Source organism: Gymnoscopelus braueri, assembly GCF_963280865.1.
Source record: "Gymnoscopelus braueri genome assembly, chromosome: 8".
NCBI classification, from domain to species: Eukaryota; Metazoa; Chordata; class Actinopteri; order Myctophiformes; family Myctophidae; genus Gymnoscopelus; species Gymnoscopelus braueri.
Genome location: NC_137609.1, coordinates 10,724,093 through 10,868,271, shown reverse-complemented (window position 1 = coordinate 10,868,271; position 144,179 = coordinate 10,724,093). Strand labels below are relative to the sequence as shown.

The 144,179-nt window shown below is 40.8% G+C and overlaps 8 protein-coding genes across 10 annotated transcripts in view; 1 reads left to right on the top strand and 7 right to left on the bottom strand.

Annotated features, from left to right (window-relative positions):
- Positions 1-719, bottom strand: part of slc8a4a (solute carrier family 8 member 4a) — a gene marked incomplete at its 3' end in the record, with an annotated part of 30,923 nt that extends 30,204 nt beyond the window's left edge. The window contains exon 1 of the mRNA XM_080435855.1: positions 1-719. This exon is cut by the window's left edge and continues 448 nt beyond it. Coding sequence (XP_080291981.1) covers positions 1-704 — 704 coding nt within the window. The 5' untranslated portion in view covers positions 705-719.
- Positions 720-27,034: 26,315 nt separating this feature from the next.
- cnih2 (cornichon family AMPA receptor auxiliary protein 2) lies at positions 27,035-33,281 on the top strand (the record flags this gene model as incomplete). The annotated part of the gene is made up of 5 exons (XM_080435706.1): positions 27,035-27,124; positions 30,695-30,763; positions 31,334-31,381; positions 32,052-32,164; positions 33,134-33,281. Exons 1-5 carry the CDS (start codon positions 27,044-27,046, stop codon positions 33,279-33,281), a joined length of 459 nt encoding a protein of 152 aa, XP_080291832.1. The 5' UTR covers positions 27,035-27,043.
- Positions 33,282-42,119: 8,838 nt separating this feature from the next.
- tm7sf2 (transmembrane 7 superfamily member 2) lies at positions 42,120-58,554 on the bottom strand. The gene is made up of 11 exons (XM_080435529.1): positions 58,507-58,554; positions 57,407-57,489; positions 56,407-56,597; positions 56,108-56,162; positions 54,960-55,154; positions 51,753-51,856; positions 47,246-47,365; positions 46,800-46,968; positions 46,623-46,703; positions 45,564-45,686; positions 42,120-44,902 (listed from the first exon to the last, which is right to left on the bottom strand). Exons 2-11 carry the CDS (start codon positions 57,477-57,479, stop codon positions 44,742-44,744), a joined length of 1,272 nt encoding a protein of 423 aa, XP_080291655.1. The 5' UTR covers positions 57,480-57,489; positions 58,507-58,554; the 3' UTR covers positions 42,120-44,741.
- A 2,201-nt stretch (positions 58,555-60,755) lies between these two features.
- vps51 (VPS51 subunit of GARP complex) lies at positions 60,756-73,689 on the bottom strand. Its single transcript, XM_080434755.1, has 11 exons — positions 73,236-73,689; positions 71,374-71,503; positions 68,951-69,097; positions 68,489-68,708; positions 66,291-67,206; positions 65,723-65,938; positions 64,999-65,082; positions 64,156-64,290; positions 62,829-62,944; positions 61,476-61,563; positions 60,756-61,087 (listed from the first exon to the last, which is right to left on the bottom strand). Exons 1-11 carry the CDS (start codon positions 73,401-73,403, stop codon positions 60,827-60,829), a joined length of 2,481 nt encoding a protein of 826 aa, XP_080290881.1. The 5' UTR covers positions 73,404-73,689; the 3' UTR covers positions 60,756-60,826.
- Positions 73,690-75,480: 1,791 nt separating this feature from the next.
- Positions 75,481-88,844, bottom strand: frmd8 (FERM domain containing 8). The gene is made up of 11 exons (XM_080436390.1): positions 88,697-88,844; positions 86,390-86,487; positions 85,942-86,109; positions 85,160-85,261; positions 83,640-83,698; positions 83,157-83,323; positions 81,820-82,035; positions 81,334-81,457; positions 80,820-80,969; positions 79,993-80,242; positions 75,481-79,019 (listed from the first exon to the last, which is right to left on the bottom strand). The coding sequence occupies exons 2-11, from the start codon at positions 86,478-86,480 to the stop codon at positions 78,907-78,909; spliced, it is 1,440 nt and encodes a 479-aa protein (XP_080292516.1). The 5' UTR covers positions 86,481-86,487; positions 88,697-88,844; the 3' UTR covers positions 75,481-78,906.
- Positions 88,845-92,798: 3,954 nt separating this feature from the next.
- rom1a (retinal outer segment membrane protein 1a) lies at positions 92,799-97,396 on the bottom strand (the record flags this gene model as incomplete). The annotated part of the gene is made up of 4 exons (XM_080435939.1): positions 92,799-92,987; positions 93,898-94,144; positions 94,558-94,988; positions 97,262-97,396. 4 exons carry the CDS (start codon positions 97,394-97,396, stop codon positions 92,799-92,801), a joined length of 1,002 nt encoding a protein of 333 aa, XP_080292065.1.
- A 17,631-nt stretch (positions 97,397-115,027) lies between these two features.
- Positions 115,028-126,515, bottom strand: zfpl1 (zinc finger protein-like 1). 3 transcript variants are annotated; one of them, XM_080435708.1, is made up of 8 exons: positions 126,352-126,515; positions 121,199-121,311; positions 120,914-121,025; positions 120,203-120,396; positions 119,806-119,884; positions 119,155-119,463; positions 118,583-118,706; positions 115,028-116,009 (listed from the first exon to the last, which is right to left on the bottom strand). In XM_080435708.1, exons 2-8 carry the CDS (start codon positions 121,298-121,300, stop codon positions 115,826-115,828), a joined length of 1,104 nt encoding a protein of 367 aa, XP_080291834.1. In that variant the 5' UTR covers positions 121,301-121,311; positions 126,352-126,515; the 3' UTR covers positions 115,028-115,825. The 3 variants fall into 3 exon arrangements, with proteins under 3 accessions (XP_080291834.1, XP_080291835.1, XP_080291836.1); XM_080435709.1 differs by having other exon boundaries at positions 118,583-118,703; XM_080435710.1 differs by having other exon boundaries at positions 119,155-119,427.
- A 14,152-nt stretch (positions 126,516-140,667) lies between these two features.
- On the bottom strand, positions 140,668-142,679 carry flrt1a (fibronectin leucine rich transmembrane protein 1a; the record flags this gene model as incomplete). The annotated part of the gene is made up of 1 exon (XM_080435286.1): positions 140,668-142,679. The coding sequence occupies exon 1, from the start codon at positions 142,639-142,641 to the stop codon at positions 140,668-140,670; it is 1,974 nt and encodes a 657-aa protein (XP_080291412.1). The 5' UTR covers positions 142,642-142,679.
- Between the last annotated feature and the right edge of the window lie 1,500 nt (positions 142,680-144,179).

The following is a 144,179-nucleotide window of genomic DNA, read 5'->3' as shown; positions in this document are numbered from 1 at the left end:
TTGGAGTTGATGCCCTGACCGTCCATCTCCAAGTCCATTTTGGTGAACATGGCCTCCGTCTCGATGATGATGCCGTGATCCTTTTTGACGCGGTAATGCTTGTGCATGTACTTGTAGACGAACAGGCGTCGGTCGGCAATCCAGGCCTGCACCACGCAGATGGGAAAGAAGAGGAAGGTGAGGACCGCCTCCCACACCTCTACTTCTCCGGGGGAGATCACGGCCAGGATGAGATACAGCCAGATGTAGGCAAACACGCTCCAGGCGGCGGTGACGAAGAACACCCGCAGGTGCTTTATCTTGCGAGTTTCATTCTCCGGCACCACGTACACGCAGATGGCGATGATGATGAACATGTTAAAAGCGGCGCTGCCCACGATGGTGCTGGGCCCGAGGGAGCCCGCTTCGAACTTATGGCCGACCACCTCGATGACGGAGAGCAGGATCTCCGGAGCGGAGGAGCCCAGGGCCATCAGGGTGAGGTTGGACACCGTCTCGTTCCAGACGCGCACGGTGGCCGTGGTCGTCTCGCCGTTGGGTTTCTTGATCGTGATCTCCTTCTCCTGCGAGGTGATGACCTCGATGGAGGACATGAAGCGGTCCGCGATGATGGACATGCCCAGGAACATGTAAATGAGAGCCGCGAAATAAACGATGGCGCGCGCCACCTTGTCGCCCACCGAGGGATTCTGGGGATTCCACATGGGCAGGACGACTCCTTCGGAACAGCTGTCCTCACCGGAGCAGTTGCCCGCCGCGCCACCTTCGTCTGCATGGCCGGGGCTGTCTTGGGATGCGTATGAAATCCCCGGGAGGAGGAGGAGAACCAGCAGGAAGGAGGTTAAATGGCGGGAGCTTAAAGATGGATGCTTGCCTGACAACATGGCGGTGATGGTACTGGCGGGAGTCCTCAAATCCTCTTCTGATGCGCCAATCCACTTCATGTCCCAAACCGTCACAGACACTTCTAGAATAGAAGACAAAAAGGAAGAAATTGCTCATTTCGTATTGGGGAATAAAAATAATAGTTTTTCAGGTAGTGCTGGCAGTCTGTTCTCCTATAGTGTTTTTCTTTCCTGAGATGGGTGGAGAAAATAAAAAATGGATATAGGATGAGAGAAACACAGAAGGAAAGTACTGGTGGTATTTCAACCTGGGCCACCTGGGATCCATATGGATTTAAAGGAAAGCAGTAAATGTTGAAGACGTTAGAATCAAATGAAGATCCATATACTTTGACACATCAGTGAATGAAATATTGATCGAGAGCATCAAGTATGTGGAGTTTGAATCATTTGTTGCCTGTCTGCAGGGGCACATTACTGTGTTTACTTGAATCCCAATACATCTGAATTTAGACATGAACGCCTTAACTGCAAGAACAGACTTCCTACCTGGTATTACACCAATAATTATTCTCATGACATGCAATCCAGCAGCTCTGTCGACTGGTTCGTAATAAACTCCTCAACACAAAAGATGTGATGAAACTACCCTGTTCTATTTAGGGTGAGCACCTATGTAAGAACCTCGTTGAGATATGGAAGAAACGGGAGGGAGAGGGTTGGCAATTATGGATGTGTCATAGCTCTTATCAGTGGGTTGTGTGCTCTTCTTAACATGTTACTAAAGCATTTATTTCCTCTAATATTTCTTCCCTTCAAGGCAAAAAGTCCAGTCCCTCATATTAGTCTGTTATGCCTTTTTCTCTTCGTTATCATTTAATTACTTTGACTCTTGTATTTGGCCTCGAAATGAGACCAGGTACACTTGGGGAAAATACTGGCGCTGACTTAAAGAAAACATTCTATTCATACTAATAGATTGGATTCATATTTTATCAAAGCTGTATAATAAACTTGTATATATTCGCCGCATTTATAAGCACTGCATGCCATTTTGACCATTATGCTGGGTTGAGACTCTCACTTAATAATGAATCTGAATCCTTTTCACTGCATGGCCAATATAAATGTGGTATAAGGATAAGGATAATTCCTTTAACAGGTCCGTTCATGAAAGTCCTTGCGGTCTTGTTTCCAATGAGGGCCTGTGAGCAATTAGGGGTTAAGAGTCTTGCTCAGGGACAAATTTCATTTCATCGACACATTTGCTGACCTGGCCTGGAATCGTACCTGGGGCAAGCAAGGCCTCTGGCTCCCTAGGCGGGCTCACTAACCACTCAGCTATGGCCGCCCCTTAGCCAGTCAGTGTTTACTGACTGGCTTAGAGGCCAGTCAGTAAACACAGCAAAACACAAGGTACCGGTAAAAGGTACGGCTTACCGTACCAGTAAGACCTTTGACAGGTCTCTGTAAAGCACAGATCAATTTCACAACAATAGGATTAGCATCTGCAACAGCATGAGACAGACAGGGCGATCGAACAACACACATTATCTGGAACTCTAGGCCGGGCAGAAACCTTGTGTCTACATATTTCATGAATGTTTCAGAAAAAAAATGTATGCCTTATTTTATACTTCGTCGTATGACAGTGTCACACACAAGTAGCAGAGGTAGCCGATCTACAAGCTCACAACGTGTCGCGGTATGACAGGTCGTGAGCTTGAAGATCAGCTATTTTCACTATAAAACAATGTTGAAAAATGTTGAAAGTTTTTGAAAAATAGAAAATAGAGACGCCAGGTTGAAAGTGGTTACGTTTGAGTGTAGGTTTTATCAATATTTTAACATTAATGAAGAAAAATCCCGGCACACTGCTCTTAATCAGCAGCATCAAATGTATTCTAACCACCGGTGTCCCTCTAGACCAGGGGTCCTCAACAGGCGGACCGCGGTCCATGACCGGACCGCGGGACCCCTCTCTGCGGACCCTGGGAAAATTATAATTTAAAAAAAAAAAAAAAAAAAAAAGAAATTTAACCCTAAAACCGAAATAAAGTAACCAAAAACGGGGGGAAAAGTACCGGAATCCACCGAAATCCGCGAAAAAAATCGCGCGCGCGCAGGGGGGGGGGGCACATGCACACGCGCTGCGCGCGCGTGCATGTGCGGACCCTAGCCTTATTCAAAAACGTATTTGTGGACCTTCAAGATTTGTTGTTGAGGACCCCTGCTCTAGACCTTCATCAAGGGTGTCTTTTTCTTCATTAGTGGTCATTTGATACTGAGCGTACGTGCAAATATTTCCTTTGAAAATAAATATCTAACCAACATTAAGTATTAACAAGATAGCTTGTGACTAAATAATAAGTGCATTACATCCATTGGATTCCATTTCCTGAATAGTGACGGTTTCGGACGTGCAAGGTTTCCATCCAGCAGCGACATATTATTATTTCATACACATTCCCCATGAAGATTTCATGACGAATTGAAAAATAGACCACCTTCTTGGAAGAGAATCGACAATACCCCCCACACACATTCTCATTTGTATGCAGCAGAGAGGAAAGCAGTAATCTCTTTGCTGACCTGTAACATGGCTCCAGAGAAAAGTGTGTGTGTGTGTGTGTGTGTGTGTGTGTGTGCGCGCGCGCTCGTGCGTCCGTGTGTGTGCGTGTGTGTGTGGGTGGGGGGGTTCCATGAAGTCTCCATTTAAGTGTGAGGCATATATGACATTTGGAGAGGACTACATCCTACACCCTTATGCACTCATTGTAAGTGATGTATATGATTTGGTCAGTGTTGATTTCGTCGACTAAAACTATGACGAAAAATGCTTGTCGACTACCTTTTTTCACGGACGAAAACTAAATAAAAACTAAATAAAAACTAAGCTATGATGACTAAAACTAAGACTAAATATATTGACAATTTCGTCAACAAGTAAAAACTAGACTAAAATGTTAGTGAGGGAACTAGTGGAGAAGAGATCCAGTAGAACTAAAAGACAAGTCATTTTATGTTTGGTTTCGCTCTGGTGTTGCGCTCTGAAAATAGCAGATCTACAAGCTCACAACGCGTCGCAGCGCGACGCGTTGTGAGCTTGTAGATCGTCTATTTTCAGCATACAACCAAGTGTAAAATCAGCCATTAAGACGCCATCAAGGCACCGCCAAAATACATTTTAGTCGACTAAATCAACTGTAGATTTAGTCGACTATAACCTTATGATATTTAGTCAACTAAAACTAGACAAAAAGTAAAACTAAAGTATGACTAAAACTAATTGGAATTTTATTCAAAAGACTATGACTAAAACTAAATCAACATTTTGCTGTCAAAATCAACACTGGATGTGGTGATATAAAATGTGACAATACATCTGTGGCGTTTCATTGTAAAGCTGTTCACCGTTATACCCATTTAATTATTTCTCTTCTTTTATTGATTGATTTGTGTCTCAGCATTCTCTGCTGCCCAAATTTCCCATGAGGGACAATAACTATTTCCATTGACATGACCTGAAATAACCTGGGGTTCGTTTTTATTAACTGTTTATTTCCACAACATCCTTAATTGTCTGTAGACTGGCTTCAGCAAAATGTCAACCAGTAACACATATAACCCACACTAGGGTTTGGCGATGTGACTTCAAATCAATACCACGATTATTTCAAACTTTTGCCTCGATTACAATTAACCCATTAAGACCTGAGGCGATTCTTAAGAATGTTTTCTAAATCAGTTTTTTGAAAAAAGTCTAAAAAATATTTTTTAAATATTTTTCAAAAATAGCCAAAGAAATCTAAAGTGACAGAGATGTGTTCCAGGTCTTAATGGGTTAATGAACGATTATTTAAAAAAAATTGAACATAGCAGATCTATACCATGCGGCAAGCATACGTTTTTTGAAATGAAGCCAATAAGGAAGTGCTGTATTCTCTGCAGTTCTCATTGATGGCCAAGCAGGTGTCGCTATTTCCCCGCCTGCTGGTTGCAGAAGCACTAACACTCCATTCAAGTGAATGGGTATTTGGCCAGACTTTACACTCGATTTTATTACCTCAGTAAACGCTGTCAAAAATACTTCGTGTTGCTAGTTTAAAGTCTTCTTTCATTTATCATGATATGCGTTTTTGTAAATTATGGTCCATTCATTTTAAAATTGATGATAAAGTAGGGTATGTTTTTAGAGCTTCTACTGGCTTTTCGGGTTCCAAGATGGTGGATTTGAATTCGCCCAAAAAGTGGTTTCAAAACGAGTCTGTAGAAACCAATGGCTGATGTCACCGTTCCCTTAGTCCATACTTTAGTCTGTGATCTATACGCATCGCGACTCGTTGTTCGAGTTTGTAGATCGGCTACTTTTGCTGTTTGTATGCCACCGGTGTACAACAAAGTATAATGTAGAGTTAAGTGGTTCGATAATACAAAATCTATTAGAATTGTTTTGTGTTGATATAAGAAGAATTACATCAGATCAGCAAGAACATGCAAGATCAGAACCATGTACAGTTACTGCTAAAAGGAGTAGAGATGAGAATGAACAGAATATCGTCGCTGTCGGGTGGAAACCTACATATGTATATATATATTGTATATATATATTCAATTCAGGAAATGTAAAAAATAACCTGTGTTCAAATGGATCCAATGTAGTTATAGTCACAAAGCTCTTGTTAATACAGTACATTTCATTGGTTCATTGAAAATAGCAGATCTATAACATCACAACCCATCGCACCGCGACACGTTGTGAGCTTGTAGATCGGCAATTTTCACTTCCTCTGTATGACACACTTGAACGGGCATTAATTTACAAAAGACCAAAGAAGTTGAAATATGTTAGGAAGTTTCTGCCCGGCCGTGAAGATATCCAGCACAGAAGGAAATTGATGTTGACAAAATATTGATAGAAAATATCAATATAGGCTTTAAAAAGAAAGCCTGTCTCTTCCAATTCTTTTCATGAAGCATAATTGTTTTGTTTTGTTATGAAATGGGCACACAAGCTGTAATGGCTGGGAAAGAGTAATGCTTGAGGCCTGAGGTTCTGAACGGTTTTCTGAAAAACGTATGTTTCTATATCAGTGGTTTTCGAACTTTTTCATGTCAAGGACCCCCAAAATGATATGTATTTGGCCGCGGACCCCCATCTCAAGATATTTTGTTCCAGGGACCCCCCAGAAGCAAAGATTTGAGTTAATGTTTGCTTTAAAAGAATATATATATATTCAAAGATTTGCACACATTTTCACGATTTTTCTAAAATAGCAGATCTACAAGCTCGTAGCGCGGCACTCGGTGCCGCACTATGAGCTTGTAGATCTGCTATTTTTGAATAGCCAAAGTGCAAAATAATGATTTTTAGCTCAAATCAAAATGTGACACAGATGCTTCTTCAGGTTAAGTTGAATGAGTAAAAGTTAATGTTTAAGAGTTATGTTATAGAGATATCTTTTTGTCATTTTTGAAATTTTAAGGCTTTTTTGCACATGCAAAGGTTTTATATGGTTAACTGTATTGAGTTTGATTAATTGATTGAATACTTTATTAGACAGAAATGCAAACAGCACGAGGTACAGTCAGACATTTGGGCAAAAAGGATAACACACAAAAAAGGTCCTGGGGACTTGTTTACATTGTGGTCCTATTATGTAGTATCATGCAGCCATAAAGCTGTAAAGTTACCCCCTTCTGTTTTTGTATTATTGTTATTACAAATTGTATCTCTTGCCAGTCACTGATCTTGTACAGCTTTCTTCTTAAGCCAAACTAACAAGCTAGCCTGCTGGCAGAGATAACAATTTACTTCAAATGAAAACACAAGCCATCTTCAGTTAACTCCTGTGTGCCAAACACAGTGCCAAGTCACCATAACAATCCCTGTAAAGACGGATAAATGAAATATGAAACATTCATATAACTCTGCGTGTGTGTGTGCGTGTGTGTGCGTGCGTGCGCGTGCGTGCGTTTGTGCGCGCGCGTGTGCGTGTGTGTGTGTGTGTGTGTGTGTGTGTGTGTGTGAGTACATGCATTGTTGTGTGGTTTACTGAAGTACACAATAAAATCCTCAGTGTTCATTTATCAATTTCAGAGACTAATGAACATTAAGGAATTTACTGTGTATCAACTCTGACATGTTGCACATTTGTGCAACTGTGAAAAATAAAAATGCAAATAATGAAAACAGACATTATGGATCATTTATGATTTCTTCTGAAACATTTAACCACAGCATGATCACTTTGAAGTGCCATAAAGTGAAGAACAGATTAAAACAAAGTAAACATCACACTGGAAATCAATGCTTTCACTGATGTAGCCCAGCAGGAGAAATGTGCCATATTAAGCCCGATTTATACTTCGTCACACGCTGGTGTTGCGTGTAAAGCTTGTAGAGCTTGTAGATCCACACGGTCGTACGATGGAGCATAATTAGGCACTGGTCTGCAACTGCGTCAGAGATGCAATGCCTGATATGGGCAATTTCAGAATATGTGTGTGTTTGTGTGTGTGTGCTGTTTGTCAGACAGCTTTTAATATCCTCCTTTGAAAAGTGGAGCTGGATTGTATTTTTCTCAAAGGGAGTCTGTGAGGACGGCCAGGACCGAAGCTCGAAGAAGAACACAAGATGCTTTCACCCATTTTTAAACATTTTTAAAAATTCATTAGCTAATTAGCTAATCTACAAGCTCACAAAGCTTCGCATCATTGTGCGCTGTGAGCTTGTAGATGTGTTATTTTCGGATAGCCAAAGTATAAATCAGGCTAAAGTACCCTTTAGCTCCCTATTCTGGGAGCGAGCAGTCGGCGAAACTAGCCAATCTACAAGAAGGATGCCTTTTGTGAGCTTAATTGTAGATCTGCTATTTTTGCTGGAAAGATTTGGTGTACGGGGGGAAAAGGAGGGGTTCTAGTATAGCCCTGGGTTTAACTGGTTAAGTGATCAATCCAGTGTTCCTCAACCAGTGGGAGGGGACCCAAAGTGGGTCATGAATGTTGTGACACATCAAGCAGCAAATAACTGTCATCGAGGGGTATTGTATCATTTAACATGTTGCCTCCTCCTGACATCAAAGCCAAAACAAGCCAAAACATTCCAGTCTGAAACCATTTTAAGAAGCACTGATGTAATCGTCTCATGTCTTCCGTGCCATGTTTTTTCCTCTAACAGGTCTGCAACGGTATGCAGTCTTAGGTGTCTGTATGGAGATGAATAGTGGGCGTATAGCGGAGAGGGAGTCAGTGTGGTGGAGGACCGGGAGTCAAGGCACTGAAGGGTTTTGGTCCTCGGCCAGCTGGGACACATGTGGCTCTATAGGAGGCATGGGGCAGCAGAGGATGGGGTTAAGACCTGAGGCAGATTCTACCAATGCCTTCTGAATCAGTAGTTCTCACACTTTCAAGATTTTTTCGAAAATGTTCAAAAATAGCAGATGTACAAGCTCCCACATATTATGTGGGCTTGTATATCTGCTATTTTTGAATATCCAACAAAAATCTATAATGACACAAATGCTTTCCCGGTTTTAATGGGTAGTATACGCCCTCTGTGGGCATATCAATAATTTGGCTAGTAATCAGTTATTGACAAGAAATACAGGGTGTACTTTCACTAAGATAATTAATGCATTTGTTTTGTTGTTGTTTTTCCCCTCTAAAATCTGTTTGATGTCAATAAGGAAACTTCATAATTCACTATGACTTCAACCTCATTTTGTGCTAAGCAAATTTTACTTGCTGACCCATGAATCATAAGGTGTAGCCTGTTCAAAGCTGTATGCTATACTTTTCAGTCAACTAATTGTTTTCATTCCTCTAATTATTTTTCAAATGGTTGATATCTCCATACAGTAGATCATTGTGTAGGTTTTGGTTATTTCGGGAAATGACCAGAATGGATGAAAACAAAAAATACATAAATACATTTTTGATAAACAGCAACAAATGAGCAAAAACATCTAAACTATGTGTAGCTCATTGGGGGGGGGGGGAAATGGGATATTTCCATCAGTAAATATTCATTCCTCAATGTTATCTGCGTATAAACAACAAAACAGCGTGAAATAACTCAATCAACTCTCAACATGAAACATCCACGGCTGCCACTTTTCAGCATTTTATCATAAGAAACTGCAATACTCACCTGGGTTGTCAGTTGTCAGTGAATCAGTGTGGAACTTGTGGCCTTAAGAGGATAACTTCATTTCTCGGTCTGTCTGTGGGGAAAGACAGATTGTATCACCATACTGGTGGACAGTAGAGTTTTATGTCGATGAACTGATTGTTACTCATTCAGTGTTGAAAATGTGGAATGCCATCTCTATACTGAATGTCTCATTTAGCCCTTGGAACAACATTTAGAAATGCATAATTTGCAGCTGACTAGAACATTGCATAATTATGTAAATAATATGACAGATGCGAGAAAAGAAGAAGAAGAAAAAAAAGAAAGAGCCCAAATAGCCTATTATAAGCAGTAAATAAGGAACAAACCAGACTGGTGCCTCTGTGATTTCGATGCGCACAGCATAGTCTATAATAAATACTCACATAAAGCCGTCTCAGTCGGACACTGTTCTTCAATGATCCTGGCCCCGAACACCCAGTGAAATGGTAGAAGGCAAGGCATCCCCCGTGTGACACTAGTATAATGGTGTTGGCTTGTTGCGCTGCTGTCTTGGAGATGACGCGGAGCTTTCCATGGTGCTGAATTCTTGGAGGAAAAAAAAATCCCGACAGGTAGCAGCAGCAGCCCTCCGCAAACTTAATAACACTATTGAATTAGTTGCTTGAAACGTCTCCCCTCACTCAACTCACTGACATATAGTCCGCGCAGCGACCAGGTGATAAAAAAAAACACGTCTTTATCAGCTCTCCAGGCTGGAATGTGCGATTGTTGTTGATGCGTAAATAATAAATTAAATGATTGACTCGATCCACAATGGTCCCGTGCCATATATGCTGTATGAGACATACATTCTAAATGTATCTAGCTTTATTTGCAATCGTACAACAAAAACAAAAAAAATCCTGTTTCTCAAACCAGGATAACGCATCCAATCCAACAAGCACTGCACATGTCGAGTGTAGGCGTGATCATGGTAAAGGATTGAGGGGACGCGAACCGTATACTCGCATCAATTCAGGGCTGCATGTGTCGAGCCAGGAGGGATGGAGTTATAGATGGAGAAAGAAGAGTGTGTTATGCAAATGGAGCCTCTCTCTTACTGTTGTGTGCGGTGGGCAGCATTGGCAGAAGAATGGATGAAAGGCAGTTATATGAACACTGCAGTAACAGGGGAGGAGACGCTCCGAAACAGCTGTATTATAGTCCTACTGCTGCATGAAGATTCCAAAGCGAACGGTGATGATTCTATACCCACAAATCAGAGACAACAGTTACAATATTGCTGCCATTAATCATCCATTTGCCGACATGCCAGTTGACCATGAATCTGAAATTGAGGGGTGCGTGGTTGTGTTTGTGGATGGTGAGATATAGCCCAGGGGTTCTTGTTAGGAGTTTTCTGTTTTGTTTTTACTAAAGTGGTAAAGAAGGAATAGCCCCAACAATGACAATGACAAAGTGGCTGGTGGTGGGGGATAGCCCACAGCGCAAAGGAAAACACCAGTGGAAACACCCCTTCACAGACACCTGTGCTAGTCCACTGTTTAACTTTTTGAATCATTTGTTTCCTTCTTAAAATAGATACACAACAGACACAGAAACATAACACCGCAGCACATCATTTGCGAGGAGTAGCCTACAATATGTTCTAAAAACGATATTATGTAGCCTATAAGTATGGTAGCCTATATTAAATTCCTTTTGGAATGTACAGAGATTATTAACTTACTTGCATAATGTCAGTAATTATTGTATGTATCTCTCGGCCCATATTGTGGATATTAAACAGGCAGAAAGTGTTGGTGAAATCATTTTTGATTGATCTTGATGCTCACCAAACATCAAGATGAGATTAATAGAGAGATGGTTGGAACAAATTTAAGACTACAGTGTTTAGATGGAATGTTTGAGTGTAGGTCTTGCAATCTACTGTAAGGGAATAAGGCAACACTAATTTCTGGGACATTCTACCAGAAACATACATTATCTGGAACTGTTGAACAGTGAATAAAAACGTTATTCTGTAAAGGAATATACAGACCATTCATGCCCGTTGGGCACCGGCCTAGTTGGGAATGATGCAAGTTGGGAACAATGAAAATAAGCATGCCCATATACAGGTATGGGGGGGATTTACAGTTGTGGAAAGTCCTTGTTCAGTGGTAAAGGTCTGTGGTCATAGTAGTGCATCTGTCTGTCAGACATGAATTGAGTAGGCCTATATGGGGACCCCATTTGAACAACAAGCCATAGGCTTTCATGGGCTTTTCAATCCTATTTTTGACCTTGTATTTAAACTGTACTTTCATGTGCTTTTTTTCTGCAAACTTCTAAATAAAGTATTCAATCAATCAATCAATCAATCAATCAATCAATCAATCAATCAATCAATCGGAGAATGTGTGAATGTGTGAAGAGTGCAAACTGACTGTGGAAAGTAGACTGACTTTTAAGTAATGAAATGGCAGGTGTGGGGAATTCAACAGGTGTGCGGAATTAGCCAAATCAAGCTTAGGCTGGGGTTGCCATGGCAATCAACTGGCACATTTGGAAAACGGGCAGAGCCTATTCTGATAGTTCTTTGACCGACTCGACGCCGGGCACTGCATTCTCTCGATCAGAAGTACAGGTATACAGAGATTCGGTGCATTTCTGTATTTAACACATGTATTAATTAAACACAGAGACAATACACTACTTTTGAGGTTGTAGCCTACAATCCAAATAAATTATTTGCATGATGACTCTGGGAACTGCTGCAAAGAGAAGGACTGTGGGTCACAGTCTCACAGAAGATATAAAAGAACAAACAAAGAACAACTGAAACAACCTTCAAGAAGACAGTTGCAAAGGAGGTTGAGAGCATGCTAGATATGATCTCATCAAGCTCTTCAACGGCATGCTCATGATATTCAAAGGCCATTGACAACATCCAACAACAGTAGGCTACTGGAGAGGCAGTGGCTCAGGTGGTATGTGACTGCTTGGGAATCGTAAGGTTCCTGGATCGATCCCCTGCTCCCTTTGGGTTAGTGTTGAAGTGTCCTTGAGCTAGACACTTAACTCCCAACTGCTGCTCATGAGCAGGTTGGTGCCTTACATTGTTTCCTCCACCGTCGATGTGTGTGAAAGGGGGTTATAATGCACATTGTAAAGCGCCTTGGAAAAGGTTCTATATAAAATGCAACAATTACCATTTAGTAGCCTACAGATACTGCATAGAACTGAAAAGGAACATGGCTGAGAACTAATGCATCATACATTTGGACTTCTCTGACAATAGGCTCTATGCACAGCAGCCATATTGTAAAGAAATTGGGCCTCTTCTTACTTCCTTAACAGGTGTTACGAATAATACTAATTAAGGCTCTGTTCCATTCTGGTCAAACAGAGTTGGGGGGCTGATGTTGTGCATGTTGACTCACTGGAAACACCAGTGGGTCTCAAAGTGTGGTCCAGGAACCCTCATGGTTCCTTGACGGGGTTCCAAATGGCCTCTTGCGGGTGTGTAACTCTGAGAGTGTACAAATGGAACCAAATGGACCCGCAAGGGTCCATTTGGTTCCATTTGTACACTCTCAGAGTTAAAGGGGGTCCTTGCAATTAAAAAGTTTGAGAACCACTGTGCTACATGAAATGGGACAGAGCCTTCATTAGTGTCATTGGTAACACCTGTGAAGGAAGTCGCTCAATTTCCTTCCAATATGGCTGCTGTGCATAGAGCCTATTACTGTACACGTGTGCTTTAATATGCATCTCAGGTCCAGACAGCGCACTTGGGTATTATGCAAGCAACTCTGCACACTGTAACATTCACTCCTTCACACACCGACGGTGAAGGAAACCATGCAAGGCACGCACCAACCTGCTTATCAGGAGCACTTAGGGATTCAGTGTCTTGCTCAAGGACACTGACTGACACTTCAACACACAAAATCATCTGTACATATCAATGCATTGTTAAAGAGCACAAGGACTATTCATGGGTTTTAAGCATTTCTGTTTATTTAAAACAGTGTTAATTGTTTGTCTCTCCTCTGCAGTAGCCCACTGGCAATCCTGTTAGATTGGGAGGGTGCCAAGTAGTGTAGAGGAGTTGTGTTTGTTCATGTTTAAGATAAATCTTTTTAATTGTCTTGAGAGGGAACTGGCTCCTGGAAAATTAGAATTAGAATTAGAAATAAATTCCTTTATTTATGTAATTGTGTAAATGACTCATGGGCCATGGATGAGCTTTGTTGAGTTAATTGATTACCAGTTACAGGTCATTTGCTCTTGGTAGGATCCACCTGGCATAAAGGGCAGGTTGGAAGTGCTGAAGTTTGTCAACTGCCAGGGGAGAGAGCTGCAGGGAAGTTGGTTTGTCTTTTTAATCTTTTTAATATTAAACTATTATTTTTGCCTAGGCCTGCACTGTAAATACAGCACAGAACTATTGGTGTTGGTTTTGGGGGAAAATAAACATATACCCTAAACTGCCTTTTTGGACTTTTGGACTGTCTACTTTTTGTCGACCAACTTCAGTTATTATTCTAAAGAATTAGGTCCTTATTACAGTGTGTCCTTGGCTGAACCACATTAATCTAATATGACATTAACATAACATTTCTAATTTTAAATAGAAATGCTTGAAGCAAACATGAAAACATGTTCTCAAGAACAAAAAGTCCCGCACACTGCCCTTGCTTCAGCAGCCTCTTTTATTCAAATTGACAGATGTTTCGGTCCCACTGGACCTTCATCAAGAGTCTTGAAATCCATAAAGTCAGTCCCGTCACAACACTCATCAGTCCTGTCAAAGGGTATAAAATGGTTCATTTGAAAAACTATGTATGAATTAATCTGTTGAACTGTGTAGACCATAATGTATTTGTAAAATGATCCTATGTGATAGATAATTTGAATGATCCTTTTGGAAAGAAGATAATAAGCTTACTGTGCCAGGGGTGTGAGGGGGCATTTGAGAAAGCTGAGCACTACAAAGACCTGGTGCATCACTGCAGGGATAAAAGCTGGCAGACATGGCTGTACCCGACCGAGGTAGGGTACAGGTCTACCCTTAAGTCGCTTGTCTGGGCTGACTGCTGGAGACTTGCCCTGGTTCGTTGCTCCAATAATAATTGTCCGAAATGAGACCAGAATGCTAATTCAGTAGGGATTTCATCAAAACCAGTTGATTTCCCCTTTTTAAAGTTTTTCAAAGTAATATAGGAGCATCAAGTGATACCCTTGAAACAGAATCCAACTGAGGCAACTGAAGGGTTAAAGCTGTCATCCAATCTAAAGGACAAAATGTTGGAAAACTGTTCATGGGCAAGTAGGCGATTTGGGTGGGTGCCCTGAAAGCAATAATTAGAGCGAGCTCTTTGGATGAGGAATTCAGCACAGCATGTGCTCTTTCAAGCAAACTGAACTCTTTTCTGACCATCTCCCATTCGAGGGAGACTTGAGGAGAGATGTCAGCATGCATTTTTGCTTCTAAAAGTGACAGTTTAGCTTCCAATGCAGATATTCTACTTGATTTATTTATATTGGATTGGGATTTATCTATATTGGATTAGGATTTATTTATATTGGATGAAAAGAAGATAGCTCTGATGTAACCCTTAACTGCTTACCACATCACCCGTGGGTCTTCGACTGAATTTTTATTAATATTAATAAATTCTTGTAATTGCTCTTCCATCAGTGACATAACATTTTTATGTCTGCAAGAGTGTGGTATTAAAACGGCAATGGGCTGCACATGTCAATACTTTCTTTACAAAGGCCTTGCACTGCATTATGATCAGATAAGGTAGTGCACTGTTTCTCAACTCCAGGTTACTGCTTGTTTTCATTGCAGAGGCTGATATGACACAATATAAGAATAGATCATATAAAGCTTCTATTGATCCCCAGAGGGAAATTCAGGTGTCACAGCGGCAACAGCAGTGAAAATGAAACATAGGAGAGGTAAAAGCCAAGAATAAATCATTATAAAAAAGGAATATAAAACTAGAAAAAGTGCTCCTCGGAGCACAGGTCTCCGCCAGGTCAGGTAGGTTATTGTGGGCCAGCAATGTTCAGAATTTGCCAATCAGGATGGAATATAAAAAATCGGACGGAACCACCTTGATCACTTGACTATAGAGATAATGTGTACTGATTTGCATGATGTTTGGAAAAAAATTGTAGGAGTAATATAAAAAAGAAAAATCGGCCTCCTGGTGGCGCTATAATAGGGCAATGTTAAAAGGGTGGCGTTTGTTCTTCAACGTAGTGCAAATGTACGTGCAAAGTTCCACCGCAATCGGACGCTGTGTTCATGATTTGCAGCATTTTGTTCAAAACGGGCCACTCCTGCAAACCTTAGATGTCAATGTTAGCCAATCAGGATGGAATATGAAAAATCAAACAGATCCATCTTGATCACATGACTATAGAGATCATGTGTACCGATTTGCGTGAGATTTGGATAAAATCTAAAGGCTTAATGTCAAAATATGTGTTTTACATAAGTCGGCCTCCTGGTGGCGCTATAAAGGCTAATGTGAAAAATGCAGGGCAGGTGTTTTTCCTTGGCCTCTAGGGAGTATGCGTGCAAAGTTTCACGCAGATCGGTGCAGTTACAGTTAAAAACACAATTTGGCCTTTTATAGCGCCACCATGAGGCTGATTTGAAAATGTCCTCAGCCTAGTGGGAATGTGCGTGTGAAATTTCACGGAAATCGCAAGCTGCGCTCATGATTTGAGGCATTTAGTTCAAAATGGACCAATCCTGCAAACTTTGGAAGCCAACCTTAGCCAATCAGGATGGAATATGGATAATCAGACAGATCCGTGTTGATCACATGACTATAGAGATACTGTGTACTGATTTGCGTGATGTTTGGATAACATCTGTAGGAGTAATATCAAAAAAACATATTTTGCACAAATCGGCCTCTTGGTGGCGCTATAACAGGGCCATGTAAAATATTTGGGGCAGAGGTTCTGAATTGGCATCCAGGGAGTGTGTGTGCACAGTTTCACAGCAACCGGGCCAACGGTTTCGGAGATTAGCCGCTCGCAGACAGATGGACACACGGACGGACGGACACACGGACGGACGGACACACGGACGGACGGACGGACGGACGGACGGACGGACGGACGGGGTAAAACATACTCTCTCGCCATGCCTTTTGGCCTGGCGGAGACAATAAAATACTGCATTGGAGCTCTGAATGAGTGAATGAACATACTGGGTCAATGACGTGACTTGACATTTTTTGTGTCCATATGATTTAGTTAAATTTTTAACATGTTTAAATAAAGTTACTTGTATGCTTAATTGTTTTTGAGGACCTAGTCTAACATTTCTGGTTTGTTCAATATTGATAGAATATTTGGAGGAGTGATGGCAAAAATGTTAATTGGTGTAACTTAAAAAAAGTTGTACCAAATAATTCAACTTGCTTACAAAAGGTGAAATTTGCAACAATACACCCTATCAACTAATTGGGCATGATCTTACGTTAGAACCATTCAATAGTCATTGAAAGAAATGGATCACCAAAGCTCTGAATACTAACGTACTACATGTCAGTATCATAAGAGTGGTCAGTATCATGGTCAGTGTCAGTATCATGTCCGTATCAGGGTTAGTATCATGGTCAGTATCATGGTCAGTATCATGTCAGTATCACGGTCCGTATCATGTCCGTATCAGGGTTAGTATCATGGACAGTATCATGGTCATTATCATGACAGTATCATGGTCAGTATCATGTCAGTAGCATGGTCGTATCATGGTCTGTATCATGGTCAGTATCATGTCAGTATCATGGTCAGTATCATGTCAGATATATCATGGTCAGTATCATGTCCGTATCAGGGTTAGTGTCATGGTCAGTATCCTGGTCAGTATCATGGTCAGTATCATGTCCGTATCAGGGTTAGTATCATGTCAGTATCATGGTCAGTATCATTTCAGTATCATGGCCTGGGGGAAGAAGTTGTTCCTCAGTCTGCTTGTGCCCACCGCCAGCTTTGAGGATCCTGTACCTCTTCCCTTATGGCAACAGGGTGAGCAGGCTGTTGTGGGGGTGCAGAGGGTCTTTGATGACCCTCAGGGATTTCCTGAGGTAGCACAGGGCGTACAACTCCTCCAACCTGCGAAGTGTTGTGTTTGTCTAATGCTTTGTCTAAAGCACTTTGAATCGCCTTGTTGCTGTATGAGTATATATACACAAATAAACTTGCCCTGGCTTAAATCAATAAGAACAAAACAGATAAAGTCTTGTAGTATACACTCTATTTTAAGGGGATGATCATGCCAGTTCCAAGCTCAATTGTTACAACTGCCCCAAAATACTGTATATACTAGTCACGCAGAAAGGTGTCCAAAAAGTTCTGCATATGGGTGAAAAGTATGGATGATTCCCAGGGGCCACAGGCTGACAGCAGCCTTCGAAGATTCTGTGGTTTACAGATCTTATTGAGTCATGACAGTCATACTGTCATGGGGTCCAGAATTCTAAGTAGCTCCCCTGGGTGAACATGCTGCTTACGTGGAAATGTGGGGAATCTGTGAAAATATAGCTTCGCCTCAATTAAACCTGATTTTATTAAGTAAGAAAGACCTTTCAAGCCTCATCTACAGTACTTTGTATATGTCGCCATCTTGTGGTTAATTTGATCAGACATTGTTAGACTCAAATGTTTAATTTGTGACCTGATTATGGTGTAGAGTTCATCGAAGGTCCTTCTCTCTGCCTCTATGGGCTTTGGATTGAATCCTGCAAGAGCTTCTCTTCCTTCACTCCTTTTGTCGTCTCACTGTAAAGGAAGATATTGAGAGGAGCTCCGAGATCTAGAGCTCTAGCTCATGCAGTATATCAATATAGAATCAATACGAATTTGCCTATTGTAATATGGTGATATAGCTTATATAATGTAGCTTGTTGTCTTTTCCTGGTCTTAAAGGCTGTATTACAATAACTTATTAAAATGTCATGTTCTGAAATTATTATCTAGCTGAGTGTAATGAATAACGAATGCATACCTGTTCTGCACATTTCTAAAGATAATTTCTCGAATTATTCTTGTAAATATCTTCTGAAAGCACTAATAGTCATCCCCAAAATATTGTATATAGGCCTACACATCAATATTGAGGTATTAATTAGATTTTGATTTTGTCAACAGCAGTTCAGCTGATGACAACATGTCAAACTAGAGATGTGCTTGGTGGAACACACACCTCTTTCTTTATCAAGAAAGACTAAAATCCCTGTGTGTGTGTGTGTGTGTGTGTGTGTGTGTGTGTGTGTGTGTGTGTGTGTGTGTGTGTGTGTGTGTGTGTGTGTGTGTGTGTGTGTGTGTGTGTGTGTGTGTGTGTGTGTGTGTGTGTGTGTGTGTGTGCGTGCGTGCGTGCGTGCGTGCGTGCGTGCGTGCGTGCGTGCGTGCGTGCGTGCGTGCGCGCGCGCGTGTGCGTGTGTGCGTGCGTGCGCGTGCGTGTGGACGCTCTGTTTGTCTGTCTGTGAGAGAGAGACCAGAACTTAACTTTTCTATCGATTAGTCACCCCATGGAGACTTGAATTCATGGATATTTTTTAGTTTTTGTCTCATTCCTAAGCCAATAATGTGATGACCAGCGGACCGGTAGGCAGCGGTTCCGGTAGGAGACACAAAGGAGACTCTTTGTATCTCCTACCGGAACCGCTGCCGGTCATCAAATTATTGGCTTAGGAATGTGACAAAAACAACACAATATCCATGAATTCAAGTCTCCATGGGGTGACGATAGGAAAAAAAAGTCATTTTGGGGGTGAACTATCCCTTTAAGACTGTGACTTTTATAAATTGGGTGAGTGAGTTTCTTAAATTAATAAAATATCCTAGTATCTTATGGAAGCATTTCAATAAGACTGTCTTATGCTGGGGTTTCATTGCTGGCTTTTTCAACTGTACTCTCTCCCAAATATTTTCTGCAGTGTGATGCAATTGCCTTTTATGTGTGGCTCATTATGCTACTATTAATAACAAATGAGGGGCCAATTTGTGTATAATTTTGGAGCTGCAGAAGCTGTGTGTTTGATCTAGGTGACCAGAATAACAATATTGTTATTAATAACTTTGTTGTGGGGTTTGGAGTGGGATATGGAAGTCTTTTCTGTTGTTGTTTGTGTTCTTGTCTAGCTGTTTGTTTTCCATGCCCTTCATGCTCTGTTGCTATTTTCATATTTTACATATTATAGGCCTACTGTAGTCTTCTGAGTGTCAAAATACAATGGTGCAATAGCGGTGGTGTCTTAGAAGGGATGACAGAGGAAAGTTTGGAGAGTTTGAGCACATCTGATGAGTTTTGGACTCTGTCTGGACCAACCTCAGATCAGGCCTCAGATCAGGCCTCAGATCTAGGGCCTAGATGTGAGGGCTGCGACGGAAAGCTGATGTGACGACGGAAAACTAGATGTGAGGGCTGACAGCTAGTACTCTTAATGGAGCACTTCACTCATTTTCAACCGTATTTTCATATTATTACAATATTGCTGTGCACTCCTCACTGTCTAAACAAAATGTATGCCCAGATCTAAGACTGTATTATCATTGCATAGAATTGCCAGCATCTGTCAATGCTTCTTGATATCCAGGTACTGGAAACAAGACCAGGAGACCTGGTTCTGCCAGACCCAGAATGAAGCTCCCAGAGCTTTACTTAATTACATACTTGTGACATAATAATGATGTCATGAATAGTTCGTGACGAAAGGGGACGAAAGGGGGACAGACTTTTTTGGCTGGGGCAGGAGGACAAATGGCCCATGCCCATGTATGGACGAAACAGGTACAAAGCCTCATGGTACAAAGCCTCCATACATGGAGGAAACAGGTACAAAACATGCACTACGTCACGGCTAAGCCGGACTTCACATGACTGTCAGCCTGTGTATACCCATGTATAGTCCAGGACCTGGCCTGTAGACCTGTTTCCAATTTGGTGTTGGGGGAATTTCTCACCTGAACTGAGTCAGTGGGTCCCTAGACATGAAAAATCACGGAGGTGCTTGTCCGCCAGAGTGGCACGAATGGCGCAATGGCCAAATCAAAAATGGCCGCCATCGACTATGATGAAAATCCAACTTTTTTGTTTTTGAGTGTTTAAACACATGTAATACCTCCATTTAGACTAATTGTGGTGTGTGGAATTCATTTCTGATATTGTTATGACCATTTTGGGTGATTTTGACCTTGAAAGGTCATGGTCAAGGTCATTTTGTTATTCTGAAGACCTTGGCCATAACCTGGCCATTGTTAGGAGTAAAAACAGGTGCAATAAGTCTTATCCAAATAATTCTGACATTTAGAATTCCTTTCTGGTATTGTTTGACCATTAAGGATCATCTTGTAATTGAAATATCAATACCAATATCATTATTCAATAACTCGATTCTTTTTTTAACACTTTTATTGTACTTTTTCCTTTTTTTTCTTTATTTTTTTAAAACAAAAGACATGAACATGAAAACATTTCCAATTCTAAATATCCCCCTTTGACTTTTATTTGAATTGGGTGCTTTAATTAGAAAATAAGACATACAAATAAAAGTGATATACTAATAAAATCATAAGACAAAATCAAATTAATTTTTTTCTCATACAGTGCAGCATATATGTGTGCATGCAGGTTAGTGTGATGGGTTTTTACATGAAGGTTTTTCCTGTTTTCCATGGCAGAATATAATGCACGGAACTCCAGCAGCACGGCAGCCACATCGCCGAGTGTCACACTTGCCTGTACACTTGCATACTGTGAGCAGACTCGGTGGTAAGGGCTTCAGACATTTGGATGGCAGGAGTGTACCAAAGTGCTCCTCCCATCCATGTTCCATTGCCTCTAGTCTTGCCTCAGGTTCCTTGGCCGTCACAAGCAGGAGGCAAGCCCTATGCACCAGAAAATCACCTCGTTTGATGTGACCTCTGATCACACTACTTGTGGGAGGGAGAGCATCAATTCCAGCACTGGCACTGGTATAGCTTTCTACCCTGAGGTCATCAAACGTCTCAGCAGTTGTACTTGACCTAGCCCCTGCCCAGACACGTACCAAGTACTTCTCTGCCAATGCTGTGTCTTGTTCTGTCAAGGTGTCTGCCTCTCCAAAGTTTGTTAAATATTGTACTGGGTCAGAAGTCATAGCTGCATGTTTGGTCCCCACCTTGCTCATGCAGTCTTCTCCAGTCAGGATATGTGCCTTGATCACTGTCTTGGCTAGTGGTGCTCCAAGATGAGAGACTGCTTGATGCAGTGGAAGCATGCGCCGCTTCTCACCAGTGCCATACTGCTGCCAGATCTCCTTCATCCCCAGTGCTTGGAAGTATGGGGTGTAGTACAGCAGTAATGCGAAGGTGTCTGTATCATTGGAGACTATGATAACTCTCTTGCTCTGTTTCACACGAACAGCCCACTCCACATGCACCACCAGTCTGGTATCAGCCTCCTCAATCCAGTTCAAGAGGTCTGGGATCTCTTCACCACCAGCTGCCTTTGCTGGGAGCACCTCATCTTCAGAGACAACAGAGCTGACAATGATGGTAGTATTGCGACAGGCTCGACTGCACACCATATCCCGAACTAGCAGCTGGAGATTCCGCTTGTTCTCCTCAGATGCCCAGAACTTGTCAAGTTGCTGAGGGATAAGTGTGTCTCTGTTCATGCCAATGATGTCGATTCCTGTTCTTGAGTCTGTGCGCCGCATGCGCTCCCCTTCCTTTAGAGACATCTCAATGTAGGAATCAAGTATGAGATGGATGAACTCTGGCTCTTCACAGAGGGATAATGTTGAGCTGATGATGGCGTTGATGACAGCACCTAAAGTAGGGAATCGTGCTAGTGGCATCTGCCGTATTTTCGACATGAAGTCTACCACAACATGAGTGGCAAGAGTAGACTTTAGACTCCATTGGGTGAGGTCAAGTTCAGGCTCAATTTCACTGACAAGTTTTGACTTGTTGACATGAGCTGGAAGGTCACCTTCAAACAGGGGAGATGCATGAGTTAGTACCTGCCGGATGTTAATGCCCCGCTCCTTAGCAATGTCCATACTCCTATGTGCCTCGGCCATGTCTTTGGATGAGACTAACTTCTGCTCCTTCAGAATGGTTGTTGGTGTCTTCTTCGGTTGCTCGTTGAACTGCGGTAGCTTCCGCTTTGGTATGGTTGTGCTCATTTTCTTGGTCTTCTCAACTAACCTTTCCTGTCTGTATGAGCAGTAGACTCAGTAGACCCCATTTGTGAGACAGTTGAGCAAGCGTGGAGCAACCCCTCGGTCAACAGCTTGCTTTGTGAGCAGATTGTGCAGTGGCACAGGCACATTGACCATTATTGAGTATGGATTCTGACGCTCTAGCACAAAGTCCAGCAGCTTCGACACATTCCGGTTGAATGTAAGGCGTCGAGTGGTACTCAGTGCATGCTGGAGATGGCATTCTGTGTGTTTCATGGTGTGGTTGTTGGTGAGAAGGTTGAGGACATTGGTGATTGACCCAATCTCGTGGAACAAGAGCTCAAACTCTGCCACAGAATTTGCATTGTGTGTGGCTCCTACTACATAGTGACCTCCTGGACCCTTCGACACTCGCTGAATGGTCTGCTCGACCTTCATGTCACCTCCTACAGCGCAGAACCAGCCTGGTCGATCCTGAACAACCCACTGGCCTATAGAGAAGCGCCGGTAGAGCTCAGGATGTGTGAACTCTAGCACCTTGATTTGTTCAAGATACCATGAGCCATGACGCAGGTAGTTTATGCAGTCACATTCTGCAAAGATTGGCATGGAGTCCTCGACAGTAGCCGCATGTAGATCCCAGTTTCCTTCTCTTTCAGAGACTACAGCATTCTTGATGACGGCCACCAACTCTAGCCAAACTCCAAAGAATTGGCAGAGCTCTGACTTGGCCTCGCACTCCTTCTCAAACTCCAGAAAGTCCTGATTCAACTTCTCCAATTGTCCAATCAGGGCCTCAAACTGCTCTGGGCAACTTTGATTTGCAGCTAGCGTAGTGTGCAGTGCCTCTACCTGTGCTAGCACTGGATATGCAGCTTTGTCCTTGTGGTGCCAGAACATCTTCCACTGGAGCGACCTGATCACATCCTCCACAATCAGCATCCCAGTGAGAGCCCGGACATAATGGCTGCCGTTTAACACTAACTCTATCACACCAGGTCCAAACACAGCACACTCAACCAGTGCGTCATCCGGGCCAGAACCTTGAAGCAGTTTTCCCTGGCATCTGAGCAGAACACGGGTCCAATGGAAAGGGCCCATGCAGAGAAAAAGATCCTTGAATTGTTCTGTCTCGTGCAGGTAAATATCTGCAGCCGGGGCGAACACGCCTTCATCGCACCATATCGCCATTGATGTCTGATTTAATTGTCTGCAAACACTCTGGAAGTTGGTGAGGCAATGCCTGACGGTAGCACGATCAGTGATGGGTCTTGGTATGACAGGGAGGAAGCCAACACGCATCATCGGCACCACAGCAGATGAGACAAGTGTGTGCACAGCGGCCCATATCAGAGGGTCTCCTGCTGATGCACCACAGCGGATCAAACTGATCAAGAATTCTCGCTTTGCAGATACACTTCGGGCAAATTATTATGAAAAAAAATACAATAAAAGGGACAGTAAAGTACAAAATCGTAATTTAATTATTGAAAAATGACATTGACATTGATATTTCAATGACAAGATGATCCTTAATGGTCAAAACAATATCAGAAATGAATTCTAAATGTCAGAATTAGTTGGATAAGACTTATTGCACCTGTTTTTACTCCTAACAATGGCCAAGTTATGGCCAAGGTCTTCAGAATAACAAAATGACCATGACCATGACCTTTCAAGGTCAAAATCACCCAAAATGGTCATAACAATATCAGAAATGAATTCCACACACCACAATTAGTCTAAATGGAGGTATTACATGTGTTTAAACACTCAAAAACAAAAAAGTTGGATTTTCATCATAGTCGATGGCGGCCATTTTTGATTTGGCCATTGCGCCATTCGTGCCACTCTGGCGGACAAGCACCTCCGTGATTTTTCATGTCTAGGGACCCACTGACTCAGTTCAGGTGAGAAATTCCCCCAACACCAAATTGGAAACAGGTCTACAGGCCAGGTACAGGATCAGTATGGACGAAAGGGGGACAGACTTTTTTGGCTGGGGCCGGAGGACAAATGGCCCCTGCCCATGTATGGACGAAACAGATACCCATGTATGGACGAAAGGGGGACAGACTTTTTTGGCTGGGGCCGGAGGACAAATGGCCCCTGCCCATGTATGGACGAAACAGATACAAAGCCTCATGTAAGCCCGACCCCTTGGGTCTGGCAAAAATATTACCAAGAAGCTTGGCTCAATTCTCCACATACTGTGTAATGTGTAAGGAAGGAACCAGGTTTGTTTTGCTTGGCTTGGATATACCGTACCTACGACATATCTGTCTTTATCTGATGGACAGCTGACTATAGTGTGTGTGTGTGTGTGTGTGTGTGTGTGTGTGTGTGTGTGTGTGTGTGTGTGTGTGTGTGTGTGTGTGTGTGTGTGTGTGTGTGTGTGTGTGTGTGTGTGTGTGTGTGTGTGTGTGTGTGTGTATATATATATATTGGTTGTATGAAAAATAAAAAAGTATTATTGGAAAAAGTGGGTCGTGCAACACTAGGGGGCACTGTTAGTATGGTTGGGGTCCAACATTATCAACATAACACAAGTCAGTATCATCAGAATAGATGATAAAAGTAGCAAGTGACATGAGAAGAGGAAGTGAGAAATTAATAATTGAAATTCAGGAGATTCATATTTCTTTAAATGATGGATGACCAGCCACTAATGTTATTATGTGGACAGATGGGAGGGAATTTTTTTTTTTTTGTGAGAAATGGAGAGAGAAAAAGAGACGCAGACAGACAGAGCAACAAGGATGCAGACAAAAGGGGGGAACTGATTGATGGGGGACCCCCCCCCACACACACACACTCACGCACACACAATTTGAACTCAGATTATGGAAATGTATATAAATGCAAGGGTAGAAGACAATGAGAGGAGAGAGACAGAGAGAGAGAGCTAGAGAGACAGAGACAGGGAGAGAGAGACAGAGAGAGAGAGGGAGGGGGGAAGGGAGAGAGAGAGAGAGAGAGAGAGAGAGAGAGAGAGAGAGAGAGAGAGAGAGAGAGAGAGAGAGAGAGAGAGTGAGTGAAAATGAGAGATGCTATTGGATGGCTCATTAGAACATCTGGCGTGACAGAACATATTGGTGCTGGAGTCAGAGAAAAAAGGGGAACAGGCAGAGATAGACAGGGTCCCCTTTCGAAATCCCTTTTCCCCCTTTTGAAATCCCTGCTGTATTTTCCTTTTCATTTCTTTTTTTCTTTTCTTTTTAAGAGCGAGAGACCCAAAATAAGACGAAGGAGGTTTGGAAGATAAAGGAGGAGGGAAGGGACGAGAGATACAGTATACAGTAGGTGCATTCTTTAGAACTTCCAAACGTTGTGGAGACTTCATTTGAGAGAGCAAATCCCTTGTCAGCATGTAGATGATTTCCTAGCTCCTGTACCTTATGTTTTGTTTTATTAAAATCTTGGTTATAGAGGTAAAAACAATAACCAAAACAAACATCAAGCGATACAGTTGAGGGAGACAGGGAGAGATGTAAATCAGAGGAATCAGACATGGTGTCGACCCAGATTGACAGAGCCAGAGTTTGGCAACAAGAGCGTGGAATATCTGATTTAAATGACACATCTACAACCACATGCAGGTATTCTCTCCTTGTTATTAAGGTCAACTGAAATATTGGTCCATTACTATTGGATACGTTTGAAGATATGACAACTATATATTATTTAATATAACATGTAAATTGAATATTTTACTCCATGGCAATCTATACTTTACGTGTTTAGTTACACAATTGGGTGTCAGTGACATATCTATACCAAGTTGTTTAGTTAAAAAATTTGCTGTCAGTGACTATGGAATTCTTTAGTATTGTTTAATAGAGGTGCAATCATAATGTGTACAGTATTGACAGATGCTCGTTTTTTGCATACCGTAACCTAATTCGTAAATAACCACATATAGTAGAAATAATCGTAACGCACGGCTTTTCACCAAAAGATGGAAAGGGAACCAATGCCATTTCCTCTTCTTTTTGAATTATGTCTTGCAATATCTATATATAATAATATATAGTGTGTTTTATAATAATTGCATATGTCTTAACAGACCTCACATACTTGACTGTACAACAAAACAAGTAAATTAAAAGCCATAAACACAACTTGATCTCATCCCAATATAAAAGAAAACATCACTGATCGTGACGCTTCGGAGGAGGAATGCCGTTGAATCCCACTGAGAGAGAGAGCACATCAGAGGAAGCCTGTGTTTGTTGTTTTCAGGGTGTCAGTGAGACACTTTTGGTTTGTTGTGATGTGTTGGCTTTGTGCAGAGAGAAACTCTAGGGAGAGGGAAGGGGAGGGGACAGACATTAAGCCTGTCAGAAATTGAAAAAAGGTGCATACCTCTCCAAAGCAAAGAACAACAGCTGTGAACGCAGAGCCTGCAAGAGCTTTCTGAACTGAACTTTTGTTTAGTTTTTTGAGGGAGAGAGAGAAATTATGCCCCCGCTTCCCCCCACCCCCCTTCCTCCCAACTGGTCAGATACGTGAAAAGGAGGAGGGATGTGACAATGGTCAAAGGTAGATCGAAATCCTTTGACAAAACAGTGAGCATACGATACTACAGAATAAGTTGAGGATTCTCTGGCTTTTCTCAGCGGCTGATTCACCATTGGGCCAGACACTGCAGACTCTCATCCCAACCCATAACCAGTATGTCTGGGTCAGGGTGAGGAGGGAGAGGACAAAGCAAGATACTTAACCTCCTGCTGGGGAGGTGGGAGAACAAGCTCCTATCAGGAGAGAGAGGGAGAGACCCCCTCCAGATACAGAGAGAGAGAGAGAGAGTAGGGCAAAGTTCCCTCTCTCTTTCTTTCGACCATCCCGTCTTCAGGCTGGCGAGCTCAGCCATGGCGTTCACCTTTGCGGCCTTTTGCTACATGCTGACCCTGGTACTGTGCGCCTCGCTCATCTTCTTCGTCATCTGGCAGGTGAGTTCTGCTGCTGTGTGCACTCTGACCCTACACACCACACACACACACACACGCACACGCACACGCACACGCACACACACACACACACACACACACACACACACACACACACACACACACACACACACACACACACACACACACACACACACACACGCACACGCACACACAGACCTAGAAATAAACCAAAACAGGAGTGCTTTAGTAGGCCTGTAAAGTTTATTTATTTCGGAGTGGCTCTGAACCTGAACCAGCAGTATATCGTACCTACAATGCATTGAACAGCCTGGCGAGTGGAGCCAACAAGTTTGGGGTATACGGAATAATGTTCAAATAGCTGTGTCTAGGCATCTTAAATTAGAGATGAAGGTATATGAGGTAGATTATGGTATTATAAAGTATAAGGTTAAAAGTGGTTGTGTTTAGAGGTGGTTAACTTTAGGGTTTGGTGTGATCTGGGACGAGGGATCTGGTAGGGTGGTTTGCCAATGAGATTCAGTGACCTCAATCTCCTAGATTCATAGCTTGGAGAAATTGGGTACCGGTATCGGTTCAGGAATCGGGATCACCAACCTTTTTAACTATTTAAAGTGCCCAGAGCGACTAATGCAACCATGTATTCTTTTTTTTATTGTTTTACTGTGCACTCTGGCACCAACATAGAAAAAAGAAACAGGTGAATTCTAGGCTATAGCCCTACAAGAGCTCTGCATGTTCTCTCTTGCACACAGGGAAATGAACCCACGCAATTTGCATTTGAAAAAGTACAGAAGAGTTGGTTTTCTGACCCTGATCGCTCTTATGCCAAGATACTTGCTTGTGCCCTTTCAAATGTAAAGCCATTACAGCCATGCTGTGCCTGTAGATTTAATGGATTTAGAACAGCAGATTCAGAATCACAGATTGTCACTAAAGAGACATTCAGTATGTATGTATGTACGATATATGCTTTAGTCGCACACACGAATCACGGCAACACAGTGGTACAGTATTACTGGATGTGTTCTGCGGCTACGACTGTAAGTGCTCGTCTAAGAATCCTCGTCTGACAATTTCAGGCAGAAGAGCGAGCTGAGGCAGCATCAAGACCACTTTTGTGGGAAAGAATTCTGATAAACAGTGTACAGTACAGTATATACAGCAGGCATGTCCAAAGTCTGGCCCAAGGAACCAATTGAGGCCCGAGGGCACATTTTATATGGCCCGCAGCTTCCCTCCTAAACTTTATTATTTATGGCCCACCAGTAGAGTCACGTGAAATTCATACATTTAAATGTTGGTGTTTTGAAATGAACCTGGGCCATTTCTATTTTATTTAACTTTTGGAAAGAGACTTTTTCACACCTGGCTCTGCCATTTGAACAAAATAAAATGTATTGTACTGTTGATATAATAGCAATACAGTGCAATTCAAATAAAAAAAAGTGGAATTGTTTAGCGATATACTGTAACGTGATAATGATGACCGATATCATGGGACAGATTGTTATGCACCTGTCAGTCTGTCTGCAGGTCTGGAATTTGCACAGGCGTCACCGGAGATATGCACGTTCAGTATTCAACACGCAACCTTCACCTCAACACATGCAGCTCCTACAAATGCCAAATGCCACCCAACTCCAGCATTCAGCTCTCAATACGATGAGATGCTATTAGTGTGAAACACACATGAGCACGAAAGAAGCAGCCTGGAAATGACTAAATGTATTGACTCGTGATTGAATTCGACCAAGTGGGTTAGACTGAGTATGAGTCAGTCACCGTGAGAGAGATGCTAACAAGACTGCGTGTGTGGGCGTGTCTCGGCAATGAACCATGTGATTGAAAAAGCTTATCAAACTATGATGTTGATCCCCCCCCCCCCACCACCACCTGCTTACGTCCATAGTTAGAGCTCCCCCATTTCAATGTGGATTTTCGACCAATACCGTCACTTGTTCACTGCTATAGTAACCATGGTGCCCGCTGAGGGGGTCTGATTGAGTTGCCATGGAAACTGCATCTGTTTACAACAGGGACGAGTGTGAAATAGACCCCAGAACGCTATATATTCATGCTACTAGGGGCAAGAACCTTGCTTAGAGCAGTGGTTCTCAAAGTTGAGGGGGTACCCAGCAAATTGTGTTAATATAGCATCACAATCAGATTAACCACGTTAAACCTATATAAATACATTGACTATTTGAAAATAGCAGATCTACAAGCTCACAGAGCGTTACGATGCGATGCGTTGAGAGCTTGTAGATCTGCTATTTTTTTTTTAAAGAAAGAAATGTAATATTTTTGAAACATTTTAACTACATGAATCTTGTGTGGGGGTCCGCGGCACAAAATATTTTCAGATGGGGGTCCGTGGCCAAATTCATATTCATTTGAGGGTCCTTGACATGAAACAAGTTTGAGAACCACTGCCTTAGAGATATGGTTTGTTGCTCAAATCAGACACTGCTGATGTAATGCAGATGCAGACACATACTTGTTGTAGTGTAGATACTGCACAATCAGTGTCTGCCTCTGGTTATGGGTAGGCGGGCGGTCCTCTCACTTCTTGTATGTTATTTACACACTGCTGGGAGGGAGATGGCGAGTGGGAGGCAAACGAGAATGGCAGTGGTGGGATCTGATCCTAGACCTGCTGGGGAACACTTGTGTAGGGGTCCAGTGGCGGAGGCGGTTTAATCACTTAATCTGTCGACCGTCACCTTTTCATCAGCTCATGCTGCTCTTCAGCCAAGCGTGAAAATTAAGCTCCATTGTTTGAAAATTGAACTGCGGTGAATAATTAGAATTCAGTTTTAGAGCTTCACTGCCAGATGACAAGCAAAGAAAGGTGAAATCTGGTGATTAGATTGCTGGCAGATCAAAGCACCTTGAATCGATGTTTCTATCGCGCTTCATCACAGAGCTGCTGACAGTCCTGTCTGATTCTCACCTCACCTTACATGGAGCAGCCAGGGGAAATTTCAATTCAATACAACGCGCAATGTGCCACATTGTGAGCTTTTAGATCGCCTGTTTCCAGTGAAGATATTTAGCGTAGAGGGGAAAAAGGAGGGTCCCTAGTATAGAGCACTGGGGGACTCCAGTCAACTAAGAATTTAGAGTTTTACTGTTTCTCTGTCCTCACCTCAACATCCTCTCAGACAATTCTATAAAGGACCACAGAGAATACCATCTTGCATTAATATGTAGGATCTTTTGAGTTGTTAAATATTGTTCAAATTGACAATTCTCTGACACAAAAGCTCAGAAGCATCCATTTGTCCTTATACTGTCCAGATATGGGATACAAATATGTTATTCTGAGCTTGGATATGGATTAACTGTTTATACTGCAGGACAAGAATGCTGACGCAGATTTTACAGTCCTTTTGTATGCGGTCTCTAGACATACAGTATGTCTAGACGGCTTATGTCTTCCATATATATTTGCATACACACTGTATAACACAAAACATAAATACATACTTACAGTACTGTACTGTACCAGTTACTTGTACTTTTAAAGGTCAGTCATTCAAAATGTACCATGAATGAAACAAACTTACCCATGTCCACTTCTTTCAGATCACTGCCTTTGATGAGCTCCGCTCGGACTTCAAGAACCCCATTGATCAGAGTAACCCCACCAGAGCAGTAAGAAATCCTGAGTTCGTTTGTTTGTTTGTTTTTTACTGATTACATAATTTATTCCATGATTGACATGTTTTCAACAGTCTGGCCATGAGGTTGTGAGTCAGTGTCTAGAGCCAAAAACATTGGCTATCGATCATGGAATGAATTAATTATCCCACAAGAAAGTTTCTGTTTGTTGTGTGAGACCCCGCATTATTTCACACTGAATATCACACTGAAAATGTGTGTGCAGTGGCCATTCTGTGACTTTTTATCCCACACTCTTATGGGTCCATTTGGATCACTTTTTATACTAATTGGATCACTTTTTAAACTAAGAGTTCAAATTAATACTGAGTATTTTGTTGTACAGTGTTAGTCACCAGGGAATTGCTTTAGTTTGAAAGATCTAAGGGAAACCTTTGTCAACAAATGATTCATCTCTTTATTTTGACTGTCATTCGAGTTATTTTCCTGTTTTAATCTAATGACTTCAGCACCATGGATAGCACCACACTTACAGAGGAGTATTGTACCCGATTGAGTGGTAATAAATAATGTCATTCGATGACTCATATTCTCCGTCCTCAGAGGGAGAGAATTCTCAACATTGAAAGAATCTGCAACCTGCTTCGAAAGGTGAGTAATTATACCTGGGGTGACGGGTGGGTGGGGTGGTGGATGAGTGACATAAGAGCACTCTAATCTTAACATTTGCCTCTCTATGATGAATCAGAGCGACACATTTCCTCCCTTATCCATGCTATTTGCAAAACCTGATGATTTACTTTCAAACTATATTGCATTCTTGCTTGTTTTGCGCCGTGACCAAAACCTCCTCTCAGTACACACTACGGTGTTTAGTTTAAAATGTACTATGATAGTCATCATGCATGCTCCAAAAAATCACACCCAGTGTGAAGAGAGTGGTGCCTTTGAATTAGTGTAACCGGTTGCACCCTTGTGTTGCAATCAGCTGCAGCTGTTGAGGCCGTGCTCAAACGGACGGACGGACGGACAGACCCACACACACGGTCAAGTGTAGGAGTGGCACCACTCAAAAATCACAACTAATAATAATATTCATCGGCTCTCAATTCTTTTTTGAAATTATTTTACATTAAACCCACTTGATTTTACAATTATGCATGTGTGTGTAATGTGTAAGAGAGACAGGGAGGGAGGGAGACAGTGTCATAGAATGATAGAAAGACAGACGGACGGACGGACGGACAGACAGAGCCAAAGAGAAAGAAAGATCATTGTCTGTATTTCAGCATGTGTCACCTGACATCCTGTGTGCTCTCAGCTGGTGGTACCAGAGTATTCCATACACGGGCTCTTCTGCCTGATGTTCATGTGCGCTGGAGAGTGGGTGACGCTGGGCCTAAACATCCCCCTGCTGTTCTACCATCTGTGGAGGTACGCACACAAGCTCCACCGAGCTCTTAACGCTTCCTTTATAATGTACTCCTACTGGCACAGCCGTGTTGCTTGACAAAAATGACTCATTTCAAGTGAAATGAAAAGTGTCAAAACACGTTTTTCAGTCGAGCGTGAGAAATAAGGACACCCCATTCTCATGATTTTCACTCAGTCCACAGCAGTTATTATAGTTTTGTGGTTTTCATTAGTTTTTATTTGCTTTTCGTAATTGATTATTTTCTCCACCAGGTCGGAATGGGCCACAAATGCAATAAATGTCACTGATTAAACATAATCACCAGTGAGAGTCAAACAGATAATTCCATACTGTTTGCCTGTAGTTGCTTTCCAATTACAGGCAAACATTTCTAACCAAATACATATACGTTTATTATGAACACAATAAACGCATCTGTGTCATTTTTTGATTTGAGCAAAAAAAAAGCATTATTTTAACCTTTGGCTATTCAAAAATAGCAGATATACAAGCTCATAGCGCGGCACTCTATGAGCTTGTAGATCTGCTATTTTTGAAAAATCATGAAAATGTGTGCAAATCTTTGAATATATATATATTTATTGTGTTGTACAGTAAGTACACAATATAGTTCCAGTTAGTTTTCTTTCTTTTTTTTCTAAAGTCTAGTTTTTATTTTATTTCAATTAACTAAAATGTAAGTTTAGCTTGGTCCACTGTTACCTTCCTTATCCCAGTGCCGGTACTGTATGAAGTTGTATAGAAAATGATGCAAGCAAAATCTCCTGTGATAGTAGTTGTACACATCCACACATTATTGTATGCAGGTGCTTGAACCAAAGAAAGAAACATAAAAGCTCTGCATTGGCTCCCTTACTTTCGGTGCACTTAAGGGATCCTCAGTGTGCGTGGTGGACCTTCTTTTGTCTTTTATCAAATTGAATGGAGCAATAAAGACCTAACTATAGACTATCCTGTGTCTCTTGAAGATATTTCCATCGGCCAGCAGATGGTTCAGAGGTGATGTATGATCCGGTCAGTGTGATGAATGCAGATATTCTCAACTACTGCCAGAAGGAGTCCTGGTGTAAGCTGGGTTTCTACCTGGTGTCTTTCTTCTACTATCTATACAGGTAAGCAGTGGAGTAAAGTAACTAGGTACATTTACTCAAGTAGCCTAGTGTACTTAATTACACGTTTGAGGAATTTTTACTTTATTGGAGTATTTCCCATTTTCAATACTTTTACTTCTACTCCACATACATCTCAGAGGCAAAGATTGTACTTTTACTCCACTACAATTATTTGACAACTTTAGTTACTTTGCAGATTTAGATTTTATCACAAAACATACATCAACCACTTCAGCCCTATATACATTTCGGCCATTTGAAAGTAGTCGATCTACAAGCTCACAATGCGTCGCATCCGTTATTTTCAAACGTTTTTTTATACATTTTGAACTTGTGAAATGGGAAATTCTGCACAATGAGTACTTTTTGGTTACCAGACTTTTACTTGTAACAGAGTATTTCTACACTGCAGAATTTGAGTACTTTTTCCACCACTGCAGGTAAGTAGTATTAAGATTAGACTGGAACTGATGGCAAATAATTTAAAGTTACATTTATATTTCAGACTATTATATAAATTATATAAACGCAAACTGTTGGTCTGATACATGTATGTTATCAGAAAGAATAATGTTAGCATTATTATCTCTTCCTGTTTTCTTTTTTTTCTTTCTTTTTTCTTTTAGTATGGTGTACAGCTTGGTGGGCTTCTAACAGCGGAGACAGAAGACCAAGAGACAAACACAAAATGGCCTAAAAGAGATGACAGAAGAATCACTCTTCCCTCATCCCATGTCTTAGTCGTCGCATCGTTGGACCTGGTTCTGCCCAAAATTAACCCTGAAAGTCAACCAGGGAGGACAAATGATGCTGTGAATGTAGACTCTTTTGTACAACTGTAGCCATTGAATAAGCCCCACTTCTTAACTCCTGACCTGCAGAACCTCATAGGCACTGTGGCATCCCTATGAGGGGAATCGCGTGGATGGATCTTTTTGCCAGAAGTTACAAGGATCGTTCCGGTCAGTAACAGTAAAAGTCATGGTAAAATGATAGACATACAAGTGCTTTGTGTGTAGAAACATACTACGTCTGTGTTATCGTGTACCGTTCAAGAATGGATGAATCCAGCAGGGCTCTATGCACAGCAGCCATATTATCACTTCCTTCACAGGTGTTACCAGTGATACTAATGAAGGCTCTGTTCCATTTATTGTAGCACAGTGGTTCTCAGATTTTTCAATTTCCACGACCCCCATAACTCTGAGAGTGTACAAATGGAACAGGTCCATTTGGTTCCATTTGTACACTGAGTTACACATCCGTAAGGGGCCATTTGGAACCATGAGGGTCCCTGGAGAGTGTTTCCAGTGAGCCAACATGCAACAATATCAGCACCCTGACTCTGTTTGACCAGAATGGAACAGAGCCTTCATTAGTATCATTGGTAACACCTGTGAATGTCTTCACACTATGGCTGCTGTGCAAAGCAGGAACATTGCACAGAGGGGGGACTTTACAATGCATACTGTTGGGTTGCTTTCCACCAGAGACACTGCCACGTGGATGGCTGGATGTGTGATGTTGTGAAGGAGTGAAATGTAAAAAAAGAAAAAAGTGCTTGTGTTGCCTTTGACCCATTATATGATTTGACAATATTTCTGAAGGGCTGAAGTTTATCCCACACTGCTCTCAGATCTTTTGCAGTCACTTATTCACTGTGAGTCTCCAAACATGTACAGTACACATAAGGGGCTATTATGAACGTAATCAAAAGACTAATAGGTTGACATTGAAATTCATTGGTTGAAAAAATGTACAACAGGCGAGATGATTTTGGCATACTGGTACTTCCATAGTAGGAAATGGATATCATATAAAAAATAAATATACATATTATATTATATTATATATATATATATATATATATAATCGTAAGTTAAATGTGATTGAATTTCAAAGTGCTTTTAGACAATAGACATAAATTGTACTAAAGAGTATCAAACATTTAGGAGCTTTTACTAATCAAGTCAGTATCATCTGAAGCAATGTAACAGAGATAACAGCAGTGCAATACAGTTCTGATTTGGTTGGTGCATGCTGGAGTCTCTGTGTGGGCACCTTTGAGAAGAGTCAAAGTCAAGGCACTGATGCCCTGGCACCAACTCATGCCAAATGAAAATATGATTCTCAAATCTGATAATACCAGTGAGAACTGTGGCAGTTGCTTTGATTTTGGACTTGTATTTGTTTACCTGTTTGACGATTCAGGATGAAACATGATGACTTATACTTCATCGTAATATGAAGAATAACTTTGGCTTAAAATCTGTTCTGCAGGAAGAACTTGTTTCACCGTGACCTATTTTTAGAGAAAGAATATCGGTGATGAAGTACAACTGGACTATTGTAGCCAAAAAAATAATTGAGTGCCAAATGACATGGCTAGGTTGAGCCGATTTCTAGCTACATATCACGGTGCTGCGTGGAGAAATTATAATAATAAAAGAAAAAAATTGAGACATTTTGGTTAAATATTTGTCCCATTTGGCAGTGTGTGCAAAGAACGCCTTATTCATTTTTCCAGTAACGTTTACTGTCCAGTAACACACCTGTCTGTCACTATAATCATATGAGTACAGCAGCATTTCTCTAAATCAGGCCTTAGAATGTATAAGTCTTGTCATGTAGGAAAAGCAATGTAATGTCACTATAAGTCATATCAGTGTCTTAGCATTATTATCCAGTATATGTAAAAGTGCGTGTGGTGAAGGTGGCATATACCAGACAAGTATAAGAAGGTTTTAAAGACAGTCTTTCAATAATAGAATTATGTCTATAGGATATGTTTACTAAACTGGGAAGAGTAAAGTTAAACAGCGGAAACACTGTGTGATTGTACAATTGAGAAACTTTGGCAAGTGATCTCAATCTTCCAATGTTGACCTCAAGATATTAGCTAAAAGCTAAATGAATGGTTCTGGCTTTGCTATCATCTGTTCCATTTGTCTTATCTATATTTGTAGCTTAAGTGATGGTTCAAATGTGCTATTCAGTAGAAACAGCGGTTGCACTGGAGCATTACAATGTCTATTATAAGCTGGTTCCATGAAGCTATGTATATATTGTTACATGAGCCTTTCAGAGAGACATGTGAGAGAAAGTGTCACGTGACAATGTATGAATTACCTTTATGGTAACTGATGATGATATGTCATATTGAAAAGAATCATCTGTGAATATTGACAGCCTAATGAATACAGTAAGTGTGTTGTCTTTTAAATTATTTTAGGGGTGGATAGTCTATTCACCATTTGTATTGTTTCTTAATGAGGGACCACGGTGGGAAAGTTGATAATGGAGACACAGTAGAGAACATTTTTAAGGTAGAGTTGAAGAGTTTAGAGAATTAAAGGACTACGTAGAAGTTGGCTTGACTGGGGAGTTTTGAATGAACTAAATTTTCTTTTTTTTACCTTGCCTACGGCAGCTTTTATGGTCTGTCAGTAGTGTTTACATAGAGCTATTTGTACTGTACTTAGACAGCGTGAGTTGTGCTAAAAGATGTTCCCATGAAAGTAGTCACAGTCACTGAAACCTCAAAGTGCTGCCAACAATGTTAAGTGTGTTCTGGACAATCACTTCTTTAAGCACAGAAACCGTGAACAAGGAGGAGAATCTACAGTACGGCTGAGGTTGAATGTCATTCTGTAGTTGATCAAAATAAGAGTTTTAGAAAAGAAATATTATATTTAAATATATCTATTTGTATCGGTCTTTTATACATTGATCATCTCTGTATGCTAAAATGATCAATTTGGTGGATTACTTTATATTAATTTCCACACTGCTGTATAGTTCATAAGCAGCAATTCATTCTGTATTCTAATAAAAAAAATAGCAATGCCAAAATGATTGTTTCCTATGTTCCACTGGATACCATATTTGCCTCTTCAACTCATTCTAAACACAGTGTTAAAGGTAGGGTAAGTGATATTTTTTGGTTAAAACAAAAAGTATTTTGTTAAAAGGTTAAATCACTATATTCTGATAGTAATCATTGCTATAGAGTGTTTTTTCAGTAACAATTGTCTCCCCGTCTCTCCAGCTCTTTAATAAACAGAAAATACATTTTTCGGTAGGTGTCAAAATCTCAGCCAATCAGGAGAAAGTACCCATTTTTAAGCTTAATTTGTATAGTGTTCCAGTTCCAATTTGCATGCTCATTTCTTAGTGTCATCACTTCCAATTTCACTTGTTTAATCTGTATCCTGATTGAGTTCTCTGTCCTGGATGGATAAAATTGGAAATTAAACTGAAACTGAAACGAAAATGCATTTTCTGTTTAATAAAGAGGTGGAGAGACAAGGAGACTCCTAATACTGAACAAACACTCTATAGCAATGAGTACTATCAGAATATAGAGCTATTTAACAATTATTTTAACCAACGCAAATCACTTACCCTACCTTTAACTTACAGCAACTCCAAGAACCCTAAATCGGTCCACTTTGTACAGTACGTTAATTTAACACTCTGGTGTTCATTGTGCCTTGTCTTGAATAATAATAATAATAAAAAAACATTACATGTCACTGGTAAGTCATTTGAAAAGTATTTCCCATAGTGCTTCTCAGTGATGCTTTAGGCCAGTGGTTCCCAAACGTTTGAGCTCAAGACCCAAAAGAGAAATCAGATGTTTGCCCCCGACCCAAACTAGTGAAAATATACAGATCTACAAGCTCACAATGTGGTGCGAGCTTGGAGATCTGTTATTTTCGCTACTTCTCAAACATTTGTTTTCTAATTTAGGGAATTACTTTGATCATTATTTTTATTATTTTACTTTTTGAAAAATGTTTGACTTTGTTTTCAACTCATGAAAATGTGTTAATTTTTGTGGAAATCTTTAGAAAATCGTTTAAAATAATAATAATTAATGACAGAATTTAGGAAACAAAAAAATTAAAGGATATTCACTCGCGACCCACGGAAATGGATCCGCGACCCACACATGGGTCCCGACCCACTGTTTGGGAAACAGTGCTTTAGGGTACATGCACATTTCTTCACATTCATCATTTCACACTACATGAAACACATGCCCTCCTGATTAAAACCCCAGACAGGGCAAATTAAAACTCACCGACTGTGAAAAGAGACGGATCACAGTTTTGGTGAGATTATATTACACATGTATATATATAAATTAGGTTTGTAACTGATGAAAGCAAACTGAAATCATAAATATTTCATCCGTGTTATATAGCAGCACAGCTACGCATCACTGAGCAGTCACTCCAGATGAATTACTGTCTTTCAACGTTTGAAACCAGTTTGAACAATGTGATCATAATCAGCAAGATTGTGTTGCCTTGGTTTGTGTCGAAAAAGTGTAAAACATTATCACAAATCCAGGTCACAGACCAATGAAAAGAGTGGGCATCATGCCTGCTTCGTGACAAGCATGAGCCCACATTGGCAGTGCAAGATGTTTCACACAGAATATAGACCCCAAACAAAAAGGTGGCTCCCAGCTGGCTCGCTTCCTTTTGTGTGAACAGGGCTGATATGGATGACATACAGTACTATTCCCCACTGTCACCATGGCAACAACACAATTCTGTTAGAGGTTTCGCTGTCTCACTCGAACGCTCTCACTCAAAAACGCACCAGTGTTGAAATACTTGGACAGAACAGCACTCCTATGCGCTGTAGCAGTGGCCAATCAGCATGTTGGGTCTGAGCCTTTCTCTTCTTTTGCAAGACAAGGCCAAGATACAGTGTGTATGACAGATCTGAGTGTCAATGCACATGCACTCTCTCTCTCTCACACACACACACACACACACACACACACACACACACACACACACACACACACACACACACACACACACACACACACACACACACACACACACACACACACACACACACACACACACACACACACCTTGCTCTGTGTCATCCCACAATCTTTCACACCGTCCATGCTGTCTTCTTCCTCTCCAGCAATCCTCCATAATTGTCTCCTCTCTTTGCCCCTCCCTCCTACGTCTGCGCTTTCAGAGCGACGTTGCCATGGAAACTGGTACAACTGATGGGTTTGGAACCTTGGAATTGGCATGCTCAATTGGTATGTCACACGCATACACACACACACACACGCATGCACGCACACACATAGCGAATGCACAAGAGATGTTTTGCACATTGGTATGCACTATGCAATGGATCAACAAGTGCTCTTTGTGTAGGTTTAGGTTCACAGAATGCAATGACAAATGCACTTAGCGACAGCATATGGACAAAACCTCCTGTATGTATGATGAGGGACAGAAAAGGGAGAGCGGCAAGAGTGTATAATTATTTTATATATTATATATTATTTCAACATAGGCCTACGCATTTAAAAAAAATATCACAAAGCACTACACAGGTTCTAATATGCACAGGTACTGAGACAAAAAATAAGGCATCCGGTATTAATAGCACAGTAATGTGATACTGTACGTTGCCTGGCTACTTAAACACTTGGGCCCTACATACTTTGTCATATGATGAAGAGCGGACATAGTACATCTATAATCTCGTGACATGTATGTTGCAAGCCTCTAGATCTGCACCGCAATTTTATGGGGAAATTGATTTTACTTATTGTCTCCGCCAGGCCTGCCTGAGACGTTTTCACTCCTGTCCGTCCATCCATATGTGTCAGTGTCTGTGAACAGGTAATCTTGTTACCTGTTCACCGTTGGACCGATCAGCGTGAAAAGTTGCAAGAACAGTCCCAGTAGGCCAAGGAAGAACCTCTCTCCCAAATCTTTCAAATCGGCATCATGGTCTCGCCAACAGGCTGCTTCACGTTTTGGCCAATAACTCATAGAACTCGTTAAATCGTAGGTCGTCAAAATTGTAATTCTTTTTTGTACCTTGGATGATGAAGTAACTTCCCATATAGGCCCTGGCCATTTCTGCCATTTCTGCCATTTTGTGTTTTCTTCAAAACACAAAATGTGGGTAGCTGGTGGAGATCTGTGCTCTGAGGGTGGCACTTTCCTCGTTTTTAGTGTTTGAAATCTTTTGGAATCTTTTGGATGTCCAGACTTTTTGCCTATGAAAGTGGCTAACTGTAATGTAGCTAGTTGTGTTCATCTTTGTGTCCACTTCTGGAAGGCGAGGGGTGTGATCATGTCAGCCCGTGGGGGATCTGTCCACACCACCGTTCTACATGTGGTACGCAGCAGTAGAGCTCATCCAGTTGATTGCTATAAATGAGCACGACAGGGAAATGATTCAACATGCACGCTGAGCGTCACCTGCTGTCCTGTTGGCAAGACATGCTGAGATCTCATCTTCAGCTCTGCCATAAGTTATTTTTTATCTCTTTAGAATAGAAAAAAGCTCTATATTTTTATGACATATCTGTCTTTGCCTTCTGTCCAGGCCAGGTGTATTCCGAAATGACAGTATATGAAGTATGGTGCATTTGTATCATGTCGAGAGTTGGATTGTATAACCTACTGTAGGCTACAGCCTTTAGCCACTTACTGTAAATCCTCTATACTGGAGTTGGCTTGGCTCTGTAGGCTACTTCTAGCCGATCTGATAAACGTATTAACTGGTTGTGCCACCAAAATGCCACCTGATATTTCTTTAACAGTAATAGCATAATCACCACACCATCTTAAGGGTCTTAATGTGACGATCCACAGGTTATTATGTTGAATTTAAAAGGTTTGGCTGGCAAGCAGACTTCTTCCTTCTTATCAACATTGTAAAATTGCTGAGTAACTTTTTCAACACGCCACACGTTGCTGTTGCAGGCAGCTAAAATTAGCTGCACATCTTATGCAAGCTACTGACGTCTGAACGAAGCACCACAGTGACATCACCTGGGTTAAATTATCACAACATTCCAATACAATACACCTGTTGCTACAGCAACAGGTCTACATATCCCAGAGTGTCCATGGATAGATTAAAGCTTATTGTTGTTGCTACCTTTTCACACTTAAAGGAGTAGTTCACTCAAAAAATTACTTATTTTCTATCAATTACACACCCCATGAAGCCTTGAATTCATGGAGATTGTTTTTGTTTTTGTCGCATTCCTGAGCCAATAATTTGATGATCGGGGGAGTCTCCTACTGAGTCTCCTATTATCAAATTATTGGCTCAGGAATGTGACAAAAACAAAAAAGATTCCATGAATTCAAGGCTTCATGGGGTGTGTAATTGATTGCAAATACGTATTTTTTTTGGGTGAACTACTCCTTTAACTTATACATTTTCAGGATTTCCCAACGTTTTTCAGCTCAAGACCTAAAAGAGAAATTTGATATCTCCCAATATAACAAAAATAACCTACATTATGGAATCAATAACTTAAGACGCATTTAAAAAATACCTGAAAATACCCTGATCTACAAGCTCACAACACAACAAGTGTTGCGAGCGTATTGTCAGTATTTATATAAAAAGAAAATCTCTTTCGAAATAATATTTACGTGACCCATAAAAATGATTGAGTGACCCAAAATTAGGACCCGCCCCACTGTTTGTGAAACACTGTTCTAAATGTGGTCAGGTTTATTTTCTGTTGCAGTGTTTGTGAATATCAGTAGCTGACAGGAGATGAACTTGGACCCAAGCTGTTCCCTAGCAACGCAATTCTACTGTCAAGGTCTATTGCAGTGCTTATTACTGCACATGCCAGTCACCAATTTTCTTTGAGCTTTAAACTTACTTTTACTGTATTGAACTGTTGCCACTATCTTAACTTTGCTATTTTTTTTTGCTCTGTACTGAGATCATAAGTAATATGTTTTAATCACTGCACAGGGAATTAATGAATTGATGGAACTGAGACTTTGAGAATGTATCAAACCATGTTTATTCTAAGTGCATTCAACAGGATTACAGTACACTTGACAACATGTAAAAGAACAATATAGTTCTAAAGTATTGCAAAAAATGATTTAACACAATGATATTTACTTGACCCTTAAGTGTAACTTCCCAGTATAGGCACTAATGTTGATTTACTTGAAGCTGATAAACTGTTTAAAATTTTGCATAGTTTGAATGAGCTTTCTTCTGCATTTTTCTGAATTAGCTCATAGTAATTCTGGCTGAAGTAAGGTTGAGAATGCTGTGTCCCAATTTCCTGGAATGAGTCACTGTGGACTTGGCTAAATACAGTACATTCAACCAGGGTCTGTCAGAGCATAGTATCAAGTTCACACATCAGGATTTATCAGAAATCAGTGCAAAAATGGCCAAGATGCAATAAACATAGTGTGGCATGTACCGGTATGTTACAATAGATGTATTTATCCAGTATAGTATACCATTGTCATATTAGTCTCCTGTAGCCAGAGGATCAGAGATCTCCACCCACTGAAACCTCTGGTGACATATACATTCAGTGAATGGGTTAAAACTGGGTGGAAACTGAAAAGAATATAATAGAATAACAGCTTCACAGAACCAATGCAAAGACTTTAGGGCAGTCCTGGTATCAGGATTGTTTTTTTTAAAGCCCATTGATAGATCAATTATTTGTGTGCAAACATTGAGACTGCATGAGCTTGCACACTAGTTTTGTGTAAGCGATTCCCTACAGATTCCCAGATTGTTTTGAGAAGCTGCTCGTTTCGGCTCAACATCCTGTGTATGAGGCTTGTTAGATGCTCCCTAGTCTCTGGAGCCAGTCTGTTGACTCACACTCAGCTTTCAAATGCTTCCGTCAAACAGTCTGTGCAACGGAAGCGCTGAAAATGATTCGGGACTAAAGTGGATGATGAATATTGTACAATAACGCAAAGTCATACTGTGTAACTTTTTCAATTAAACCAAAGTTATATTTGATGTAACTGGTATATTTCTCACAATAGCCATTTCACACAATGTGTTTTTTGCCAACATCACTGAACACTATTTGTAGTCACGCCATAATGATGCAGGCACCGTAAATGTATTTTTAAGTTTTGCATTTTACATTTTTTAATACAGTTTCTGACAACATTGTTGTTGCTTTCCAAAATAATGTTGGCGCTGGCATTCGTTTTTGGAGAAGTACTTCCTTTGTTTTGTTTTAAACTGAATTCTGGGAATCGCAGTTCTAGCTACCAGAAGTGTCATCAAAAAGACTGCTAATGGATGTCACACAGTATGACTTTAACTTACTGTATCTTTATGGTGTTTTACTGTCACCTTAATGTTTATCCATTAACCACTTAAACCCATACATACTTCGTTGACCAGGGCCCTGGTGGTCTTGGCCCCCTCATGCTTGCCCTGTATACCAAAATCTTTTAGCTAAAACTAGCGGATCTACAAGCTCACAATGTTGTGAGGTTGTAGATCGGCTATTTTTGCTGAATGTTAGCATATTAAGGGTTCGTGTGGTTAACAGCTGGACTTGGACAGGGTAATTATAAAACAAAAAAACAACAAATGGAGATAGGTGTGAAAGCGTGTGCATTGTTTACTGTATATCCTGTTACCCAACAATGGTTTATTGTACTAGCAGCACTGTAAGCCGAGAAATGCCTTAGCGTGGGCTTTTATTTGATTTCTTGAAAGAACAAAAACAAATATCTAAAAGTAAGTAAAACAGGATTAAGTTGAAATAGTGACGCATCATGAATAATCCCATAAATGAACCTTAACTTTAAGGCCCTGACACTGAATGCGTCAGACAACCAACCACACTCACTGTTTACAACGGCTGTAGCCACACCGGAGGAGCCAAGTGGATGATTCAAAGCATGATTCTATTTTGGAGCGTCGACGCAGGGCACAGGCCACCAAAGCAACTGTGTATATTGCATCAAGGCATCGACGAGTGTATTGCAAGTTTGTAATAGTGATAATAGTTTGTCTGTTAACCCATTAAGACGAGGAAAAGCATCTGTCATTTTAGATTTTAACAACTTTAACCATTATTTCATACTTTGAAACATTTTTGCAAATCTTTGAATATATAAATTTTTAAAGCAAACATTTGTAACTCAAATCTTTGCTTCTGTGGATTCTACAAATGTCTTCTAAATCCTAACAGTTTTTTTGAAAAAACGTATGCTTCTATATCAGTGATTCAATTTGAGTAAAAAATGTTCGCTTTAAAAATATATATATATTATATTCAAAGATTTGCAAAAAAAAATCATGATTTTTCCAAAAATTGTAGATCTACAAGCTCATAGTGCGGCATTTGGTGCTGCCCTATGAGAGCTTGTATATCTGCTATTTTTCAATAGCCAAATAAATCTGAAAATGACCGTTCCCGGTCTTGAAGGGTTAAACTACAGTCGATGAAATCGTGAGTGAATCATGACTCACACAAAATGCTTTTACTTACATTCCTTATGATTGACAATGGAGTCACTTTCAGGTTATTGCTATTGTTTAAATTGCTTCAGGAAGTCACAGGGTTTCACAGTTCAGCCTCCTCCTGAATTTGGTCTTACAGATTCAGTTCAACTCAGAACTGATTGCGCACTTACTTTCCTCCTCAGTATATGTAAGGGAAGATCCTGTAAGGTACACGTCGACAGTATGTGTCCCACGCCAGACCATATTTGGTCCGACATTGCCTTTCATCCCGTGCTTCTCGGTGGATCAGCAAGACGGCAAAATACACAACGTAAAAGTAAGGCAGAAGATGGGAGAATCCTACAAACCAGAATCAGAGAACAGGGATATATTAGCAAACAATGAACAGTGAAAACATTTGATAAAAATGTTTTATCTTTGAGCATCTCCGTCAGCCCATGGACCATGGTATTCTATGATAATATTCTAGTTTTAAGAGCTAAAATTAAGCCTAAACATGTATAAGTATTTCTGTATTCAATTCAATCAACCAATGTATTGTTTTTGTATTGTTCTGTATAATTATTGTTGTATCTAGGCCTGTCACAATTATTACATAATCGCAATGTTTTTTTGCATAATCGTCAAATGTTAGAAATTTAACAAAACAGTGGAAATAGCAGATCTGCAAGATCGGCTATTTCCAGTATTCATGTTGTTGTTCTCAATATGTATGTTAATTCAATATGTATGTTATTTGTCATATCTGCCCAGTGCAACTTTTGTTTACGAAGCCTAAGAACCAAACAGAAATGTAATTTCTATTCATACTATTCCAATGTTCAATGACAGAAACACAATTAAATCAGACATTTTTAATAAAATCGCAATTATTTGAGTGACTATAAATCGTCAAAGTAAAATTTCATGTCAGCTCTATCCTCGGAAATTCGGTTTTGTTTTGTTTTGTTTCACATGCACTAAGTTGTGTAACCTGCAGCATGGTTTCATGATGACTCACCACATGGCAGAGACCATGCCAGGGCCATCAGAAGGTCACCCAGGTAGTTAGGATGACGAACCAGGCCCCACCAGCCAGACACCAACAGTCGCTTCCCTGTTGCCGTGGCGATTGTTTCCAACTCTGCAAGGAAACCATTGAGAGGCTGACCATCAGCGGTGGAAAAAGTACTACATTTCTTTACTTCAGTAAAAGTATCGATACTGCAATGCAGAAATACTTTGTTACAAGTACAAGTCTGCTACTTTTGCCACTTTTTAATTTGAATCCTGAAAAGCAACAGTTTTGGACATAGAGTATGAGGTCGCGACAGAGACGATGTATAGATGCAGGGGCGCAACATTTAATTGATTAAACAAATTATCAATAATTTAATAAAATAATAGATTAGTAAGCAATCCTTTTCTGGGGCATGTAATTATAAGTGAAAGGTTTCAAAACATTAAAAAAATGTGAAAATGTTCAATCTACACGTTCGGAATGGTGAGCTTGTAGATAAGACTATTTTCACTACTGAAGTGTTGTGTGACAAAGTATGATTATGTGGTAAAAAACCCGTAATTTAAACCCTTGTCTTACAGTTTACATTAAACATTTTGTCTTTCAGACCTGACTGTCCATTGGGAGATGAGTTCCCCAATTGTAAATTGGTAAATGCATTTACCATCCTACCAGGTTTGATTCCCGGCCCCGGCAATGTGTCGAGGTATCCCTAACACTAAACCCCTAATCTGAGTTCCCAGACGTTTCTAAACTGCCCCGCACTCCTCCGTGGGCAGCACTCAGCTGGGTGAAGCTGAAAACAGAACTTCCCCCGTGGGATGAAATAGGTCTAATTATTATTATTATTATAATGGTTTCAGTAGAGCGGGTCGCATACTGTACTGTATATAGCCAATATATACAGTACACATAAAGTGAAAGAACTTTTTAGTGATTTTCCCGAGGTCTGAATATCTTCAGTGTAAATGTAAGAATGTGGATACAAAACCTGCATAGAGCAGCCTTCATTTAGAGATGAAAGAAAAGAGGCAAAGAGACAATAAATGATTCACTCACTAGACACACTCGGGTGCGTGGGGTCCCGTCGAAATTGGTTCTTCTGTGAGTTTGATTTTCTGAAAATATAATACCCGACACCTAACAACAGGACGGAAATATACAGAACGTTAACATGATTCTTTCTGATGTAAAAGAAAACTTGCCGTCATGATCAAATGGAAGACCGCTGATTACCGTTCAATCCAATTATTACTGCGGCTCCAAGTGCGCTTAGGGACTGCGGGTGCACGACTAGAAAAGCAGCCTGGAGGCTGTAGGTAAAGGGAACCCAAGCCAGGTCCCCAAAGGCCAGCATGAAGCCAAAGCCATCGTGAACAATGTCCATGGTAGTGAGAACAGCTTCCTGTTAAACACAGAGGCGCATGAGAGTGGAACATGTCATAATTGATAATGGTTGGTGATATGATAGGTTGTAATGTGTTTGCTATGAATGCCTAGCTGTCACAATGCATAGGAACTGCACATAACTCCTCTTTCTGATTAAAACGTTTACTGTAACCTCTTTCAGCCTGGCGCCCCAATTGGCCATGTCGTTATAGGCGAAAAAAAGTGTTGTGAGTTTGTAGAGTTTGTAGAATTTGTAAAGGACAACAGAAATTGGACTTGGATGGGCCTCTCACCTCATTCCATAAAGCATCGGCCACATACAGCAGCTGGAACAAATTGATCAGTATCATGGCCAGGGAGGGGGAATCCCGTAGCTCCACCTCCTTCATCAGCATGCCGAAGTTTACGACCACCTGATTGGAATAAAGTACAAGAGAATACCGTTCAATAGAGTTGCAATAGTTAATCGAACTTATCGATTTAATTGATTATTAAAAATAATAAATAAATACATAATAGAATCGATTTTCAAAAATACTGAAAATAGCAGACCTAAAAGCTCACAATGCGCCCATCACAATGAGAAACGTACAAAATAAAATAGGGCTTAAGTGTTCAATCAGACTAATACATTCAATCGATTATAAAAAACTCTATTAGAATGTTTTCACGTTGATTCGTTGATATCTAAAAAATAAGTCATAAAAAAACACACATGTGTAATTAATTTGGGGCTGATGGTAGTCACTGTACTAACACACATCCTAACCAAACATTTAATGATGAAGTTATGTCGATGCACTTCAAGGTGATATATATATATATGGTGGGCGGGGGGCGAGGGGCATAGGAACGGACTGCTGCGTCGCCATGGGGCCACAGACAAAAAAGATTTTGCCCACCCTAAAAGTTAATCCTGCCTACGCCAGTGATCATAGATGTTTTTTATCGAGTCTGATTTTTACTTTCGTATCTATCACAGATATACAAAATGTCAGAATCGATAAAATACATCTATGATAGTCTTGATCCAAGGCTAGCGTCTCCCCAAACCTGCCCACAGTCTGCTCAATGCATTTCAATGACAGTGCTGCATGAAGAAAAATAATAAACCCGCACACTCATCTGTTCCAATGTAATTTATTGAGAAAGTTTCGAGCCATCTGGAAAAGAGTTTTGACCAGATGAAGAGCCTTGGCTCGAAACCTTGTCAATAAATTACATTGGAGCAGATGAGTGTGCGGGTTTATTCTTTTTCTTCATGTTGCTTTCCAACCCAGCACCTCAACCAAGTGATGTGCGTATTCTATTAGTTTTTATATTCTTTTTTTAAATGACAATGCTGCAAAAAGAAAATATGCCCACAGCGCAATAAAAACGTAATGTGCACCGGGCGTCTACTCTTGAGGCTTCTTATCATTCTTTTTTTAAATTGTTGCTGCCTTTCTTATATTTGTATATATGTTTCTACAAACATTTATCTTTTCACCACCGCGTCTATGCTGCTACGTGCTACAGATTACTGCCAAATGCACTTTTACTGTTCTACCACAATAACACAACACTGTGTTAACCACACAGAAAATATGCAGAGGGCGCTTTCTTCTAGTCTTAATAATATTCTAAGATGAATAGGGTGGTGGCAAACACGTCAGATTGTCCGGTCAAAGCGATAGTTTAGAGGTCCGGGTGTTGTTAACAATGCAGTAAACAACAAACATGTACCTTAGGCAGCGTCTGATCTGATAACCTGGGATTCTTAATAGCAGTTAAACGGAGAAGTCACTACTTGATGCTATCCAGTGGTGGACAAAGTACAAAGATAAAGGTAGATATTCCTGGTCAAATATTACTCCACTATCTACAAGTGAAGGTTGCTCAATCAAATTAAAGTACTGGAATATTCGCATTTAAAAATACTCAAGTACATTTCAAATGTTTTTTTTAATATTGTATTATTTTCACAGTGCAGTGATAGAACCTTGTAACTCTCTGAACCCAACAATGAATGTATGAACTTCCTATCAAATCAACAAAAAATAGAGACTTTTTTTTAAATGTGACGACAGTCTGTCCCAGTCACCATAAGAGTTCAGGCTAGTTGAGGAGCTTGTGAACATTCAGGTATCACACTTCTTCATTGTCTGGGAGGTTGGCCTTTCTTTCTTCCTGTTCTATTATCTCTGTTGATGGCAGGTCATCTAGATCTGAGGTTGATTGTACAAATGCCTTCTAATTCAGTAGTTCTCAAACTTTTTCGTGTCAACCGCCAAATTGATATATACATATATGGCCGCGGTAGCCTGGTAAACCCCTCCCTCCGGATATCTCATTTCCATTTGATATCAGGAGTGAGTCTGGCATGGGGGCCTGGTTGGCTTTTTGTCTGTGGGCTGGAGCTGGGTGGGAGTAATACCGTTGACTGACAACCCCTTCAGCCAATCAGCAGTTTGTTCCCTTCAGCCAATCAGCAGTTCGTTTCCCCGACCACCAGACAGGGGGACTTTTGAAAAGGCTATGCCGAAAATAGGTTGCTTTATTCGGATACATGCGTGTCACTGCCCGCCCCTGCCAGTTCTCTGAATTTTTATTTTTAAATAGGCTCTGTCATGATTAATTTAAACAGTTAAAGTTAAACAACTACATTTTATCCGGACGATATCTTAAAAGTAAATTCCGTGCCTCAAAAAAGAAGCTTGATAGCGTTTTGAAGTTTTAAAACCAAAACCAATACAGCGGACAGAATTTCAATGGCCGCCCGTTCCATTTTTGTCGGCTGCACTCGGCTCCATTCGGGTTCACTCGGGTTCCACCTGATTGGCCAACCTCCGCTGTCAATCACAGAACAATGAGCGAGAACGCTGATAGGCGAGTCCATTTTATGTACAGATGTACAAGCTCGCAGAGCGGCACGAAGTCACCCGCTGTGACAGATGGAACTACTGTAGCCCGGGCAGGGCTGAAGAGCTGACCGATAAGGAGGTAGATAAGGAACTAGATAAGTTTTCAACTTCTTCCTATGCCCTTTTCGAACACCCCAGAGTACATGTATTTGTTTTCATATTTTTAAATTTCTTATTTTTAAGTGTATTAAGTTTATTTTATGTATTTCTTTTTGTCTTTTAACAGTGTTCGAAATAAATAAACAAACAAATAAATAAAAACAATCAATTAGGTAAATTGGGCATCAAACTCTGTGATGATGAGGTCAAGAACAGGCGTAAACTAGCCATTTGTGTCTGAAATACTCTTGAAATACTACGGTTTCTGCAGGAGCACTTGTCCTGTGCATTTATCATCCCAGTGATCCTCATGGGCAGCATGCCATGAATCCACATATTATCTTCAGCAGAAAGCAGAACTTGTTTGTTTGCTGGTAGATTCTGCCATCAGCAGAGATTACTGAGCGGGAGCAGATGTTACAGGAAGAAAAGGCCAAGCTCACAAGCAACCAAGAAGTGTGATCCTTGAATGTTCACAAGCTTCTCAATTAGCCTGAACTCTCAAGGTGCTTATACACACCGGGAGTGTTTATTTTGAGCGATTCATTTGCATAATTTTTTCACTGCAAATAAAAGCATCAACCTGTACGAACGAGGCATCGCCAAATTAATGGTTTGATGTGAAATAGTTCGTACATTAATTGAACAGAGGTGATTTCTCTGAGAATAGAAACCAAGACATGGGATGTGCGGAATTGGTCTTTAAGACATTCCTCATTTCCGGGTTAGTACGGGGGAGACGACCATGAAACAGGGAATGACATGCGTCGTGAATCTTGCTCCCGTTAGTGCCACATTTAAGAGGTCAACACACTAATAAAGGCTCGCTTCAGGCTGCAGGCAAATCTGATTTGTTTCTCAAATGTTATCTTTAGGACTGAGTATCCACTTATTTGCCATTGATTAGGACTGAATATCCAGTTATTCGCAATTGATTGGATTTCTGCATTCAGACATTGTTGACCTCTCCGCATCGGTTGCTGTGGCAACGAAGTAACGACATGAGTAAGGCTTAACTTATACTCTGTAGTACGACTGTGCTGCACGCCGGGCCCGGCGCCACGGGGGTGCCTGAGGGGGCCTGGCACCCTCAGTTTCAAATTGTGCCCCCTCAGTTTATGTTTTAAAATTTAAAAAAAATTGGAAATCTAAATTTTTTTATAATACATTTTTTGATTAAAATAATCTGTAAAATCGGGCAAAAATAAGAATTAAAGGAGGAGTTCACCCAAAAAAATACTTATTTTCTATCAATTACACACCCCATGAAGCCTTGATTTCATGGATTTATTTTTGTTTTTGTGGCATTCCTAAGACAATAATTTGATGACCGTGTGTATTTCAGGTAGGAGACACAAATAATCTATTTTGTGTCTCCTACCGGATACATTAGCCGGTAGGAGACGGGAATCAAATTATTAGCTTAGGAATGCGACAAAAACAAAAAATAATCCATGGATTCAAGGCTTCATAGGGTGTGCAATTGATAGAAAATAAGTCATTTTTTGGGTGAACTCCCTTTAAATAACATAAGCCTAACCTAACCCTAACGCTAACCCTAAAACCGAAATAAAGTAACACAATTTTGCGGTCATGTGTCCCCAACCTGTGCGCGCGCATGCATGTGTCGCCACTGGTGTGCACCCTCACAATTTTCAACTGCACCCTTAGTCATTTCATCCTGGCGCCGGGCCTGCTGCACGCTGAATATAGCCAATCTAACGTACAAGCGTCATCTGCTATTTTCAGAAAGCGACAGATTTTAAGCATTTTCATAATTTCCTGCATTTTTACTCACCCAGCCAATCAGACCAGGTCTCAGCTCACAGAAGTATTTAAGGTCAAAGTTTCCAATGCGGGGGTTCAGCTCTCGTCCCATAAAGAAATCATACAAGGGGTTTCCTAGACAGGACACAGGGAATAGGAACATATACAGAGAAGCCACATGCTGTAAATAACTAGTAGTTTCCATTCAAGCCACATACAGTAAATCAGGAGTCTTCAACAGGGGGTCCGGGACCCCTAGGGGGTCCGCCAAATCTTTGTGTGATAGGATTTAGTTTTTTTACATAAACCACTTGAACCCTAGAATTCCTTTTCTGAGGGGAACATTAGCCGAAAATAGAAGATCTACAAGCTCTCAACGCCTAGCGCTGCGAGGCGTTGAGAGCTTGTAGATCGGCTATTTTTGGCAAAGAGGCTATAGGTGTAGGGGGGAAAAAAGAGCAGACTAAGTAAAAAAAAAAACTTTAATCTGAAACACAATTTTATACAATATAGAGTAGGGGGTCCCTGCTTCATCTCTCTCTCAGCTAGGGGGTCCCTGCTTCATCTCTCTCTCAGCTAGGGGTTCCCTGGCCTGAAAACGTTGAAGACCCCTGCTGTAAATAACTAGTAGTTTCCATTCTATATTTGCAAACCATTACTTTCAAGACATGGAAAGTATTATCAGCTCCTCAAAAATGATCAGTCTGCTATCAACTTGCAAACCCAATTAGACCTGAAGCCCATTCTAAAAACGATATCATTGCTGTCGGGCAGAAACCTCTTATCTCCTTGTTTTAACTTTTTTTTTCTTTTTTTTTAACCCATTAAGACCTGAAGCCGATTCTACAAAATGTCTTCTAAATCCCAACAGTTTTCTGAAAAAACGTATGTTTTTATGGACCCCCAAAATTATATGTACTTGGCCGAGGACCACCATCTAAAAATATTTTGTTCCAGGGACCCCCAGAAGCAAAGATACGAGTTAAAAATGTTCGCTTTAAAATAATATATATTCAAAGATTTGCACACATTTTCACGATTTTTCAAAAATAGCAGGTCAAGTTCATAGCGCGGCACTCTGTGCTTGTTTTTGACTCTATTAAAACCCTCTGAAATGTTCACCCGTTTCAACTAGTTATATTTGTTTTACTGGAACAAGGCTTCAAGATATCCTCAAAACACAACAAAACAATAGTCACAATTTTCAGTCATTCAGAAGGTGGCAGAGAAAGAGAATATTGTCAGTTGATATAGTATTGCTTGCAATATTGAAACATTTTGGATAGCTCTGCGGATCAAATGTGAATCAAACTGTCATCTTGTAGACACAAGATTTTGAAAAACTTGTAACACATTAGGAAGGCAATCAGTGTGAGTGTGTAAAGAGGGGTGGCTGCGGAGGTTAGTGCAGAGCTGTCAGAACCCATTTCTCTACTAGGTGCCTAGGCAGAGGGGAGTATGGGGGTGGGGTTGTGTGAGGAGGTAAAATGGGGTCTGGTGTAGAGTTTAGTGGGCCTAGGGTACCCCTCAGGTGGGTACAGGGGAGTACAGGGGAGTGGGGGTCACTGGATTGCTCCCTGGGCACTTGGAGCACAGAAGAGCAAAGTTATAGGAGCCAAGGAGACCCTGAGCTTCTCCTCTCCCCCATGTCCGAGGTGCAAAACCTTCAACAGTTGGCTCAGACATGTCCCATTAAAGCTATAGTGGGGCATTTGGGAGCTCAGGACGAGTGCTCATAGGCAGTTAAAGAGAATGGGGCTTGTCAGCCCCTGATGCACGTTGTGCATCGCGATAGCCAAATTCCAATTTTCAAGTGTCCATCCTCAAGTCCTCCACTCCCGCCTAAGCCCTGCCTCCGAGCGAGGAGGCAAGGAGCGTCATTTTGAAGTGACAGCAATTATGACGTGTCACACAGTTGGATTGCTGGACTATTCCAGAGCTCGGAGGGTTGTCATGTGGAGGAGGAGAAATTATACGCCACGCATTTCAACGAAGACAGTTCCCCAAACGATACATGAAAGATACACTTGTATCTTGCCAGATTTCACTCCAAGTGGCTTAGGGAGCCTGCGCTCACCTCACGCTGGAGGACAGAGTGAGGAGGAGGCAGAAATGAAGCTTATGCGTTAGGCTGAGAGGAGTATCCCTATGTCGCCTGGCTCACTGGATAGTCCCACTGGTCCCAAGTGGACCCGAGATGGGCACTCGTGAGTGGGCATAGTTAGTGAGGAGGGACCCCCCCCCCCATAGTTGTGGTTGTAAGACCTCCACGTGGTGCATGACTGTGTGTCAGGCAGTCAGGGGTGTCCCTATGTCTGACTGGCTCACAGGAGAGTTGGTGTCTGGTTGGTGGCTGACCATTAATATTCCCAGGGGCCCCCAGTGACTTATCATTATGGCTTAGAGCGTCCTCTCCCCTCAAATCAATTTTTAAAGTTAAAATTATCCAGATTTTTTTTTTTAAAGATCAATGTTCAAGGTTATTGCCAGCAGTACCAATCACAAAATAAAAGGCATGTGAAATTAATTTTGCACTAAAACCCCACACAACTACTACAATCTCAGGAATAAGATGTCTGTGACAAGCAAATCTGAACCCTATCCGTCCACACTCCTCTACCACCCCTACCCAAGACAGTAGACACTAAATGTTGTGATAGCTCTGTGCTGACTTACAATGTTTACAAATGTCACAGTACCACCCAGTAATAATGAATGTATTCCTTTTTGGTATGTGCTTATAACCATGCTTATAACCAATTCCTTTATAATTGAACTTGCAATCACTTGACTATAATTTATATATGCTAATTAGATTTCAAGATTACCAAAACATGGGGTTAGGCACCAACATTACTTGTCTAGGATGAATAATGAAGGAGTAATGGTCTTTTTAAGGAACTGGCGGCGGCCAACTTGAAAATGTTACCTTTCTAGTGGTCCGATTTTGGTAAACTTTTGATATGTTATTAAGTACACCTAATACTACAATAATCCATTGAAAAACCTTTTGTTGCAATTTGTTTTGGGTCAAACCATAACTGCACCCGCCTAATAGCCAAAGTGTATAATATGCTTTTTAGCTCAAATCATAATGGGTTAACTAAAATGACACAGAGGCGTTCCCGGGCTTGAAAGGTACAACAACGTAAAGGTGTAACGACAGGCCTAAAATGGATTAAAAGTGCTTGTGAAGAGAGCGGTCAGTGGTTTTTCAAAGTGAAACTCTCATTCTCACCTGTGTTTCCACCAGGAGCGAGTGCATGGTTGGGCGCCCAAAAGGAGCGTATGTAGAGGTAGAAGGAGAGAAGGTACGACGTTCCAATTGAACACACTGCCAGGGGCACCAGAAGCTCGAACAGATAACCCAGAGGTGCTCCCAGCGACAGCAACAGCATCAGCAACACAACGGTGATGCACAGGGCATGGAAGCCTGAGGGAGAGAGACAGCATGTAACGCTGAAGTCTATTATTAACACTAACATTTTGACAAACAACCTTCTTCAAGGTACATGGTATATTACATACCCTGAAAAAGACCCTGAAGAAGACTGTCAAAATGTTGGTGTTTAATAAATGCTCATTACATTGTGGCTACGAGTTGTGCGATTGCTTTTTCATCTTAAACTGTTAAAGTCAAATTTATACCTTGTTGTGCGACAGACTATATAAATAAGGCTTGAGAATAGTACTTAATACTTGGGGGTTAATAATGGGGTTCACAAAGCATGAACGAAAAAAAAAGAAAACCTCCAGTGAATAGCATAGAAAATCTGTTTAAAGAAACCATAAGTCTTCGACATTTTCTGCATTAACTGTAGTGCCACTCAGCAATTAACTCTGAGAGGCTTAAAGGGAAACATTTATGCGGTTGTCGGTTGATTGTTGATGATTATCACAGTTTAGATATCAGCAATATTTATAATACAACCCAAGAACCCATATCGACAGAGAACATTCCTGTCTGTCTATTTTGATTGTTCAAGCACCAGTCTAGCTTGGGCATATATGCGACTTAACATAAACCTGATTAATATTTTCTGAAATAAAGAATGCATTTTTTGCCATAAACAGCGAACAAGGACAATGTGCAGGCCACCAAGGGTAGTGGCTAAAACCAGGAAAGGGTTGCAGTTGTCAAATTCGCAGTTCTGCACAAGTTCTGTGGTGTTTACACAGAAGACTGCTCAGTGTTATGGCTGCTACTGGAATATTAACCCTACAACCAATAATATGAAAATTGGTGATGGTTTGACTTTTAGACAGTGTTCAAACACTGCTGAGGGAAAAATGTGTGATGTTTTGCAGCCGCTTTTGTATGTTCCATCTTGCCATTAACGCAGATTACAATAAACGTCGTAAAATCACCCCAAAACCCCACCATACCATTTATGGGATACTTGAGGCGTGTTCCATCACTCAGTACTAAGCCCTCAGATACCTGCAAGTAAACATATTCATAGTCAAATCAAATCATTGCACATATTACAGTAATAATTTACAGTAACACATTACACCACCTGCGAAATATGCCCGAACAAATATCTTACACAAAGAACAACTTATTGGTAAATTTATACAAACTGCGACTTTAAAAACTGCTAGCATTCATTTGTGGGTCGTGTTTTTAAGCAGAAACAGCTTTTTCTTATTCAAAGAAATGTAATCTCCTCAACTTTTCATACCTTTCCCACTGGTAGCATATATAGGAAGGCATGCAGTGCAAACCAGCCCAGTATCAGTGTGACTGCCGTAGGGTCCCAGAGGAAACTGGGAAGGACAGGGGGCCACTTGAGCACACTAGCCTCAGGCGATCGACATACGCTGATCAGGTAAAGAACAGTCAGAGGGAGGAAGATAGGAATGCACGTGGCACCTGAGAAAGAACACAAGAGATGAATATGGTGGGGGGGAGTTAGATACAAGAAATCTGTCCTCCATCTCTTTCTCTCTCTCTCTCTCTCTCTCTCTCTGTGTATCACACACACTCACAAAGATTAAGTATTTCTTTAGGCTATTCAAAAATAGCAGACCTACAAGCTCATAGTGCGGCACCGAGTGCCGCACTATGAGCTTGTAGGTCTGCTATTTTTTTTTTATCGTGAAAATGTGCGCAAATCTTTGAATATCTGTTTTTCTGTAGCTCACATTTTTAACTCTGTTACAACTTCTGGGGGGGTCCCTGGAACAAAATATTTTGAGATGGGGGTCCGCGGCCAAAATTCATACAATTTTGGGGGTCCTTGACATGAAAAAGTTTGAGAACCACTGATTATAGCAACATTTTTTTTTTTTTTTTTTAAACTAGGATTTAGAAGACATTTGTAGAACCCCCAGAAGCACAGATTTGAGTTAAAAATGTTTGCTTTAAAAATGTATATATATAATCAAAGATTTGCTCAAATCTTTACGATTTTTCAAAAATAGCAGATCTACAAGCTCCTAGCGCGGCACTCGGTGCCGCGCTAGGAGCTTGTAGATCTGCTATTTTTGAATAGCCCAAAGAAATCAGTGGTTCTCACATAACAGTAACAGACCTGTAAGGGCCAGACCCTCAAGGAACCCTGAGGGTCCCCTGGACCCCCAATTTGAGAACCACTGTCCTAGGGCAAAGATTGAGGTACTATAAAGCTCCTTATGACCAACATGTGTAGAAGAATCTCTGGAAGCATCTTGTAGACTCACCTAGAGTGCCTCCAAATTCCTTCTCCGTGCCATGAGAGGATCTGGGTTTGACCGATTGACTGCTGTGCCTCATGATTGGTTCTCTGGGAAAGATTTCAAACAACAAAATAAACTATGAAAAGAACTACATACGGTGTGTAAAGTAACTAGTACATTTACTCAAGTACTGTACTTAAGTACAATTTCGAAGTATTTTTGACTTTACTGGAGTACTTTTACTTTTACTACTCCACTACATCTCAGATCCAAAATATTGTACTTTTACTCCACGACATTTATTTGAAAACTTTAGTTACTAGTTACGTTGCAGATTTTTACTATTATTACAAAACATACATTAACCACTTCAGCACTTTCAGTCGCCATGAGATACGTTGTGAACTTGTAGATCTGCTATTTTCAAAAGATTTCTATACATTTTGAAAACTTTATTCTAAGTAATGAGTACTTTTGGTACTTTAAGTATATTTTGATGCTGATACTTTTGCACTTTTACTCAAGTATATTTTGAATACTTGTAACAGAGTATATATATCTACATTGCAGTATTGATACTTTTACAAGTGTACTTCTTCCAACACTGCATTTTGAACGCAAGGAGGCAGTGTGAACATTTCACTACCTTTACCTGTGGAGGCAAAGCAGCTCTTTTTACAACGGTGTCAATGGACACGCGCACTTTAATGAAAACATAGACATGATAATTCTATCTATGGTATAAAACCACAACACCATTGTAATGATTATGCCCAAAAGCACAATGCAAATGTATGTGTCCCATCTGGGATTGTGCCTTTACTTTACATCTACATGCATTTAATCCAATTATTGCTATCACAAGGACGTTATTTAACACTGCAATGGTGTTGTTGGCAATATTGATATAATAATGGACTTATGGACACTTTCTGGACGTCTATAATAGCTATATTATGCAACGTATAAAATGAATAACCCATCAGATGCAGCTCCATCACTCAATGACGATACAGAAATTATCTCAGCGTGTAGCGAGCTTCAAAACAGTCCAATAGTTTTCACTCACTGGAATAATAATCAGTAATGTGTGATTTTTAATAAAGCAATAAGTGATGTCTTACCGGTGTCATGCATGGACCTGTGATCGGAGAGGAACTTGTGCAACAACAACCAGTCTACTGATGGAAACGCCCCCAAACAGACGTTGTCAGCATGAATGGCCTGTAAGCCAATGAGTAGCCAGTCTGTCGTCTGTCACGACTGTCATGCATGAACTTCAACCTGGTGTTTGCACTTTCTCCATGTTTGCCCCGTACGTCTACATAAACGTTCAGATTTCAAATATGAAGTGCTTGCCCCATGGCCATGGATGTTGCAATTATGTACGGGTCCTCGGAAGTACCCGTATCTTCCGTATTGTTCAATAAAAAGCTTTTTAATCCGATTGGAGGCCATTTTCTCGGTTTTCTTGCCATGTGCTTTCAACTACGCGAACCTATCGGTTGGGATGTGTATTGCACTCTGATACTTCATAACTCTATGAGAAAATGGCCACCAATCGGATTAAAATGATTTTTATTGAACAATACGGAAGATACGGGTACTTATGTGGGCCAGAACAACATTTTAACATCCGTGGGCATAGGGTAAGAACTTTGTATTTGAAATCTGAACATTTATGTAGATGTACGGGTCGTAAATGGAGAAAGTGCAAACACCAGGTTGAAGTTCATCCATGACTGTCATGATATGAGTCATGTTTCAGGGCTAGCCAATGAGATGCTTCCATGGTCATCAGAAGAGCGTGGAGAGGAGAACCCTTGGCCAATCACGTATGCAGGTAGAATGACTGGCGAGGCTGTTTCACAACCATCTGACATGCTTCATAAATGTATTTATTATATACATAACTTCATTATTAATTTTGACAAAATGAAATCCTTGAACGCCGCGATCTGGGACTTATTTTTTAATTAATACCATGTTATTTCAACCAATAGGCCTATTGGTAATAAAGTATGTTAAATACAATATCAAACTAGCACATCTGCAGTAGGCTAGTTGGATGTGGTCTCCCTTCTCTTCCATTGAAAATGTATAATTGTCCTTGTGTCGACACCTACTGGTTGACAAGTAGTATTGCCTGAAGCTCATGAATGTGATATCCTGGGATTCTCTCACTGGGTTCTTTCAATACTAGCCTGAAAAACCATCTATCAGGAGACCAAGACAAGGGGAGGTAAATGCAATTTATCATGGCTCTGCAATTTACCATAGGTGTTATTCACTGTGCCGACGTTTATCCCCTTTTCTCGTTTGTACATATATTGTGTTATTTTATGCAGTTGATACATTGAATACATACTGTAGGACCACAATGGAAACAAGTCCCAAGGACTTTTTTTTGTGTTATCCTTTTAGCCTGTGCTGTTCACATTTCTGACTAATAGAGTATCAATCAATCATGAGTGGTAGTTTGGTTTCCCGCAAGCAGAGTTCAAATCCCGGGTAGGGTATTAAAATTACGGATTGCAGCTTCACCTCTGTAAAGAAAATAAAGACCCCAGGAAATAATTCAGAATGTTGCATCACTGTATTATTATAGATTGATTGCACACGTAACATAACTCCTTAAGGTATATATATATGTGCAAGAGATGTAAGGAATAGAGAGTGCAATTATGTTCATGATGAGAGTACAGAATAGTCTGCAGAAAAAATCTTTAAGTGCTAAACTTAGATTATTACTTGATCACATCCATACTACTAATGAATTAAGTCATGCGGTCCGGGCACTTAGGCTCACTTAAGTCATTCACCCTAAACATTATTTACATATAATAGTCTGGGAATAGTATACCAACATTGTTCAACAGCAGGACTCAACAATAATTCATATTATCATTCATTAACAATTGCACTTCCTTGAAGGTGGAGCGTAGAACTACATTTCAGCTTTTAAATATGTTTAGCTGATCTAAAAGTTCAGTCTGTATTCATACACAACTTTTAAGTCAATGGAATTGATGGACATGGTGACTAAAATGATGACAGAGGATAAAGCTACATCTCCTTGGTTGTAAAACAACAGAACTTCAACGTCACTGAGATGCAAGTCCAAGCAAAAACTGGAATTTTCCCCAATGTTTGGCTTTAATTTGTTGCCACTGAAGTTGCACTGGTTGAACAAATCCAACATTAAAAATTATTTTCATAATGTGCCTGCTGGTAGTTAAAGCACGCATTGAATAAAATGCTGTCAAACTTCCATCTTCTTCATCTCGTATCCAAGAGTCCCCCCAAGCCTCCCAAACATTAGAACAAGAATAATTCCCCCTTCTGCCTTACATAAGGTGAGATACAGTATATGCTTGATAAACTATTTATTTTCACATATCTGAGACAATTTTCTAATAGTCTTCACTTCTTCAGTCGAAGCGTTCAACCTCTCTCACAGATAACTTCGATCACACTCTGCTCCATGGGGGCGGGGTCTAAACAGCGATGGGCGGCGCTTCCCACGATCTCGTCTAGCAGGAAGTGGACAAGGTTCTCGTCAGAGACGAAGCGCCACAGGTACATTTGTAGGTAGTGGCAGTCCACCTGGATCTGCTGCAGGCCGTAGCGGCCAAAGGTGCGCAGGCGAACGCACTCAAGGAATGTCTTCAGACTGATTTTTATGATTCCTGTGACCACAGAGACCTGAAGGGTTGCGGGGAGGGGATCGGAGGAGAGTGCGTGTGTGTGTGTGTGTGTGTGTGTGTGTGTGTGTGTGTGTGTGTGTGTGTGTGTGTGTGTGTGTGTGTGTGTGTGTATATGTGTGTGATAGAGACAAGAATAAATACAGGTGGGGGCAAGGAAAAATAAGTGGAGAGAGACAGAAAAGTATTATTAAAGCACTTTAATCTGTCTCTATTTGCAGAGGTTGGTGCATTATAAAGTTCTGAGAGTGCTTGAGATGGTGTGTGTCTAAGTACACAGACAGATTCAGGCGGTGTTACAGTGTCTGTCTACAGTGTATGTAAACTAAGCTTACTTGATTGAAGGACTCTACAGTAAAGCATCAAACAGATCCCACATCAGCACTCACCTTGTTGAACTCCACCGAGCTGAAGATGTCAATCCTCTCAGAGAACAGCTTATGTATGTTACTCAAGAGGTTGGTATCCATGGGAGCACTGCCAAAAAACAAAACAAATACTGCTCGTTCAAATGATAAATCACTGAAATAAACAAACAAGACTAAGAAGACTAAAAGCCCTGCTAGCAGACCCTAGATTCCATGCTCACTTTGGCCGAAGAGTGGTGCTAGAGGAAAGGCTATGGGGCCACATAGATGGGTTCACCCTGCAAACTGTCCCTTAGACATCCTAATCTGGTGACATTTTGGCACTAGAGAAAATGTCATGGGGTTACTCCAGGGAGCATTAATGCACTCAGCAAGTTTCCTTGCAAACTGCCCATTAGATTTTGATATCTTGTGTGCAAGTGGAAATTTTGGCCTAAGGGCGGCACTAGAGGAAAGGCCAAAATCAGTAGGGTTCATTCATCCTTGCTGAGTGCAGTAAGTTTCATGTCAATCGGCCCATTACATTTTGAGATAGAGTGTGCAACTGGAAAGCTTGGCCTAAGGGTGGCACTAGAACTAGGGAATTTGGTCACCAAATGAATGCACTCAGCAAGTTTCATGCCAACCTTGAGATATTGCGTTTGCAAGTAGAAGTTTTGACCTAATAGTGGCAATAGGCAAAGGGCCACTGGGTCAACAAAATCTGTGGGGGTCATCCTAGGGATCATGAAAGTGCACAGCCAAATCCATGACTATCCAGCCAGTAGCTTTCAGGATGTTATCTTGGACCAATCTGGGAACCCTTTCGGTATAATCTGGTTTGAGAGATTAAAGATGGAAAGACGAATGGACCGAACGACCCCGCCACTAGCGGGGCTGAAGAAGAAAAAAAGCACAATCTGTATTATTCTGAAATTCTTTTGATCTTAGACATGTGCATAACTGAATATTCAAAGCACACTCTCAAAGAGAAGGGCTAGATAATACTGAGCATATTGTGCCCTTAACGAGATGAGCACTTGCCAGAAAATATGCTAACACAAGTGTTTTTCATGTCCCTGCAGACATTTCTGCTACTGGTTGCCATAACATCCAAATTTCCCCATTTTCATTTCATATGATCAAAACTTTAATACATGGATGTTGCATTGCTTTAAAGACTACCACTTTTGGAATTTTTGATGCAGTGTATAAAGGCAAGAAAAACAAAGCCAACTAAAATTGAGCAGTCAAAGTTGCAATTGCAACATGCGACAATGCAACATTTTTGTCTCTGTTGGAAAATACACCTCTAGTCTCTAGATGACAGCGCACGATCAAGGTATACCACATAAGCCATTGTCTTTATTGTTGCGTACTGTATACTGTAGGTACCTTGGAGTGTAGCTGGCTGCATAACGCGGTTGCTGTCTTGAGCAGACAGAAAAAGTCCTCTTGCTAGAGTCACTACTGTGTGCCTTCCTCACACCTTCCTCGTACAAAAGACCAACCTGTAAGGGAAGCACAATCAAGTTAATAAAGGATTTATTCACTTCAGAGCAGAGCTGGAAGATGCGAAAAGTAGGATTTGCAACTTGCCTTGGACTTGTCTACTGTGTGACTTGACTTACTTGCAATTTGACTTGGTTGATTGATTTATTGAATACTTTTTAGACGATTTGTATACTTTTTCGACGATTTGTGAAGGTACAGGCAGAACAACGATTTAAAATCACGCCAAATGGATGACAAAAAGCCTCGTTTCCCTTGTGGTCCATTGTGGACTGGATTAAGACTTAACATGACTCCAGAGTTGCACGCAAAAACTCAATCAGATTTGACCCGGTAGAGACACAAAGCAATACTTAATGCAAAGAACAATGCTAGTTTAAATGTTCCACTCTCCCGGGCCTAGTTTAGCTTTCTGCTTTGCATTCAGTTATAATGTTTGTACTATAGAGGAAGCTTGGTAACTGGCTGGGCACTGCCAAACTGTGTATGTCGGGGACGGGGGTTGAGCCCCGTCCTTACACTATAGTAAATGACTGCAGCGCAGTACAGTACAGGCATGCAAACAGCCCCGAGGTGAAAAGGGTGACAACATGTTTTTTTTCGGGTCAGGTGTCACACAATTGCCCTATTTGGATTCAAAACGGCTATTGTAGCTGAAAAGCTACCAGTTTGCATGTCTGACAGTAGTTACATATTTTAATAAACATATTTTGTTTTAACATTATGAAAATCAATGTATCACGAAAAGTGTAAAAATAAAATAAAAATGTCTTTAAAAAAAATGTTTTAATTATTATTATATTTTTTTAACTCAGGATTTTTCGTTCTGGCACTGAGGGCATTCAGAAAAAACTCGGGATAACTCGGGGCTTGGCACTGAGAGAGTTAATGGGAAACACTGCTCTACATATAAAGTGTCTTGAGACAACTTGTTGTGATTTGGCACTATATAAATAAAGTGAATTGAATTCATTGAAAGTGATTTTTTTTTTACAGAGGAAACACCACCCCGTAGGAGGAGTCTCTAGATTGTATGAGGGAGGACGGTGGTATACAATTACAGTCTTTCCTTCAAAGCGATTAGAATAGAAACACACATTCAGTGACAGGCCTCTCCTGAAATGTTGACAGTCACATAAAAACAGTAAAGAAAGAATTCACACAAACAGCTGACAACAGAGAAGATCAAATATACACATAAAAAGGTCACCTGCACATCGATTGAAGTAGTATCTTCTACCACTCTCTTCATCACAGCACGGACATTTCGAGGTTCAATGGTGTTGACCCAGTCTCGTGTTTCCACGCTCTTTCTCAGCATCTGGGAGATGATAAGGCCCTGGACCTGCAGTCAAGCCAGGAAAACCATTACCTCTACTAGATATCATGGCAAATCTTTTTTAGGCTTTATTGGACAGAACATTGAGTGAAGAGATAAAGAAACAGGGGGATAAACAGTATGTGTAGAAGGGTGATAACATTTAGACCTGTACACAGAATGTTGTGTTGTGTTTTAAAGCGGTAACCCGTAAGATGTATGTCCTACCCCGGATTCAAACCCGGGTCTCCCATGCGAGCACCAAAATGTCTACTGCTAAGACAGAAGGTTTAAGGCTCGGGAGATATTTCACTTTGAGCTTCAGGCAATACCTCTTTTCAACCAGTACAAGAGTTATTGTCTTTGTGACACTTTGTGAGCTATTCGTTGCAGGATGTTGGTGATTATGTAGCAGGGCACTAATTAATTCAGCCACCTTGCTGTGTTCTTTTAGCGTTCCAATTCCTGATATCGAATTCAGTTGTATCTTTAACCATATGAACCCTAGCGGCCCTATTCTGGGCATATCTTAGTATTGGAATATTTGGTGAAAATGGGTGAAAAACTTCGGCAAAAATAGCAGATCCACAAGCCCACAACACGGTAGAGTGGAAAAAAGAGGTGACCAAGTATAGACCCCTGGGAAACACTGGTCAACCAAGTGTATGGTTTAATGGTTACAACCATATCTATATTTCATATGGTTTGCTTTCCTTTGAACAAGACCTACAGTACCTTGACATAATGGTTCAGTAGTTTCTGTGCTGCTTCCCTGGCCTCAGTGCATAAGGTTGTGACTGCAGTCACAGGGCTGTGGTGCTGGTAAACAAAAACAAAATATAAAACGTCTGCATTGGTATTGTCAGCACCATGGCAAGGTTGTAGAACGAGGTTATAACAATATAAAATATAATAGAATGTTAGAATAGATGTTATGAAAATACATCTGACAGATTCAGGTTCCTGTACCTTCTCTATGGCATTTAGTCAAGTGCAAAGACAGAATAAGCATAAATTCCTCTAAGCAACGCTCCTGTAATCCTAGAAGATCAAGTAGGCCTAACTGGAAAGCGATGATGTAAGAATTGAGGTACAGAGGCTAAGAACACAAGAGTAGATTCTTTTTTTTATTAATAATGAACTAAGCCAAAGATATTAGATTGAGGACTAGAGGGAAATGTGAGTAACTGACCTCTTAACTCAATATGTTTGACAGGGCTTTACCAGTATAAATACAACCGCTTATGCATGCTTCTGCATTTAAACACTCTTTTTTTACATATCAAAGTCTCTAGGAGGAGAGTGAAAGGTACACTCATGTTTGCATTTCCTCTTTACAGATAGGAACGCTGAAAGGAAGACCAAAGTGCAGGTGACAAAGAGGCACTCAGAAAAATAAAAGAAAGAAACCGGCGGCATTATCTCAGGGCATTAAAGACGGCAACAGAAAGAAACTTACCTGAACGAGGAACTGCTCGTCTGTGAGTGTGAGTATGTAGGAGATGGTAGAGGTCTCATAGTCCAGGCAAAGCCGAGACAGCAGCAATAGAAGAGCCGGTGGTGTGGAACCTCCCTTGTCTCCGGCGCTCTCACAAAACTGCCGTGAGGACTGGCACACAAACTTTATGAAGCTCACCACCAGATTCTCACGGACACCCTGGCTACAGAATTCTCCCTATTAGGGCAATGGGAGACACAAATCAAAGGGCCTATATTTAGGACTGGTTTTAACATACTCAAGGCAAAAGAACAGTGCATTGAACTTCCTAGAATATAAAACCCCTGTTGAGCAACCAAATATATCCAGTGATTAAATAATACACAACCAGTCAGACAATGCTTGTTAGCAATTGTATGTGTTAAGTATTATAGAAATTAACAAAAAAAGAAACAAACTAGACCTATAAAATCAACAAATCAACTAAAAAAATTAATCAGTCCTCCTGCTTCTGGGGGGGAAATAAATCAACATAATAATTATACTGTATATTGTTTATCATTATATAAAATCATAAATATTCACTGACCTTAAAGTAAGGCTTGTTGGAGAACGTAATGTCCTTAGCCGTGAAGAGATGCACCGAGGCCAACACCGACTTAATCTGATTGAGGATGGAGGCTGACAGAGAGGAGAGGAGCTCCGGTAGGCTATTCGGGAGGACGTCTCTTCCAGAAGCCGCGCCCCCTAGGAGAGAACCGCCGGTACCCGAGGTGCCGACCGCAGAGAGGCGCGGCGCGGCCAGGGCCTGCCTCACGTCCGTCAGGCTGTCCAGGTAGAACCTCTGGAGAGCAGCGAGGTACTGCTTGAGCCTCTCCGTGGCCGCGCGCACCACGATCTCGGTCCCCTTGTGTGGCACAGTAGAACCTGGCAACAGTTTGGTCACGGCCTGGAGCCTGCGGTGGAAGCGGTCTAAGGCGCGGACCAGGAGGGAGTTATCTCCGACCCCTTTCTCCTCCTGTATCCTCCGCTCCACTAGGGAGAAGTAACGAGCGGCCAGGTCATCTACGAAGACATTGAGCTTGCCGTTAGCCATCTGAGGGATGTTCTTGGACGCCAGCTCTCCTGTCTGAGCGTGACTGATGAACAGCTCCTGATAAGACGTAATCACCAAGCACAAGCTGCTGACAAATTCATTGCAACCCCTGTCAATGAATTCTAGAATATCAGTCTTTGAGCTGGGAGAGGTCAGAGCGCCGGCTTTGGGGGATGAATCAGAGGGAGTTTCGGGAGTTGCAGAAGAAGATAGGGTGCCAGCGGAGCTGGTTGATGTGTCTGTAGATGATGGATAAGGTCTTATCTCTGCTTCCAGACCCTGGAGGTCCAGATCCAGGCGGCTCCGAGCGTGGCTCAGGAACTTATCGCACAGTTCCTCGGCTGGTTCATCCAACTGTAATAGCAGCTCCACACACTCTGACAGGTCCCTGGCACTTGTCCCGCCATCCCTATGATCAGGAGGGGCGATATGAATGAGTGATCTGTAGGATAACAGCACGCTGTATGGTTGTGGAGATAACTAATATGCACGTTAGCTCCATGCCCACGAGGAACTGAGCGAGAAATTGACTTTCTCGCTCGTTAGCTATCTGATCGGGACCAGGTTGGTGAAAATTAGCTATCTGATCGGGACCAGATTGGTGAAAATAAGCTCTGAAAGCTCGACAGTAAACAGAAATTGTGATTTGCTTGTGTATTTTCCTTCATTTAGACAATTTTTGTGTCAGCACCCCTAATGTTGAAAAACTGCTAAGCACGGCTCCATCTGGTGCACAATTGAAACCATGCCTCGAGAGAAGAGATAAAATCATGCATTTATTAAAACTGATTTCATACGTTTGCAATTAGTTTGCAAATCGTCTCTGTCGGGTGGAAACCTCATAGCTCCAAAACTGTTTTCAGGATTCAAATTCTAAAGCAGCAGATCTACAAGCTCGAAACGCGTTTCGAGCTTGTAGATCTGCTACTTTTGAGGCTTTTGTGTGACACTGTAGTATGATCAAGTAGAGCGCTAATTTTACAAAAAACACAAAAAGTTAGAATATGGAGATAAGAGGAGGTTTCTGCCCGACAACAACAAAATGTAGGTTTTGAGTGCTGGGTACTTCTAAAGAGTCAGGAAACCTTAAAAGGAGAGAGGGCTCTGCCTGGATTTGATCCTAAGCCAGCAAGGTCACGTGTGACCACTACGCCATCACTGGATGTTTTAGTCAAATTATTAATATGCAAATTCAATCTTAAGATTTACCCTCAAATTTGAATAAGGCTTCCATGTGCTTACATTCCTTCACTGAAGATGGCGTTATTTAGGGCCATAGTTCGATAGGCTCTATGCACAGCAGCCATATTGTGAAGAAATTCACAGGTGTTGCCAATGATACTAATGAAGGCTCTGTTCCATTCTGGTCAAACAGAGTCACGGTGCTGATATTGTTCATGTTGGCTCACTGGAAACACTCTGCTACACCAGTGGGTCTAAAATTGTGGTCCAGGGACCCTCATGGTTCCTTGAGGGGGTTCCAAATGGACCCTTACGGGTGTGTAACTCTGAGAGTGTACATTTGGTTCCATTTGTACACTCTCAGAGTTATGGGGGTCGTGGAAATTAAAACGTCTGAGAACTGTGCCACACTAAATGGAACAGAGCCTTCATTAGTATCATCGGTAACACCTGTGAAGGAAGTGATAACATGGCTGCTGTGCATAGAGCCTATTACCACAAATACACACCTGAACTTCTGCCGAAGCTCCTGTGCCAGCTTGTCCATGATGGCATGGCAGTCATCTTGGATGCCCTTGAAGGAGGGTAGGTGGCTGTACTGCTGCAGCACACAGCGGGCGCGGCGATGGGAGGTCACGGCCTGGGCATAGGCCTGCAGCTCCAGACACTTATTCAGTCTGGCGGGCAGCTCAAACAGAAACTGCAGCTTACGAAGGAGAGCGTGTACGCCTGGAGCAGAGCAGAGATAATAATTATTACAATTATTACAACAAGGGCATTTGGAAATTTTGTTATAACATGAATGATGGAGTGGAGTCTCTCTGCTGTGTATTGCACATGGATACAACAATAAATCATTTTTGACAGCAGGGAAGACAAAGAAATAATAATATTGGAGCAGGACGAAGAGGTCAAATTTCTCTAAAAAGAATACCAAACTAGAGAAGCACATTGCCAGATTTCTCCCTCACCTGACAGTTTTGTTATCTGTGTGTGCTGGTCCTGAAGAGTGCCACTGATGCAAGCACTGAACTCGGTGATAGCAGCCATGTTGGCGGAGAGGCAGTCCATTTCATCTTCCATCTTCTTGAAGTCGTTCTTCATCTTCCTTATCGTGTCTAGCAGGATGGATGGAGGCGTCAGGGTTTAATAATCATCCCTTAATAAAAATAAGTTCTGTAACAGAGTGCTTTGACCGAAGGCAAAGTCCCAAAATATAGAGGACAAACCAGAGGAAGTAAAACAAAGGAAAGCTTAGAACAAGAGATAGGACAGCTACATACTGTAGAGACACGTTACTGTGTGGGGGGGATATGATGAGAGCACCGGCAACATCTGAGTCGCGTTCAACAAGGTATTCAAAAACAAATTACGTTTTTATTTTGTATTAACATTGCTGGATTTTCGGACAAGGCACTACAATAGTAATACTATTCTCACAATGTTTATAGTGGAAAGGGTTTTCTCCCTTAACATAAATCATTATCAGCCAATAAGGAGGCCAGAGTCGGACAGCTCAAATTTGATATCAACTAAAATCTAACCTTTGGTGTGAGAAAATATTCCAAGAAGGAACATTTAAAGAAAACACTGTTTGTGGCAAACAATGAGGTGCAATAAAGAACATTGTTTTCCACAACAAACATCATAATAAAACATGTTATTGGGACTTAAAGGATGACTTCACCCATTTTCAACTTATCTTCATAATTGGTCCTCACCAATGCTCATAATAATAATATGGTAACATTTTTGTCTACCCTGTCAGTCTCTCAGAGGAAGGCTGTGTGGACAGCTCAGAAACCCACCTACCAGTGACATCATCAATAGAGAATCCAAGCTAATAGAAACTGCATGCTTTCTATTCTTGGAAAGTTTGCATGCAATAATGGAAGTCATTGTTCTCACGTTAAGAAAAAAAAAACCTGCCTAATGATGATGTCACTGGCAGGCAGGCTTCTGAAGTCCTCCTGACCGAGTAGAACAAAATGGAGCGCTCAGGTGGTGCAGTGGTAAAGTCACTGCCCACCACCACGGAGGTTGTGGGTTCGAATCGTGGTGCAACCGGCTTTGTCGGGCGTCTAGAAGAACACAATTGGCCCATTGGCTACTCTAAATTTAAAAAATAAAAAAAGTAGAAAGAAATTGTACCATTTTATCATGAGCATCAGTGAGGACCAATTATATGGAGATAGGTTGAAAAGGGTGAAGCAGTCCTTTAAGAATCTGTTTTGTTTTTTCGTAGGAATGGATGAATGGCAGTCTACTCCAGAGGTTCTTAAACTATGGGTCGGGAGTCGGGACCCCAAGTGGGGTCGCAGGAATGTGAAGGTGAATGTGATGAAGGTTCTGGCAACAGTTGTAAATGTATTTTCAATTAAATATTCCTATTCAAGGAAACCAATGTATGCATTATTTTTAAAATATTGTATTTCAACTTTGAAATTGCATTATAAATCAAGTGTTATAGTCCATGAGCCAGACAAGATTTCATTATCGAAAGAGTGGGCAAAACCATACCTATATTAAATTGTTCATAGGGTCAATACGAGTAAATAAATATATGATAACCTCTCCACAGGAACAGCTTTTTCATGGTTATCACACATTTTGTTATTTTCCCCATACGTACATGACAGGTGAAATAATTACAAAATTTAAAAAAAGAGTTATCATAATGAAACTTCCTGAGTTGATTACTTACATGAATACAATGATTTATCATATTACAAGTTTTCTGAAATTGTATATTTAAATATGCAAATTAGGCATATGCCTGAATTTGCGTAACTTTCCAGAATCAACTTTGGAACATTGGACAAAGCCAGACTCAACATTCTTATTTCATTTTGTTAAGATGTTGGAGTCAAAGGTTTTTAACAAGGGAATATTCAATATCTGGCACATTTTGGGGCTCTGGCTCATGGACTAAATGCCTAATTTGCATATCTAAATATACAATTTCAGAAAACTTGTAATACGATAAATCATTGTCTTCTTGTAAGTAATCAACTGGGAAAGTTTCATTATGATAACTCTTTTTTAAATTTTGTCATTTTTTCCCCTGTCATGTACGTATGGGGAAAATAACAAAATGTGTGATAACTATGAAAAAGCTGCTCCTGTGGAAAGGTTATCATATATTTATTTACTCGTATTGACCCTATGAACAATTTAATAGAGGTTTGGTTTTGCCCACTCTTTCGATAATCATTGCTCAATTTTGGGGCTCTGGCTCATGGACTATTAGGTCGGCTAAAAATGTCCACCATAAAATGGGATCCAGTTATAAAAAGGTTTGTGATCCCCTGGTCTATTCAAAGGAGAAGAAACGGCAGGTGAGGTGGGGTTAAGGCTCGACTGATAAACAGTAAACCACTAGAAGTCATGTCACCTGTAGCAGATATGAACTTGTTGTAGTTTTCGTACACCAGTGTCTGCATGTCACTGTCCAAGGATCGGATCTGCTTGACCATGCAGCTCTCCTGGTCCATGAGCTCCCCAAGGGAACACTCCCTTCTAAGCTGTAAGGCAAGCGCGCGCACACACACACACACACACACACACACACACACACACACACACACACACACACACACGTCAAAACATGTTTTGTGCTGTCTAATATGGAAACTGACTATAACCGCTAATATCAATAGTTAGTTATTTTTTTAAAATAAATGTCACTTTTTTAACATTTGCAACAAACAGTGCAAAATGTGTACGATTATGGACCATGCATTTAAAGCTCAGAATATACCTGCATAGATAATGTAGCATACAGTATAATAGCAGAAAAAAATGACGTAAACACCAATACACATAATGTATAATAGTCTATGCAAGCATGCACACCCACACTTTTATTCGAAGTGTCATTTCATTATCACTGCACATTTGTAGTTACATAATATCAGGTATTGAGAGGGTTTCTGCATTGAGGAAACAATCAAAGAAATGCCTATCAGCTGACAACAGTAATTGACATGATGCCACCATAAAATTGTTATTACATTGTTTTCATATCAAGTATAACACACATGGGGTGCCACTGTGGCCTAAAATGGCTGGTATTCCTATGAAATATGAGCCATTCTAAGGCTAGGTGCCACTATGGTGCCACCATCTCCCAGGTGACATTGACACTGGTAGAAACGCCATAATACATGCAACCACGCCTAGCCCTGAAACATGACTGTCATACCATGACAGTCATGGTGCCGAGTCCCCCTGGTCTAAAGTTGTGTTCGATTTTTTCACATTGCCATCTCTCACATAAACATAAACGTTCAGATTTCAAATATAAAGTGCTTACCACCGAGCCACGGATGTTACAAGGCGATGCGGACCGCGATGAGTACCCGTATCTCCCGTATTGTTCAATAAAAAGCATTTTAATCCCATCGCCGGCCATTTTCTTTTTTTGTTTTTTTTTGTTTTGTAATGTATCAGAGTGCAATACACCTCCCAACCATTAGTGTCGCATGGTTGAAAGTATAGGAGACAATTTGGAGAAAATGGACGGCGATGGGATTAAAATGCTTTTTATTGAACAATACGGGAGATACGGGTACTCATCGTGGTCCACATCGCCTTGTAACATCCGTGGCTCGGTGGTAAGCACTTTATATTTGAAATCTGAACGTTTATGTTTATGTGAGCGATGGCAATCTGAAAAAATCGAACAAAACTTTAGACCAGGGGGACAGGGCACCATGACGCTTGTATACAAGCGTCATGTGAACCATGGCTACAACCACGCCATACTTTGTCGAAAAACCAAAAAGAAAACCAAAAACGTTTAAACATTTTCCCAATAATAACATGCCCATATATAGGGATGCCACTTGATGTGGTTAACCCTTAATTGAGTTGACAATGACTAGAGACCATGATACTATACTTTTAAACATCTTATATGTTCTATGACATTCATTTTCACTTTTTTATGTTTTTTGGGGGGTTTTATGACCTCAATTACACCCAAAAAATCTGCGGAGCAGAGGCAATGATTGACAGGCAAAATCCCTCAACAACAGTGACACCCGCAGGCAAAGATTTCTTTTTTCATTGCAGTTGAAAAGGCTTTAGAAATGTGAGAGAAAAACACCTGCCATATGGATCACTGGAGTGGATTTTTTTGTTAAAACTTTTTATACACGTTTGAAGGACCATGACAAAGACTTTTAATGTGTGGTAAAAACTGAATGTCATGAAACCTTTAATGTTGCTGACATGGTGGAGATCAGCTGTTACCTTGTTGAGATAAACATCAGGGTCGAAGTGCGGCCCGTTGATGTCACAGGGATCCAGGGACTCTGGCTGATCCGGGGCCTTTCCTTCCTCGTTCAGTCCGTAGTAAAGCTTCAACATTCCGTGAACTCGGTGCTTTCGTGCGTCGGAGTCGTCGACTTCTGTCGCCATCGTGATCTAACTGAATGAACTGATGCTGTGTAGCTGGCTGGGTTACAGGTTAGCTACTCTGATCTGTTACTGTACACCACACAGCAGATGACACACAATGTCAACGAAAACAGTGAATTTAAGGTAAAAGGGCTAGTTGGCTACAGATAACTTTATACAGACAATCTACACAAACTGCTTGACATTCAAACCCTACGCCTACTAACCGCTATCAGGCCTTTTCAATACACATAAATTAGAAAGATGTAAAGCAACATATTTTGGTTCCATTTGCCTGCACTCCTGCAGGATGATGTTACTTCCGGGTTTGTCATTGCAGCGTCACCACCAGTGTTGCCAGATTTTGTGAGAGAAATAAGCAACCAGGTCTAGGAAAACAAGCCCAAAAGAAGCAACTTAATAGCCGCCCGCACTAGGCCAATATAAACACTTTAAACATATTACTACTGTATTTATTGAACATACCCGTCCTACAAGCTCACGTGAGCTTGTAGATCTGCTATATTCCAAAAACCTTTAAATAAAATGTGGAACGGTACAGGGCTCGACCGGGCCTGGCACAAAACATTTTCAGATGGGGGGTATGGGGACAAATACATATTAATTTGGGGGTCCGACTCCATGATATAAAAATATTGAGAACCATTGGTTAAACTAATTTAAAAATTGTGAAGCAAAGCCCAAAAAAGCAACTACACTTTAGAAACAAGCCCAACAAAAAACGCAACCCGCAACTATCAATACTTCGCTTATAATAAGCGGACATGGCAACGCCGGTCACCATCAGTCATCACAAAGAGGGTGTATGATTCAGATTCAGACACTTGGAAGAACACTTAGGTCTTGCCAAGAAAATGTCTTCATAGGTGTTATCCTAATATAATATCCTGTCAATTCCAATATTATAAAATATAAGATTGATATTGACACACTTTATTATTTTTGTGGAAATAATATCTCATTTATTTTGGGATTGTACTTACTGTCTTTTGGATTGATTTTAATAATTTCATAAATTCCAGAACTCTTCTATTAGATTGAATATTCAGCATGTATTACTTGGACTTTCAAAAAGTTATAAAAAAAAAAGTAGAAAAAATATGTTATCAACCTCTTAATTTTAGCAAAATGTCATATTCATTGTACCAAAAATGTTACCTTAAATATATACCTTAACATTGTACAAACACTAAAGCTATGAAAACTAGAAGAATCTGTGAAGAATATATTCCCTATTTTATTTTGTCTTTCTTTCGTAAAAAAAAATCCAGTGTTGTAACTGCATTGTGTCCTGTTATTTGTAATTGTAATGTTGATATTTCATCAATAAAAAATAAATAAAAAAAGATCCGAGACAGTAGTCTCGACTAGTCTGGTACTGCACAGATTGATGTTAATTTTATCCTATGAATGTACAAATATTCCCGGAGAATGCCACTTCTCAAGCCCCTGGAGGGTTTTTAGGCATTCTCCTTCACATTTTTACAGAATCTTTGTCTATAATTTTTAAATATTCTTGTAAGTGATAATAAACAAACAAACAAGCACTTGTACTTACTTAGGTAAAGAGCTAATCTCTCTGATGTATCAACTCAAACATGTATCATTTATTGCCGTCTTCTTAATGCAACCATGCATCTGTGATAGGCATATCAAACAACTTTGACAAACCAACAAAAATCACTCAGTAATGCCACCCAGTGGTGAATATTCATGAGAATCCTTTGACACAACCCATTATCGTTCAATATTATTTTAACTGCAGGTGAAATAAAGAAAAAAATACAGTCACAAAACATTTACTGATTTGAAATTAATAAAACTTAATTCACTTAGTCAAACAAATGGAAGCCAGTGTAGGTAGGATGGCTAAAATATGGCTTATCTTGGTTCATGATACCACGATATCATTCATATCAATTCATTTCTTAAAAACAAACAACCACAGCACATCATTTTTACCAGTCAGTTTTAATAGACAAGGATATTAAATATCAGCAACAAGAGTTCATTGCAAAGAAATGTAAAAGTTCAGTATTGCCTTCAGCAGTCCAAATGTCAGTCAATGACGGAAGATTAGGCATGGAAATGAATCCCTTTCATGTTTATTTCATTGTACTCTTTAATGATATTTCATACAATGTTCCATTATGGAGAAATAAAACTCAACACAAGTTTGAAATCTGTCTGTCAGCTAAAATAACCAGCCCACCTGTCAGTTTTGTTTCAACAAAAGTTCAGTGGACAACTGTACATTTTATAATGTTGCAGTAGTTTAACCACAGTAGCTGTTCAACCTAAGTATTTGGGTTATTTGAGAGGTTTTGGAATCCCTTTCTCTCCTACCCGAAAGGGTGAAATAAAGTCTGTAGATAATTAATATAATTAGAATGATAAGCCAGCACTTGTGTGATGAATATTGTGGTTTAATGTGTGGACTATTTTATTTTGATATTCTCCACATAATCCACTCCATAGATATGGTTTATGCGTAATTTTACTATTTTTGTCTGTCTGATTACTTGGGAGAAAAGAAAAAAAAAATTGCATTATTTGATTTCCTTATGTGATGTACTGTATACGCAGCTCTTTACAATAGGAATATTTGAAACAAAGTACTGTCCTTGAATCAGCTTGGGAAGATCGATGCATCATTTGATTGAAGATGTGTGACAGCTGCAAAATTTATTTTCAGTGCCTAGCACCTGCAAAGACAATCCCTGGTTCATGGGCATGAAAAGAGTCCCATGGCAGCCAGAATAGGTACAAACAAAAAGGCACTTTTTTATGTTTCTGTAAAGTGACAGCTTTTAGAAAAGGATCCATAAAATGACCATTTTATGAGTAAGAACACTGGCATAATATGAAAGAAAACAGTAAAAACATGGTCTCATGAAAGCTAGCAAACAATACAAAGAATTAGCAGATACAACCCTTATATACAGTGTTAGTATTAATAGTGCAGTATCATATCGCGTGATGTGCGGTGTGTTGGAATGCCTATTCTACAATGTAACATGCGTATTGCGTAATGTTAGGATTAACTTAGGAGCAGTACATCAGACTGTGGCTTTTACCTCAGTAAAGGTTACATGGCTTGTGAAAGTGAACTGACACAAAAACACCCTGCAGCTTGCGTAACACAGGGAACTGTGAAAGCTACATTTAAAGATTCCTTCATCTTGTAAGAGCACAGCTGTTATGAGCACAGTTTCAGTGGAATAGGCAGCACTGTTAAGTTGTAGGCTATGCTTCTGTGCATATCAGTGAAAGAAGCTCCCTTGTTAACAAAGGATTGAATAGGATTAAGGCTCATGTTTTAAGAGACGCACTGTACGAGTGACAATGTGATTTCACGGAGGGGGTCACCCAACTGTTTCCAAAAACAAACGAGAGATTTGGTTTGCAATGTTGACATCCCTTGAATTGTTCTGGTATTAATTATTTTTGATTCTCTGCTTTGAAGAGATTCTTTGTTGTTGAGTTGTTGTTTTTTCATAGCATTTAAATGCTCTAAGTTCTGTCATAGATTTATGTAGCTAATGTTGTCCTCAGCATTTATCAGTGCAGCAGCATCAGGACCCAAAAGTGGGTCAATATGTTCCAATAGGGTCACGAGTGAAAATGAGCGGACCAAGTACAGTAGAGCCCTGGGGGGACCCTGGTCAACCAAGTACTGTATATATGTTTAAGAGAAGGGATAAAACCCTTTCCCTGTACACATCGTGAGGAGTCATTGATGTCGACGAGGAAAGGGAAATCAGTAACACTGATATGTACAAAAGTAGATGAGCTGGAGTTAGTTTCTCAAGTGCTTCAGATGTCATATATTGCAGCATGAGAGTATAGGTTTGTTTTGGTAAACAGACTGAGGTTTGAACGGCATACACTCACAAGTCCTCGGATAGTTAGTGTGGGGGTCATATTACATTTCTGCGCCTCCTCGTTCACATAGTGGTACTAAAGTCATCCCACAGGAAACATTCATTTTTGAATAACTAGTGAGAAGTACACATACGTACACATACTTATTTTGAGCTGGCCACAGCAGATTGCACACTCTCCTAAATAAAATATTTGAACTTTACAAGGACATTATACGCATTTTAGGAAGGCCACTTTTTCATGGCATAGCTGAATAAGCTCGGTTTGTTACATTTTAGTCTGTTATCGCTAGTTATGCAAACTAGCGTGCTAGGGTCTTTGGTATGAAAATGACCTCCACTTCAATGTTGTTTGTGGTTATCAGGCGAACAGTTAAACCCTAACCCTAAATGGTGATTGTTAGCCCGCACATTACAGTTTAGTAACAGGATAAAAAGCATGGAAACAGAAAAAGGGTTTTTAACATAGGACTCAAAGTCGGTGACATGTTCCTTTAAAAACATGTTGAGCAACATTAGTCCCATTTTACTTTTTCACTTCTGATTACATTTCCTCACCGAGTTGCACAATTACAGTACACATTCTTCCCCCCACGGAAAAATGTCCTCATGTGGTTTATTTACTTTTACCATCCTTTGAGTCTAGGTCAGCCTCAGTTATACATAATTTATTAAGGGCTATTTTATTTTGTAAATATGTTTTACTATATTTTATTTTTGAGGGTACTCTGCATATGATTTAACGCTGACCTCCCGTAGGCTGTGTCCACTAAAGACTAAAGCTTTTTTCCCCCAGAGCGTAGCATATGTTTTTAATTGTTTTCAATGGGAGCGCCTCGTATTTATGCAATGCTGGAAACACCAGCATTGTGACGAGTGTCTATTCTGCGCTGCTGCTTTATGTGTGGCGTGTGTATTGCTTGTTGGGTTTAAATATTTATAACTCGGGCGTTTGGAAGCTTTTTTAGGCGAGCGACTTGTGTTTGGGAAGAAGCACTTTGTGGACCCAGCCTTAACATTTTTCCTTAAGGTAAAGATTTGTTTTATTAAGCTTTTTCTAGTGTCTGCTGAGCTGAACGATTGTTTGTTTTTTAGGGGAATTAATTCATTTTCAATTGTCGAGTCCAGTTTAGAGGGCTAAGTCACTGGCTGTGCGCGCACCTCGCTTATCTCTATGACAGAAGTCTGCACAAATAGGATTGCATAATGGGAGGGAATATCTGAGTTCTCTGTTTATCTGTGCCCTTGCCTGATGACTGCGCTCACCTTGAAATGTACGTTTTCCTGAAGGAGAACAGTGGGATAAATGTTCATTTTCAATTAAACCAACAGCCACGACATACTGCTTCAAAAAGGCTATGTATATCATCTGTTTCATTGGGACCATAAAGTAGACATTAGCTCAACCTCTGAAGCATAATTGCTCCTTAGATCATTATGTTTTTTCACATTACTCTATTCTCTTAATATACACACACAACTTTAAACAAATATTTTCCATTCACACCTAGATCCCCCTCTTGGTCCGTTGCATTTTCGTATTGTTATGAGTTTGCTAACCCACCCTTCTGCAATGTCTCTGGTCTTTGAGTAGCTTGGAGCAGAGCTGGATCTCATGGCTAACCCTGTTCCAAACTCTCTGCCACCTGCACGGCAGAGTATGAGGTTGCAGGTGCCTGTCGAGTGAAGAAGGACGCAGCTCTTTTGGGCTTCAAGCGTTTTATTTCCTTACCTGAAAGACAAGAATTGAAGACATTTTGGTTTTAATAAATGTGATAAATATATTACTATCAGCTTCTGACTCCCAGGTCTTAGCTCAGCTGCCAACATGGTGCTTCATGCTTGGTGGAATTATCCACCGGGAATTACGATAAGTCTGCCTGGAATGTCTTGTACGGGATGAGGAGGGTGTGTAAATCTGAGATGGGAGATGACCTCAAGAGATGGCTGTTTGTGGCTACAGTACAATCAGTACTGCGATACGGTGCAGGAGTTTGTAGGACTGGATAAATTAGATGGTAGGACTATAAATGAGATGAATGGACTGGTGAGATGAGATGGTACAACTAGTGAAATGAAATGGTAGGACTAGTGCAGGGGTCTTCAACGTTTTCAGGCCAGGGACCCCCTAGCTGAGAGAGAGATGAAGCAGGGACCCCCTACTCTATATTGTATAAGATTGTGTTTCAGATTAAAAAAAATGTTTTAACTTAGTCTGCTCTTTTTTCCCTCTACACCTATAGCCTCTTTGCCAAAAATAGCCGATCTACAAGCTCTCAACGCCTCGTGCTGCGAGGCGTTGAGAGCTTGTAGATCGGCTATTTTCGGCTAATGTTCCCCTCAGAAAAGGAATTCTAGGGTTCAAGTGGTTAATGTAAAAAAAACTAAATCCTATCACACAAAGATTTGGCGGACCCCCTATAGTAGCTCTGAGGACCCCCTAGGGGTCCCGGACCCCCTGTTGAAGACCCCTGGAGTAGTGAAATGAGATGGTAGGACAAGAGACATTGATGGCAAGACAAGAGGAGAAAATGATGAGCAGCAGAACTACAGAAATCTCAGTAGATAGAACTAATAAATTATCATTATTAGGACTAGGAAAATAGGAGTTTGTTTGGACTACTTCACTAGATACTGTATCTATGAGGCTGAGGAAATGTATGCCTGGTTCTTCATAGCCGGTCACTCAATTCCACGTGACTCACCGTTATCCACATAGCTAATGGTGTTGAGTGAATGGACCCGGCTGCACACCACGCTGTTTTGGCGCTGCAACTTCCCGCGGCGTCCACGTCCGCGTCCTTTCGGGACGCCATCCACGCCATCCTGCGCTGCAGCCTGATGAGAGGGGCTGACGTCGCCGTCGTTTTCCGCTGCTGCGGCTCCGTCTGCGGCACTTTCGGATGCAGACCTCAGCTCCACACAGAACTCGATAAGGCCACTCATGAGCTCAGCCTGGAGACAGAATACAAAGACGACAATTCAATTTAGGCCTTCGCAATTATATTTTTGCAAGTAATTTATTTCACAGTCTGCTGTCAACTCAGTCGACTGAAGTGTTGTCCTGTTGCCGGGCAATTAACATAATAACGTTGTTCATGTTTATTGCCAAGTAACAATGACATTGTAAATAAAGGCTATTTAATTGCGAGAAGAGTGTCTTGACGTCTTTCTCCATTTTGAATTAACAGACACTGATTTAATGTGGGCTCTATTAATCCAAATTTGGTCATTTATGTAGTTTCAATCTGGTGTCCCTATTTTGGGCATGTCATTGTGTGCAATGTTTGAAAAATATTTCAAATAAACAAAAATCTCTAAAACTTAAAAAATGAATACATTGAATAGCAGATGCAGCAAGTTTTGAGCTGGTAGATCAGCTATTCCCGTGATTGGACACACAATGTATTAGTAGTAACACTTAGTGCATTAAAATCTAAATAACTTCCTACTGCACACGGCAATAACTGAAATTGTCACAGAAGTTGACCCGACTGATTAGTTGCTCAATTTCACTGAAGGTCTTCATTACTTGTTTTGAGTAGATCTTCAGCAACTTGTTGACAGGTGTGCCTTCCTCCTCTCCGTCAAACTCTAGCCACAGAATATGAGAATCCCCCTCGTCCTCGGGGTAGCTGTGGTCCCAGGACAGCTCACTAAAACGCAGGCCAAGGAGCACATGCTGCAAGAAAAAACTTTTTTTTTAATTAGAATTCACACTTTCTGGGTGGTACTATGAATATCCCAGCATACGTATGCTGTAATAACAGCTTAAAAAGACAAACATACAGAAGTCTTGCATGTTAATTTAACTAAGTAATGCCACGTAAAAGCGCAAAAGAGCAATAATGTTTGTGTGTTTTAAAGTAATTGACTAAATCGATTTGTGATTAACCACTTCAGCCCTACTTTATACTTAATTGTACAACGGTGTTGTAAATAAAGAAATGGAGAAAGAAAATGCAATTCTGTTCCCCCCAAATTGTTTGAGAAAATCTATTAGTTAAATTAACTGTTGCACCCATACACTACAGTCAAGTGCCCACCTTCTCTTTGATATCCATCACGTAAACTCCATCCAGACTGATCCCAACGTTGACCGCTTTACGCCCTCCTCTTTGCAGGATTCCTTGGACGGGCTTGTCAATCTCCCCGTAGAAGAATGCACACCTGTTTAGGTTAAGTTCAAAACTTTAAGACGACCCAGAGGAAATTTCATCACACATATGTCAATATAAAGTTGAAAATAGCCGACCACAATCGCGACGCATTGTGAGCTTGTAGATCTGCTATTTTCAAAAGATGTTTATGCATTTGAAAACTTGAAATGGGACATTCTGCATGAGTACTTTTACTTTTGGTACTTTAAGTACATTTTGATGCCAATACTTTTGTACTTTTACTCAAGTACATTTTGAATTCCGGACTTTTACTTGTAACAGAGTATTTCTACATTGCAGTATTGATACTTTTACTTAAGTAAAACATTTGAGTAGCTTTGTATTCTATTAGGGTGTAATGGGACCTCATACCCGTAGTAAGGCAGAGAGTGGCATGTGCTGAGGTACTGGCGAAGGTGCTGTAAGGACTCTGGTGAGTTGCTGGCAGACGTGCAGAGCTTTCTGTATTCTTCCAGCAGGCTGTGCTCCATGCCTGCATGGCGGCTCCCTTTCCCTCTCAGAGCAGAGAGAAGACCCCCCGACCCTGGGGTAACATGTGCAGGCAGGAAAGATGACAATTTCTTCTCCCTGTGGCAGGTAGATGGCAGACAATTAGTCCATCAGTTCACGAAAAAAATGAATTGCCTGTAACCACAAGTTGGTCTGTTAACACCGATTAAAACAGTCAGATTCAAGAAGGTCAGTTGGCTCTCATGCATTGAAGGAGGCATGAGCTCGGCCCTGGGCTCCCTAGGCTGGTGGAGGGAGTGTAGTGCCCAGGATCACTTAGAAAACTGTCGCCGGGTGGGGATAAAAGGGTTACAAAATCGTGGGATAAAAATGTATAGAAAAGAATAACAGTCAGATTATGCTGACAACCTCCATTTAAAGTGCAAGTTTGTACCAGGTTTAGACCAGGAAGAGTCATGCTTAATTGGTAGAGAGCATAGAAAGAGCTCCTGTGAGAGAAATCCAGCACCATGCACTTGTGTTTATACCCTCAAATTCAGTGATTTAAAACCAGTGACTACGTTTATTGTCATCTGTGTTTCCAAAAGTCATTCACACCTAAAACAATCCAGAGCTATTGAGAGTTAGACCACGAGATTAGCTTCGGACACAGACAGACACACTGACACACACACACACAGTCATAGATGGCTAGGCTATTGCATAGCCATGCCGTAAAAAGAGTTGGATAGAGCTAGAACATATACAGGAGCATAAATCAGAAGGTGGAGTGGAGAGCTTATGGCTTTAACCCATTAAGACCGGGAACACATCTGTGTCATTTTCAGATTTCTTTGGCTATTCAAAAAAGATCTACATTCTACAAGCTCATAGCGCGGCACTGAGTGCCGCCCTATGAGCTTGTAGATCTGCTATTTATTTTTGAAATTGTGCTTTAAAATTCTATTTTAAAGCAAACATTTGTAACTCATATCTTTGCTTCTAGGGACTCTACAAATGTCTAAATTTATTTTCTGAAAAACGTATGTTGCTATAATATCAGTGGTTCTCAAACCTTTTTTATGTCAAGGGCCCCCAAAATTATATGTATTTGGCCGCGGACCCCCATCTCAAAATATTTTGTTCCAGCAGATCTACAAGCTCATAGCGCCATGAGCTTGTATATCTGCCATTTTTGAATAGCCAAAGAAATCTGAAAATGACACAGATGCGTTCCCGGATTGAATCGATTAACCTACTTCAAAATAGCAGTTAGTTTCTGGTTGTCCAGACCAGATCCCTCATCGAGAGCGAGAGACAGCGCTCCAAGGCCTGTCCAATGCTCTGGGTCACAGGGGTAGCGACCAGCGAGAATGTTGCTCCTGGCTTCGTCATACAAGAGTCTCAACACTCCCTCATCATCCATCTGTTACACAGTGACAGAATAACAAACAGAGACATTTAGGAGGAGAATTATCCCAGTGACTATCACAGCAAGCATGCTACCAGTCATCTTGCTATATAATTATGAATTAATTGTGGAGGGGTTTTATGTAATTTATGTCAATTATAAGACACAGATTCTGAAAGAATAGCCAAACAAACAATTTCCTTTCATTGACTCAGAATATTTGTGATTCATTTATGAACAATAACAAACTGCAAATAACTATTATAAAGAATATTCTTAAGACCAACTCTTTTTAAAGGACCACACTCGAAAGACAAAGTGTTAATCGTACCTGTAACTCTTTAGATTTGGGATAAAACACATTCCGCCTGTATTGTAGACACGGTTCATCTGGAAGGAAATAACAGAGGTGTATTTTATATTTAAATTAAGTCAAAAATAATATGCAAGTCATGTACTGTATGTGTATACATATGCATACGTATGTGCACTCTTAAGGTCCTTACACACCGGGGCGATTTTATTCATGCGAATAATACGTTTTTTTTTAAAACCTTATAAAGTCAATGCAAGCTTCCACACCAGTTTCGTGAAGCGAAAAAAGCGTCTTTTAATTATTCGGAACGAGTCAGAATTTTGCGTATATTCGCATATTCGCCGGTGTGTAACCGCCTTTAAGGTGTGTATTGTACGTTCATACAGTTATTTGGTTTTTATTCCTGCCCTCTGTAAAGTAGTCTACTGTGCCTTGGTACAAACTTGTTTTGCTTTTTAAAGTTCTCTATTAAAATTTTTTTTACTTGACTTTACATTTTTGGCATTCAGATTGATGTGATGTTAGATTAAGCTTTTTCTCATTTTCAAGCTTTTTTAAAGCTTTTTCTTTTTTTTAAGATACTACATATCAATACTGTTCTGGTGTTCTAGATTCACATACCGTCACCTTGCTAAACTAATGGCCTAAGTAAGTTTTTGAGGAAAATTATATTTTTTGCCTAAGTCAGCTCCTCATGACACTGGCCACCTCTGGTAAAATCGCCTATACCCTAATTGAAAAGGATCATGCTGTTCACTCCCCTTTTAGTATAATGGCCTAACTCCCTAGTGTGACTTTTTTTGGCCTAAGTCACATGGTTTTGTGACTTAGGCCAAATTATTTACTGATTTAGGCCATTTTTAAAAAGAAATTTTGGCTTAAGTCAGATTTAATCCTATTTAAACCTATTTAAATCTCTTATGTTACATAACTGACAGACAGTGTTATTTCTATTTAAATAGTCATAATTTGTTATAAACATTTTGGGTGAAATGATTAAGAAATATCATATAGTTTTGTTTTGGATCAGTTTTTTCTTTCCTGAAAAACTTTCAAAAAATCACACCCAGTGTGAAGTGGGCGGTGTGGTCATCACAGTGGTCATCATAGTGATGGAAGCTCACTTCAAAACAAGACCAGGAGACCTGGTTCTGCCAGACCCAGACTTCACATGACGTGTCAGCCTGTGTCTATGCCCATGTATGGACGAAAGGGGGACAGACTTTTATAGCTGGGGCCGGAGGACAAATGGACCGGTCTGGCAAAAATATGAATTTTTTGAAGTCCACAGTCCTATTTATAGGTTATTAATGTCATCATGTGTCTCGCTACTAGCCAATCACAGAGCTGAATAGAGTCAGCCAATCACAGTACAGCTAGGGGTGTACTAATGAGCCAATCACAGTACAGCGAAGGGTGATTAATGAGGTGTCCCAACCGCCCAGAAATGACATAGGCTATTAGTTTAGCAAGGCGACGATACGCAAGCTTCAGCACCGTCGGAAACCGAACCAGGCCCTCTGACACACCCTCACCTTGTGATATGTCTTCTTCTGAGGCCTCAGTGAAGCGATACAACAAGTCTTGCCACTGTCGACACAGTTTGTACGGTTGGTGTCTCGGTTTTAGTTGCAACTCTGAGAATATGGGAAAAACAAAACAATCACAATAATAAAACAGTCAAATCAAGCTACATTTGTGGCTACCTTGCACAAATCATGTCTATGCAAATACAACAAAAAGCATTGTGTCTACAGTAGACAGGTATGTAAAGATGTGAAGCCAAAAAATATACTGGAGTTAGGATAATAGCGCTGTAGATGGATACATAATAATATATCGGCCTCAGAAACCACTCTGACGACTATGGGTCCTGTCCATAAATGAAAGAATATCATTGTCTATCAGCAACCCCAACAAAACACTTACTATGACAAACGCTGTGTTTTAATAGTGTCACATAGCCAGACGATCTTTAATTCAATGCATGGGCTTGAACTGGGTGGAAACAGTTCAGAGTTTTAAAAATAACAGCATTATAGAACCAGACAAATCTGCCAGTGCAAAAAAAATGGTCTGGCCCTTTGGTTTTCAAAACAGTGGGCGCAGATTTGTTAGCGGCTGTTCTCGCCATTGCTTTAGCATACATTGATATTAGTAGGTGGAGATCACTGATCGTCTGGCTATGCCAGACTAGCATTTTAATAATGTTAAATACAAATCAATTTAATAAAGACTAATTGCTGCCACAATGTTTCCTTGATGCTGATGCATAAATTATGCAAACAAACAAACAACAACAAAAAAAGCGTATTACCAAGCAGGGGAGAGCAGAGCCAGAAGGCGAAAGCATCCTGTGCCGTGTCAGGTATGTGGAGAGCCTCGCGGACACTACGGCCCAATTCCAGCACAGTCACACCACCTACCCCTTCTACACACAGGTGCACTGCACTGTCACCCACCAGGTAGATGAACACGTCTTGAGCTGTGTGACAGACATACAGACAGTTTAACTTCAGCCCTATTTTTCAAACATTTTTGACAATTTTAGCCTATAATGACATGCCCAAAACAATCTGGGTGAAAGGCTATCTTCACAATTCTAAGTCGAGGTGAAACATAAAGAAAAATCATACTGAGCTTAAACTTGCTTACAACTGCCCAAAATGACAATTAGTCATTTTGGGCTGACTCAATTTCAAAATATGTCGTGAGGACAGCTTTGTCCCTGTAGTAATAACATTATTATATATGCAGTGCTGTACCACGAGTAAGTGTCGCAGAGGAAGCAATGCTTCCTCTCTGTGACTGATCATCTGATGCTTCTGGAGGAAACCCACATTCGTCCCCTTCCATCTCTAGCCTGAAACACAAAGAGCCACATTCAAAAATGTGTCACAATATATAGCATTGTCGAGGAGCACTCGCTCTCGAACAGTCCATATAAAGAAACAATACACAACCACAGCATTACTCATGCTTGCAATTAGTTTGTCGCACGGATGAGATAGTTTGCCCAGAAAAGGTGTATTATTATTATTATTATTATCTCTCATGTAGTCTATTAGTTTACATTGATTGAATGGTAATAATAATAAACCTGCTGTGTCAGTTACTGATATTTAGGGATAGATTAGAGTCTAAACTCATTTCAAAAGTAGCATTACATAATGATACCACCCTTTTTGCGATATCGCAGGAAAAACTGCAGCACCACATACTGTAACAAGTGTAGTTGTTGTTTACCACACTTCCTGTACATAAGAACAAAATATGTAAGCACTTTCGCACTGGAATGTTCCCGTTTATAATTGAGTTACTTTTTGGAGTTTTCAGTTGTTCCGTTTCAACACTAGGTCAACATGGAGCCTGCAAATCTTAACCCATTATAGACCTGGAACGCATCTGTGTCACTTTAGATTTCTTTGGCTATTCAAAAATAGCAGATATACAAGCTCATAGCGCGGCACCGAGTGCCACGCTATGAGCTTGTATATCTGCTATTTTTGAAAAATGGAGGTCTTAATGGGTTAAACAGGCTCAGAAGATTGAATTTAAGAGTACAAACTACCGGTACATCCACCAGATCCAGTGTTAATCAAATACATAGACTGAGCAGTGAGTAGGGCATTTAGCATGCCCGAGGGATTCCCCAAGCAAGAGAAATGGGGCAGCAACTCTAATGTGGGTACTGTATTCTAAATCATCGCATGCCAAGAGTTGGCAGTCCAATCTCCTTGATATTAGATAGGGACATTGAAAGACTGTATAAGGGAGGAACAGAAATGTAAACGGCTTTGGAGACAGTAGTCTTAAAATGCTGACTGAGCACGTTATATTGTCAGCGAGAACCTGTCCGTTTATGCTGCCGTTAGAACTCAATTACTGGTAGGACCAGAATGCAAGACAATCTGTGCTATGTACCGTATCTTATTTCCATAAACCAAAGCCTTTTTCACAAATGGGACACAGAGGATATAGGCTTTGAACTCAAATCAGACCCAAATCAATATTTAGCTTTTGCTTAGCTTGTCATTATTACTATATAATTATTATAGAGCCATTGGACATAATTTGTTTTTGCTCTTCTTTCTGCTTTGTTGTTGAATTGTTGTTGCTTCTTCTGTAAAGCACTTCTGCTTTATTTTTATTTTTTTCTCTGTAAAGCACTTTGAGCTGCATTTACGTCATGAAAGGTGCTATATAAATAAAGTTTATTATTATTATTATTTTTACAATCCAGTGACTCGATTATTAAATGTTATACAATATAAGTTACATGATGACTTATGATTAAAACTAAGAAGCTGGAAATTACTACTGACTTACTACATTTGACTTGCCCTTTACTCTTTATGTGACTTTACTTGTTTAAACAGGGTCCTTGTTTAGGACTATTAACAGTCACCCAGTTAAGAGTGGATTTTCCAGACAATCTACTAAACCACAAGGCTCCACAGTTAACTAGTAACTACTACATTAGCCCTACTTCAGCAGCTATTCCAAAATAGGAGATCTACAAGCTCACAACATTGTACGAGCTTGTAGATCTATTTACATTTTTGAAAAATCTGGGGGGGGGGGGGGATTCGCCTGACATGTCCATGTTTAATGGGAATATGTCAGATAATCTCTGAAGACAGGATCTATTTTTGTTTTACCTATGGGTTCCCAGATTGGGTTCCAGACAATTCAAACCAAGTGAAAACAAAACACTGCAAACCATGGACTGTATTGAAAGAACAAAGGCTAGCGTTAGGTTCAATAACAGGAACTAAACAGTGAAATCTGAGCGCCCTACAAGGAGACTGAGCTACTGTAGCTACATTTTAAACATCAACTATTATTTTGACAATTTTATGCCTGTTCTACTCAAGGAAGTTGTTGTCAACAAGCAATAATAACCATAGCTTACACGGCCATTAAAAACAGTACTTTATAACAATAATACAAATTGGGAAAAAATGAATATTTTTTGGCATTCCACATCCTGGGATTGCATTATTGTGGGAAGCTGTTAATTAGCAAGTAACGTTAAGGGTACAAAATGTTTTTTTAGCGCCTATACTCACCCTTTAGTACCCGTGAAATGATCTCCTCTCACCGCTTGTTAAGGCACGATGCAGCCAGTGTGAGAGAAACGTCTAACTTACATAAATAAAGAGGTATTTCCAGTTAGCTGCTGCTGTTAGCCACTTTGACACAACTACTAGCTTTCCAGGCAACTGCAACAGTTCAGATGATGTGTGACTCATGGCCGATTCGTCTATTTTGATCCAAACCTTTTTTGGGTGTGACAATCACCACATTGAATCGATATTAATAATAATGCAGAGGGATATATAATTAAACAAAGGAGTATATGTATATACATTTATTTATTTTTAAAATGTATATATATATTATTTTTATTTACTTTTTACAACAATTCGTTTACATATAGTTACAAAAATTCGGCACAAAAAATATATAAACAACTTTACAAAGTTCATTATTTCATTTCATTTCATGACAAAGGGATATTTTAAAGAACTGCCTGCGAATAACATGTGAGTTTTACACAGTAGTATTAACATAGTCAATCATATATTTAATTATACCACATGATAAAGAAAAGAGCTGGATTCACAGTTGCTAATTAAGAGCAAGCCCATTGTCGGAATTCAGAAACAGAATATGAATGATGTCTGTCCGCGTAACGGACAACTATGATGAATGAATGATGTGTCTTTGCCAAAATTGGTTCGAAAGAGCCTGATCCAGAAAAATGATCCGGTTTTTCAGTGGAAAATGCAAACGGCGTCATCAAGTCACGTGATCAAAGCAGAGAAAACAACACCTCCTCCCAGAGCCTTCTAGATGGCACTGCCTCCTCCTACAGCCAGTGGTCGGCAGTGGTTCTCAGACATCTCCATAGATACCCACAATGATATGTAGGCCTTTAGGATTTGTATTTGAAATACTCTTAAAAACAATTGTGTATTATTTCATTTCTTTTTAATCATGATGTTTTGAAAATAGACCATCTTGTAGATCTATTATTGAATATATAATATAAATATAGGGTTAAGGACTTTAAACTGATTTTGATGTAACTGCAGGGGACCCCATCAAGGTCAAGGACCCACGCGTGTTCCTCCTGGACCCCACTTTAGAGAACCACTGTCCCACAGTATTACACTAGATTTACTTTTATATTTGAACAAATTAAATTATGAATTGTATTTGCATTAGAGGCTGAATATTTTACAAGGCACTTGGGAAAAAAAACGTGTTGTGAAGCAGCCAACTAATGTAGATAGGCCTACCAAGCAGATATGGGACAACAAAACTCACTGAGATACACAACGGTGCTGGCTCAGTGACAGATGAATTGGAGACAAATATAGAAAATATAATATTAGGTTTGACAACATGCAATGTGTTAGTTAGTGTTAGTTTTGAACCAGGAGAGATCTCTACATCCACATCTCGCAAAAAGATCACGAAAGGATCTCGCAGAAATGGTTTCAAATTATTTGACAGATTACTAGTTAGTTAGTTATTAGTGGGCTGATCACAAATGAGCACAAAAAAAGATCTATGTTCTTTTATTCGCTATATGAGACAGTATATTCAATGATTATTTATACATCAAAGTCCATCCATCCATCCATCCATCCATCCATCCATCCATCCATCCATCCATCCATCCATGTATTCTTGACAACAAACTGACAGGTGGAAAAAATGGCATCAAAAGTGATCAAGAAAGTAAATCTAAAGTAAAAAGATTTTTGGTCATTGATTTCCCCGACTACTTCTCGGCCTTAAGACCATGACCCACCTAATTCCAACACACTTTGCTAGTTTGGGATGGCTCATAGCATAGAAGACATGGTTAAGCAAATATCGATGGGACTGGTATTTAAGTCAAAGGGACAGTGCCCTCAATACCGTAATACCTGTCAAACTACTAACTTACCAAAGTGAGTGACACCCACAGCCACAACACTAGAGGGAGCGACCATGATCTGATACCACCCACATTTAGAACAAACATGGGAAAATTTCACAGAGATAATAAAAAAAACTCAAGACAGGCAGCCATTGCATAAAAGTAATTAGATTACATGTATTCCAGAGAGCAGGACAGAGGTTGACAGATACCAGAATGATTTTAGGCTAAGTGGCTCTGCCACTTTGATAGTAGCCTACATCACACTTGACATGTACGCAGTGGTGGAAAAAGTACTCAAATGTTTTACTTAAGTAAAAGTATCAATACTGCAATGTAGAAGTACTCTGTTACAAGTAAAAGTCCAGAATTCAAAATTTAATTGAGTAAAAGTACAAAAGTATTTGCATCAAAATGTACTTAAAGTACCAAAAGTAAAAGCACTAAAATGTTTGAAAATAGCAGATCTACAAGCGACCAACGCGTTGTGAGCTTGTAGATCGGCTATTTTCAAATAGCCTAGGTATAAAATGGGGCTAAAGTGGTTCATGTATGTTTTATAATGTAATCATTTATATTTGCAAAGTAACAAGTAACTAAAGTTTTCAAATAATTACAGTGGAGTACAATATTTGCACAATTTGCACAATATTTGTACAAATATTTGCCTCTGAGATGTAGTGGAGTAGAAGTAAAAGTACTGAACATTGGAAATACTCCAATAAAGTAAAAGTACCTCACAATTGTGCTTAAGTACAGTACTTGAGTAAATGTACTTAGTTACTTTACACCACTGCTAGGCCAGCAGGTTGAGTATTAACCAATAGGATTAGCATCGTTTTGAAAGGTGTCAGGCTAGAGGACACTCACAGCTTTCACTGCATTACTGACACATGACATCAATCCCTTTAATCCTTGTCCAGGTGAATTAGGGGGAAGTGGCAGACAGAATGGCACAAAGCTACCAATAGTTTGTGTATGTTTTATAGAGGGTGTCATGGGAGTCGCATGGAACTCTGGGCCCACTGGCCGTATTCCAGACTGGATCCCCAGTATTTATCAAACAATAAGACATTAGCCATGACATCTTTGAGGGTCCCTGTCAACCTCACGCTCCTGGAATGTTCCTACATTTTCACCCCTTGAATGTGTTCTTACATAAAATGTGTGTTTTGGATCAACCGAAAGAAGAAATGTGACACCACCCCACGAGGCAATTAGAAAGTTAATATTTTAATACATTAATATACAATGTTTCTTTATTACAATGTCATACAGTACTCCTGTGAGTGCTTTGCAGCAGAGCGGTGTGCCTCATGTCTCCCTCTCTCTGCGATCAGCTTCACTTTGCCATCTTTCATATGTAAAGATATACATCAATATCATTTATCTGAAATCATTAATATGTTATTTGCCAATAGATTTGTTTTTAAAGAGACTTTATTAGAACATGTGATAAAGAAGGTACTCAGTTTGTTGATCTTATGGAGTGTATTGACAATGAACTACTGAGTTTCTAAATTATGGAAAATAGTGCTTGCTTTGGTAAATCTGTATTTAAAGGGACCTGGAGGTTCAGCCAAATTCAAAATTCAATGTGAATTCTGAATCTGAATATACCCTAACACTAACACTAATTATTTTCTTTTTCTTTTTTTTGTTCGTCTCACCCCATTTCCCCCCAATTTAGTATTTTATGCCTAAATCCCCAAACACACTATCCCTCCCATTTCTGCTCCCTGCCAAGCAGGCACCCTGGCCAACTTGTAGGAGGCGCTAGTGCAGCTACAGAGAATGCCATCCCCGCCCGGCTTTCCACCCACGAACGAAAATGGCCAATTGTGTTCGTTGGAGCGCCTGGCCAAGCCGGAGGCATCGTGGAGGATTCGAACCCCAGTCTCCACGGTGGTGGACAGGAACCTTACCCCTGCCCAACCCAGACACCCCGTAACACTAACTCTGTGTGTTTCTCACGTCCCAAAACAAATTAATGTGCATAATAATAACAATAATAATGCTGATTAATATTAATATGATGAAGATGATTTTTCCCCCTTTTTTTTCATTACAGTTACAACAATGGGATCTTGCGTCCGGACATCATCATAGGGTACATATCTCTCACCTTTGTGTAAAACCAGTGAGTTAAAAAAGAAAATTGGTGAATGTGTGCCGTTTTTCAATTACATTATCACCTATTTTATTGTCCATGGTGAAAAAAAACAAAAAATAAACATTCACACACCCGGACCTTCTTCCACCTGGTTTATCATGAGGAGTGTGAGGACAGGGTTGAGATATTCCATGATGGTCTCCTTTAAGCCTTTCTCCAGCAAGTACCCTTCTGTCTCAATTTCTGTGTTTTCCTTCCCTGCTACTGCCTCCATGGAGGTCTGCAGGTAACGTACGCTCACCAGCACAGATCCCTGGGAATGACAAAGTGGAGAAAAATGGGAACAAGTTAAACATAGCTTTAGCTTCCATATAACACAGCACTGCCCAAAGAGATGGCAACAGAGAGGCATTTATAAACTGGGTACAGCAACACATCAGCAATCGTGTCTCTGATTGGTAAATCATATAGCCTTCTGTAATGTCTTAAAAGCATACTAATGATACATCTACTGTATATTAAGGTATTCCAGCAAAAATAAGAGTACGAATAGTTAAATTGCATTTGAAGGTGCCAGGATTATGGCAGTCTAATATGTTAACACTTTAACATTCTACCCTCTAAATTCCTCTAAATTATGTCAAGCCTTTAGAACTACTGTATATATTATCTATATAAATCTTCTGGGACCGTTTTATCCTAAAGGACAGTGGGATGTCCATTATCTCCCCCAAGCCTCCCGCCAGTATAAAGGTACTGTAGAGTCCAGATTGGAGAGGCAAAGAAAGGAAGGCACTACCAAAACTTTTTATTTTATTAGATACATTTTCCACCAAGCCCAGAGTGAAAGAATGTATTGATTAATAAAATATAATTGAATATCTAGTGTTGAAGCGTTTCCCCTGCACAAGGAGCTCAGAGACACCCAATTCTGCGGCTTGACATGAATCATTCATGTAGTGCAGTGGTTCTTATTTTTTTCAGGCCGTGACCCCCCAAAATAATCATATTTGAACTGGGGACCTCCCACCCTGATAAGCACTTGGAATGTAGGCGTTCAGTTTAGTTTGTGAAAATAGCAGATCAATAGCAGATCAAGCTCACAACGCATTCAAAAGGGTCTTAAAAGTCCTTAAATTGTCGCTTCATTGTCATGAAGGGACCCCCCCCCCCCGGAGGTCCCGACCCACAGGTTGAGAACCACTGATGTAGTGCAGCAGTACCTGTATCAGGAAGACAGAAAGTACTCCAGCAGCGATGGTGTTCATCAGGCCCATGTAGTAGTTGACCAGGGCTTCTCTGCAGCCTCGGAGGAAGATGTTGAGCTCCTCGGTCTGGTACTCATAGTTGTAGTGAGCAGAGTTGTTGGTGAGGTGGTACTGGATGCACGGCCGTGGGGCGCCTGGGCTGCAGCAGCTGAAGGGGACTGCGTCTATCAGGTAACGGCCATCCACGTTGCTCTTAACGCGGCTGGAAGAGAAATGTCAAAAGTGGATTTCGGATGTTTTGTTCATTTTGAGAAGAGAGTCTCCTTTTCTTAACGCTCTAAGTTTTTTCTTTATATTTTACCCATGTCTTTTATTTGTTCTGAGGTATGCATAAGGACTTTGTTTTTCATCTGCAACTTTTTTGAATTTGATCACTTTGGACTAAACCAGAAACGCACCAGGTGAGAATGGGATGACAACCTGCCTTTTTATCAGGTTTTAAGACTTATTATTTAGATGTCATGTGGTTCTAATGCACTACTGTGTACTATTTGCTGACCAAACTTGAGACCAGATAACAACTCTGATGCAACCTCAAATTATTTTCTGTATATATAGCTTTCAGAACTCGCCACATAGAGAATTAGGGACAACTTGATGGAGTGAATTACTCACTCTTTCACTTCCTTGGAATTGTAGTCAAGATAACGGTTACTGATCCACTGGACTTCGAACCAGTCCTTGTGGTTGGTGTTTCCGCAGCATTGGAAATCCATCTGCAGGCGATCTATGTTCTGTTTCTGGAAACAGCGGCCAGGGGTGTCCGTATCCCTGTAGAAGCGGATGCCGTTCTTTAGACCGATCTTCAGGGAATTCTCCAGGCTGTACTTCATGACAAAGCTCAGGATCACAGACAGCAACATGAGGACGGTGAAGAAGCAAGAGATGCCAAAGTAGGGCTTCAGGAATGTTTTCCAACTGGGGAATCGGCCAGCGTCTAGGGCATCCTGACTGATCCGGCCGGCAAAGTAGTTGATGCCCAGTGACGCCAAACCGACAATCATAAGGGTGTTGGGCACAATATGAATATCATTGTTGGCCATCACCTGTAAGTCAGACAGAAGGCAAAGGCGACTTATTAATTTATCTTTTCACATTTGTCTTTCTTCTCAATCCAAATGTGATATGTAGCCTGGAATTCTTACAAATGGTCTTTCAATAACTGTATCAATAGGCTAAATAATATGAAAACAAGGGAAAGAAGGAATAGTTTAATTAAAAACATGCAATTTATATTTTAAGTAAGCATTTGTGAAGATGTAATGTGTATCCATGTAACATGTGTATCCATTCTATGTCAAGTAAAAACAGGTGGTGAAACCGTAAGTAAGTAAATGTTATTGCACAATTAATTAGATGGTTGTTTAGATGTTCCCATTAATATGTGATTTGTTGCTTAGTCAGATATTTGCAGGTTTTGATTCATCTTCAATGTTTATTGAGGTGCCTTTAAACTGTTTATTTTCTTGCAATGTAAGGCCACGTTAGTGAAGACGGTCAGCATTGGTCAACTGATGTCTTTTTGCTAGTTGGTTTAACCCAAAGTAGTGGCTATGACTATTAGCTCACCGCATTGAGTGTTATTACACTAAACCATTTTCGACCTATCTTCATATAATTTGTCTACTCAGTCTGTGTCTCAGAGGAGGGCTGTAGCCTGCCTACCAGTGACATCATCGATGGGGAATCCAAGCTAATAGAAACGGCAGGCTTTCTATTCCTGGAAAGTTAGCATACTATAAAAGAAGCCATTGTTCTCGCATTAATATACATTTAATATGCATTTTTAAATCTTGTTTGAAATGACCAAACCTGCCTACCGATGATGTCACTGGTAGGCGGGTTCTTTCAGACACAGAGTGAATAGACAAAATGGTACAGTACCATCTTAATTTGGGCACGTAATTAAGGGCAACGTTTTTCAAAAACATTTCAAAATGTCACATCTAACGAGAGCTTGCAAACCTGATATTTTCACTATTCGTGCATGACACGGTTGTTCAACCAAGTATGAAATAGGGCTTGAATGGTAATCGATTCATTTATATAGAAAATAAATAAAACACGCTTCTTCATTATTTGATTAATCAAAAAGTAATCTATGGAATAATCACTATAAAAATAATAGTTGCAGCACTAGTGAAGACTCACACATTTCAGAGCAGAAGAGCACCTGAAGAGAACATTATGACATCTTGTCTCTGTGATGAAATAGAAACAGGGCCTGGATCCTGGTTTCCAGGTCAACTTAGATCTTCATTTGGGATCAATGTAAAAAATAATGGGGACCATGGTTGTGGAGGATAGGTGTGATGACTTTAAATTTGCCATGACCTTGTGTCTCAAACACAGACAAATGTCTGTAGGCAGATTGCCCATAAAGACTGTCACAACAGAAGCTGAATACCAAACAGACACAGATGAGCTTTCTTTTTATATTCCAAGTATACTGTAGCTATTAGGCTTACTGAAAATGTGTACATCATGTTGTATTGTCTTACAACTCTCAGCTGGTCTATACTGTAGGTATTTTATTATACCATTTAGTGGTGTTTGTAACTCAAAATCTTTATTATCACATAACGTTTCCTAGTTTATTTTGAAAGGCATAGCACCTGCATAGTGTCAGATGCTTGGAAAGGGCCTTGCTGGCCAGTTCAAAGTCTTAAGAGTGAAGGACACCAGGGTATTGCTATTAGGACTCCAAGGATTTGGAACAATCTGCCTGAGAAGCTTAAGCCTATACTCCATCGCACAACGATGTCGCTAGACGACAACAACTGATTTACAAGCCTGTAAATCAGTATGATGATCAGTATCATTTTCTCTTCAATAGCTATTTTAAAATGGTAACGTGTTGTCCACATACCTGTTTGGAATTTGTTTCGAGTTTATTTGTGGACCAATTTATGCATTTAACATTTAATTTAAGTTCACACCAAGCATGATAACTATAACTATATCTACATAGTTTAAAGACATTTAAAGCACAAAGATTATAATTACTTATTTATTTATCAGGTGATGACTTGATTAACTTTGTTTTACAGTATGTTTATTTAATTTGCTTGGCAAGGTGCCTGTAAACTGTAAAAAAAAAAGTCTTACAAATAAAGTGGAATAAAACTTATATAGTTGCAAGACATTGAATATAGTTTCTAACCTTATAACCTATAGTACATTCACTATTGCATCAAGGCGTATGCCTATTTTTGTATTTTCTATGATAATTGTTACATTGTGTTTAATATTTACTTGAATCTAGAATTCAATAATAATATACCATAACAGCAACATTAAGCGATGCAAGGTACTGTACCTCTGCTCTTTTGCGGAGCTCCGTCTTGAGGATGCAGCCCAGGGTGAAGGTGAAAGCTCCGGCCCCCGTGGCCACCCAGGACAGCAGCCACAGGCCCTGGGCCAGCTTCACCCTCTTCTCAAAGGGGAACTTCATCGGCATGTACACCGGCATGGTTGCAGCAAGGGGTTTCCCTGTGGGTTTCACCAGAAGGAAAAGGGTGAATGTGAGCAACAAAGGATGAAGGCGCTGGGACACTTTGTTCTATCTGTGGGGAAATGATGAGACTGCAGAGACTAATACACTAATACAAAATGCTACAGGAGAACTAATTCAAATTAAGATCCACAAGCAGAATTTGTAGGGGGAAGAATTAAGTCTGCTAGTCTTGGGAGTGCTTTAAATAAAAATAAAAATGAAAATAAAATCAAGAAGGAATTGAGAATATCCACACAAGAAACAAGTAGCCATAATCCCCAAAGTAATAGATATTAATCCTCAGAGAAGTCTATGAACCCGAAAATCTTGGATCTTGGATACATTAGGTGATAGAGTTGAAGTTCACCTGCTTGGTGGCCCCCAAAAGTGCTGAAAAAAGTCCAGATGTAACCTTAGACCACTGTTCACTATCCGGTGTTGGCACACTGGATTTGGCGAAACTGGATGGCTGGAATGATTTAACACTAATCCCCAATTATCCTATTAAACTGGCCCTGCGAATCCAGGCCATTGTCTGCTCAGCAAACCTATTCACTCTCAGATCGCAGAGGGGGGCGTGAGTGACAAAAACAAATTCTCCATGACAGGCAGGTAGATGATAGGGAGATATTATTAGGTCTGATATGAGGAGCATACTGGAGCTGCCTGCTTGTGACTGGTGGAGAGCTGCTTGGATTTGTGCCCTATCCATAATATTGATTAACCAATCAAATCTATAAAACACAGCATTTTTGGGCTTGGGGCCCATAGTCACTTGATTTATATTCAGTCGTATATGGCAGTGCCGTGTGGCAAAAATAGCCGATCTACAAGCACATGAGGCATTGTGAATGATGCGCCACATTGTGAGCTTGTAGATCGGCTGTTTTCTCCCCAAAGGTTTTGAAGACTTTCAAATATATTGATATGCCCAAAATAGGTTGAAAGTAGGCTAGATACGTTTTCATCCCTAGTTGGCACCGCTGTTTGTGATACTACAACTTTCACTGACATGCACATGCTTCCATCTGCACCGACATCCATCTGTGCAAGTGATGCAAGTGCAAGTAAGAAAACATTTCGGTGCTCATTAGAGTGCTATATACTGTTTATAGACTCACAACCCGGAAGTGAGTTTGCAGTCGTTTCCCACACAGCTTGTAATTGTATAGTGTTCTAGTTTCAATTTTGTCAACATGTTTAGTTTGTATCACTTCCAATTTCACTTGTTTAGGCCTACTGTATCCTGTATGAGTTTTCTCATACAGGATACATTTGGGAGTTCTCCCTGATTTATGTTATTGAACAAGCACTCTAATGATTGCTGTCAGAAAAAGCTATTTAACACTTATTTCAACAAAGAATAAGAGTATAAATTACTTGATTACATTCTTTTTTTTTTTTTTTTTTAATAATTTTTATCCCACGATTTTGTAACCCATATTTTTTCACCCAGTGCCAATTGCCTATGTAATCCTGGGCGCTACTCTCCCTCTGCCAGCCTAGGGAGAGCCCAAGCTGAAGCTCATGCCTCCTTCAATGCATGAGGAGCAAGCAGGCTGCTTCTTATCACCCGACAGGGGGGAGGTTCCCTGGTTAGACGTAGCGCGTGGAAGGAACACGTTATTCCAACCAGTTCCTTTCCCCTCCATCAGACGCCCTGGCTGACCAGGGGGAGGCAGTATAGTGACCAGGATTACTGCATGTTTTTGTGAGGGTATTAACTACCCTAGGAGACACGGGGAGAACATGCAAACTCCACACAGAAAGGCCCTTTCACCAACCCCACCTAGGGTATGGGCACTGATGACGCGGAGGAGAGAACACGCCCCCAGCGCCCACAGCGTCCCCGGCGGGAATTGAACCCAGGACCTTCTAGCTGTGAGGCGACAGCGCTACCGACTGCGCCACCGTGCCCCTCTTGATTACATTCTTAATTATTTTTTAAACTTATTATTTTTCTTTTACTTCAATAGCCTACATGGATTTAATTGTGGATAATATATTTGTACATCAAAATGTACAAATATCATAAGATAACTTTAGGGGCGGCCTACAAAAAAGGTTGTCATACCTGTAGCAATTTATTAAACAAATTATTGTGGATCCACAGAAGTAGTCCTGGCTAATGGAGAAGGTTAGGTAATTCGTAAAGAGAGCCAAGCGTTGATTATCCTTTCTAATACCTACTCTATAAGATATAAGAGGCTCAGCAGCTCATTCTGCGACCCTGTTTACATACAACATCCTATAGGGATTGCAATTGCACACTCAAGTAATATTAGGCTTTTAATTACTATTTTAGTACTATTACACTATGTTCAAAGCCTAACTTACATGAAGCACCTACGGTATGTAGGCCATGGCTGATGTGGTTGATGTAGGCAGGGGCCGAGCACAATACTCTAGGTTTATCCAACACTGGGCAGAGAACAGAATACTAAAGGGACCTCAAATACAAACAGACACAAAGAACAGAACACAGGCAAACAAAGTGCAACTACCTAACCAGACACAGGCGATAATTATGTAAAGTGCCCACCAGTTGCTGTGTGACCAGCAGTTATACAGACACTCACACAGTAGCCAATAAGCTCAATTTAAGTTTATTGTAACATAATCTAGCTGTGGCTTTAGGTTGAGGAATGTCAATTTGAAGCATTTTGCAGAGGGGTACATTCTGTTGAACTGTAGTTGCAACTGGATATGGCTTCCAAGTTTCTTTTATTTTTATGTGAAATGTGTTGTTCTTCTCATACAAGAAGTCAAGAACAGACAGCGTGTGACAGAAGAAATTAGATTTCTATATAATGTTACACTGTTGCATGTTAAGTGACATACCGATGAGTTATTAAGACAGTTGGTCAAGATGAAATATACATAGGATGAAACACTATAGCACTACAGATTTATGGTAAAAGAAAAAGAAAATGTTGATTGTAAAAAAAATATGACTTACTTGACTTAAGCCCTTTGCTCCTTTAGCCGTTGATTGTTCTCCATTTCACTTGTTTCTTTTATGTAAATATAGTCAAATAAATTGTTAATTGAGTGTACATTTTAAAAGTTGTTATTTGTCAATACATTGACGACAATGTTTTATTGTTTTATTTAATGTCACATGGAATTGTATGATACATAAAGAGGGAAGTGATGTTTATACATTATGTGACACAAGTGAAACAGTTGGAATAGGTACTGTATCAGGTTTATTCACATAATTGTCATGCTTGAAAACCAGAAGCCCAATATATCCCGTGGCCAGGAAGCATTCCCCTCTGGATGAACGGTAGATGCTTAATTCACCCTGCGGGAAGCCCGGGTTCAAAACGGCAGTAGGTGGTTACACTGGGGGCTCATCCAAGGTTCATCCAAGGCTTTCCCAGTGGGGTGGAGGTCAAAGAGGGGTGATTTTAGTAGAGATGCCCTGTCCGAGAGCCCATAAGCCTAATATCGGCCCTTGGGCATAGAAGATGGCCGTATGTATAGATGTCTGGTTTTTCATGCGGGAGACAGGGTTCGAATCCATGTAGTTACACATGCATATTATGCTAGGAAGTTCTGAATTGGCTTGGTATTTGGTTTACATGCAGGCACTGATGTGAAATAGAAGACAGATATTAAGAGATGCAGGATATTCACATCAGTTAAATATAGAAAGTAATTTTATTTGAATCGGTTGCATATGGGAGGAATGAAGATCAATACAACTGTGCAGAGGGAAAATAATTAATTGTAGACATACTGTACACATTCACATCTATGCTATGTATTCGTAAGTATGATAACATTATGCATTACACAACAAGCTACGATTTTGAAACTAAAGAGAGAAAGCAGCTTACAGGAGAAAACAAGAACGATATATGCTATATATATATTTTTTTTACAGTGCACTGCAGTTGTACATGAAATATTTAACACTTCATAATTGTAGTAACAACACAAATATATACGATATATAAAATGTCATGCAAGAAGGTGAATAAATACAGAGAAGATATATGTTTTATATGTTTTCTACTCAAATTAATCATATTTAGTACGCTGCTTTAAGGAAGAACTGCCTGCATCTGCAAGAGTGAACTAGACAGATAGTTTAGCTAAGTGTAAGATCTCGAGTGGATACTTCAAACACCACGCACGCGCGCGCGCACGCACACACACACACACACACACACACACACACACACACACACACACACACACACACACACACACACACACACACACACACACACACACACACACACACACACACACACACACACACACACACACACACACACACACACACACACACACACACACACACACACACACGTAATGTACACTTTGCATTACTGTATAAATACATTACAGAATTCAACTGAAACATTTGCATGCTTCTTGCTTTAGAGTATATTTATACAACAAGCCTGACAGAGTCCTCATACTGTCCACAGTGGTTGTCTTTGAACACACCACAATTTAATTACTGTGAGTCTGAAATGTGTCTCACATACAAATTGAAAATTATGGAACAGAGATTTCTATTCATAACAACCCTGTGATTCTGTGTCAAACACATCAGAGGAAATAATCAATCCATGGGGACCTTTGTGGTGCAGAATGCAGAATAATTCTTGCACGTGGGTGGAATGGTACTCATAGCAAGTGATTGGGTCCCCAAGCAAAGTACTGTAGGTGGTGACCTATCTTTACAATTGTATATCTATGGGTTCACCCTTTAATCCAATACAATCACTCAGGGCCGGACTTACCGTTGGGCTAGGGTGGGCTGCAGCCCAGGGGCCTCCAGCCCAGGGGCCTCCAACTGGGGGGGGCCTAAATTATTATTTTTTTAATTGTAAAGTAACCCAACCAAATTAACTGAATTAAAGTAACAAAAAATAAAAGGAAAAAAGACAGCAAAAAAAACACCCACTGGCCTCAACTCCTATAAATCCGGCCCTGCAATCACTATGGTTGTCAACATTGTATTACTTAATACATCTACATTGTACTTTATAGGAGGCAGAACAGGTGAGATTCAGGCCTGCAGTGCGAAAAGAGCTCACTGAAGCAGGGGGAGAAATTGTGGGTCCCATAACAAATATATTACACCACTGGAATTCAACAGGTAAATGGTGATTTCAGCACAGGGTTTTACCGTCATAGCTTTGTTCGCCCTCCTTCTAAACGCATCTCCACCACCTTGTCCCGTCGGTCGTCCTCGCTGGGCAGCATGTCACAGATGAAGTCATTCAGCATCTTCTGGGCCGACTGCAGGCCGGCCAGGCTGCTCCCCGGCTCCGACTGACAGCCAGACCCCGTCATTCTCCAGCGGTGAACGATCTCATCGTCCGAGTCTTCGGGAGCTTCGTTCTCCGCACGACGATGGAGGTCCTCGAGGCTAGCATACGTCCGGTATGCTAGCCTCGAGCCACTGCAGCTGCCGCCTTCGTCTGTCAAAGCCGCCGCCTCGGCGAGAGCACCCGGGGCGTTCTCGGGGTACACGCTGAGCTGGATGCGAGGCACCTGCAGTGCAGGTGGAGCAGCACGTCGCCCCATAATTTCCTCTCCACCAGACTCTGCGTCTGCAGCCCCCTCTCCCTGCCTCACCCAGAACCCATGGGGTTTGGCGGTCTGTTCATGGGGACCTCTGTTTGACCCCGCCAACACAAATATTGGAATTCCCTCACCTACCTCCAGTGGTGGAAAAAGTACAAAAACATTTTACTTAAGTAAAAGTATCAATACTGCAATATAGAAATACTTGTTACAAGTAAAAGTCCAGAATTCAAAGTGTACTTGAGTAAAAGTACAAAAGCATTGGCATCAAAATGTACTTAAAGTACTAAAAGTAAAAGTACTCATTTTGCAGAATGTCCCATTTCAAGTTTTCAAATGTATAAAAATCATTTGAAAATAGCAGATCAAGCTCACAATGCGTCGCATCGGCTTGTAGATCGGCTATTTTCAAATGGCCGATATGCATATAGGGCTGAAGTGGTTAATGTATGTTTTGTAATAATAATCAAAATCTACAAAGTAGCTAGTAACTAAAGTTTTCAAATAATTGTAGTGGAGTAAAAGTACAATATCTGGATCCGAGATGTAGTGGAGTAGTGGAGTAGTGGAGTAGTAGAAGTAGAAGTGCAAATACCTCAAAATTGTACTTAAGTACAGTACTTTAGTAAATGCACTTAGTTACTTTACACCACTGCCTACCTCCGACCAATCAGACTCCTCTTCCTCTGGAACTGACCCCAGTGGTTGGTCCTGCTGCTCACTTATGGCCTTTCCAAGATTACTGCCGTCCATAATCTGCCCTGGAGGCAGAGCGACGGGCTCAACACATTGACTGATGGAAATATCTGACTTGTAGTGGTCGTCAAAGCCTCCGTGTAGCATCGATGTCACCTAAGCAAGAGGCCATTGTGGAGAAATTGATTGATTTATAAAATGGATTTGCCTCAACCGCTTAAGCCCCTTATCTACTTCATTGTATTATAAACAGCAAAGAATATCTACCAGCTCACAATGCGTTGTGAGTTGTGAGCATGTACAACTGCCATTTGTTGCTATTTTTTAAAATAAAAAAGACCTATAATAACATGCCTAAACTAGGAATGTTGGAAGTTAATCAGAATCAACAATAAGAATGAATGTGGTTAAATCAGACATTAATCATAAATATCATAGGCATTCATTTGAGGTAATATATTGGATAAAAACAACCATATTAATGTACACTAAATTAACATGCAAAACAGGCTGTTTCCATTTCTTACTCATGCTCATTCTTGCTCATCTGTCTTGATAAAGCTCTTACTTTAAGTGACTCCATTTTGGTGGAAGTTCTTGCATTGCCAAGCTGTTCTGTTGGCACTGAAATGCATTGATTCCACGCGTCTCCTTCCATAGTCTGGAGGAAAAAAAACCATCAACAAACATTTAACCTTTCTTAAATGACATCCCTGGCATAAACTGTATCTATGCTTCCAGTGATGATGGCATGTTATGGGTTATGTCCTTTTTTGTTTCATATGCAAGACATGAAATAAAATGTAGTGCAGATCTCACCATGGAATGAGGCTTTTGCTCTAGGAGATTATTGGTGTGTGGTGTGGAGGAATGGCTATGAAATCTATAGAAAGAGAAAGAGAGAGCAACATGAATTTTAATCTCAATAATGACAATTTGAAAATGGAGAACAGCTCACATTGCGAAACACAAGAAAGGAGGCAAAGACAGGGGGCCGCAAACTCAAATGTTCTGTCAAAATTAGTTAGGAGGTTTTGTTCATCATTGATAAGAACAGCTGAATGGACCTCCAAGCTCACAATGAGGTTGGAGGTCAAAAGGGGGTGGAGCCTGGAGTCAGCAAAACCAGCTAACTCCGGAGTTAGCTGGTTTAGCAGAACGTTTGAGGATCCAATGGAGTTAGCTGGTTTTGTCAGAAGCGCTTTTTAATGCTTTTCATTGGTTCAATTTTTTTTTTACCAACACACAGACGTAAAGGGTGTTCAATGGCCCTGATTTATGTAAAGAAATGCAAAAGCGTCAAAATGGAGTTAGCTGGTTTCTGCTGAACAGCAACGATATGTAGTTTAAAAGTAAAAATGCCTGACATCCCGCTTAATTGCAAGTAACAGACATAATACATTATTCACATATAATTAGAGCTGTGCCTCTGTTTATCAGCAGTTAATTAACCTCAAGAATTAAGCTAAGAGTTTGGAGAAAAATGCTTTATCTTAACCTTTTAAACTTTTCCGTGAGGCTGCCGAGCTCCTTTCGTGTCCTCTGAAGTTCTACCTCCAAGAGCTGGTGGCTGCTCATAAATTCTTCGCCCAAACTTTCCATTCTCTCTGCCGTCTGGAGCAAGCTGCGGTGCAGATCATCATTCTGCTCCTGCAGAGTCCTTTGAGGACCAGTAAACAAACATACATAGGATTATGAAAACTAAATTCGATGAGGGAGAATGTAAGATGAACTCTGAGTTATAAGTGACACATACTAAAATACAGCAGTGGTTCTCTCAAACCTATTCATTTCAAGAACCCCTATAATCAGTGGTGTAATATAACTAAGTACATTTACTCAAGTACTGCACTTAAGTACAATTTTGAGGTACTTTTACTTTACTGGAGTATTTCCAATTTTCAATACTTTTACTTTTACTCCACTACATCTCAGAGGCAAATATTGTACTTTTACTCCACTATAATGATTTGAGAACTTTAGTTACTGCTACTTTGCAGATATAAATTATTACATTATAAAACATACATTAACCACTTTAGCCCTATTGTATACCTAGGCTATTTGAAAATAGCAGATCTACAAGCTCACAACGCGTCGCGATGCGACGCGTTGTGAGCTTGTAGATCTGCTATTTTCAAAATGTTTTATTACTTTTACTTTTGGTACTTTAGGTACATTTTGATACCAATACTTTTGTACTTTTACTCAAGTAAAGTTTTAATTCCAGACTTTTACTTGTAACAGAGCACTTCTACATTGCAGTATTGATACTTTTACTAAAGTAAAACATTTGAGTACTTTTTCCATTTGCCTATAATTCTCTGAGTTACAGACCTGTAAGGAACGCTGAGGCTGCCTGGACCCTACTTTGAGAACCACTTACAGTTAGTACACACTTTATGTTTTCTCAAAAGTGTCTCACTTTGAGTGAGTATGGCGGCGTTTACGTTTCAATAAATCCATCTCTATGAAAACAATGAAGCAGACAATCTGCATTTCAAAATTCATGCTAAATCACACCCAAAGTAATGTGAGAAATATCTATGAAGTACAGTCATGTCTCATATACTTAAAGGGATATTTCACTTTCAAATAAAATAAACATTAAAAAAATATATAAAAATAAATGAAAACAGTAATGGAAAAATCACGGCCCCCTCACGCATTAGAGTGTCCTACTAATGTGTGAGGGGGCCGTGATTTTGCCATAACTTTTTTCATTTTTTTTAAATATATTTTTTTAATGTTTATTTTATTTGAAAGTGAAATATCCCTTTAAAGGGCAAGACCACTTTGGTAGAGGTTTGGGTTGTGTATTTACCTTGCCATGATGTAACTCCAAAGGGGGACAAGAAATCAAAAATAATTGCTCCATTGATTAGAAATTGATCATTCAAAATATGCTCCTCATTGACTTACATTGTACGGTAAAACAGCTCTCAAAGTCACTCTTTTAGCACATAAACAAACAAAGTTGATTCAGACAATATAGAACATCACCAAACCCAGTTTTAATAAAAATGTTAACTTCCTGTTGATTTTGCTATTTTTATTAAGAAGAAAACCCGGACTGGATCCGTGGATCCGGATCCGGATCTTCAAATAGTAAAATCAGCAGGAAGTGGACATTAAAGAAAAAGAAAAAAAACAGTAGGCCTACTGGGTTTGGTGATGTTCTATATTGTCTGAATTAGCTTTGATTGTGTTCGTTTACGTGCTAAAATAGTGACTTTGAGAGCTGTTTCAGCGTACAATGTAAGTCAATCAGGAGCATATTTTGAATGATCAATTTCTAATCAATGGAGCAATTATTTTTGATTTCTTGTCCACCTTTGGAGTTACATCATGGCAAGGTAAATACACAACACAAACCTCTACCTAAGTGGTCTTGCCCTTTAAGAAATTCACTTTTATCCATCTGAAAGAAGGATAGAAGAATGAAACTTACATTGTTTTGCAGGGATCCTGTGCCGTACCCTGTGTTGAAAATGCACAAATATTTATTTGAGGGTTTAACAGCTTATTTTTTACTTTTAAGTGAGAATGGCAATTGATTTTTCCATGCTCCAACATTACGACTGGGGAAACCAATAGAGAAATGTGAGAGTGTGTGTGTGATCTATTGTCCTTACATAAAGAGGAGCATGCTTGATTACAAAATCAATAGGAAACCAAATGAGTGGAACAATCTTACATAACAACTCAATCAAAAACATAGACAATGACAGCGGCAGTAATTTGACAGTGGATGTACGGTGACATTGGACAAGGGGACATCGATAGGCCTGTCACAATTATTACATAATCGCCTGATCGCAAACATTTGAATAATCGTCAGAATATTATGTATGTTTATATAATAGTATGTTTTGGCCATTATTGGTACCGCTTTGTCATATCTGACCCATGTAATTTTTGTTTACAAAGCCTAAAAGGCAAGCAGAAATGTAATTTTATTTAAATGTTCCAAAGTTCAATACCAAAACACTATTAAATCGTTAATGGCAATTATTGATTATTTAACAAATAATCATCAAGTGAAATGTCCTGATCGTGACAGCTCTAGGTGTCATGTTGTGAATCTCTAACATCCTGAGGCAAAGCAAACTTTATGCAAAAACTATATTGACGACATTCACACAGTGGTCAATTTGTTCTTAAGTCATACTCGGGGCATATGGAAACCCCATCACGGTCTACATATGATGTAAGGGGGCATTCAGACCGCAGATGCTTATTTATGCTCCATAATATGACGGTTTTGCATGCCGAGAATAGCAGATGTACAAGTTCAGAAAGCATATGACAGTATAAATCGGGCTTAAAAGGGTTTTGTCTTGTCGTGAATCTTTGGTCTGAACTAGGCCTAACCACTTAAACCTTCTATACTTAGAAAACTGGACATGAGTTGCCTCTGTATTTGGTTTGCTTTTTGCCCTCTATACCAAATTTCTTCTATTTGCCAATTTTTTGGCAAATGTTCCCCCCTGAATCGGGATGCTACGGTTCAAGTGGTTAAGAGTAAAATGGCTGCCGAGTGAATACTGTAAATCGTACTTATCGGTACTGTACCTCATCCTGACTGCCGGGACTGGAGGTACTTCTTGAGGAATCTGTCTTGCAGGAATGACGCTCAAGCTTCCCATCGAATGCTGGAGAATGACCCTTAGATGGCTGGCTATGGTGGCTGTGGAGATGACCCGTGTGTGCATGCAGGGGATGGTGACGGGGCTCGATGTGATGGCGACCGTCTGATGCTTGGGGAGAGGACTGGCCTCCTTGGTGTTCAGAATGTGAGAGAGTTGAGGGGTGAACCCCTGACTGAGAGATGTGATGCTGATGATGAGGCTCACCACGATGGAGCTGCAGCTGGGAGTCTGAATGAGCAGAGTGGTGATGGCCACCTGACACAGCAGGGCTATGAGACTCACAATGATTGATCTGGGAATGTAAAGGACTGGGATGGGGTTCAAGACCATGACCTTGATGATGAGCTGGGCTGTGGTGGTCTCCATGCTGATGATGATGATGATGATCACCATGGTGATGGTCATCTTCAATGTGATGGTGGTCTCCATGGTGATGACCTGGGCTATGATGGTCTCCATGGTGATTTGTTGGGGTTTGGTGGTCTCCATGGTGATGACCTGGGCTGTGGTGGTCTCCATGGTGATGTGTTAGGCTGTGGTGGTCGTCATGGTGCTGATGCTCTCCATGATCATGGGGGTCTTCATGGTGATGGGTTGGTTTGTGGTTGTCTCCATTGTCATGATGGTCTCCATGACCTGGACTATGGTGGTCTCCATGGTGATGTGTTGGGCTATGGTGGTCTTTATGGTGATGGTGGTCTCCTTGGGCATGGTGGTTTCCACTGTGATGGTGGTCTCCACGGTGATGGTGGTCTCCTTGGGCATGGTGGTCTCCGCGGTGATGGTGGTCTCCTTGGTCATGGTGGTCTCCACGGTGATGGTGGTCTCCTTGGGCATGGTGGTCTCCACTGTGATGGTGGTCTCCTTGGTCATGGTGGTCTCCACTGTGATGGTGGTCTCCTTGGGCATGGTGGTCTCCACTGTGATGGTGGTCTCCTTGGTCATGGTGGTCTCCACTGTGATGGTGGTCTCCTTGGGCATGGTGGTCTCCACTGTGATGGTGGGCTCCTTGGTCATGGTGGTCTCCACGGTGATGGTGGGCTCCTTGGTCATGGTGGTCTCCACTGTGATGGTGGGCTCCTTGGTCATGGTGGTCTCCACTGTGATGGTGGGCTCCTTGGTCATGGTGGTCTCCACTGTGATGGTGGTCTCCTTGGTCATGGTGGTCTCCACTGTGATGGTGGGCTCCTAGGGCATGGTGGTCTCCACGGTGATGGTGGTCTCCTTGGTCATGGTGGTCTCCACTGTGATGGTGGGCTCCTTGGGCATGGTGGTCTCCACGGTGATGGTGGTCTCCTTGGTCATGGTGGTCTCCACGGTGATGGTCTCCGTGGTGATGATGAGAAGTTTGAAAGAGGTGGTCTGTATTGTGATGAGTTTTACCGTCACCATGGTGATGTTGTTGCCATTGGTCTCCAGGGTGATGTGAATGTTGAATAGAGGCGTCTCCATGGTGATGGTGATGAGGTGGGCTACAGTGATCTCCATGATGAGAACTAGTATTGAGGTGGTGTCTTTGGTGATGGTGATGAGGTTCGTTATCAATGTGATGGGGCGAGTCTTTCCCAGAGTGGTGGGGCCTATGGTGGTGGTGCATGAGTTTGTCATCTTTATAATCAGTGTGCTGACTAGAATGGGAATGTATGCTGGTATAAGTGTGACTGCTGGAGTCAATGGAGTCTGTACTGGCGGGCCGGCTCATCTGTGGTCTGGGCCTCTCCATTCCTCTGTCCATCATAGGTGAAGCCTGGCCTGTACCGCTTGGTCTGTGAGCGTCTGTAACACCAAGAGTGGTGAGCCTCTGTGGGCTGAGCACCTGCCGAGTAATCTCATTCAGAAAGTCAGAGAACTGAAGTTTCTCCCTCACCATGCCCTTCCTGGCTTCATTTTTTCTCCTCTGAATTTCAGCTTCATCGTCGGGTTTCTCCTCTTCTTCGCGGCTGATGAGGGCCTCCATTGACTTAGCTTTGCGGAAACTTCCATCTTTTCCTGAACCTCTTGAAATCCTCTGCTTGTTTTCGCCGTTGCTCCCGGCGTTGCCGAGGTGAAGGGCTGACCCTCGCTTGCCTGTCGCTCTGGCAGGGATCTTCGAGTGACCTTCATCGTCTACCAAGGGCATGGTGTCATCTGCTTCGTCAAAGATGTCAAAGCATGACTGTGAATGCTGGGGCTTTTTTCTCTGTGGATGTCTGCGAAAAGACTCAATGTAGCTGTCTGGAGACGACGAACGGGAAGAAGAAGAGGATGAACTGCAGGACGAATATGAAGAAGAGGAGGAGCCAGTTGAGGAGCTTGAGGAGGTGGCTGTAGCTGGAGTGTGGGAGATCCCATCAGCAATGTGTTTTTGTTGACAACCGTGTTGATGACAATTCTCGGTCTTCTCACGGTGATGGTGGAGGTTATGCTGGTGCTGGAAAGTGCAACCCTCTGCTGTTGAATGGGTGCTGTTGCAAGAAACCAGGGTGAGAGTGTTATCTTAAAGGGTAATGAAACCTTATGCTGATTTTGTAGTTCGTTTTCCAATTCAGGCTCAAAACTAGAGAAGATCAAAAACATCCCTCTCATCCCCCTTGAAGTCTATTAATTAAAATGACTTGACACAAACTCCCACAATGTGGCTCCCTGCTATTTTAATGATCAAGAAGAATATTAAATAATTGAATGAGCTGCGTTGTCACAATTAAGCACAGGTTGGATGTATTAATTTGAAGCTTATTAATCATGTTCCTACTTACCCATGACCTTCATCATCGTCTGAATGATGGCGGTAATGAGGATGACGGTGATAATGACCTCTGTCCTGTTGGTGGGGAAGGTGATTCTTGTCCTGAGATTTGGGGCTCATCATCTTCCCACGTCCATGGTCCACCTCATCCTGATCAGGCTTGCTGCGCGCGTGGCCTCTGTTGCCCTTGTGAGGCAGCACAGGTGTAAAACACTTCTCCATGACCCTGGTGTTGTCTCTGACAGAAGGTTCCAGGAACCAGGGCAACAGGGGAGCCTAAACAAACATAATAATATTAGCGCTGTCAGGTGGAATCCCTGTACTGTATGTCCAAAACTGTTGCTTTTCAGGAGATGGAAAGAAGAACCTGTGTTCCAATGGATCCAATGCATTTAGTCACAAGCTCTTGGTTCAATACTTATAAAACCCACACTTAACCACTTTCACTTAATAGTTTTTTTTCCCTACCAAAATAGCAAAATAGCAGATCTGCAAGCTTTCCCCTACCTTCATGTATGACGTGCTTGTGTATTCTTGCACGATGAAGTATAGGACATTAATTTGCAAAAAAAGATTAAATATGGAGACACAAGGTTTCTGCCCGACAGCAACGATATTCTCCTCAGTGATTTGGTTTTTGCAGAATTGCTTCCGGTTCTGGTGTGCCAAATCCTTTGACATTCCTCTCATGACTCAGATGCATTCATATTCAGGTTTTAATTTTAACGTCGTGATTAACTAGTACAGAGGAGAATCTAATTTAATCATAACACAATTAATTAAAATTAGTTTGCTACGATACTATACTACTTCTAAAATAAATCAGATTAATTTGTCTGACATGAGATTAGTTCACTCCTAAATTGCAGTACAGAAAATGTAAGAAATCTACAATTTTATTGACCCCGAGGGAAAATGTGTTTCTTCCAGCAATCAGTAGCAGGATAAAGATAGTATTTAGTAACAGACTGCCACCCCATTAGGGGCCAGTAAATTATCTATGGCAAACGCTAATTACAATCCCGTCTGTCAAAACACAGTCAAGTCAGCAACAACGTGATGAAATGTTTAATTACAAGCAGACATCTGTTTCTAACAGCATCTAACTATTAACTGTTGTTTGTCAAAAGCATTATATATACATACCAGCAGTTGAAGGGTAGCTGTGCACAGACTTCAGGAATTAGCCCATATATTACTGTTAAACAAAAATGACCGGTGATGCCAACACCAGCGCTGACCTCTGTCACAGAAGGCCTGCTCGATGATGTTTTGTACCAGGAGGAGATCAATGACGCCCTTCCTCTGTGGCCCGTTTCAACTGGGATGCACATGCTAAACACATGCACACACACACATCATCAATAAGTGCTCTGTGTTCTGCACATGGCAACACAGCTGTTATGTAAATATAGTGGTGGAAAGTACTGTAACTAAGTACATTTTCTCAAGTACTGTACTTAAGTACAATTTTGAGGCAGGGCTTTGAGTATTATTATTTTCTTTTTTTAAAGATACTTTATACTCCTACTCCACATCCTCTCAGAGGCAAATATTGTATGTTGTACTACACTTCAGATATTTGACAGCTTTAGTGACTAGTTACTTAGTAGATTTAGACTATTAACAAAACAGACATTAACCACTTAAAGGGATAGTTCACCCAAAAAAAATCGTATTTTCTATCAATACACACCCCATGAAGCCTTGAATTCATGGAGATAGTTTTCTTTTTGTCGCATTCCTGAGCCAATAATTTGATTAGAAAAAAAGTCATTATGGGGGTGAACTATCCCTTTAAGCCCTATTTAATAATATATAATATATATAATATTTAACTATAATATTGCTACTTTTACTTACCGTAAGTAAGAAAACAAATATCACCTAGATAGACATTGTATTTATTTACTGTGTCAGAATATCAACTTCTAGTTTGATTCCAAAGCACACACTGTCAGTCATTATTACCCACTATATTGTATATCATCTCGTATTTCTCCAATACCAGCTGGAGCTATTTTCCATTTTGCAATTTTCTTCATCAATTATTCAACTCAACCAATATCTGTTCAGTTAAAATCTGGTTATATCCCAGTGAATAGAGCCATGAAACTGTTAGCTATAACAGCTGACAGTTCAAATATAAATATTACACACCAGATGCAGAATGCAGATGGTTTGGGGTTGGAAGTGGATGAGTGGGTAGAGGAGATGTCTGGGAATTGGAAGGTCACTGGTTCGACCCTCAGCTTGCCCAGTCTACGTGTCCCTCAGTAAGACACTTAACCCCTAACAGCTCCGCCCGTGCGCTCATCTGAGTAGCCATCTGCTGGGTGAAGCTGTAAAAGCCCCTACACCCCCCCCCCCCCGACCAGAAAAGGCTCCCTTTCGTTTTCCGTTATTGACATGGCTGTCCCTATTATGTCAGTGCTGTGATCAAACCAATAACTCACAAAAGTCAAGGTTACATTTCAACTGCACTGCATTCCAGTAGACTGACAAAGACAATTACACCCATGATGAAGCATGCTTTAGAGTCCAATTAATCAACTCTGAGATTATATAATAAATAAGACATTACAGATTTGAGACAAAGACATCGGTCTCTCATTAATGTTGTAATCACCTATTGTCGTTGCCCACGGCAGCTTTCCCTGAATCAATGAGATAGGTCACGGCTCAGGCCAATTCATAATCAATTTCAACTGTGCACTGACATGACCGCCCAGGAGGAAAGATAATCGACAGTCCACTGAAGCAAAACACACCCGAATAGTGCATTCATAAAATAAACCGACAAGGTTTGACAGCAAGGCTGCTGGTTCAATGTTCCATTCCAGTTGGGAATATTTGGGCTTCCCCCCTAGGAAGCAACCACTGATGTGCTCTTGAGCAATGCAATTAACTTTGAGTTCCTTCACTGGTCTGGAGCAGCTTGTAGATTGTGATTATTCTGGAGAGCTGCCAGCCATGAAGGCAACTATGATTGTTTGTGAGGCAAAGCATTGCCAAAGGTCACCCGTTCCGCTCACCATATTCTGTTAAAGGATTCCAAAACAAATACCACATTAGGTCTGTTGTCCTTCTGGATTGCTGCAGCCAAAGACTGGATCAATCTGCAAAAAAACTAACATACACTCAAATTTGACAATTTTATCTTCAAGTCAGTTTGCAAGGACTCTATTATTGATACATGCTGCTGTTTCTTGACCAAGTAGTTCCCCCCTAGCCCTTGTCTGTTGGCTACTTAATGTTGTCCCATGCAAATATTAGCTCTGTTGCTCTCTACGGTTTTGTTTTGCCTGTTGGCCTTACTTGCTTGGGTATGCTACTCTTGTTTTGCTATTGTATTGTCTGATGGTGTTGTCTGCTAGTTACCTGCCCGATACTTGTGTACCTATCATGCTATGTAAATAGTGGGTGTGTTGGAAATGTTTAGATGTGTATTGTTTTCATTTCATTTGTTTTAGCTGCTTGCTAACCTGTTCCTTCAAGAGGCCTTGCCTTTTGCCAGGCTGCCATCGTAAATAAGAATTTGTTCCCAATTACTTGCCTGGTTAAAATAATATATTATGTATATTAAAAATGTAGATATAATAAAGTCCATCTGTGATCAGTTAAGTTTCAATAAAGTTAATACAGTTCATGTGAAGGCCACATCTGCCAAAAGATCATCCACACCATTCAGAGAACCCTGGTGGTGTCTAAACTGGTGAAAGGTACATGGCACTGTTATTTAATAACTTTGTAAGCACATCACGAAATCAATTAGAACAGCTGATCCTAGCGAGCACAATGAAATTTGGTTTCATACATTCATCAGCATGCACTCACCTGTTTGTAAAGCCATTTTCAAATCAATCCCAGGTGCTAAAATGTATTCTACTGCGCCCAGCAGGTGGCTGGATAAATCCTTTTCCAGCATCACTAATGACAGCGAAAACATTTAAATGTGTAGATTCTGTATTTAATTGACAGCTTGGGGGGGGAAACGAGGATATATTACATACAGTATGTATGGCAACCGTTAGCAATGCACTGTATAGAAGTTAGAATTTCAGAAGTAATGCAAACACTCATTAAGAGTGTAAAAGAGTGACCATGTAAAGTAGACGCAAAAGAGTTGATAATCCCTACAAAAAATCCTGCAAAAATGGATAGAATAATACACAACTGACAGTTCTGCAGAAAAAAACTGACATTTCTTCAGTAAATCAGCAGTTTTGTTTTTTTGCTACCATAGACCTCAGATAAATATAATTTTTGTTACTTAGGAAGATAATTATTTGACAGTCAGAAAAAAATGCACCCACGTCACCAACATTTTCAATCCAACGACAGTTAGTCAGCCTTTGCAAAAATGAACACTTGTGAACACTAGTGTTATCAACAGCAATTCAGAACAACTATTGCTTTCTGTGAAATTATCTATAGTCACAGACACGAATGAATTATCCAACTTGCAGGCAGCACTGCTAGGATCAGAATTGCCAATCTGCTAGGAGATGTCCTTTTGCTTGCTGTGCACACGGGTCCAATGCAACCGCCTATTGCCAGATTGGAATGAATGGCCCCAGGGTCTGTCCATTCTAAAAGGTGCACTGTGTTCTCTGCTTTATTCAAGTTGGGGTGATGGCTCCCTCTGCTGGTCCCATCATGTAATAGAAAAAGTCTCATTTCAGCTGATTCTACACAGGCCAACGCTGTGTAACACACACACACACACACACACAAGTGGAAAAGCAACAAAATGGTTATTCAGTTTTTCCCCACACGGATATTGGGGTTAAGGAGAGGATCTAAATTGGGGTCCGAGTCAGACGAGGCACGTCCCAGTTTAGCCATGATGATGATGAGTGTAAAGAATCCAATGACTCCGACCAGAAGGAGCATGAAGATCCGTTGTTTCAGTGTCAGGGAGGACCTCTTCCCTGTTCGGTTTCTGAAAAATGAAGATGAGACACGATGAGATGAAGGTCGAGTAGCCAACACGTCGATACAAGAGACAATTATGCAATTAAGTACAAAGGTCGAAATGCAGAGGCAAAATATAAATAAATACAATAAATTAAAGGCTGCAACATACTCCAAATGATGTCGAACTTCTTAACCCATTAAGACCTGCGGCGATTCTTAAAAATGTTTTCTAAATCCTAACAGTTTTTCGAAAAAAATCTAAAAAAATAAAATTTCACGATTTTTCAAAAATAGCAGATCTACAAGCTCACAGCGCGGCACTCGGTGCCGCGCTGTGAGCTTGTATATCTGCTATTTTTGAATAGCCAAAGAAATCTAAAGTGACACAGATGCGTTCCAGGACAAAACTATTTTATGAAGAAGGAAGGCACTGTAGCAAACTCGGACAATTGAAGCGTTTTTTCAAAGATGTATTGACATCCAAACGTCGTCACGTTATTTGCCTGCACCCTGTAAATAAAAAAAGGCTTCAATTGTTTGAGTTTGCTCCAGTGCCTTCCTTCTTCTACACATACTAGTCCCGCTCCTGAGCAGTGGTGTAAAGTAACTAAGTACATTTACTCAAGTACTGTACTTAAGTACACTTTTGAGGATTTTTTTACTTTACTGGAGTATTTCCCATTTCCAATACTTTTACTTCTACTCCACTACATCTCAGAGGCAAATATTGTAGCCTACTTTTACTCCAATACAATTATTGAATGAAAACTTTAGTTACTAGTCACTTTGTAAAATTAGATTATTATTACAAAACACATTAACCACTTTAGCCCTACAAAATACATTTCGGCCATTTGAAAATAGCCGATCGCGACGCATTGTGAGCTTGTAGATCTGCTATTTTCAAAAGATTTGTATACATTTGAAAACGTGAAACGGGACATTCTGCATAATAAGTACTTTTACTTTTGGTACTTTAAGTACATTTTGACACCAATACTTCAAAATGTACTTTTACTCAAAGTACATTTTGAATTCCGGACTTTTACTTGTAACAGAGTATTTCTACATGGCAGTATTGATACTTTTACTTAAGTAAAACATGCAAGTACTTTTTCCACACACTGCCATGATGCCATGATGATCATTTAAAAGAGCCTTAAAAAATCACCTTTCAGGAGGCCAAAGGTGGAGGTAGTACCATTTTCCCGTTAGACAGCAGACCCTCCCCCCCCCCTGTTCTTGTACATATTTTTTTTCCCCCTCTTTTTTATTTTTTTTGTTGTACATAGTGTTATATATATTTTTTGGCTGTTTATTTTGTAATGATATTTGAACTGTGGTGCCACTATATATGCCTATGAATTAAATACCAAGGCCCTCATTGGAAACAAGTCTGCAAGGACTTTTATGAACGGACCTGTTAGACAAAGTATTTTAAATGTAACTGTGCTGTTTTACATTTTTTGCCTAATAAAATATTCAATCAATCAATGCTCCTGAGATCCCAGCACCGGACCAGCCTGAATTTGGCTTGAGGCGCGGTGGAAACCCCTTTGTTCAAAACTATTTCATACTCAGGTCTGAGTTCTGAACTGCTAGACCTTGCACTCTCAGTAGTCTGCCAAGCAACACTCGCTCGAGGCGAGGCCACAGATGCATTGTGTACTGGTGGTGGCTTTACCACGGATCTTCTTCTGTTTGTTTACATCGACCTCCAACGAGATTTGACATAATTTGCCCGGGGATTTCACCATTTCTGGGCGACAGACACGGTGGAAAAAGTTACTCTCTCTCTCCATTAATTAATCACCATCTGGTTGTGTTTATAGCCACTCAGAGAGGGACTATTCTCAGCCAACCTTTCTTCACTGTCCATATTGCGGAAATGAAACACTATAAATCTAATTTTATTAATTACATTTAAGGCCACCTCTGGTCTGGCCCCATCCTATATCTCAGACCTGCTCGAGCCATATGTACCAAAACGTAGTTTGAGGTCCTCGGACAAAGCTCTCCTAGTCATCCCAAATTCCCGACCAAAAACTAAAGGAGACCGAGCTTTTGCATTCAGAGCTCCGACTCTCTGGAATGCCCTCCCTGTGGAGATCAGGCTTGCAGAGCCTGTGCCCCTGTTCAAATCCCTCCTGAAAACTCACTTTCATAAAGCTGCCTTTATTCCCCAAATGTTTTTACCAATTATGTCCTACTGCATTTGCTGTGTCATGTTTTTTTTTTGCTCTATTCCTTGTTGTGTGATGTGTTTTGATTCTCTGTGAAGCACTTTGTAACTTTGTTTTGAAAAGGTGCTACAGAAATAAAGCTTTATCATTATTATTATGTCTGAACAATCACATATGAACATACTAACTACTAGTAATACTAACTAGCTAGTTAGAACATCTTGGTAGTGCAAGAATTGCCAAACAGAACTTCACCAACAAGGTACTGCCTAAATGTAAGAGTATGCTACAGCTTTAAGATTAAGAGCTTTTTCTTGTATTTGTTTTGTAAATTAATGTAACCCTTATTGTAATATTCATCATTTTGTTACAAGGTACTAGAGTGCTGAGTTAATGATAAAAGATAATCACTCACTTCAGGATTTGAGCAAACCAGCTCAGAGTAGGCCTTCGTCGGTACTTGTCATCATCAAAGTCGACCTGTGTGACAGAACTGTGACCGACGTCCCGAGTGTCATACACCTTTCTTGGAGATGCTGCTGGGAAAACATTATTATAATTATTAAATTAATTAATAGCATCAATAATAATTACTTAAATCAATAGCCCATTGATAATAAATGACCATTATCAATGTTTTTCATGCTCCTTTTTTTGGTACATAGTTGTATTTTTTCTGTATTATCTGTATTTTCATGTTGATTTTTGAACTGTTTGGTTGCTACTATATATGTCTATGAAATTAATTCAAGGACCCCAACGGAAACAAGTCCGCAAGGACTTTTTTGGCCGGACCTTTTAGTCAAAAGCATTATAAATGTAACTGTGTTGTTTTACATTCTTTTGCCTAATAACAATTTCAATCAAAAATCAATCAATCAATGGCATCTTATTTGATCATATCTTTGATCATATCTTTGATCATATTTTGCCATTATGTTTGTTCTATATACATAGAATAAATGTGAGAACTTCACAGTCCTGTACCTGCATGCATTGTGATTGTGTCACAGGGAGGCGGGGCAGGATTGAAGTTTATCACAGCGTGTTCCTGCATAACGGGAGCCTCAACATTGAGATGGTGACCGCCGTGATCTTCCTGCGCTGGGGGTGGAATGGTCGCCGGGGCTGCCATGGCATTGGAGTTGTACGAGTCCATGGCGTAGACCTCACTTGTTTCTCGTGCTGCTGCGTTGGAATCAAAGTAGGCGTTTTCTCGTGCTGCCGCATTGGAATCAAAGTAGGAGTTTTCTCTCGGTGCTGCATTGGAATCAAAGTAGGCGTTTTCTCTTGGCGCTGCAAAGTAGTACGAGAGTAGGTGTGAAAATAATGAACACAGTATTTATTAAGTATGATTAAGTATGCATTATTAATTACATGAACCCTAGCGTCCCTATTCTTGGTATATCATGGCAAAAACATTCAGCAAAAATAGGCAAACGTTCAGCAAAAATAACAGATCTACAAGACCACAACGCATCGCGTTGCGACATGTGACCGTGTAGATCACAACACTATTTGATGCACAACAACGTGTATAGGGTTTAAGTGGTTGTACGTAATTACTATTAAAAGGATACAATATTGTAATTTCAACCAATTAAGCTCTCTTTGGGTTGTACATGCTGCGAAACTCACCGTCGAATGTGGACCAATCCGAAAAGTCAGCGGTATCACTTGGAGTGCTCTCTTCAAGAACATCTATTGGCTCTTCAATCTGTCAAGCAGTCATCAAGAAGCATTTACAAATATATTAGGGTATACGCATAAACAAACGCTCAAGGACTGCTTCTCCAGGTGCCATTCAAAGTCATACCTCTACAATAAGAAAATGCAAGATGCCTTTCATACTGTACAATTGATGTAGCCAAAAGTGCTGTGCGCTTAAGTGCACTTACGTACTAAGGGAATTGACAGAAAAGTTGAATTGATTAGAGAAAGGGGGGGGGGGGGGTTCGGTAGCTGTGATTTACGGTACACACTAACGTTGAGTTGAGCCGACAATAAAAGTTTAATTCAATATAGAAGCCCTTACCAGAGGCAGTCCCAAGCCTGCTCTGGCCCAGTTGACTGAGGACAGCTGTTCCTTCAACATGTCTGCCACCGGGCTCGCCAGGTTGGAGGGGGGGAACACCGGGCCCTGGCAACTGGGACACTGATATCCCGCCGGGGCGGTGTGCAGTGGCAAGCGGGCCGCCAGGTCATTAAGACAGGACCAGTGAAATACATCTGGGGGAAGATATGAAAAATAAACAGTGGAGGGGGGAAAGGCGTATTATACTAAACGGATGATTTATTAGTATCCACAGTAAATGCAACATTTGAATAAACACTTTGTGTACAGTATGTTGTATCACATACTGTACATAATTGTAAAGGTAAAAATATCCTCCACATTGTCTGCCTTTTAAAATCAAGTGTACTGTATACGTGCACGTCTGTAAACCAAAACAGAGTAAAAAGCTCTTGCTATGAGAGTGTAAATGTCGAATAAACCCAAATCTGGTACACTATGACTCTTGACGGCTGCATTATTGATGATGGTTTGAAGGTTATTCTACAGTTGCACTTTGTTGTAGAAACAGTACCGAAAAGGGAAAGAATTGATAAAGCCTCAGGGGTCAGGAGTAAGGGGTGAGACAGTTATGTCAAAATAACAATGCATGGAGTAGTGTTTGAGGATTTGTGTGACTGGCGTAAACAAGGATTCGCTCTAACTTTAACACCGGAATGTTGGCAAACTTACCATAGCAGACCAATCTGACCGTTTCGTCAGCAGAGAGTAGATTATTACACAGGGTGCAGTTGGGGTTGTAATCGCTGTCCTGAAGCCATTGCAAATATGACTGCACAATACACTGTAAGGATGAAAAGGGGGTGGGGGTTTATAAATATATCAATTATTAGAATCTGAATCAACTTCATCACAGATTTACAGGTGTAAAGAAGTGGTTGAAAGAAGTTTGTTTTTGTTGTTTTCAGGAAGAGAAAAAGAAGTGACAGGGATTTGATAGACGGTAGATGCACTAACCTTGTTATGGTTTGAGACGAGACAGTGCTCACACACGTTCACGCGATGTTCAAAACAGAACAAATTGGTGACCTTCCTCTTGGGACACTTGCAGAGACCCATAGCCAGGTGTACTGTATGGAAAACACAAACACATAGGAGGTCTATTTACAGGTTTACAAAAGCAGAATTCAAGGACATTTCAAACAACGTGTGCTTGGTTAGAGCTATTTCAGCATCTTGCCGTTTCAGCAAAGTACCATTCAATTCAAAAGCCTTTTTAGATACGTGGCCGAAAGTATTTGGTACCCATCCACCTAAAAAAAAAGTTGAAGTTGCTTAAGTTGAAACTGACAGAAGTTTATGGTATCCTCATTTCAATGAATAGAACACAAACTTTGCTTTTACAACCCAACATTGAAAATAATAAAGCGAATAAATGGCATTGACTAAAATGTAAAATTGATTCGTATTCTCTTAATATTTTGTTGCACAGACTTTGGAGGCAATAACTGCAAACCAGACACTCTCTGTTTGTTACTATGAATAAGATTTCTCAAATTGTCCACTGGTTGTTTGTCCGACACTTCAGGTTTGATGAGTTCTGTCCACTCTTTGTTCTTCTTTCCACAGATGTTCAATGGGACTCATATCAGGACTCAAACAGACCACTTCAGAACAGTCCAATGTGTTATTCTCATCCATTCTTGGTGATTTTTCATGTAGTCAATGTTTCAAGTTATCATACTGGAAAGAAAGCCAACAAAAAAATACTTTGGGCCTGTCACTGGGCAGTAAGTTTTGCTCAGATTCAAGCCACCCAGGCCTAAGGAACGCTGGGCAAGACCTGGGCTGTTGGTTGTCTAGGAGGTGACAACCGGAAGTGGTTGAATTTGGCGGAAGTACGGCCCAAGGAAATTACGTTGACGCTTTACAAATCTGTTTACATTCTCTGTGAATGAAACGAGTGTTGTGATTGGTCGAAAAAGGTCGTTTCCGGGGGAAACGCGTACGACGGCAGTCCTGCCCTAATATAGACACTCTTTTCTTTAGGTCGTGACCGGGCTCTTCTCTTCGCAGATGAGTGAGGCTGGGAACGAGGCATCAAAGCAACCCCAAAACATCACAGAGCATGTTTCACGATAAGCCGTGTTTGTTTCTTTGAAAGCTTCATTTAGTCTTCTATGAATTACCAAAAAGCTCTAATTGTGATTCGTTTGTCAAAAGTATAGCCTCCCAGAAGGAATGGATTGTCAACATGCATTTCAGCAAAGTCCAATGATTTCCAATCTGCCTTTTTTGTGTCTCCCGTTTAGAAGAACCAATCTTCCTGTCTAAGGAGCCCATTTTCATTCAGACAGCAACTGTCTGAAACCGCTGTACCTTGAGCTTGACGATCAGTTTGGATCTGTTTTGAAGTTTCCCCGTTTCTTTCTCTGCCATTCGAACAATCTTTCTGTGCAATCTTTGGCCAATTTTTATAGTCCCATGCATGCGCCTTAAACTTCTTAATAAAATTGGCAACAGTGGTCACACAGGCACATCATGCTCTTTGGAGATAGTATTGTAACCTTTACGTTGACCATGCTTGGCTATTACCTTTTTTCCTAATCTCCTCATTCCACTCTCTGCTTTTCCTTCCGTTTTTTCATGTTCAGTGTGATGCACACAGTGGCACAAAACAGTCATTTTGGGGTCATTTTCTGGCTGCATGCGTGATATTGAAACACCTGTGATACTAATTAAAACAACAGTCTGCTTAAAATATTACTAGTGCAATGCAATTTATTTCTTCTTACAACTTCTAGGGTAACAATAACTTTGACCATGCTACTTCAGAATGACTTCGTACTGTAGATTAAGCAATAATTCAATTATTTTTCAGAACTTTTTTGTTTTCTTCTGCTGCAAACCACCAAAGACAGATTATGGATATTATAATAATATATATTTTAATATGAACAGTTTTCAGGGCAAATGGTGGATGCATTATTTTAATAAAATGCAAGGGTACCAATATTTCAGGCCACATTAGGCTATGTTGCTGTAACAGCACGTCACAATAGCATTTTCCAGGGCTTCAGTCAGAAAGCATGAATTCCGCGACCGGGCGGGTTTACCAGGCTACAAGAAAGTGTGAATGGTATGTGTGAGGCATACAATATGAAGTGCTTTGAGTTGTTGGAAGATTAGAAAAAATGTATCAGGCTTTGTCTGAACTGTTGTCATTTCACAAAGCCAAAGTATTGCGAGACATCTGTTGTTAGCAAATCCCATTGATCTACTACAAATACAATACATGATAACCTTTGATCATGTTAGTCTTTCTAAGCTCAACAGAGCCACAGAGATCAGATGATTGCATCATCATTTCAATTTTTTGTCTGGCATTTCCCCAGGAATGTGTGATCCACTTTAGCCTCAAGATTGTCTCATACAATTCATGACTGGGGCGACCTTAAAGTGATGTGGTTTGCAAAGCTCAGCAGCTCATCTGACAAATTGGATGCTGCAGTAACCATGATAATAAACATGCAATCAAGTGGCTGGGATTAACTCATAAAAGCGTGATTAATATGCACAATGAATGCACATACGCTGTTGTACACTTCTGGGTAACAAGCAGAACAAAAAGAAAACGTAATATCCTTTAGTTTCTACAGCTATGCTGCTGCCTCAAGAAATACAGTGGCTTAAGTAAATAACTGTGAATAATTCAGAATGTATGCTGCTGTGCATAGAGCTGTGCATTCATGCAACTTAATCACATGAACCCTAGCGTCATAATAGGCAAACAATAGGTACAAATTTGGTGAACATTCAGCAAACAATAGGTGAACAATCTGCAATCGTTATTTGTTGTAAAGGCAATTAAATTACCACTTAAGTAGTAAACTGGTAATTTAATTGCAAAATGTGATGTTAATTTACTGTAAATCAGCATGGATGTATACTGTGGGTTGAGAAAAAATAATAATAGTCTGCAGCTTCATCAGGGTTTCTAGTGCAACTATCTGGCCATATGACTTGTCTGTCTTGTGCAATGACTTTCATATAGCTGGAGTGTTTCAGCATGATGTTTGAATATGGAACTCTAGACATAAAATCCATACACTTATTCATCTCATTATGATACACACATATTGTTTTATGATACATGTATTGTATTTTTATGGCATCATACATCCATTCATATTATCAATTAGTAGCAGACTTGGATACGCATAGTATTTTCTGTGTATGTCACCACCACATAATAGTAGTGCAGTGACTAATAAGGTGAAATCACCATATGCAACCACCGGTATTCAAAACAACAAAACAATGTTGTATCATAATACAAAACATGTATTATTAATGAATGAATGAATCAAACAAACAATATGTGCACTGATGGGTCTAATTTTTTACCATTTTCTGATGGATCTAAAGTGTACCATTTTCCATTTGTATGTGTTAATATGGTTAAAAGTGTCAGTGCCTCCCAGGCAGCCTGCAACGTTGTTTTGGCCTGATGGCCCCCTTCTGGTATGTCAACAATATTAGATTGCAGGTTAACCTCATTGCCACACGGATTTGTTGTTATAAACATTGTGCATAAATGATACCCCAACCTTGGTTGCCCAGGAAACGGAGCCATTCGAGATATAACTGACGGCTGACGTGATGACGAAAGGCATAACCCCACGTTATGTGTATAATAATCTGTATCTCTGTTTTAACGTCAGAAGAATATATCTGGAACCATGCTTTTCCGACACTTGTAAGATCTCTTCTCTGGAATAAACCCAAATACTATTATAACACGTTTCCTTCCTCCGTTTATTGATGTACTTAATTCTCATCTGACCGTTGGATGTTTGTGGACCGGTATTTACTAGGAAAAACAAAGCTATCAATTGGCACACTAAGAAAATGACCTGTGATTAGTGGTGTGTCATGTGTAATAGATCCATGGTTCTCAAAGTGGGGTCCGGGGACCCCCAGGGGTCTTTGAGGGAGTTCCAGGGGGTCCCCAGCTAAATGATGGATAGTTAGGAACCAAATGGACCCTTATGGGTCTGTAACTCCGAGAGTGTACAAATGGAACCCCATTTGGTTCCATTTGTACACTCTCAGAGTTAAATTAACATAGATTTTACGATAGAAATTGGGGTCCCAGAGATATAAATGCCATTAAATGGGGGTCGGTGGCCTAATGCATGTCAAACTGGGGGTCCTTGAAATTAAAATGGTTGAGAATCACTGCTATAGAGCCATAAAACTCTTCTCTTGTGGGGGTCCCTGGCATATCTTTTCAAATGGGGGTCCGCGACTCCGCGGGCTAATAATTGTCAATTTGGGGGTCCTTGACATGAAAAAGTTTGAGAACCACTGTAATAGATAATGAATAGTGATATTGTTAAGTCACTTGTGTTGTGTGGATGGTGATGCTTTATTCTGCTTGCTGACAGAACTCACTGTCACATGCCTGTTGGTGTGTCTTCGATATACTTGTCTACAATATATATGCATTGTTTGATACATATTAAGTTAGTATTACTTAATGTTTCTCCTCTCACCACATCCTGTTGGACAGAGTGAATACATCAACCACTTAAGCCCTATAAAGAATAGGGCAAATAACCCATCTACAAAAGCTCACAATGCGCTGTGAGCTTGTAGATAAGCTATTTTGCCTATTTTTGGATAGTTTTGCCAATAATGCCAGGCCCAAAAGATAAAGGGACAACAAGTTTAAATCATTGGTTCTCAAAGTGGGGTCTGGGGACCCCCAGGGGTCCTTGAGGGAGTTCCAGGGGGTACCCAGCTAAATGATAGATAGTTAGGAACCAAATGGACCCTTATGGGTCTGTAACTCTGAGTGTCAATTTGGGGGTGCTTGACATGAAAAGGTTTGAGAATCACTGGTTTAAAGTGGTTAATGTCATCAGAATGAATGAATACTTCCATATCAATAACATCAGCTTTGAATTAATACGCTCATGTCTATAATTACATTAAATTAATCGCACCAATATGATATATTGTCGTTATTAATGTTATTATAGACATGACATATCTTATCTAAGGTTGACATTTGTCTGAGCTAACGTTAGCTTAGCAACTATCGATACAGTAGGTTAAAGCCAGGTAGCTAGCTGTTAATGTGTGTTATATCATTATAACGTTACCTGTCACGCCAAGTTTATACAATTGTCCTCCGTTTCAGGGTGATTTGACGAAGTGGCATTTATGCTTCGTTGTCGTTCTCACAGGAATGTGTGTTTAAAAAGTACCGACGAGATGGATGATGTTACACAGTAAACTTCACTGTAATGTTTATATGCCACGTCTCTTCCGCTATGCGTCTTCTTCGCCGTTTCTTCTTTTTGATCATAGAGCTACACACCGCCACCTAATGTACCGGAATGAAACACGTTTGCAGTTTAGAGGTAGTTTTGAAATCCTTTTCGTTTGAATTATAATATATACGTGTCATGTCACGTGTTCTGTATGTACCACAACATGATAGATACTATGACAAATCAGTTTATTAAATAAATGTTCAAATGATCAGTTAAATTCAAGTTCAGTTGTGGTTCATGTACTGTAAAGCAGAAACATGGTCTTTATTTTCTATAATTATTATTATTATTATTATTTTTTTTGGGGGGGGGGGGGGGGTACCTGAAAGGAAAGTAAGTGAGTTTGTCTTCTTCTTAAAACAAATTTAAATTATATTTTATATATATATATATATATATATATATATATATATATATATATATATATATATATATATATATATATATATATATATATAATCGTATAATCGTTAGTATTATTATAATTATTATTTTTATTCATCTTTTTATTTATTCTGTGAGGTCTATGTTGGCCTCTCAAAAATAAAAATAGAATTTCATACGGTTTGGCTATGTTTCATATTTAAAAATGAATGAAAAGGTTTCTTTTCTCTGTGAGAGGCTCTCAGGACTCCTCTCCCCATTCATAAGAAGTGTTCTCTGTTCTTACAGTAACATATTCTTCATTTTTAACCTTGACCTTGTTCTATTATTCTCCTCTTCACAACCACTCTACCTGCACTTCAACAGTGTGTGTATAGTTCTCAATAGGGCCACAATCCTCAAACCTAAAAGTTTACACCCAAGAGGAGCAAGTTCACAGTCTGTCTGTCTGTACATCCATCCGTCTGTCCGTCCGTCCATCCGTTCATCCAGCCAGCCAGCCATCCAGCCAGCTACAGGACCGCAGTGGCAAGGCATATCCAGGCCAGCTGGGAGATATATCCTGACTGAGTGTTCATTTAACTCTCAGAGTTAAATTAACACTGAGAAATTGACTGTGCAGTCAGTCCAGCGTGTCCGGAGTATTGTCCATTTCCATTCCATTCTTAATGACTAACATAATTGATGTTAGCCTTGCCAGTTGCTTGGTGAGAGACAAGAGAGCTCAATCAAGTATTATCAAAATGTGGTTGTTTGTACTATGCAGACCATCCTTGTGTGAAATTACAGTGATGCTACTGTCAACAGATGGAGGAAATGTAATTACTCAGCTGTATTAAAAACGTTATATTATGATAAAATATGATGATAAAAATACATGGGGTGTGCATGTATAGGTATCAGTGGCTTGAGTATTTAGTTCTCATTAGCCCTTGGCTGCATTTAGACCTACTAATTTACATGATCAGCTAACAGTGTGACCTACCTAAAATGCTGGATTAACAGAACAGACACACTGAGGCAATGCAGGACGGAATGGCTTTTTTTTTTTTTTTTTTTTTGACGCCTGTGACCCCAAATCTAGAATGTTGAAAGTCCTTTCACTCTCATTAGTATTACACAGAGGACAATGTAACATAATTTGCATCATTGCATCCACAACACAACCTGGCCAATTTCTATCAGTGATGTCTATGAAACCTGTAGGCCGCACAATCAGCCGACACATAACAGAGCTCCACAGCAATGGCGTGCTCCATTACAAGGCATTTGCCCCATTTGGGTAGCCTTTTAGGCCCTGACAAACATTTTTTGTTGTGTGTGTGCACGTGTGTGATTGTGCATGCATAATAATGACCGTCTATTCATGACATGCATATCTGCGGATGTGTGTGCATGCACGATGTGTTTGTGAGAGAGTGAAAGAAGAGTGTATTTTTCCTTCACGGCTCACTGCACAGCTGAATTGCCTGTAGAAAGGCGCAATGAGAGACAAATGAGAAAAGCAAAGCGAGAGAAGGAATAGCAATGCCCGGAGAAGTGTGTGTGTGTGTGTGTGTGTGTGTGTGTGTGTGTGTGTGTGTGTGTGTGTGTGTGTGGGGAGGGGGGTAAATTGTGGTGTAACATTAACAAGGTCTGAAGCATTGAATCAAATGATGCCATTTTTTATTATGCAGTGTTCACCAATGACAAAGAAGACATAAATAAAAATGGAGTGGGTAATGTGGATAGTATCCATAGTGGTCCTGCACAAATATTGCATGGGCTACTCTTCCGTCTTAACTCTTGGGTATTGCAAAGCAGAATATAAGTGTATTTTTTTTAACAAAATGTCTCTCAACTAACTATTCAGGAACCCGGCCATTCTTTGTAACCTTTGTAAAAAAGAAAAGAAAAGATGGAGAAGAAGAAGAAAGAAAGAAAGGAAAAAAAGGCTTGGCTGGCGTGCAGTAAACAGCAGGTATTCAACGATAGCTACATCTGTGGCAGCTGGCTGTCAGCCATAAGGTAAACCTGAAGACAAATGGTACAGGAGCTGGGGGAGATCAGTCCTTGAGCCGAGGACAGTGCAACTGAAGCAGAAACCAGAATGGTTGTTAGGTAGTGGGGCTGATGGGAGTCGGGCAGAGGGGACATTGATTGATTGATTCTGGCAGTATTGAGCAGCCCAACAGCTCCTGTCTGTGAGAGAAAGTGTTGAGATTTAGGTACTGGCTTGTCTAATGAATGTGTTTGCGAAGTTAAAGAGGGCCGGTGCTAAATCAGAGAGGAGTGCCGAAAATCAAGATGGACCCCAGAAAAAAAAACGCAGACAAGTTGCATGTGTGTCTGCATGCATGATGGCCCTGTGTGTGTGTGTGTGTGTGTGTGTACGTGCACGTGTGTTCAGACAAAGAAAATCGTGTGGCCATTTAACTCTGATGGGTATACTGTACTGGTGGTCACATACAAATGCTTACTTGCAGCATAGCTTGTGGAGGTCATTAAAATCACATGAAGCCTGATGGTTACAGTGGAGTTTTTTTTCTCTTTTATCCCTCATTACATTTACTGTATGCGTCCTCTGTGTATTGCAACACATTTTATGGTGAAAATGACTTTGTTGAATATGCTTTGTAAATACATTTGACTCGACTGTGTGTGTGTGTGCGTAATGACAGTTTACTTTACAATTTAATTATAACCATTGACATTTAACTTCATGCTCATCAACAATTGAAACTCATATTAACCTTTTGCAATGTGAAAGTACAATACATTTATCAGCTCACCATAACTGTCTGGCACGTGGAATGACCAATCAGATTTCAGGGGTGGAAATAATTATGATAAGGAGGGGCCATCCTCCAGGCTTTCCACTGGAGCCCAATAAATTCAGAAATTTGACATAAATCACTATTCTGCCAGCATTTAACTGCTCTTCGTCCACATCCATGTTTTTAATTGCAAATCTGAAACTCAACCAAAATTCAATTGACTATCATAATCACATCATATGATTTGGAATGTAATTACAACGTGGATTCTGTTGCTTTTCTAAGACAGAGGCTCAGAGGCAAATCTGTTGGGCTTAACTCAGAATGAAATTGGATTGGCTGATTGATTTATGTATGTCAAATGAAGGGCAAATAGATGGACGAAAAAAGAAACCACAGCTAGGGAGGCTGTGTGTGTGTGTGTGTGTGTGTGTGTGTGTGTGTGTGTGTGTGTGTGTGTGTGCGTGTGTGGGCTGATGGGGGTGTCACAGATACATGGATGAGGCATGGCGCTTGATGGTGGATGCAGAGTATTGGATCAGACAGAGACAAATGGAGTGTAAGAGACGGAGGGAAAGAAAATTCAGACATATGCCTGCTGACCTCACCCCTTTTCTCTACTAATCAATACGGGGAAATGCATGGGCGTGCGTTTATAGAGGTCTGTGTGTGTCCATATAGTTTTGTGTAGGTCTGTGTGTGTGTGTGCATGTGTGCGTGTGCGTGTGTGTGTGTGTGTGTGTGTGTGTGTGTGTGTGTGTGTGTGTGTGTGTGTGTGTTCGTGTGCGTCCGTGCGTGCGTGTGTGTGTGTGTGTGTGTGTGTGTGTGTGTGTGTGTGTGTGTGTGCTGCCCCCCAACATAGATCGGAAGCACGGTGACAATCTTTCACCCCCCCGCCTGACTCCTCTTGACTCCTCCATCCTTTCCCTATGCTTCAATTTAATAAGGCACTCCATATTCCTGTGAAAGAGCCAGTAGCCTGGAGCAGTCAAGACTGTCCTCTCCACTGTTAGGAGCAGAGGAAATGGGGAAATAAAACGTCACTCCTCCACAAATGACTCGTGTGCTTCCCTGAAGGCTTGCATAAGCTTCTGTGTATTTGTTCAGATTGTTTTCCATGTGCTTTCTTTTATGTAAAAAAAAATGAAGATAACATGACAGAGGTCAGTTGTTTGAAATGAATGTATTGTGTACAATATTTCAGATCAAACACTTCAGCTTGCTATACATGTCTCAAACACACAACCCACCGCTCTTGCACTCTCGCGTGCGACACACATGCATGCATGCACACACACACACACGCGCGCGCGCATGCACGCACGCACGCACACACGCACGCACGCACGCACGCATGCACGCACGCACGCACGCACGCACGCACGCACGCACGCACGCACGCACGCACAAAGTTGGATAGGTAGGTATAGATAATTCTTTATCTCATAATATCATGGCTTCGGGGATTTAGCACTCCACTAGGCACTGTGCCAACAACAGCCATAGCCACGATATAACCACAATATATCATATGTTACTGCTTAAATAATTGTCTTATAGAATCAAACACATGTTGCTGGTGAAATAAATTGTAACGTGTTAAACAAATCAAATATTGTTATTGTGTGTTTTGTGCTGGTTCTTTAATTCTGAGCAGTGGTTCTGCTGCTCATTCCAGTTATACTTCTCGTTAAAGGTTGTATGTGTAGTTCTAGTTCTAAATCCGTTCTGCTCCCAGGTTTTTTTCTCCATGCAGTCATAGCTGACAGACAGACTAGATGCTTTACTGACTGTGACCGGCACACCTCCTGCCTTGATGTGTCCAGCATCTGAGGTGGGCCATCTGTGGTTTGGCCCCTATCCGAACTGAGCCCGTCCCTTTTGGCTCCAAGAGGCCATAATCTCAAACTTGCCTGGGTTCAAATCCCTGTCATGCACCCGGCATCACAGCAACGCATTATGTGCAATCAGCTGCTTTAATCGGGGAGGCAAGCGTGGCAAATATCTATCCAGTGTGAACTCATGGCCGACCCTGTGTATGCTTTGGTCAAGCTTCATTAAGGGGATACAACACATCCACCAGCTTCTTCCCTTTTTTGTAAGATTAATTTCCGATGTGTTTTTTAGATTACACAGTGGAGAAAGACAGGAAAATGGCTGTAGTGGAGATGGGGGTGATGTGTACACAGTACAGTATCTGACACAATTCTTGAGTTGGCCTCGATTCCAGGAAGTCACAATCACGTGGCCAGTGGTAGGGCTCATTAATAGGTTGAGCCTCATGTGTGTGGCCCCCCTTTCCCAAAAAGCTGCTTCTCCCTTGTTCTGTCCATAGCTCCAAGTCAGGCAATTGTGAGAACTGCTTTGCAACTCTTTTGTGCTGCCCTCATTGCTCGACAGCTCTGTCTCGACGCAGGGCTCACGGGTACCGTGTGGACTGATTGCCATGCCTGCATCTCGCTAGGCTGTAGCATGCATTTTTAACCAGGTGGTAATGATTGTGTATCGATTTTGTATGGCTGCATTTTCTTTCCATGGCGATGCCTAACATTAAAATGTATTGAGGTAGAGGCCAGTGAGTTTATTGGTGTCATTGTGATTCTGCCAGCTCTGTAAACCAGGTTTGTGAATGCATCTATCAGTGTTTGGAAATGACTCAGTATTTGCCCATGAGGCCACTGGGAATCAATACTTCTACAAGAAACCAGGGTGCTGTTAAGCTCGTACCTTTACAGGCTTTATCTGTGAAGGCCCACACGTACGGCAAAAACATTGTTCATGTGCATGTTTCAAAATATACATAAAGAAAATCCCAACATGCTATCCTACATTGAAATATAGTACTACCACTACTACCACTACTGCTACAGTATCTATCCCTCTATGATGACATATTCATTTTAGTTAATACAGTCATTTCTATCTATCTATCCATCTATCTGTCTAACTGTCTGTCCTTCTGTATGTCTACTACTACGCACATGCACGCACGCACGCACACATGCACACGCACACACACACACACGCGCGCGTTCTTGACTATAAAGAGGAACATTCTTTCTTTTGTTTGACTTTTTACAAAGAAGTGTTTTTCAGTACAACACAGAGCTCAATGAAGATAGCAGTGATTTGACAGCAGTAATCTACACAAAAAAGGCAAATGGAAAATATGGAGCAGCATACAAAAGAGAAGAGATAATGCCGGCCTGCTAACAGTCAAGTACCTTGTTCTGATGTTTTTAAAATAAAGGCCTGTTTGAAAAGTCGACTGAAAGCTGAAACCGACCCAGCCAAGCATCCCAATCTGTCACATCTATGAGCCCTGCATGTGTGGTGTGTGTGATGTTAATGATGATGTAGTGGTCCTAATGTTGAGCACCATTTCCTTTAGAAACCATTTCAAAGAGGTGAAAGATAAAGCGTCGACGGTCCATTATGTGCTGTCCGATGTTGTGCTCCTATAGGGGACTTTTGCGTTTTGCATCTTTTTAATTTTTTTTGCTCAAACTTACATAGTGTCTAAAATATAGCCTATAATACGGTAGCCTCTTTTTCATATTTTTAAAAGGCGTTTATTTTAAGAAGTTTAAGAGGCAACGCCAGTGGACATCAAGCATGAAGACATAAAGATATGATTTATAACTCCCTGTCACCACACTGAAAATAGGCAATCTAGTGATCTTGCAGATCGGCTACAGTACTTTCAGCATGGGACACCGTCATACATAGGGCATTGTAGTACTGTAACTGTATAAATCAGTCGCTACCGTGATGGAGCTACTGTTTTAGTAGCCGACATACAAGGCCAACACACGCAAAAGCAATGTACACATGTGCAGTGTGTACACTCCACTCGCATGCACGGCCATGTCGACTGCATGACTGTGCATGCGCACACACGCCCACACACACTAGTGTTGCCACCCTTCCACGATTCACCTGGGCAGTCCAGGAATTGTGTTGTCTGTCCAAGAAGAAATACTAACACAAAATCTCCAGGAATCTGAGTAGTTTTGCAATTTGCATACATTAGTATTGCTTTATAAAACGTGTTCATTCCTAAATGTAATTTGACCCAATCAAATATTTTGGATAAAGAACATAATGATTGGTTTAGAATGCATTCCAAACTCAATGTGAATGCAGTGTGTGTGTGATTATTATTATTCAAATGTTTTATTGAATAAGTGTGTGTGATTTGAAGCAACATTAGAAGTAAATTAAACCAATCAAATGATGGTTGGCAAAACGGACAAGGAAGATGATGGGCAAATGAAAAGTCCCAGTCCTCCTGTAAACGGGAGCTGTATGCAAGCTGGTTGAAACCATCTCCAAACCATCAGTATTCAGCAGTGTGTTCACTTTGTCTCTCTGCAATTATTGTAAAATATGAAGGCAGAGGAGCCCAGTGGAGTAATATGTGTTCCTGATGAACCAAGTGTTGACAACATTAATATTGTAACGTCAGAGACATTTTGACTGTTGTGTTGTAGATGTCAGTGTGTAATGACAGTGATATAAGAAATTACTTCTTGAGAAGCCAGTTTTGTTTGATGCACTTTGTCAAAACTGATTGAACTTACACTTGACCTGAACATCACTTTGTTTCAAGTGGTAATGCCACAGCCAGAGTCTGATCATTTTCAGCCGAGGTTATGCTGCCTGTTATGGAAAAATGTCATCAAATTGTGCCTATACAGAGATAAAGGTATATTTTTTCTTGTATGATTACCACTATGCATATGTAGCCACCCAGGGGGTAATTCACAAAGCTGGCTAACTCACTAAAGCTTAACTTCTGCTGCACTATGTAATACCCGGAGGCCCGTCAAACATTGAACATGTACTAAAGAGAAATAGCTGTTCCATATTACATCTATATCTGGCTTCCCAGCATTGTATGTCCTGGATTTTTCTTCTCCAAGTCCATTGAAATATATTGTATCAGATCTCTAAAGAATAAACCAAGTTGCTTAACTGCTCTCAAACGGGGGATACACAGATAAACAGCATGATTCACTGAGGCTTTGTTTGAGGTTTGTTTTTCATTCAGAGTGCTCAGATCATGCTGATCAAAGCGTCTAGACTCTATGCACAGTTTCATCATTCTATTGTTGTTGCCACAAGATGTGTGAAACCATTGTCAACATCTTGTCAGCCATTTACACCAAATGGTTGAATTTGTTTTTGAAAAATACTATGCTAATAATAATATTATTATTATTAATAATAATAATAATAATAATAATAATAATAATAATAATAATAATAATAATAATAATTATTAACATTTGGACATGGAGAATATTAATTTTACTTATCCAGTGGTAAAGTGTAGGATGGGCATTGGGTTTAATTAGTTTAATTATTTAATTAATTCACTTGGGTTAAGTTTATGGTTAAGTCAGTCAGACGTTGGTTTGTTGTGGTTAAGGTTAGAGTAAGGATAGATGAAGGTTATTCCCAACGAGATGTCCTTTGAGAGACGATGTCCTTTGTTACAGTAGTTATCCAACTAACAGCTGTGCATCACATACAGTAATGTGTTTCCCAGTGCAGCGGTTACAAACAGGAAGTTCCTCCAAGGTTGGCACGTTCTATAAACAGTAGCAGTGCTATTGTTTATAGAAGAAAACTCTCTATACATTTAAAATTATTATTATTTATTTATTTATTTGTTACTTGTGCGCTGCATTTAAAAAGGCCCCAAACCATCTGACTACATAAATATTCTCTGAATTATTTTGACTTCAAAAGAGGGTAAAAATGGACTAACTATATGCTATGCCAGTGTTTATGTAAATATATAAATCTTTGCATGTACTGATACAAGAACATTTTAACTTTTGTCACAGAAGTGAGATGGCAAACTAAGACATACTATTTGTGGTGTTCCAGTGCCTTCTGCACTTGTTATCCACACAATAAAATCATTGTTAATTTGTGTTAAGATTTTACCAAAATGGAAATGAGACCCAACTGAATGTTTTACTTCCGCTACTCTCACCTCTGCTCATACCCATTTGAGCTGGGATGGGAAGACGCATTGCATACTTAACATTTAGACATCAAATTCCTTACTTCCAACACATAGAAGGGCGCATCGGCAGAAATGTATACTCTGGTAGGCGACGGTATCGTAGGTCGAAAATTGCAGATCTACAAGCTCACAACACGTGACAGTAAGGAGAGGTGCTGGCTTGTTATTTAATAATTTTGTTACAATATGTGAACATTTTACTTAAAAAGCCTCATCATTGTGTGTACAAACCTACTTGACCAAATACATTTTTAGCTTACAGTTGTGTACTTAATATAGATCATCAATGCAGGCTCAAGACTCACGTTTTTAATATCACCCAATATATATTGATGCTTCTACTGTACGTGTATGTGTTGTGTCCAGGTAGCTCAGTCGTTAGAGCTCTCGCCTTCAGACCACAAGGTCATGAGTTCGATCCCGGGCACCGCCAACTCAGCGCATGAGTAGCACGGCTTGGGTGTGCTAACTGGTAGGTCGTGCGGTAAATTCTGGGAGCTGAGGATAAATGTGGCGCTTCACCTCTGCAATCCATCTCCTAGGGGTCTAGCGCATTGTAACGGGGACAGACATACCGTCAGTATCAGCCCGTGTTACCCGACCTACTTACTTACTTACTGTAGTTCTACAGTATCTCCTTTTGACTTACTAAAACAATCAACGGATTGTAGTTTACACGTTAAATTTTGTATTCGATTGAAGGTTTTTACTATTGGCTCTTCGTATTTGTAAAACCTACTCTGATTAAATGTTAAAGGTTTAATGACATTCACTTTTACACCACATTCAAAGTCTTTGTCCTGGTCCTTCAAAAGTGTACAAAAAGTTTTAAGTGAAAATTCAATTCCAGTGATCCATGGCAGGTGTTTTTCTCTCACATTTCTAAAGCCTTTTCAACTGCAATGAAAAAAGAAATCTTTGCCTGCGGGTGTCGCTGGTGAGGGATTTTGCCTGTCAATCATCGCCTCTGCTCCGCCCCCCCCCAAAGGAAAGGATAGGGGAGGGGAGGGGCGAGGAGGAGAGTGGGCGGGATTAATCGACTGTGACCTCACTGTCGAAGGGCCAAGCTCAGATTACTTTTCAGCCTAGTTATTCAGAAAACCCCAGACCACAGAAAATCCACTGAATGTTCTAAGTTCAGGTTTTTTGGGTGTAATTGAGGTCATAAAACCCCAAATAAAACATTGAAAATAAAAAAAGTGAAAATGAATGTCATGATACCTTTAAATGCACTTTATTTAGCCTTTGTATGTGAAGCACACTGCACCTTGTTTTACATTATGACATTTTCTATTATAAAGTCTATCCTCCGGTGGATATGTCTTTTCTCACCTGTACTGATGATGGTGATACTCAGTCCAGACTGAGCTCACACTAGTATGGATTATCTGCTAAACCCACCCTGCAGGGGGCCTCCAACAAAGCTGCAGCCATCTCAATCAGTCCAGTCCAACAGCCAGTAATTCCAGTGTCCATGATCCATGAGGTGTCTCTACTGGCGCACACACAGACGCCCACCCCCACACACGCACACACACACACACACACGCACGCGCAGTGGCAGACAGTATGGCACCATGCATCCCTGAGGGATTATCCATTGAAACGCAGGTAAATGGTCTCGACATTGAAGTGCACTTTCAATTTAAACTTGAATAGCCGTTAACATTACTTTTACCTTCGAGGGATTCAGTTGACGTTTTGTGACAAGTGATTAAGCAGAAGTTCTTGTGCCTTGCTCAAGGACATATTGGCTGTTGGAAGACAATCACTGGCTACTGCAGAGACCCAGCCTGCGACCAATGGTGGACAGTAACAAAGTACTTTTATTTGAGTACTGTTACTGTACCTAAGTAAGTATAAGTAAAACATTTTGAGTATCTGCACTTTACTTTTGGATACTAATGACTTTCACTCCACTACATTTCAAAAACAAATATTGTACTTTTGACTCCACAATATTTCTAGGAAGGGAATTAACCACGTCCTATTTCAAATATGGTGAAAATAGCAGATATACAAGCTCACAACGCGTCACAATGTGACATGTTGTGAGCTTGTAGAACTGTTATTTTATATATAAAAATAATACTTTGTAATTTGTACTTTTGAACACTTGAGTATTTCTAAAAGCAAGTACTCCAGTACTTTAAGTCACTCAAGAATAAATTTGACAGAGCAACTTTCTCTTGTAGTTGAGTAATATTTGACCAGGAATATCTGATACTTTGACTCAAATACAGGGGTTGAGTACTTTGTCCACTACTGCCTGGGACCTCGTCTCTCTGCCCACACATCAACGCTGTCATCATCTCACAAGTAATTTGCTTTTGGTCATGCACAAATTATGCCTTCCTATTATTATACAAGCAGCCTAAAACCAGTATAGAGGAGTTTGTGAAGGCAGCGCTAATGTCGTTATGAACTTGCACCTGTGCCCCTGAGGGAAGGTGCAAGTTGTTTTTTGAGTGCCGTTTTTAGGAAAAGCTTGTCAAAATAACGTGTTGTGGTAATAAAAAAAGATTATAAAATTTTTATTGATCCCCTCGGAAGATGAGTTTATAAAGCAAATTACACACATATCACAAATGAATGTCAGCTTTTAAGCAAAGTAACGGCACCATCATTTCCTCTAACTTCACCAGGAAAGAAATAAAGCAATAAAAAAGATAAAATGAAATAAATTAAAATAATAATAATAATCATAACAATAACAGAAAATGGTGCACTGGCTGGAGCCACAATTTTCTTTCTACAAACAACGAAGAGGTAATTGTTTTGAATAGAGCAACTATAAAATATCTATTATACCAACATTCCAGATAAATGAAATTTGATTTGTTTTAGACAGTTTTTGGATGCAAAATAAAAAATATACACCCCTGGGACACATTGCTGGAAAGCACTGTGAAATCCTATGAGGAACCACACTCAAGGAAGCACGACGGGTTTCCCCCCGCAAAGAATACAGTGATGGGAGGGTATTAAAACAGCACAGAGAAACCGGTTATGATAAATGGTTTTATGCATGGGTAAACTCACTCATCATATCTGAGTAATCTCTCTCAGTGAGTCTCTGGAGATGTCTCTTGCCCTGCCATGGCTGCCTCTCTCTCCGTCATTGCATTTATCCCTATACCCGAGCAAGTGCTAATACATTTACATTAATAGCAGTGAAGAGTGAGTAGAGGTTGGTTTTTAACCACATGAACCCTTGTGTCCCCATCCTGCCATAATAGGCGAACATTCAGCAAAAAACAGGTGAACATTTGCCAAAAATAGGCGAATAGCCTATTCGACAAAGGCTGATCTACAAGCGCACAACGTGCTGTGTTGTGTGCTTGTGAGCTTGTAGATCGGCTATTTGCCCTATTTGACGTACAAAGAAGATTGTAGGGTTTAAGTGGTTTTAACCATAGCTCAAACAAACAGGCAAAGTGCTCCTCCAAATGGGCACCATTGCCACACAAATGCCTACACCTCTCGCCCACTATGTACACACAGTGCTGGTCAACAGTGTTGCGGTTCTGACAGTCTCCTCAAAAGTCCCTCTCACAGTTCATTCCCTTTATTTCTGAGCTTAGTTTTGTAAAGGACACCTTCCCATGGTAGACTCTGCAGAGGTCTTTATGTCCGGGGCGAGGATCCTGTCAGTTCATAAATGGCATCGTCAACGGAAACGTACAAACTAAACCGATGGAGATTGGCTTCTAACATCTTGATGGGAATGTCTTTGGGTGTGGGGTAATAATCAAATATTAATACTGTAACATTGTGAATTGATGGGATCCCGTTTTTATATCGAGTACACGAGAATTCACTCTGGTGCAATCGAGAGATGATGCACTTACAGTGCATCATCTCTGTAGAACTGTAGAATTGACCATCTGGAGATTATCTCCTCATCCCATCTTTTGCAGCCACATGTGAAAAAATCCATTATTTCCATTAAACATGGGTATTCACAATGCCAATAGAAGCGAGTTAACAACGGAAAAAGGGTGATTCTAGAAGAGGAATAAAATAAAATAAAAGTTATCACGTAAGCAAAAGTGAAACAATAAATAATAGCAGTGCAGGACTGGATTAACAAACAAACCCTGGATAAAAAATAGCAAAGAGTCTTTCAAGCACAGTCCAATGGATTATCTACAGGCCTGTGCTGCATTTCATTCAATGAGACGCTACAACATTGAACTTACATGAGTCACCATTGGAGAAACCGTCAAGGCTGGCCATCCTTGACAAGTCCTTCCCCCTTGTGAACAACTTTATAATATAATATCAAGTCTACCTTAAGACAAGTGGTTAATTGGGCCGTTTGAAACAGAGCAATTCACAGCTTTACAAAAGCCCTTTCCTTGGATAGCTGGTAGGGCACGTCAACATTGGTTGAGGCATTTGGAGGGGGGAGCTGATAGGACTACATTTATCATGGCCAGTGAGCAGGGACTGCTTCTCCGTCCATTTTAAACTTAATAATGTATTAGTGTGTCCTGTGTGTGAAAGAAGAGCCGTCACGTAAGTGACCATTATTCAGCAGTTTCTTCTTTGTTTAACTCCATGTATGTATACATTCTTTGCCTATACAGTATGTCACAGGGAAAGGACGAGGGAGAAAAAAAGTACACAGATCATTACTAAGGAGGTGAAAAAAAATCACCTGGGCCATCGGCTCCTGCTGCCTGTGTACAGCAAACTGTGTTCTGGCAATTAATCAAAATAGATTTGAGTGCAGTGAACAGCAGGTTATTTGGAATGGGAGACCAGAAGTAGAAGAAGGCACAAAGGGGTGCTTCAGAAGAGCCCATGCCAAGGAAAAATTGTGCATCTAAAACAGTTTATCAATGACAGTATGAATAGGTACTCTTTCTCCGGACTGCGCCCCGCGCCAGTGTAATAACTGGATGGGGGGGGCGCACTACAAATACCGAACCTATGAACCTATGAGGATCAGGTACATCATGTGTAACAGTAATCTATATCTGGGATTCCTCCTTCTCTATAGCCTCGGTTAGTGCCATAACCGGCATTAGAGACTTGGCTGCCACCTTTGTACAGGCCAGTGCCGTTGGAGGGGAAAATAGTTTGAATGATGTAATCTTCACGCAGAGGCTTAGGCTGCAGCGGCGGCGGGCACGCAGCCATAGGTGTCATCTGGAGCCCAGGCCCTCGGATCTCCAGGATCGTGGTGTCCTTCTTGGTGCCCGATTCGATGTAGTCATCGTAGGTCTTGCTTTTGCGGGCGCTGTTGCGTTTGTAGTGGTCGCGGGAGGACAAGTGTCCCGTCCTGTGGCCGTACCAGCACAAGATGGCGATTATAAAAGCCAAGGAGACGATGGCCGTGGCCCCGCCGATGATCCCCGCGAGGGGCAGCGTCGACATCTGCTGTGAATTTTGGTCCTCCGCCTGGCTTCCGTCCACGGAGCCGAGCTCCGAAGTCTCGGCTTTAGCACACACCAGAGCCTCGTCGGAGTCGGGGTCTCCAGACATGGTCCTGCCTTTGTTCCCGGAGCTCGCGGGTAGGGGCACCATGCAGATGATGTAGCTGGAGTGAGGGTGCAGGGAGGTGAGCAGGTACTCTCGGCGGTCGCCTCTTACCAGCGTTTCCGTGATGGAGCCCATGGCGTTGCTGGTACCCAGTCGGAGCCAACTGAGCCTGAAAGAGGAGGTGGGTTGCGCGACACTCCAGGTAATCCGAATGCTGTCGTGCGAGAGCGGCTTCACGTTGATCGCCATGTTCTTCCCCACGCCACTGCTCCCTAAGGTGTAGTCCAGGCCGGAGTCGGGGATCCCGAGGCCCGGTCTCTTGGAGCGGAGGGTGAAGAGCGAGCCCTGTGGAGGGGAGAGGGTAGTCGAGCTGTCCGCCGCCCCAGCACCTCCGCCCACTCGGTCTCTGCCCCGTACCACCTCGCACTCCTCCATCTGGCTCGCCAGGTCTTTCAGAGCCATGTCTCGTACCTTCTCAGGCCCATGGCAGGTGAGCCCCCGAACGGTGATGGCACTGCCTCGAGCGTGCAGCCAGTCGTACAGCCAGCGCAGATTGCAGCCGCAGTGCCAGGGGTTGCCCCGCACCAACAGCTGTCCGAGATTGTCGAGGTCTCGGAACAGCCCGCGGGGCAGGGTGGTGAGGTTGTTGCCCGACAGGTCCAGCCGCTGCAGCCTGCGCATGCCGTCCAGCGACCCGCGGGGCATGTGGGTGAGGTCGTTGTCCTGCAAGGACAGACGCTGCAGGTGGGCGGTGGGGAGGTTTACGGGAGGAGTCTGGAGCGAATTTCGCACGAGGGACAGCTCGGTCAGGTTGGAGAGGCGGGAGAACGTGTCGTCGGCGATGCGCTGGTTGGCCAGGAGGTTCCCGTCCAGCACGAGACTCCGGAGCGAGGAGAGGCCGCGGAAGGCGTGGGTTGGGATGGTGGAGATACGATTGTCGTCGAGGCGGAGCTCCTCCAACGAGGCGGGGAGTCCCGAGGGGATGCTGGAGAGGTGGTTGCGTGAGAGGAAGAGCAGGCGGAGGCGCGGGTTGTCCACAAACGCATGGTCCTCAATGCTGACGGTGGAAATAGAGTTGTCGTCCAAGTGGAGTTTCTCCAGCAGCGGCATTCGGGCCAGCGCGGTGCGGGGAATGGTGCGGATGTTGTTGTCCTGCAAATGCAGCTCTCTGAGCGAGGGCGGAAGGTGTCTGGGGAACTCGTCCAGCTCGTTGTCGTAGAGGTAGACCACGTGGACGGCGAGGTGGTGCTCCAAGGAGGTGGGCAGGCCTGGGTTGTTTATGTGGTTGTTTTGCAGGTAGAGGACCGAGGCAGAAGGCGGAAGGGGCGGGATGGAGCTCAGGCCACGGTCGTTACAGTAGATGAAGTCCTCGTCACACCGGCACACCGAGGGACAGACGACATCCCCGATGTGTCCTTGTAGCGTGGCCGTGGCGAACAGCAGCATGTGGGCCCACAGTGTCAATCGAAAGGAAAACAGGCCGAGCCAAGACCACCGTTCGACCACAACCACAGGTGCCATGATGCTGATGAAGAATAACTACTGTTCCTTCTTTTACGGGTCCCCTTCAAACCTTTAGATCAGAACGAGGAGCTGAAATCCTGGCACCTCCACCCTGAGAAGAAAAGAAAAGAAAGAGGTGTAAAAGTTAGATTTTCAGCACAAGTACACAGTCAAAATAGATCAGGTCATTATTCCATCTTAAAATAAGGTTTTGCTCGAGTGCAGTTTCTCAATTTAACTTCAGCAGTTTCCAGAGAGAGGAGGAAAAGTGTTATTTTGGGGCTTGGAGATTAGATGTTTCGGAAAAAGCTGACAACCCTGAACCTTCACACCCCACTTTCAAGTAGAGGGACTACAGGGACATGAGCCTCATGTGCTGCGATGTCTTTTTTTAATTTTGCATTAATGCTTCCAATGCTTTCATCCTCGTTACAACCTCTGCAGACTAGTAATCAAAGTTAAAAAGCTTCTCGTGCTATTTATTGTCATCTCAAATTTGTTTTACTTTTATGAATAATGGCAGTTAGGTTTCAATGCCTCAACTGAATAAAACATGATGCAGATCAACCTTATCTATCAGTGCAGAGGCTCGGGGTATTTTGAAAGCCACTTTGTTATCTTGCGGATACAAATTCATAAATGTTTCACCTCTGCTTTTTAATCATCAATCATTTGTAGGTTTTATCTCTTTGCACAGCCACTAAAACTAAAGCAAACAAGCACGTAATTCATGGTAAGCTGTGACCACCTTTACGTTTGCGCTTGAACATTTACACACAATATTTACAATATGTGTGTGTGTGTGTGTGTGTGTGTGTGTGTGTGTGTGTGTGTGTGTGTGTGTGTGTGTGTGTGTGTGTGTGCGCGCGTGTGCGTGTGCGTGTGTGTGTGTGTGTGTGTGAGTGTGTGTGTGTGTGTGTGTGCTGAATATCCTGTGAAGAGCAGGTTGTTTCAGACATCTTGTCTGGGTTAACAACCTCTCCCTCCTCCAGGATCTTGCATTAAAAAATACATTATCTCTTCATCAGACTTCCAACCTCAGCCTCTTTATATCTTAATATAACCCCAGGATTAATTTAACCTTTCGGCATGCTGGTGGAGATAATGTGAATGTCACTCTTATTATCACCATTAATCAGCTTGTCACGCATTATTGTTTCGCAGACTCAACTCATTTGCCTCGTCTTAACCTCTCCTTGTCTGTTACAGATGTGTGTCGATGACCATTTCACGGCCAGCCTCATTTATAAAAGGGTCCTTTATAGTCTATGCCTGCAATCGAATTGAAGCAAATACATCAATTTAACATCATTACCCCTGGGATCCCTATTTTGGGCAAATTGCACCTTTTCTTTTTACATTTGCAAACAATATAAAGAATAGCAGATCTACAAGCTCACAATGCATTCAACTGCATTATTACAGCAGAGAAACCTACCTACCATTAGTAAAAAATTTAATTATAAATATATTTTTCATTT

What these genes read in the sequence shown, in the direction of transcription:
- vps51 (XM_080434755.1), bottom strand. Translation starts at nt 73,403, where the DNA reads ATGGCGACAGAAGTCGACGACTCCGACGCACGAAAGCACCGAGTTCAC. An exon ending in CTGATGTTTATCTCAACAAG is followed by an intron (nt 71,504 to 73,235) that starts GTAACAGCTGAT and finishes CTTGCCTTACAG; the next exon opens with CTTAGAAGGGAGTGTTCCCT. An exon ending in ACGAGCAGTTCCTCGTTCAG is followed by an intron (nt 65,083 to 65,722) that starts GTAAGTTTCTTT and finishes TTTGTTTACCAG; the next exon opens with CACCACAGCCCTGTGACTGC.
- zfpl1 (XM_080435708.1), bottom strand. Translation starts at nt 121,300, where the DNA reads ATGGGTCTCTGCAAGTGTCCCAAGAGGAAGGTCACCAATTTGTTCTGT. An exon ending in TCGTCTCAAACCATAACAAG is followed by an intron (nt 121,026 to 121,198) that starts GTTAGTGCATCT and finishes TCATCCTTACAG; the next exon opens with TGTATTGTGCAGTCATATTT. An exon ending in CAGGCTTGGGACTGCCTCTG is followed by an intron (nt 119,885 to 120,202) that starts GTAAGGGCTTCT and finishes ACTGCTTGACAG; the next exon opens with ATTGAAGAGCCAATAGATGT.
- frmd8 (XM_080436390.1), bottom strand. Translation starts at nt 86,480, where the DNA reads ATGGAAGGGGACGAATGTGGGTTTCCTCCAGAAGCATCAGATGATCAG. An exon ending in AAACTAACTGCTATTTTGAA is followed by an intron (nt 82,036 to 83,156) that starts GTAGGTTAATCG and finishes TACCTGCCACAG; the next exon opens with GGAGAAGAAATTGTCATCTT. An exon ending in TGATGGATATCAAAGAGAAG is followed by an intron (nt 80,970 to 81,333) that starts GTGGGCACTTGA and finishes TTTTTCTTGCAG; the next exon opens with CATGTGCTCCTTGGCCTGCG.
- tm7sf2 (XM_080435529.1), bottom strand. Translation starts at nt 57,479, where the DNA reads ATGAGGCACAGCAGTCAATCGGTCAAACCCAGATCCTCTCATGGCACG. An exon ending in GGAATTTGGAGGCACTCTAG is followed by an intron (nt 56,598 to 57,406) that starts GTGAGTCTACAA and finishes GTTCTTTCTCAG; the next exon opens with GTGCCACGTGCATTCCTATC. An exon ending in CGCTCCTGGTGGAAACACAG is followed by an intron (nt 51,857 to 54,959) that starts GTGAGAATGAGA and finishes TGTCCTGTCTAG; the next exon opens with GAAACCCCTTGTATGATTTC.